This window comes from Paramisgurnus dabryanus, chromosome 24 (genome assembly GCF_030506205.2).
Source record: "Paramisgurnus dabryanus chromosome 24, PD_genome_1.1, whole genome shotgun sequence".
Taxonomy (NCBI): domain Eukaryota; kingdom Metazoa; phylum Chordata; class Actinopteri; order Cypriniformes; family Cobitidae; genus Paramisgurnus; species Paramisgurnus dabryanus.
The window spans coordinates 24,299,737-24,443,915 of NC_133360.1; the positions used below are offsets into that span (position 1 = coordinate 24,299,737).

Below are 144,179 nucleotides of genomic sequence, written 5' to 3' on the forward strand. Positions count from 1 at the left end.
ATTAATTCTGCAGTAATTCCTTATTAGTTATACAGTAAGTAAGATACAGTATTCTAAAGTGTTACCAGGTAGGCTATCTTTTTTTTTTAACAAACAAATCACTTCCTAATCCAAAATTAGCAGCACAATAATTACTAACATTGTAAAGAGTTCAACGAACTACAGTGAATAAAGAACACGATAGCATACTTTCCATATCAAGTTTATTTACTGACCACCAGGCTTTCTGGCATGTTGGTGAAATGATTTCGTCAGCAGAACAATAAAGAAGATATTTTGCAGAAATGGATCCACCACTTTGAGAGCTCAAAAGTAGATACCGGTTCTGTTTATCCAACACAAAAGTAATCCTCACTCATGTTGACATATTGACAAGTTAATCTGCTTTTGCAAGAAATTTATCTGACAACATTATTAACTTTAATGCAGTCAAGCCTCTAAGCCTCTGTCCCAAATGGTGCCTTTCATGTTGACTTTCGGTCTCATGGCCTTAAATTGCACTGGCTTACTTAGTCTCTGGGGTGTCCCATCTATCATTTATACCATCCGTGACCATTGTGCTCATCAGCGCCCCCTTTGCACCTTTAATGTGGTCTTCGGTGTAGCCCACACTGCTTTAGGCTTCATGCACTTTACCAACCCAGAAGTCGTTGTGAAAGAGCAATCAGATCAATCAGAAGACGGAAGGGGGAGTTCACAATGATGGGTAACTTCTTATCCTAATTCTGGTGTGACACTCGAGTCTGTCCCAAAGTAACAGTGCCTAACGAAGGTCTTTGACCAAAACGTTGCTTTAAAAAAAAAAAAATCGAAATAAAGGGGATTTTAACAGTGTGCAGATCTTGTTTCTTTTTTTTTCAAAATAACACCTATAATTAATAAATAAGCACTTCCTGCTTGACAGTCTTTGCATTAATGCAAAAAATATTTGGATCTCATAATTAAAAATCAAATGCCAACCCACTGAACAAATATTTGAAAAATTGAATATTCTGACCCAGCCCTACTGGTTACCAGTTATGTATCACAGACATTTCAAAATATAGCTAATCACCTATAAAGCCTTAAATGGCCTAGCACCTTTGTATCTTCGAAAATTATTATCAGAATACAATCCATTCTGGTCATTTAATTATCCCGAGAATATCAAAAGTGTCTCAAGGTGGTCGATCCTTTTCCTGCTTAGCCCCTAAGCTCTGGAATAATTTACACAACAATGTTCGAGAATCAGACACTGTCCATCAATTTAAGTCTAAACTAAATATATATATATATATATATATATATATATATATATATATCTTTAACAAAGGCATTCATATAATTTGTCTGGTTAATATGCTCATGTCGCAATGTCCAGAAACGAGCATTACATGCGAATGGCCCCTACGCTCAAAGGATTTTGTTTCTTTTTCCCTGTCTCATCCTCCAACGTGAGGACACTGAGACTAACAGACCCAGTTTCTGCTGCTGTCAAGGTCATCACACCACTGATCTACTGACCTTCCTTCAATGTGATGCCCAGCCAATTTCTGACCGATGACCACAGACTGCCTCCTGTTTAATGTATTAATACAAATATATGTATATGTATATATATAGCTATGTATGCTGCCCTACAAAGCCAAAGCGCAGTAACTATGCATTTGATCAAAATTGAGTAAAGGGTTGAAATGGGCTTTGTGAGATCTGTTGTGTCTTGTGACAAAGTCTCCTGGCTGTATTTTGTCCCATTTCAGAGAAACATGTGTTCCAAAATTGACATGTTTGACTGGCTGGTGTAAAAACTTTAAAGGCATTTTCTCAGTTTTAGTGTTTGCGTAGTTACTGCACTTAGCCTTTGTAGGGCAGTATGGCTCTCTGTCGAAGGGTTTTTCTTTATAGGACTTTTTCCTCCTATTAACTCAACCCCCCCCCCATCTCCTCAATTAAGAGAAAACATTTGCATGTTAAAACATGTTCCTGATGAGTCACTATATGTCACTCTTACCCAATTTATAAAAAACTTTAAAATTATGTAAAAAAATTATTTTACAGTCCGTGTATGTTTTGATGATCGTTCTGAATCTGATCTCTAACAAAATTTCTTCACAAAAATGCAATTATTTTAGCTTTTTGCTTTTATTTTTGAAGAAAAATTCCCATATTTAAGAATTTATAAACAGAGAAAAAAAGATATGATGAAAAATATGATTTTTTCCAGTTTTGTTTGTTTGTTTGTTTATTTAAAAGCAGAGGGTCTGTTCGTTTATTTGATATATTTTTATGTTTATTTATTTTTAGAAGAAAATTTTCCTGGAAGGCATTTTATGAAACTTTTGTGAAAATCACAAAAAATGTTGGTGCGCAACTTTTCAGAAAAAGGCTGGCGGGGAATGAGTTAAAAATACAACTCTCTTCTAAACATCTTAAATATAATTGTTTTAATATTTAACTATACCAAAACATGATAAAAATACATGGGAATAATATATAACAATATTATTATGATTCATTTTACCTGTATTATTATTGCTAAAAATGCAATCTCCTTCACTTAAACACTGTACATCAAGTATGGATTATAAAATAAATGTTTCACTTTATCACATGGATGCAATTCTCTTCTATAGGAATTAAATCAAATAGTGTCGAAAAGAAAGCTTTGGTCCATCTACTTACTCCAACAACAACTAAACTGTAGTGCACTCAATAGTGTTCATACCTTGAATGTGTAACAGCAGGATCAGAGATGAGAGTCTGAAGTTCATCATTTCACTTTGAAGAAAATCACATACTGTACACAATACGAGACAACAACTTTTTTGATTCCTGAAAAAACACGCAAATTTGGTTTTATTTTGACTCTCAATTCATCAATGCAGTTCAGTTCTGCCTCATTACAGTAAAATCAAAATTACAATAACACACAACAAACATGCTTAAAATAACAACAGCAACAACAGTTAAAAGATTAAACATACATACAGTATATATCGTTGTGGAGTTGTTTGACTTCAAGTTGCAGCAGTGGTTTGTAAAGTTTTTAGTTTAAGTAGCTGGTAGATACGCTGTTATGATCTCAGTTCCTTCCTTTTTCTTACTAAAGCCGTTTTGAAACACTTGCAACAGTCTTAAACTGTAAATGCAGCCTTACACAAACCGAATGAATCAATTTCTTTGTGAGTAAATGGAGCTACAGTAAACACTAAATATTAAATACAATTCCGGTGTCAAAATAAATATTATACACTTAGTGATTTTCTGTGAACAATATTTTGGCCATGTTGTCATGTTGTGTCGACAAAACCTGACGCATATAAATTCTCCTCTCTTTTCAAATCTTCACATCAGATTCAAACATATGAATGTCAATATTTATTATTAAGTTGTGGTTCTTGTGCAGTGGCAGTTCTTTTCAATTTTTTTGCATAAATCTGTTAATCAACCTCTATATTGATCAAAACTACCAAATGTTTACAAAAATTCCATGGTTTTAAATGTTTAATTGCCAAGTTCATAAATGATGTCACTGATTTGGGGAAAACACACAAAATGACAGATTTTCAATATAAAAAGTGATTGTGGACTAAATTTTATTTCTCCTTTTTCACAGTCTTGGGCATTTGAAAGATTAGTAAAAACATTGGCTTTGATGCATTTTTAGTTTTTGTGCAGCATCAAATTTTATAAATTTTTCTCCTTTATTTATGTTTGTGGCCGTTTTTGCCCCATTGACTTCCATTATAAAAACATTTTTGATTTCAGAGCCATGACATGTTATTATCGTGCATTCTTACTGCTGATTGGCTATCTATTTTAATCACTGTATACTAAAGTCAGATGTATGATGAGATGTTGTGTTACCTCTTACAGTACATGAATACTCTTGTATCTCCTCACTGTTGATTGAGTTCAGGTACAGCTTGTTTAATAATCTCAATCCATCTGTTACCTGTTGTCCATTCTTATACCAGATGTAAGTATGTTTGTTATCCAGAGTGCATTTGGTTGAACAGCTTAATATCACTTTTTCTCCATCACAGGGTTTGGGCTGCTTATCACCTCTGTATCTGAGATTTCATCTAACAGAATTCACATAAAATACATTTTAGAATTAGGATTGAAATAGTTTGTCGATTAACTCAACTGATGGAGCATTACATAAAAAAGCCAATAATATGGATTTGATTCAGAAAATAAACTGATGAAATGTATGCATAACATTTTAAATAGAAATGCAAATATTTAATGTAATATTAATACTTTGCTTAAGACTTAAAATAATGATCATTAATTGCCCCACGTACACAAAAATAGACTGTCTATCCAACAGAGGCCAACCACGGTTTTTGTTTTATTGTACGTGATGTTTAGGATAACTCTTAAAGTATGAAAATTAATGACTTCACCCTACTTATGTGTGTAAAGAAAATGTTTAACTATCAATTCATACTGAATTCTTTACAGCAGGCATTAACAGAAAAGCATCTGACAAATGATAAGATCAGATGTCATCTAATGAATAATGATCTACTCATAGACTTTACAATACAACTGTACATCAATATCATTAACTCTTAAACCAGTAAGAGAAGAAAAATGCAAGAAATGGTCGCTGTCCCTTGATATTTATAATATTACTTTTATTGTCTTCACACCCTAAAAATGGATGTGTTGAAAATGATCGAATGTTGGGTTGATGTTATGCAACCATGGGGTATGATAACCCAGCAGTTGGGTTAAAACAACCCACCAATTTTAAACCAGCAATGTCCAATATTACCCATTGTGGGTCAAAAATAACCCAGTCATTTATAGAGTGCAATCTTCTTCAAACTGTGAGTTTTAGTCTTTTCATGCAATCCTCTAATGAAATGACATCTCTGCACAAAATCAACTTTTACTTAAGACCCTTTTACAGCCCACGTGATCAAAAAGCCTGCGCGTGCATTTTGGCAACAGAAGTGGTGTTATTCCTCATTGGCAACTCAGAAAGTTTATCAAAACGATTTCCCAGCATCAAAATGTCTGGTTGTTGCGTTTGGTTGCAGTAATATAATATACGTGTATATATATATATATATATATATTTGGTCACTTTATATTTGGCCATCTGCTAACGTCTTCTTTCCACTCCACCATAGCACATACATCTGGTAGATGTGTTTGTCACAGGTCGGGTGGACCACTGGCACCCTAGACCATACCCCTGAATCCTACACCACCTCGAGGAGTCCCCAGAGTTCCCAATAAACAGACAGATGCTGGACTTAGGAACAAATCAAATTGTTTTTTAGTAAATTACTTAAAACAACCTCTCTTCTCTAAAAATCTTCCGCTCGGCCTGTCTCCTTCAGACCAAACACGACGAATGGGTAATGGGCAGCTTACAGAAAGGGCTTTCTTCTGCAGGCGGCAGCAGTGAGTATACGGAAAGGGTTTCCCTTTTCAGGTATGCCCTGATGAGTTTTCAGAAGGGACTTTCCTTTGCAAATATGCAGCGGTGAGTGTTCAGATAGGGGGTTCAAATCCGAGCAGCCCGAACTAGCTAGGTGTTACATGGAAATCAGTCCGGCGGGAAAAATGCCTTCATAAAAGTGGTTCCGCTTTCGTTTTCATCACCCCATGACATGTTGAAAAAGTCAACTTTTTAAAATAACTTTCTTTGTCCGTGTGGCTTCACTGCTGATTCTTGTCATACTTCCGTTGCCAAAATGCGCACGCATACGTTGTGATCATTGTGTACAAATAGTAAAAGGGTCTATAGGGTAGTTTCCCAGATAGATGTTACAATATAAGGTGTTTTTAAATGTAGGCACCTGTAGCTCAAATAATTGACAACATTGGGCTTTTTAAATTTCCAAATGTGATCCAGAAAGAATCCAGAACGCTAAGATGAATAAATAATTTATCAGATCAATTTATGAGCAGTTACCTGTAAGAGTGACTCCAGAATAACAAGTAAATACATCTGATATGTTTCTGATGATCCTGAATTGATATACACGAGCAGGGCAGGACTTACCAGGGTGGAGGCCCCTGGGCTTGAATAAATTTTGGGCCCTACACTCTCAGAACAAAAGGTACAAAAGCTGTCACTAGGATGGTACCCTTTAAATGGGTCCTAATATTTACTATTTAGGTACAGATATATACATTTGTTCCCATTACATGCACTCTTTAGGTACAAAGGTGTACTACTTGAAAGGGTACCACCCCAGTGACAGCTTGTGTAAATTATCTTCTGAGAGTGCACACATACAGTAAACAACCTAAAATAAATAATATATCATAGAACTATATTTTAGGGAAGTTTCCCGACAGGGTTTAGATTAATCCAGCACTAGGCCTATTGCTATAGGTTATTATTAGGGCATTCAAGTAGTTTTTACAAACAAACCTTACAAAAAACATTACTGGTGTGCGTCTTGAGACAATGTTAAGATATATCAGTGCAAGATGTGTTTAAATTAAGACAGATCAAACATGCATTTTAGTCTGGGACTAGGATAAGACCTGACTAGGAAACTGCCCCTATATCTCTAAAGCAGAACATAAGCCCAGTCTAAAATTAAATCATGTATTTTTAGGGATGTCACAAATCCAAATTAATCATGCACATTAAAAAATACCCCATAACAACATTTAAAATCATTGTGTAAGACTTAGCTTAAGAAAATAATAATAGTCTTGATAAACATTCACCTTATTACACACCATATAATGTTATAAACATAATCAACAAGTGTATTTTTTTGCAAATAGCGCACAAGGGGTGCAGTGTTTAAGAATGAAAAAGTAAAGATTTTAGGATGTTACTTAATAATTATGACAAGACCATCATGTAATATTAGACACCAAAAACCAAAGTAGAGAAGATGATCATTAATTAATTTTTGCGTCTGATATGAACGTAATACATTAAAACCTTGAACGTAGATATAAAAATGAACACTTTTCATAAGTTTAAACTGTGATTCTGTTAGCAAACATGCTGAAAGAGAAACTACAGGAAAGTTAGTCTAGCTAGCTAGTGGATTATATCAAAAACCATCAGGACAACAACATGGCCATAATTTAGTGAATCCTCACCTCCAGATGAAGTAATAAACTGGACTGATGATTTAAATGTTGACATAGTCATATGTGCGTTGTTAACTCTCCGGATTTTGTTATGTTTCGTAGCTCTGCTTCACTCGTTTATTTCTCCACAGAAACTGTTTGTCGCGTGAACTGCAGACTGCGAACAGATTGGATTTCATTTGGCGCTACGCAGACCGCTTGGTGATGTCAAAGTACCGCGAGAGCGATTAGAAAGCAGACTTCTCTGTGTGATTTCTCGAATCGCTCTCGCGGTACTCTGATGTCATTCTTTTTGCTGTTGTTGAACCACTAGAAAACACCCGTCTGCTTTACAATCACTTTTGCGCCGTGATAATTTGATTTCATATGATGATCGGATCGCGCAGTGCCGCATGAAGTCAAATGCACCAAATACCAAATAGCCGACTGTATATGAGGTTAAACCCGCCAAAGTAGCAAGTGCAGCATGTGAATGGTGAGTGATTCAGATGTCAATTTATGAATGAAAGTGTCAAAGGTTTGTCACACATATCCTCACGCTTTTTTAAATGGGTATACGGAAATCCTTGACCATTACTAGTGGATATACTGCGTATACCGGCGTATCACGTAAGATTACAAACAAACAAGAAAAAAACTGAGTTACAAGACCATAATCTTTTTCATACTGAGCGTTTCATTTTCGCGTTGCTCTTTCTCATTATCTGTAAAGCTCATTCATGACTCGCATTTCGCGTATTCGCTATTGTACTTGCATCTATGGGTTTCAAAAGCGGTAAACTCAGCGCGTCATATTCAGCACCAATATGACTGACATATATATATTAACGAATTAAATGCAGCACCAAACAATTCTGCACCAACCAATAGGCTGTAAAATAAAAAATGAAAACGACTGAACAAATCAAACGAACGCAAGCAAGCACGGAGGCCCCTATTGGCCGAGGCCCCTGGGCTCAAGCCCACTCAAGCCCAATGGTAAGTCCGGCCATGTACACGAGAGTCACTCATTTTGATGTCTTTGATTCTCAGTGTGTTTCCAACAAACTCCACATGATCAGAAAACTGATGATCCTCACGCAGATCCCAAATGTTAACTGAACCCCAGACTGTTTTCTCTACTGTATATCCAGTGGGATGTGAGTATGAAGAGTGAATATCTACTGTTGATCCCACTAAAGCACAAACTCTTGTAGAGGTGTAAGTCACACATCAACAGCCACTGTTAGAAAGACCTGAAAGAGTCACAAATCACTGTGGTACAATTAAAGGTGCACGTTTTTTGAGAAACGCTTTGGAAAAGGGAGTTGGGCCAAGTACCAAAACATTTGTAGCCAATCAGCAGTAAGGGGCGATACGCAATCGACATCTCTGCCTGGGTTGCGTATATGTGGGGTGGGTCTATCAAAAGAAGGTCCAGATTTTATTGATGTAGGGGAGTGTTTGTTTAGGTGATTTTAAATGTCAACATTGGCTTTCAGAAATCATGCATCCCGCCTTTAACAATCAACTTTTTAAAACATCTGTATAAATTTAGGGATGGATGAACACAAAGTTTTTGCACATCTTAATCTAACAGTAAATCTACAGTAAATGTTACACTTACACACAGATGAGGAGGGATGGGCATCATTAGAGCAGTAATAGCTGTCAGTGTTTTCACTGGATGACACAAATATGGATTTTGATTTTTAATCTTTTAAATATCGTTCATTCTTGTACCAGTGGTATTTTTTTCATATGTCAGATTGCAGAAAGAATCACAGCTCAGTTTTACTTCATCTCTAGATTCAGGATTCATCTTCACCTGTAAAACTAAATAATCAAAACCTTACATTAGATGAGAAATGAAAAGAGTTGAACTGGACTGATGAGAATGTAAATGTACCTGTGACTGTTAGATTGACTGTGACTGAGCTGAGATGTTTAACTCCATCCTTCATAATGATCATGAGCTGATATTCTCCACTGTCTCTCTCTCTCTCTCACATCATCTATTGTGAGCTTTGATTCAGTGTTTGTGATTCGCTAAAACACTCGTCCTGAGTAATCTGAATCTAAAGTCAAATCTTCAGGTTCATTTTTGTTTCCCCAGTTTGTTCTCTGTTTCTGACTGAACCAGAACACAGTTGTGATGATGATGTTTGAGTGAAAGCACCTCAGTGTCCCCTTTGCCCCTCTCACAGCACAAATATTTTGTTTATCGCAGGTCACAGTAAAGCTGTTCAATGTTAGAGACCCTGAAAAAAAAATATATATATACTGTATATATACTTGCTCCAACATCTACTAAACTGTAGTTCACTCAATAGTGTTCATACCTTGAATGTGTAACAGCAGGATCAGAGATGAGAGTCTGGAGTTCATCATTTCACTTTAAAGAAATTCACAATCACGCAACCATGCTGAAAATAACATTTTATACCAATAATTCAACTTCAGTTAAAAGATGAAACATACATACAGTATATACTGGTGTGGAGTTGTCTGATCTCAAGTTGCAGCAGTGATTTGAAAGGGTTTCAGTTCAATAAGCTGATATTTATAAAAGCTGCTGATCTCATTTCTTATATCGTATTAATTAAATTTCTTATATCGTATTGATTCTTTACTAAACCTAAACTGATATTTTACAATGCTTTTATTTATTTACATTTAATTTTGTAAGAGACCCTGAAAAACAGGAATATTATCGATATTTATAACATACTGTAACTTGATTAAAAGATTTGCACCCAATTTTGCTCCCATTGGCGTTTTGGTCTGAAAATGAATTGTGTTCAGGTGCATTGTTGGCGCGTTGCTATTTTAAAGCAACTAAAATAGACTACGCCATATTGACCAATTAAAACCTAGAAAAAAGTCTAAAGTCAATATTGTTTTTGTTATTTCATGAGCACGTTAGTAATACTATGACTATAGTAATATGCACCTATAAACGGGATGACAAGGGGTGTTTGCTTATCACACACATGGATGCACAGCAGCAAATAAACGTTTTAAAAATGAAAAATCAAAGGATTCAAATGTTAAAGATTACTATGAAATATTGGACATAAATGAGGACCGATTATGAAGGCGTAAAGAGCTGCTTTGCCTGCTACAGCCTGGTAAGTAACTGAATGTTTTGCTTTAAACAAATGCAAATATGGCATCTATTTTGAAATGTTTTTTTTGTAAATGCTACCCTACGGATTTAATTGATTTATATGATGACTTTGTGGATATGGTGAGATAAGAATCATTTAAAGTGCTACAGTCATTATAGAGGAGCAAATTTACTGCATGTTCGATACACAATACATGTTTTGAAAACTGTGGTACACTTTCCTTTTTTTCTAAATGTTGCTTCACTGAATCATTGCACAGCTACAGTATCCATGAAGAATTAACTTTAAAACAATCACATTTTAAATACCAACCAGAATAAGAAAGATTCATAACATTTTATGCAGTTCAATGAGGAAACAAAACACTTTTAGTAGTCGTTAAGTTTCACTGTAAAACTCAATAATACATCTGTTATTAGTTCAGTTCTGCTTTATTACAGTTTTGTGATAGATGATCTGGTAATCTTAGTTCCTTTCTTTTTCCTATTAAAATGGGAAAAGAACACTACTGTAAAGACTAAAACATCCAATACTCAGCCAAAACAACAAATACGTTAAAATCTTAAAAACAAACATTAAGTAGACACGATTCTTGGATTTTGACCTGATGCCATACTGATGTCCGGTGGTTGTAAATGTTGGGGTCTTGGTCATTGGTGGCAGACTTGGTGTAGAGAATCCGGGCTTCTCTGATGTGTCCATTGTTGCAGGTGCACTGGACGGGGCTGATGGTGAAGTTGTTCAGGTTGTGGTCGCCGTTGGGGGAAGCTGTCAAGGTCGGGGTCTGCACTAGCACAAAAAACAACTGCACGTCTTTCTAGACCAGACACTTGGAATCCCTCGGAAATTGTAGGCATACCGGACCAAACGCCGAGAATCCCTCAGAAATTGTTGTCCTAGCAGACTAAATGGCAGGAATCCCTTGGAAATCATTGTCAGAGACATGTCTAGCTCACAATAGAGTTGCTACAGTAGATCACAAATAAAACATTGCTCTATCAAATGCTAAATTTGCCAAGATCCTGGGCCCGGTTCCCCAAAACGTTCTTATCGCTAAGTAGTTCTTAACCTATTCCTTAACCTCTCTCTTAACTCTATGGCATGATTCCCAAAACGTTCGTACGCTAAGTATATCTTCTGTAAGTCACACTTTCGTAAGGTTGGTCTGGACCATTCGTAAGCTCTCTCTTAGCGTTGTTTGAGCGCAAAACGCTATCGTCACAGTCTTTAGAAATCAGCGCAGCGCAGTACAAGTCAAACTATGGTATGCTGACAATGATTTTATGTTATGGACATTTGTAAGACTTGTAATAAAATATGTTTGCAATGGATACAGGACTATTTATGCAGTTGACTTCATTTGGTATCAGAACTAATGAATCAAAGACGGCGCCGGTGTTTGTTCCTCATTGAAGTCTGTTCCCTCTATGTTTATAGCGTTTTCATCACGTTACATTTATAATTTATTTAGAAAGATTAAAGATTTCAATTGGTTATACTAAAAAGCAATAATATCATGTATTCTATTATACAATTTATTAAATATTTCATATGTGACAGTTTTATGTCTTTTAACATAGCCTGTCTTTTTCTTTTCTTTTTTTCTCTACTGTTTGTTTTAAAACTGTTATGTTTCCAAACATAATAAATATATATTATACATATAATATGATTCATACTGTAAAAATAAATGACTTAAAATCAAGAACAGTCAAGATACATTACATAAATGCACACATATACATCTCAGTAGCCATTAAAACTTTCAATGTATATAAATAATAAACGTATAATGTGATAAAAATGCTATAAAAACACTATGGGAAACATAGGGGAAACAGACTTCCACACAACACCGGCCGCGTAACTGTTAAGTCCATGCCAATTTATTTATTCGTCAACCCTTAAACCTTTTGACATTTTGCCTGACGAGACTAAATAAAAAAATCGCCTTCCAAGACAACTCATTATGGAGCTGCTAGATCTTCTCAGACCATATTCTCTACCTAGGTTGCTTTTTATTGAAAACATTAATGGTAAGCAATAGCCTACCACATTAAACAGAAATACTGCAATCAATTCTGATTGTTAAGTACCTTAACAGTCGTATAAAAGTGTATTACATATTTTTTTAAAGTCAAAACCCATGTCAAGAAGCGGCACAAGTGGCACAACGGGATAAGGAGGGTGGATAAAGAGCGAGGGATACCCGGTTCGTCTACCCGTATTACTGACAATTTGATCATTTAATTAATAGTCTATATTTTACGGATAACTTAAACTATGTTAAAATAAATGTGACTGGAATAATTTGAGTAATGTTCCATTTGTATATAACGTGTTGTCTTTCTTAACGTCGTAATGCACCTTCGCGTGAAGTGGAAAATCGATCCCTGAGTGATTGATTGCAAATAATTCAGCACCTTCACTTGGGACAGCGCCATTGTACGTCGTTCTTAGAGGCAGCGTGTTAAGAAGCTTCTTAAGAGACACTTCGGGGAACACACTTAGGAACATCAACAACTTTGGTAAGATATATCTTTTTGAGTCTTCTTAGCACGCTAAGAGTGAACGTTATCGGGGAACCGGGCCCTGTGCGTTATCTCAAAGGGTGATCACTCCCTTGATCTTGACAATGGCAGCTACGGACCCTTTCTGCTATAACAGAATGTGTTCAGAAAAAATGTAATTGTTTAAGCAACACTATGTAGTTTCCATGTAAAAATGACTTACAGCTCCCCCATGTGGTTGAAAAGCGCAACAATGCCTGGTATCAGACACTCTTCTGCAGGCAGGGGGAGGGGCGGGGCTGTGTCATTTACCCTCCACCGCCACTTTCTGCTTTTAGCAGCTAGGAGGCTGCTCAGGTTGCAGCAACAGTACAATTTGTCCAGTTAAAAGTTGTTCTATAACTGAAATAATTTTAGAGACATTATTTAAAGGTAAAAAAACTACATAGTGTCGCTTTAATTTACCTTTAATTTGTCAGTTTCCATAGGATTTTTTTGGATCCCGTTGCCATTTCCCCAGGGTCCTCTAAAAGGAACAATCCCTCATCCCTTAATTCTGGCGGGGCAGGGTTGGAAGTCCAAGATGCGCAATCACCGTCCCTTCAAGGTCCGAGTAGTCCAGTCAAGGGATCCCACTTCTGACACCAAATTGTTGTGGGAAACATTCTGAATGACAACACTCTTGTCTTTTAATATTTAATTTATAGCCAAGAGTATAAAGGTCGACAATTAACAAGATCTTGGGAGCGATGATCACAGTGAATTTCTGTCTCAAAGCTCAAACCCTTCTATGTGTCTCAGTATTTATAGGTGGAAAGGTCAACTCTCTGTGCAAAACATTTCGTACTTCCTCTTTTGTAAACCCACATCTTCTTAAAAGAACCACTGACAATTTAATGCTCTCTTGCACTTCTGCTGACCTGGGTATGCACTTTCAATGCACATGCTATTTTGCACATACACACTTACACCCAGCGCAATGTGCAACGCAAGTGTCTTTTGCTAGTTTCCACCCTGCACAATTATCATTTTCATGTTTAGCGCCACGCTGTTTTAATAGCAATTGCATTTCCACCCCCTTTTGCGTCCATGGGCGTTCTGGTCTGAAAACAAGGTGTGTTCAGGCGCAATGTTGGCGCGTTGCTATTTTGAGGCAACTAAAATAGACTACGCCATTGACCAACAAACACCTGCTATAAAGTCAATGGCGCAATAGTGTTTTTGTTATTTAAAGAGCGCATTAGTAATATACGCCTATAAACGGGATGACAACGCGGGTTTGCTCATCAGATACATGAATGCGCAGCAGCACAAAAATGCTTTTAAATATCTCTTAGACATAAATGAGGCCTAATTTTGAGAAGTTAGAAGGCGCAAAGAGCTGCTTCACCTGTAGCCTGGTAAGTAAATAAATGCTTAAAACAAATGCATTTGTTTTTAAATGTTTTTTTAAATGCTACCTCACGGATTTATTGTATATGATGACTCTGTACCTGTGGATATGGTGAGATGAGAAACATTTTTAAGTAATGCTTTAAAAAAACTCATGATGCTGTGCAAGTGCTGAAATGTGCGGAGAGCCGTTTGTAATTTCTAAATTCTGTAAATCTCCTGTTTGTTACAAATAAAGTATTTTTGGAGTACAAACCTTTTCTTACATACTTGTAAATTATTTTTTGATGATATTGGATAGCCATACATTTAAAGCAATTAAAAGCCTGCTTTTTTACTTCTATGACTAAAAGAAAACGGGTTTTTAAAGGTTTTAATAAAAACAATAACAATTTCAATACAAATGAAAAACAACACAACTATTTAAAATTTTTCTTAAATTGGGGATCTTCTTCTGCTGCTTAGTTTTTCAGTTTACAAAGTCCGTCATCTAAATAGGGATTAGACATAGCGCCAGTGCAACAGGCTTTTAAAGGGGATGAGAGGTGAGACTCTCATTGGTTTATTGCACGTTACGCCCAAAACACACCCATTATTCATTAAAAAAATAGGACCAACCCTTTTCGACCAAGTGCTCGGCACACAAACCATTTTTCCCGTCGTTAAATTAGCAAAAGTAGATTCGGACACGCCAAGTAAAAGTTCAAAGTCATTATACAATTACGTGAGGTCGCGCTGGCTCATCACACAGCCAAGGAAGACGAGAAGTTGTGGTTTAAAAGTGCATTTTTTTTTTCTTGCCAAAAATGACAATCGTTTCGCTAGATAAGACCCTTATGCCTCGTTTGGGATCGTTTAAAGTCCTTTGAAACTGCCATTTTAAACTGCATTAAAACGGTTAAGTGTTGGGATCCATTAAAATGAGAAAAATCCTGAAACGTTTTCCTCAAAAAACATAATTTCTCCTCAACTGAACCAGTGGCGAAGCCAGAAATGTTTAAGTGGGTGGGCCTTTATAAAACAGGGTGGGCAAAGCATCGAATGTACATAAACTGGGGGCGTGCACAACAAAGTTTTTACGCCTGTGGTGGGCGTATGTTTTTCCCAATGGAAGCATGGCGTTTTTCAAAACAGCCAGCAGCTGTCCACTTATTGAAAAAGCTCAGCTTGTCAATGTAAGTTCTCACACGGCCGTTTAATCACAGTGGACGAAGGGCGGGACAAATATCACAACAACCAACCGGCTCACAGCTCAAGTATCACAGCAACCAAAGCGCTATAGGCTGAAAAAACAGCTGGTATTTGGCATCCTCCAGGCGTTTTCAGCCGCGTTTAAAAACGTTGGTGTGCACGCTACCTAAGCCAAAATTATAAAACAACTTATAAATAACCAACAGTAACTTGTCTACAGTATATGGGCAGGTGGGGCTGTGCCTGTTTTATACAGTCTATGGGCAGTGCCACACCAAATTATCAATCCACTTGAAAACACAGAACTCAATATAAACTGAATTAGTAAAGGAATTAGTTTTTACGTTATTTACGTTACGTGAACATAGTTCCGAACAATGATTTGTCATTCCTCGTCAGCAAAATGCATGACGTGAAAGCGTCATAGGATACGACAGATTCAACAGGTAACGTTAGTGATTTGATTTTACTAAAGAACTCGTTTGAGAGATTGTTATTTAATGAGAAAATGGCCATCAAACAACATGGCGCAATACAAAATTGCATGTGTTGTCATTTAAGTGTACATTTTATTCCAACAACAGTAAATCATACAGCCTATGACACAACACAGAGTCTGCCCCCTTAAATAGTTGACTGGAGTAATACTCCTGACTATAAACTGTAAATAGTAATGACACCACTATAAAAATTACGAAAATGTCTGAACTCACCTTTAGATGTCCTACTGTATTAGTCTGAGACGGGGCTTCTGGTTAAAGACGGAGAAAGTCTCGATCATAATAACAAGTCCAATATCTTTGATCATAATATGTCCCTTCGCGCAAAGAAAAGCAGAAATACATTTCTCAGACGAGCATTTATAATCGATGAGCGTAACGTTATTATGTTTTTTATACAGTATGTGGTGAAGAACAGTCTTTGACACAGCATGACGTCTTATCGAAGTAATAAGTGCTCGTTTCATTTTGACGACGTTTGAAAAGATGTCCTCAGTAATCCAACATTTTCATGAGCGATGTATAGTCTCTGTCTCCAAAAGTAAACAGACAGCAGCAGATGTCATCGTGGAAAGGCTGTTAAACGCGATGATTTGCGACTTGCTATTTTCAAATTCAGTTCAATCGCGCGTAGGCGGAACTAACAATGACTGACGAATCATATTCAACGTTTCATGTTGACAAGCGTGTGCACCAATAGGGTAAAAGAAAACTGCGAAACTGCTTGAACATGCAAACTTGCTCTTATATTTTATATTTTAATTATATTTATAATTTTATTACATATATGAAATTATAGTGTGATAAGACGTCTATTCGTAGTACTATTATTTATTTTTGTTAAATTATTTACACATTTGTCTGGAAAATTGCCTTCTGATTGGATGGGCCACAACTCAAAGTGGGCGGGCCCAGGCCCGGCCAGGCCCACCCGTAGCTTCGCCATTGAACTGAACAAAGAAAGACATCAAGATTTTGGATGACATGGTGGTGAGTAAATTATCTAGATTTTTTTTTTAGAAAATGGACTAATTCTTTAACTGGATATATCTTGACAGGAACAAATCAGAACGAATGTAGACAGAACAAAGAGCTCAAGTACTTTAAATAGAGAGAACAAATGAGCGAAAAAGGTGAAAATAATAACAGTTAAGGGAGCAGGTAAAAAGTGACGAGACATGGGAAATACGTGGTCTAATGTAACCAATACTGAGGCCACGCATTTCCCACACAAAACATTGTAACAAGAAATCATGACATCATCAGAGAGAGAACTAAATATCAGCGGTTAAAGAAACCAGATTACATAAAAGTGAAAGAGAGAAAATTAATATTTTCAAGGAAAATAAAGTCTATAATAAGTATTAGTTATACTGTAATTTAACAACTGCAATGATAACAAGATTTAGGCATTGTGAAGTCCCCTCCTACTTTTCTAAGCAATAAGTACTGAAACCCATGTAAGAGATTAGCAGTTTTTGTCTAGAATTCAGTAACAGCCTGATTTAGTGAAGATGTAGTCGAGTAGATTGAAGTATCATCCTACACTGACACAAGTCATTATCATGTTACTGTATGTGACATCACTGCATCAAAATGTCACTGCTGAGAAATTTTTTGATAGGTGATGATGTCAGAGAGAGAGTTGTGACATCACTCCAACAGCTCAGCTGATCTACACACAGACATGTGCACCACTTGAGTCTAACAATGACAAACACATAGAAAAGAGATGATGTTATAAAATCTGAGCATTAGTTTATTGTATTACATAAGAGTCAATATATACAGAATTTCTCACCTCTTCATGTTTGTCATCACTTCTGTTTTTAGATTTTAATTTGTTCATGCTGATGAAAAACCTGTAGGATCAGAATTCACACTCCATAATTCAAAGTCTTTAAATCTGAATTCATATCAAAATATCCACAGTTTGTTGTGCAGTTTTAAATTCGCTTGATATTTTTTCTTACCACATCCACAGAGCTCCTAAAATGAGAAACTGAGGCAGAAACACCAGCAGATAGACTATAAGACCAAACACTGAGAATCTTTTGATTGAGTTCATTGTTTCTGAAGAAAAAACACAAAGTTAGTAATACTGAAAGTAGTTCAGTGATGATGTCATAGCTGTGAATAAATCAGAATCAAGGACCGGAGCTTGCCTATCTATTTAATCATTGTGTACTAAAGTCAGATGTATGATGAGATGTTGTGTTACCTCTTACAGTACATGAATACTCTTGTATCTCCTCACTGTTGATTGAGTTCAGGTACAGCTTGTTTAATAATCTCAATCCATCTGTTACCTGTTGTCCATTCTTATACCAGATGTAAGTATGTTTGCTATCCAGAGTGCATTTGGTTGAACAGCTTAATATCACTTTTTCTCCATCTATCACAGGGTTTGGGCTCCTTTCCACCTGTGTACCTGAGATTTCATATAACAGAATTCACATGAAATACTTTCCAGAATTAGGCTTGAAATAGTTTGTTGATTAACTCAACTGTGGAGCATGACAAGAGAAAGCGAATTTGATTCGGGACATAAATTAATGAAATGATGAGTACTAAAAAACATTTTAAATATAAATGCAAAGATTTAATGTAATATTAATACTTTTCTTAAGACTTAAAACATTGATTATCGATCGACTGGACAACCTTTTCTAGCCCATGTAGACAAAAAAGACTACCTATCCAACAGAGACCAAACACAGGTTTTGTTTTTTTGTATGTGATATTCAGGACAAATCTTAAATTTAGGCATGAAAATGAATGACTTCACCATACTTATGTATATAAAGAAAAATATTAAAGAAAACTATCAATTATTCATACTAAATTCTTTACAGTAGGCATTAATTGAAAAGCATCTGACAAATGATAAGATCAGATGTCATCTAAAAATAATGATCTATCTACTCATAGACATTACAATACAACTGTACAACAATGACATTAACTCTTAAATCATTAGGAGAAGAAAAAATGCTAAGATGAAAAAATTATTTATCAGGTCAATTTAATCAGTAGCATTAATATATTCATTATAAACCTAATCAGTGAATTTAGCTTTACAGAGAGTTCATTATAAGCACTTACCTGTAACAGTAAGAAAGACTCCAGGATAACCAAAAAAAACATTTGATGTGTCAGTGATGATCCTGAATCGATATATACCAGAGTCACTCGTGTTGACGTCTTTGATTCTCAGTGTGTTTCCAACAAACTCCACACGACCAGCAAACTGATGATCCTCACGAATATCTCTGAATTCCCCATGATGATAGTAATCCCAGTATGTTTTCTTTACTGTATCTCCAGTGGGATGTGAGTATGAAGAGTGAATATCTACTGTTGATCCCACTAAAGCACAAACTCTTCTAGAGGTGTAAGTCACACCCCAACAGCCACTGTTAGAAAGACCTGAAAGAGTCACATAATACTACTGTAAAATTAACAATTCATTTAAAACATCTGTATGAATTTATAGTAAGGATGGATGAAAGTAAAACAGTTTTTGCACTTCCACTCTATCAGTAAATGTTAAACTTACACAAAGATGAGGAGTGCCTGCCATCTGTAGAGCAGTAATAGCTGTCAGTGTTTCCACTGGATGACACAAATATGAATTTTGATTGTTCATCTCTTAAATATCGTTCATTCTTGTACCAGGAGTATTTCTTTTCAGATGTTAGATTGCAGGAAGAATCACAGCTCAGTTTTACTCGTCCATCTGTAGATTCAGGATTCATCTTCACCTGTAAAACTAAATAAGCAAAACCTTACATTAGATGAGAAATGAAAAGAGTTGAACTGGACTGATGAGAATGTAAATGTACCTGTGACTGTTAGATTGACTGTGACTGAGCTGAGATGTTTAACTCCATCCTTCATAATGAACATGAGCTGATATTCTCCACTGTCTCTCTCTCGCAGATCATATATTGTTAGATATGAACTGAAGTTTTTGGTCTGTTGATACACTCGTCCTGAGTAATCTGAATCTAAAGTCAAATCTTCAGGTTCATCTTTGTTTCTCCAGTTTGTTTTCTGTTTTTGGCTGAACCAGAATCCAGTTTTGATGTTGATGTTTGCGTAAGAGCACCACAGTTTCACCCGAGCCCCTGTCACAGCACAAATATTTTGTTCATCACAGGTAACAGTAAAGCTGTCCAATGTTAGAGACCCTGAAAAAGAGAAAAGGTATAATACTGATATTTGTAACATACTGTACAGTAAAGGTAACAGTTTTTTAAATTAAAAAAATATTGTTTTAAGAGTTATAAATACATATTAAATATATAATATATAAATAAGTATAAAACATATTTAAAAAATAAAGAAAAAACATGAAATAGCTACACTATAAATATCTCAATGTTATTATTAATTATAATATTATTAGTGCTATCAGTGTTTTAGAGGAACAATATTACTGCACATTCATTACACTCAGGTGGATACTTATTAGTGATTTATGGAATCTGTGGTACAATAAAAATAAAATCACATTTTGTATAATGTTTAACTGAAACACTGTGCTTCAATTAAGGAGAAAAACATTTTAAACAAACAAACAAACCAGAAAGAACAATTTACAGTAATTTGCTCAATTTTGGCACTTTATTGTATGGACACAATTCTCTTCTATAGGATCAAGATTAAAGTTTTGGTACATCTACTTGCTCAAACATCAACTAAAACTAGTGCACTCAATAGTGTTCATACCTTGAATGAGTAAAAGGAGGATCAGAGATGAGAGTCTGGAGTTCATAATTTCACTTAGAAGAAATACACAATTATGCAAACATGCTGAAAATAATATTTTATTCTAATAATTGAACTTAAGTTAAAAGATTTAACATACATACAGTATATACTGGTGTGGAGTTGTCTGACTTTGGATTGGAGTTGCAGCAGTGGTTTGTAAGGTTTTCAGTTTTATAAGCTAATAGCTGCTGATCTCATTTCCTTCCTTTTTCTTATTGAAACACTTGCAACAGTCTTAAACTGTAAATTGCAGTCTAAAACGGCCAAGAACCGGCAGGGGCGGGGCCAGAGGGGCCACCCCCCAAGTGCCTCCCCAGACTCCATCAGACTCATCAGTATTAATTCTTTACTAGTAGCCTACTACTAGTGGTTTTAACCTAACCTTCTTAAACCTAAACTGATATTTTACAGTGCTTTGATTTATTAATATTTAATTTTGTTCTATATATATATATATATATATATATATATATATATATATATATATATATAAAATACATATTCAATTAATTTTTGTGAATCACTGAGCTTGATCTCACGAGAAATTGTACATATTTTAGAGATGGCTAATTCGTATCAATTCATATGAAGTTTATCATGCAAAATCGTACGATACTCATGAAAAAAAAAAACCTAAACCCGCCCCTAACCCCGCCCTCAACCCCAACATCACAGGTGTCAAGGGCTCTCACGAAAATTAACCATGGTTTTACTACAGTTAAAACAAAACAAAAAACATGGTTACTGTAGTAAAACCATGGTAACCACAAAATTATCATGGTTTTGACAACCATGGTTTTCAAAAATCATAGTTAAACCATGGTTAGTGTAGTAAAACCTAGAGGTGTCAAGTACACATACTTTGTTACCTTACTTAACTAGACATTTTGGGTATCTATATGTAGCCCGGGAAATGGATTAGTGATAACACCGGACACAGGATATAAAATTTAAACGGGGATCTTTTATTTCAGACTGCACGTTAGGCGGTGCAGCGTTAATTTTGCAAACTTTGGAGTTGCAGAGATGGAAAGGTAAAGCTTGTAAATAAAGTTTGTGGAAATAAAATAAAAAAAATAAAGTTTTCTTCTCTTATCACAATGTGTATGTCCTTTTTCCCATTCACATTAGTAAAAGACAGAATTCTCTTTGTTTAACTAGCTAACATAGACAACGGTAGCAGCCCTTTTTTAGAAAACAAACAGACACATGAATATAACACCTGAATGCACAGAAGACTAAATAAGGCTGCTTGAGTAACATGAGAATACATGAAAACACAGTCATTCATAACATGTTACATCTTTTTGTGTGATTAATACAGCTCAAACATTAAAAGTATCATTACACCACATAACACTTTCTCTTACACTTAAACATCAGTGTTACATCACAGTAAATAACTTCAAAATAAGCTGATAGAGAAAATTAATTAAAATACAATGTCTCAAACTTACTTTTTATCACCCCTCTGACACATGCACACACTATCACAGCATATGAAAGACTCGTTCTTTCTCTGCATATATAAAAGAAACAGAATACAGAACTTTCCTTTTACATTTGGAACACATGACATGAAAGCAACACTATAATTGCACTCATTTCAATAAAACATGCATGTACATGACACATGAACCCCTTTTGTGAAATTATTTAAGGTAAACAACACTTACTCTGATGCTTCACACTCCCCAGGAAACACACAGAAGGCTTACGAAGCACTTTCTCCCCTCTTAATTAAACAGAATAACTATGTTTCAATATCACTGGTCCACATAACATTATACACAAAATTCAATACTCATATACTCAAAACTCTTCGTATACTGATTATATATAAACACTTACGCTTCTTTGAGAACCAATTCCGTGCTATTTACACACCACACGAGATGTATCTCAAAAGAAATCGCTGTCAATCAGCAAAATACACAGCCATCCAAATAACATAAAACACTCAACAGCTTTTAGCTTCACTATATCTCACTATAGTATTCTTATTTTGTTGTTTTTTGTGTTGGATGGCTATATTCCCCACTGCACGTGCACTCTCTAAACTGCGTTGTGAACCGCGCTGTACACAGGAAGTAAACAAAAAACTTCCCGCAGCATTACCGTCCCGTTTCTTAAAGGGCCAGCGTAACATTTCAGCAACACATTAAAAAAGGCATTTATACACATTTTATGCACAGGACACTTAACACAGGGCTTAAGTAAGATAAATCACATATTCTTTATTGATTTACATGTTCTCTTTTTGACCTGGTTACACTCTCCCCTGCTGTTAGTCAACGTCCTCGATGACTACAGACACTAATCATTTAGCCCCCTTTGCAACTTTCCTGATGTATAAAGAACCATGCCAGCTAACACTTGGGACAGCACATCAGGACTTAAGGTAACTGCATTGCAAGCTGATCTAGGTAATCTGTTAGGGTTACTGTGTTGCCCTGCCGTTTCTCTGTGAGTTTTTCGAGGTGCAGGACAAGGCACTTCTAACTTAACACCTTTTTCACTTTTCTTTCTAGGAGTTGGCACAGGACTCGCCACCGGACTTTCAACAGGTAAGTAGTCACTTTCAGTCTCTGGCTCGAGCGATATTGGATTGGCCGTCAAGGAATCATCAGATACCTCACAACCTTCTGAAAAGACATTATTCTCTTCAAGCCCCTCATTACTGAAACAGGCTTCAGGCTCAGGAACTGGCAGTTCTGGACCCTCAGATACTTGAGTCACTGTCTGTACTTCCCCGGGACCATGGATTTCCTCCACCAAGACACATTCTGCATCTAATGATGGCACTTCGGACTCAGAGACTGAAGCAGATACCTCTCTTATAGGGGGTTTCCGACTCCTGGGCATGGGCACTGGGACTGGACTTTCACAAGGTCTGAGATTACATCGGTGCACTCTTTTAACTGGGCCCCCTCCAACAGGCTCTACTGTGTACGTGGTTCCCTGAATCTCTACCACTGTGTACACGGTGGATGACCATGCATCCTGAATCTTATTTCTGCCAGGTGGTCGATGTCGCAAATACACACACTGTCCAATCTCTACAGCAGGGCAGTATACTTTCTCATCTTGGTGCATTGCTCTCTCCACAGCCTTTCTCTCTGCATATTCCTTAGCTCGAGTATGTGCTTCTCTGAGACGCTCCTGGTGCACTATTAACCAATCCGGTCCATTGTTTGTTTCAGGTTCTTGACCCAGAAGAGCATCAATCGGCAAATGAGGATGGATCCCGAACAGCAGATAGTACGGTGAGTAGCCTGTAGATGAGTGTGGGGTCACATTATATGCATATACAAGCTCAGATAAATGTTCAGGCCATCTGCGCTTCTTTTCGGGTGGCAGAGACTTTAGGAGGTCATGAATGGTCCGATTAAACCTCTCACATTGAGGGTTTCCTTGGGGGTGGTGCGGTGTCGTGCGAGTCTTTTTAACTCCATACAGTCTGCAGAGCTCAGAAATCACAGCGCTTTCAAAGTTTCTGCCTTGATCAGAGTGCAGCCGTTGTGGGACTCCATATTTCAAGAACCACTCTCGTAAAAGGATCTTGGCAGTGGTCTCTGCCTTCTGGTCACGAGTGGGAAAGGCTTGACTGAACTTAGTGAACACATCAGTTACTACGAGAACATTTTCTCGCCCATCCGTGGCTGGTTCAAGTGTTGTGAAGTCTACCGCTACAACTTCCAGCGGTCGAGAGGCCACAAACGGTGTCCAGGGTGCTCTGATTTTGGGCTGCGGCATCTTTGACAGTACACATCGCTGACATTTCTTCACCCACTGTTCTACATCTTCATACATACCTCCCCAGAAACATCTCTGCCTCAACAGCCCTAGGGTCCTCTCAATACCCTGATGTCCCATCTGATTGTGAACATTGTTTAGAACTTGATCAGTTAAACAGGTAGGTAACAACAACTGGTGACATTCCCCAACATGCACATCATCAATTACACGGTACAAAAGGCCATCTTTCTCTCTGATCTTTTGCCACTGTTTAAGCAGGGAACGCATGTTTTTGGACAACCCTACTCTCTCTTGGCGGGTAGGCTTCTTTTTCCGATTCCAGAACTTTTTAAATTCACTGAGTGTGGGATCAGATTCCTGAAATTGTTGTAGTTCGGCTTTTGAATATCCTGGTAAGGTGGGGGTATTTTCACACCCGACATCATCATCATCCATGGCCAAGGAAGCCTGTTGTTGTCTGACTGCACCTTGCTCTACTCCTACTGCCAGCAAGTCTAGTCCCAGGGCTGTTCCTTTCTTAAGCGAGTTACAGATTGCCACACAGCCATCATACTCCGCATCCTCACTTTCAGGTTCTAGTCCATCCACTCCTGGCCTCCTTGATAGGGCATCAGCTGCAGTATTGCACCGTCCTGGGCGGTACTTGACATTGAAATCAAAAACTGCCAGTTGAGCCGCCCATCTTTGTTCAACAGCACCTAATTTGGCAGTAGCGAGGTGACAAAGGGGATTATTGTCGGTTATGATAGTGAACTTAGACCCAAGTAGGTAGCTTCGAAACTTTTCAGTAACTGCCCACTTAAGTGCTAACAACTCCAACTTCATACTGCTGTAGTTTTGATCATTTTTCTCAGCCCCTCTCAACCTCCTACTGGCATAAGCTATAACGGTTTGTTTACCATTTTGGTTCTGGTGCAAAACTGCCCCCAACCCAAGGTTGCTGGCATCTGTTTCTACAACAAAAGGGAGTGTAAAGTCAGCATACCCAAGGGTTGGTGCACTGGTAAGCTTGTCTTTGAGCTGTTTAAAAGCGTTTTGACACTGGGAGGTCCATGAGCTTTTATAAACCTGAGTTACCTTGACTGAGCTTTTCTCCTTTAGGCACACATTTACTACGTCATGTAATGGGCCAGCTACCTGAGAGAACCCCTTAATGAATCTCCTGTAATAGCTACAAAAGCCCAAAAATGATCTGAGCTCCTTGAGAGTACTGGGAACTGGCCACTCACGAACTGCACTTATTTTGTCAGGATCCGTACTCACGCCTTGTGCTGAGACTTGATGACCCAGGAACCTGACTTCGGACTGCAGGAAATGACACTTCTCCACTTTTATTTTCAGCCCTGTCTCTTTCAGCCTCTTAAACACTGTTTCCAATCTTGCTAGATGATCATGAAAGGTGGATGAATACACCAACAAGTCATCCAAGTATATAAGTACAATCTGGAAAACTAAGTCACTCATGATGGCCTGCATGAGGCGCTGAAATGTGGCGGGCGCATTGCAAAGCCCGAAGGGCATCCGGCGGTATTGATACAGGCCAAACGGGGTGATGAATGCCGTCTTGTGACGGTCCTTCTCATGGACTGCAACTTGATGGTATCCGCTTGCAAGGTCTATTGTTGAGAAAATCTGCGCCCCACTTAAAGCATCCAGGCTCTCATCAATGCGAGGCAATGGGAAGGCATCGCGTTTGGTCTTAGCATTTAGTCTCCTATAATCCACGCACAGCCTCAGACTTCCATCGGCCTTGCGCACCAACACCACCGGTGAAGCATAGGGACTGGAGCTTTCTTGTATGACACCCTTTTTAAGTAACCCAGAGATGTGCTCTCTGACCTCTTCAAACTGAGTAGGTGGTATGCGGCGGTATGGCTGAGAGATAGGAGTATCATCTGTCAATGGGACCTCATGTTTAACTCGATCTGAGTATCCTAGGTCTTCATCACAGGCTGCAAACACATCTGCATATTTCATGAGTAATGCACCTAGCTTTTCCTGCTGTTCTGGAGTGCCTCCTACATGAAGTCTATGTAGCAGATCCTTTAGGTCAGTGTCAGACTCTGGCTTAGGTTCCTGCTCCATTGTCACCTCTTCCTGGTCAACAGTGATGCGGTGAAACCTCACCTCACACGGGTTACTCTCAACACACTGACAGGGGTGAAGCATTCCAAGATGAGCTTTTGAGGGCAGCCATACATCCTCTACAGAAAAGTTTACCACTTGAACTGGAAACACCCGATCACCTGATGACACTAACGTAGGCAAGGGAATCAATCCACCAGGTAGTGGCATGTTCCCCGGTTCCAGCAGCAGCCAGGATTTTGGACCATTAATTCTCTTATTTACTCTGGCATAGATTGTGGCTACAGAAGATGCGGGCACATATGTCTTGTTCGGGCCACTTACTCTCGCTGTTGACAGTGGTTTGACTACTTCAACTTCCTGTACACGATGAAAGGCATCTCGCCACACAGAGTCAAGCTTTCCTCCCAGGGTGGTGTCAAACTCTGTAAGTACAAGCTGTCTGCACCTCTGAGCGATATTCATGCCTATGATGCCCAAAGGAGAGGAGTCTGGATCTGCAGCATCCCCGTCGCGAATAATCAGGAACCCACACTCAGGTACAGTTAAACCCATCACTTCAATGTCTAATTCAACATATCCCAAATATGGCAAGGGTAGCTTATTGGCTGCAGTTATCTTTAGCCACTTAGCAGTGCAGTGAAGGTCTTTGTCTTCCCCATGTAGGTGTTCTCGGAAGAAGCTTTCCGTCAAGGTACTCACATTACTTCCTGTGTCTAGCAGGCATCTAACTGGAACACCACCAATGTGGATATTAACTTCAGGACACCTCCCAACTGCACGCTCCAAGAAACGTTCTTTAGTTAACGGGCTGCCTACTGAGCCTTCAGGCTTTCCTCGCATTGCTCGGCTCACCGCAATGGAGGGACCCCGTTTCCCTGCACTGTAGAACCTGTGGTGGCGGAGTGGTCTTTGGAATTACGTGGTAGGGTGCACTGTCTAGCTATGTGACCGACCCCATCACATCTTAGGCAGATTGGTTGGCCGTCCTCTGTGTACTTGGGCTTAAATTTTGGCTTCCCACTTTGGCTACTATATGAACTGGCTTTTTGTATGGTAAGTTCACGTACTGCATTAGTAAGTTCACCAATAGCTTTACCCTGCTGACTGATTATTTTTACTACCTCTTGTAAGGCTACTGCCATGTCACTCTGTGCAGTGCTGACTGGGTTTGACTGTTCTGACATTTCCCTAGAACCTGTATTGGCCATGCTTCGAGCCCTTGCTACATTGGGACCACGGGGTCGGTCTTCCACAACCCACATCATAGCCTCTTCACGAACATCGAACAGAGAGGACTGAGGCTTATCTCTAACAAGCTTACGCAGCTCTCTACGCAGGGTTGCATCTCTTACCCCCTCTATGAACTGGTCTCTTAAAGTGAGCTGTGGGTCAGAAACAACGTTCGTCGACTGCTGAAGAGCAGAATTAAGAAGCTGGGACAGAGCATGAGAGTAGTCACGGAAATCTTCTCCCTCTAATTGTCTGCGTGCATAAAAAGCATGCAATAACTGTGGTGTGGTACGTTTCTCTCTAAAGGCACCCCTCAAATATGAAAAAAGGTCTTGAGGTTGTTTTGCTTCTCCCCCCATACACAGCTTAACTTCATCTAAGGCAGAGCCCCTTAGATGAGAAAGGATAAAGTCTACTTGATCATCAGTGTTTAAACCCCTCACTCTGATTACACGTTCAACCTCATCAATAAACTCATCTACAGTCTGACCATCTTTAGAAAGATCACCACTAAATGGTACAATTTGACGTTCTCTTGGAATGTACACATAGGATCTGGTTGACACATTACTCATATTAGCAAGGGTAGACATTACTTGGTCGTGTCTTCGACCTAGTTCCAAAATTTGTGACTGAAGTTGTGTCACTGGATTACCTTCATCACCATGGCCTACAGCCGCAACATTGTCCTCATCATGGCTGGCTCCAGCCTGAGCAGCCAACACATCGTCGTCCTGATCCATGTTCTTATGATGCTTTTACCTTAGTCAGTAGCAGAACAGTCACAGTCAATGCAGTCCAAACTGAACAGGAAATCACTGGTTGTCTCCTTTGCTGATGATGTCAGCGCTGAAGTAAACGCCCTCCTGCGTCGCCAGAAGACAGACCTCTACGTTACCACAGGCTCTCCAGGCGCATCACACTTCACATCATCAGCATCCGCGGCACTGGTTCTCGACCTGCCTCCACCACTACCGTTGTCTATGTTGCTCCCTCTCCTACCTGACTGTCACCCCAAAATAAGCTATGAAACCCCACTCCTGGTACCAAAATCTCTGTAGCCCGGGAAATGGATTAGTGATAACACCGGACACAGGATATAAAATTTAAACGGGGATCTTTTATTTCAGACTGCACGTTAGGCGGTGCAGCGTTAATTTTGCAAACTTTGGAGTTGCAGAGATGGAAAGGTAAAGCTTGTAAATAAAGTTTGTGGAAATAAAATAAAAAAAATAAAGTTTTCTTCTCTTATCACAATGTGTATGTCCTTTTTCCCATTCACATTAGTAAAAGACAGAATTCTCTTTGTTTAACTAGCTAACATAGACAACGGTAGCAGCCCTTTTTTAGAAAACAAACAGACACATGAATATAACACCTGAATGCACAGAAGACTAAATAAGGCTGCTTGAGTAACATGAGAATACATGAAAACACAGTCATTCATAACATGTTACATCTTTTTGTGTGATTAATACAGCTCAAACATTAAAAGTATCATTACACCACATAACACTTTCTCTTACACTTAAACATCAGTGTTACATCACAGTAAATAACTTCAAAATAAGCTGATAGAGAAAATTAATTAAAATACAATGTCTCAAACTTACTTTTTATCACCCCTCTGACACATGCACACACTATCACAGCATATGAAAGACTCGTTCTTTCTCTGCATATATAAAAGAAACAGAATACAGAACTTTCCTTTTACATTTGGAACACATGACATGAAAGCAACACTATAATTGCACTCATTTCAATAAAACATGCATGTACATGACACATGAACCCCTTTTGTGAAATTATTTAAGGTAAACAACACTTACTCTGATGCTTCACACTCCCCAGGAAACACACAGAAGGCTTACGAAGCACTTTCTCCCCTCTTAATTAAACAGAATAACTATGTTTCAATATCACTGGTCCACATAACATTATACACAAAATTCAATACTCATATACTCAAAACTCTTCGTATACTGATTATATATAAACACTTACGCTTCTTTGAGAACCAATTCCGTGCTATTTACACACCACACGAGATGTATCTCAAAAGAAATCGCTGTCAATCAGCAAAATACACAGCCATCCAAATAACATAAAACACTCAACAGCTTTTAGCTTCACTATATCTCACTATAGTATTCTTATTTTGTTGTTTTTTGTGTTGGATGGCTATATTCCCCACTGCACGTGCACTCTCTAAACTGCGTTGTGAACCGCGCTGTACACAGGAAGTAAACAAAAAACTTCCCGCAGCATTACCGTCCCGTTTCTTAAAGGGCCAGCGTAACATTTCAGCAACACATTAAAAAAGGCATTTATACACATTTTATGCACAGGACACTTAACACAGGGCTTAAGTAAGATAAATCACATATTCTTTATTGATTTACATGTTCTCTTTTTGACCTGGTTACATATACTTTACTGGAGTAATTATTTTTCAGCTGACTTTTTACTTCTACTCCTTACATTTTCACGCAATTATCTGTACTTTCAACTCCTTACATTTTAAAAATAGCCTTGTTATGCTTTTCACGCGGTACGCGGCAACCGCAAATGTTTAGTTTTTTTCAATAGGAGACGTGCGGAAAGCGATAAAATGGGGGCGATTACGGAGGTGAAGTGGAGTTGGTCCACACGCCTTGCCTGTGCACCCAAAAAACTGTCCCTTTTAAGGACACGTCTCTTCACGGCAGGCGCCTTTGAAGATAAACATATTTGCACTAAATGCTGCACAAAACGCTTCCACAACACGAGAAAAGCTGTAGATGCGCGGTGATTCCGCCACTTGGTGCGTACCATGTGAAAGGGCCTTTACTCCTATTTCATTTTGGCTTGTTTTCATTCCAGCTTGTGATCGTAAAAAAGAATATCCAGATAAATTGCGCCATCCGGATGAATGTTTGCTGATAGTTATCAATGCACCAAATAACCATGAATATCTACACTTTTAAGACAATAAAACATGTTTTCAAGCTGTGTATGTAATGTAATATATGTATAAGTCATATAAATATGAATAAACACTGCAACAGCTTCTTGCCTAGTTCAAAAGCCACATTCTGTTGTCAATGAAGTTGTGATTCAACAAATCTCAAAGTCGAATCGTTGCAGATATGATATGAAATCAGGATGATTCAGTTTTGGCCGTATATGGGTGCACATTACCTGATTTCACATATAACAGCTTTCTCCCAATATATGAATATACAGCCTATCGTGATAATCCTATGTAAATAATGTGAATAAGTAGCTTTCAATAAATATTTTTAAAATGCGTTAATAAATCCAACAACCCCCGTGACAGGGCTACACGTCCATGGTAAGAGGTTTCCAGGTTAATAAACTATTGCAAAGCAGTGGTCTCTTTGTATCTGCATTTAAAAAGACAAAGCTGGCAATTCTGACTAATCTTTCGTTTTTTAAATAATTTCTTTATTTTATTTATAAATCACCCAAGGTTATCTGATTTAACTGAATACATGAAATAATGCCTGTTGCTTTGGCTAATGAAGTACAGTACACAGCCAGGCTTGACTGTTCTGTATTTTTTTAAAGCTATTATATTGTGTACAGCAGTATAATTTAATGTTCATCCTTATTAACATAAATTTTTTTTTTATTAAAAACAATTGCATACTTTGTTTTCCTGTACTTTTTAATACATATTAATATTACAATGTTTTTGCAAAATTTAGGCATTGTGAAGTCCGCTCATACTTTTCTAAGCAATAAGTACTAAAACCCATGTAAGAGATTAGCAGTTGGAATTCAGTAACAGCCTGATTTAGTGAAGATGTAATCGAGTAGATTGCTGTATCATTTGTACAAAGATTCACCACAGCAAAGTTTTTACAGGATTTAGGCATTGAGATGTTACAGTTTGTCATTATAATGTTACTGTATGTGACATCACTGCATCAAGATGTCGCTGCCGAGAGATTAGGTGATGATGTCATAAAGAGAGTTGTGATATCCCTTCAGCAGTTCAGATGGACTGACAGCTGATCTACCCACAAACCAGATGTGCACCACTTGAGTCTAACAATGACAAACAGATAGAAAGAGATGATGTTATAAAATCTGAGCATTAGTTTATTGTATTACAGAAGATTCTCTATATACAGAATTTCTCACCTCTTCATGTTTGTCATCAGTTCTGTTTTTAGATTTTAATTTGTTCATGCTGATGTAAAACCTGTAGGATCAGAATTCACACTCCATAATTCAAAGTCTTTAAATCTGAATTCATATCAAAATATCCACGGTGTGTTGTGCAGTTTTGAATTTTACTTGATATTTTTTCTTACCAAATCCACAGAGCTCCTAAAATGAGTAACTGAGGCAGAAACACCAGCAGACAGACATTGAGATGACCCAACACTGAGCTGTCATATGTTTTATTGGTTTTGTCCATTGTTTCTGAAGAAAAAACACAAATTTAGTAATACTTAAGACTGACTTAAAGTAGCTCAGTGATGATGTCATAGCTGTGAATAAATCAGAATCAATTACTGATGTTGATTGGCTATTTAATCATTGTGTACTAAAGTCAGATGTATGATGAGATGTTGTGTTACCTCTTACAGTACATGAATACTCTTGTATCTCCTCACTGTTGATTGAGTCCAGGTACAGCTTGTTTAATAATCTCAATCCATCTGTTACCTGTTGTCCATTCTTATACCAGATGTAAGTATGTTTGCTATCCAGACTGCATTTGGTTGAACAGCTTAATATCACTTTTTCTCCATCTATCACAGGGTTTGGGCTGCTTATCACCTGTGTATCTGAGATTTCATAAAACAGAATTCACATGAAATACTTTTCAGAATTAGCCTTTAAATAGTTTGTTGATTTACTCAACTGATGGAGCATGACATGAAAAAGCCAAGCCTATGGATTTGATTCAGGAAATAAACTGATGAAATGTATACTTCAAAAGCATTTTAAATAGAAATGCAAAGATTTAATGTAATATTAATAATTTTCTTAAGACTCAAAACACGTAAATAGAACAAACCAAGCTGCACAATTGACTTGCCAAACTTTTCTGGTCCACGTAAACAAAAAAGACTGAAACTTTACAGAGAGTTTATTATGAGCAGTTACCTGTAACAGTAAGAAGGACTCCAGGATAACCAGAAAATTCATCTAATGTGTTACTGATGATCCTAAATCGATATAAACCAGAGTCACTCGCGTTGACGTCTTTGATTCTCAGTGTATTTCCCACAAACTGCACACGACCAACAAACTGATGATCCTCACGCAGATCTTGATATTTTGAAGGATTATTGTTTGGTAAATGCCAGTATGTTTTCTTTACTGTATCTCCAGTGGGATGTGAGTATGAAGAGTGAATATCTACTGTTGATCCCACTAAAGCACAAACTCTTGTAGAGGTGTAAGTCACACCCCAACAGACACTGTTAGAAACACCTGAAAGAGTCACAAATCACTGCTGTAAAATTCACAATCACAAAGTGAAATGCCCATTAGGCTTTATTTTAATACAACTGTGTTGCTCACAAGCTTTTCAACAAAAACGCACCTAGCGACAAATCTATTACATTTTTGGATGAGCTGTAGCTTGAGATCTTTACGCATTTTGTGTGCCCTGTACTGTCCCGTGAACACAAGGTTTTGTATAATAGATGGCAACACTGCTACCTGTTTTAGTTTAAATGACGTCACCACATCAAATGATGCTGCACATTTCAAAGCACTTCAGTGAACCTTTAAACTAAATATTGAATCACACTTACATAAAGAAGCGGATTGAGTGTATTCGTTATACGTGGAGCAGGAATAGCTGTCAGTGTTTCCTCTGAATGGCTCAAATATGTTTGTGCTGTAGGTTAAATATCGTCCATTCCTGAACCAGTAGTAATTATTTTCAGATATGAGATTGCAGGAAGAGTCACAGATCAGTTTTACTTCATCTGTAGATTCAGGATTCATCTTCACCTGTAAAACTAAATAAGAAAAACCTTACATTAGATGAGAAATGAAAAGAGTTGAACTGGACTGATGAGAATGTAAATGTACCTGTGACTGTTAGATTGACTGTGACTGAGCTTAGATGTTTAACTCCATCCTTCATAATGAACATGAGCTGATATTCTCCACTGTCTCTCTCTATCAGATCATCTATTAAGAGCTCTGATTTGCGGTTTGTAATCTCCTGTTTCACTCGTCCTGAGTAATCTGAATCTAAAGTCAAATCTTCAGGTTCATCTTTGTTTCTCCAGTTTGTTTTCTGTTTCTGACTGAACCAGAACCCAGTTTTGATGTTGATGTTTGAGTAAAAACACTTCAGTGTCACCTGTGTCCCTCTCACAGCACAAATATTTTGTTTTTCACAGGTAACAGTAAAGCTGTTCAATGTTAGGACCACTGCAAAACAGGAATCCAAACGTAGTGAGAGAAGTGCCTCATCTTCTTTCCAGTCAAGTCGCATCCTCTCAATGAATCACTCAATTACCATCAGTGATGCGTGGGTTGATAAGAAATGAGCAGGTGCCTGCGGTCTCTACTAGTCATCCAAAAATATTTTTAATGATATTTGGGCCGCGGCCGGTTGGGTCGTTTAAAAATTAAGATGCCAATGAACTATTTTAATACATTGACCCGCGCATCACTGATTCGCATTGGCTACCCGCCATTTGCAAAATCCACCCGCATATGGTGCGTAGTCAGGTTTAATTTCAGGTCCTGTATATAATATTTAAATATCTTTTACAGAAAAGTAATATAAATGATAGTTTTTACCATTAGCTAAATTATTGTGTTTAATATACCAGTGATATGTGATGATAAAGGGTATTATCTATGTAATATTTGGCATTTTTCTATGATAATCCAAAACTTGTGTCAAGTGCTACAGTCATTATAGAGGAGCAAAATACCTGAAATTACAAGCTTTGGTACACCTACTCGCTCCAACATCAACAAGACTGTCGTTCACTCAGTTCATACCTTGAATGTGTAACAGCAGGATCAGAGATGAGAGTCTGGAGTTCATCATTTCACTTCGAAGAGACTCACGTATACAATACAAGACATGAAGCAAGAACTTTTCTGATTCCTGAGAACAAAACACTCATTTAGTTTCACTGTAACACTCAATAATTAATAATTACATTTTGATTAAAATAATAAACATACCTACATTCCGCGTGCTTCGTTATGTGACTGCAAGTCGCAGCAGTGGTTTGTTAAGTTTTGTGATAGATGATCTGGTAATCTTAGTTCCTTCCTTTTTCCTATTAAAACTTTAAAAGCATTACTGTAAAGACTAAAACATGCAATACTCACCAAAACAACAAACACAGTGTTTCCCATACATTGATTTATCTGTGGCTTATTAAATATTTTGGATTTTTATTATTCATATATTGTCCACTTAAACTTGTATCTGTTCATTTGCTATTTAACTCAGAAATGTTTATAAGTGTTTTGATGATTGCTTAACAGTGAGAAAGGCTCTGACAGAGATAGTTTAGTCTAGTGAACATCCTGTGTCTCTGCAAAATAGCATGTGCATAGAAAGTGCATACCCAGGTCAGCAGAAGTGCAAGAAAGCATTAAATTGTCAGTGGTTCTTTTAAGCAATATCTGGGTTTACAAAAGAGGAAGTATGAAATGTTCTGCACATGAGAGTTGACCTTTTCACCTATAAATACTGAGACAACATCCTGCCCCGCCAGTATTAAGGGATGAGGGACTGTCCTTTTGTAGGATCCTGGGGAAACGGCAATGGGATCCAAAGAATCATGTGAAAACCTGACTGACAAAATTAAGGTCAATTAACAATTAAAATTCCTCTGAACACATTCTGTTTTAGCAGAAAGGGGCCGTAGCTGCCTTTGTCAAGATCGGGGGATTGATTACCCTTTGAGACAATTCACAGGATCCTAGCAAATTTAGCATTTAATAGAGCGATGTTTTATTTATTTACAACATGCCAACGCTCCGCATTCCTTTGGAAACAAAATGGGTCCAGTGAACTAGCGTAAGGCCAATGCAGCAGCAAGGCATGAAGATCGAATAAGCACACACCCCAAATAAATAGTTTTCAGCATGACAACCGGTCTCTTAGGGCGCACTCACATTATCCAAACCAAACCAAACCATGCCCCAGCGCGATTGTCACCCCTCCCTACTCCCCCAGGTGCACGCACTCACACTGTACTTCTAATCGATCCGAGTCCAGGCGCGCTTTCGTCATTAAGATGCGATTGTTTTGAAAAAAGCAGAAAGTAAAGCGCTCTCTTAACACTGGAACCCACCGTAATGATAAGTCTGTGCTTTTTATTCGGAGTCGTTTGGTGCGCGATTACAGACAGCCCTCTCACATGTCATCATATTGCTTAGTTGATCTGTCACGTGTGCAGCTCGGACATTCACGTTACCCCGCTGCTCGCAGCAAAAGGTTTTTACGGAGGCAGATGAACGTGAGTGGTCTCGCAACTGACGTCTTCACCTTTTGAATTGCGCGATTGCGCTCACACCACAGCCTTCCGCGCCTGAGCCCAAGTGAACCGCGCTCCGGCCCACCTCTGCAACCCGGCCGCGGCGCGATTAAACAATCCGCGCCCGGGCACGGAACAGAGTGATCACACTAGTCAAACAAACCAGGCTTTGGGGGTCAAACGCGCCCTAGCGCGGTTTGGATAGTGTGAGTGTGAGTCTAAGAGAATGGACCTCACAGTGAACATGGAGAAACTTCTTTTCAGAAAGAGTGCAACAACCCAATTATAGCACTTAAACATGGATAAAGTCGCATTTTTATGGTATGTCCCCTTTAAACGTAAAAAAGGCTTTGACAGAGATAGTTCAATCCAGTAAACTTGCAAAATAGAAAGTGCATACCCAGGTAAGCAGAAGTGAAAGAGAGCATTAAATTATCAGTGGTTCTTTTAAGCAATATGTGGGATTACAAAAGAGGAAGTTTGAAATGTTCTGCACATGAGAGTTGACCTTTTCACCTATAAAAACTGAGACAACATAGAAGGGCTTTGAGCTTTGGAACGGAAATTCACTGCAAGATCTTGTAAAATCGTCAACTTTTATCATCTTGACCATTATATAAAGTATTAATGTTGTCATTCAGAATTTTTTCCACAACATCAGCGAGGCAACAAGTCAGCTGCATAAGCTTTCAGATGCAGTCATTGTCACAGTTTAGTTGTCTCGACCCCAAAAAATGTCAAATTAAACAAACATTTGTTTTGCACTCAGATGCAAAATGTTTTGCACGTTTTTATTGCACAGAAAAGACAAGTGAGTTCAGGAGTTGTGTACAGCAGGGTAGTTTAACAATAACTTAACTAAGTTAAACCATTTCAACTAGTTTTTATAAGTTAAAGTAACATAACATATATGTTGATTTGACAAAATGATGCATTTTTTACAGTGTGCTCAAGAGTAGATAATCACATCTTCATAAAGATAAATCTTGATCATCTTTGTGTTTTGATCAGAAATTGTACAATGTTTTTGCAAGATTTAGACATTGTAGAGTCCTCTCATATTTTTCTAAGCAATAAGTACTAAAACACATGCAAAGAGATTAGCAGTTTTAAGCTAGAATTCAATAACTGCCTGATTTAGTGAAGATGTAATCGAGTAGATTGCAGTATCGTCTGTATAAAGATGCAAAGTTTTTACAGGATTAAGGCATTGAAATGTTACAGTTTGTCATTATTATGTTACTGTATGTGAAATGATGTCTCTGCTGAGAGATGATTTTTTAGAGGTGATGATGTCATAGAGAGTTGTGACATCACTACAGCAGCTTAGCTTATTTACACACAGACCAGATGTGCACCACTTGAGTCTAACACACAGAAAGAGATGATGTTATAAAATCTGAGCATTAGTTTATTGTATTACAGAAGATTCTCTATATACAGAATTTCTCACCTCTTCATGTTTGTCATCAGTTCTGTTTTTAGATTTTAATTTGTTCATGCTGATGAAAAACCTGTAGGATCAGAATTTAAACTCCATTATTCAAAGTCTTTAAATCTGAATTCATATCAAAATATCCACAGTGTGTTGTGCAGTTTTGAATTTTACTTTTTTCTTACCACATCCATAGAGCTCCTAAAATGAGAAACTGGGGCAGAAACACCAGCAGACAGACTGTGAGATGACCAAACACTAAGATTGCTTGGATTGAGTTCATTGTTTCTGATGAAAAAAAAAACACAAATTTAGTAATACTGAAAGTAGCTCAGTGATGATGTCATAGCTGTGAATAAATCAGAATCAAGGACCGGAGCTTGCCTATCTATTTAATCATTGTGTATTAAAGTCAGATGTATGATGAGATGTTGTGTTACCTCTTACAACACATGAATACTCTTGTATCTCCACACTGTTGATTGAGTCCAGGTACAGCTTGTTTAATAATCTCAATCCATCTGTTACCTGTTGTCCATTCTTATACCAGATGTAAGTATGTTTGCTATCCAGAGTGCAGTTGGTTGAACAGCTTAAAATCACTTTTTCTCCATCTATCACAGGGTTTGGTCTGCTTATCACCTGTGTATCTGAGAATTCACATGAAATACTTTTAAGAATTAGGCTTTAAATAGTTTGTCGATTTACTCAACTGGTGGGGCATGACATATGAATGCCAAGGCTATGTATGTACACACGCAAACACATAAAAACACTCGCACATACATATAAACTTCATGCACGCACACACAACCTATTCAGTGAATGCAACTTTACAGAGAGTTTATTATGAGCAGTTACCTGTAACTCTAAGAAAGATTCCAGGAAAATCTGAAAATTCATCTGATGTGTTACTGATGATCCTGAATCGATATTGACCAGAGTCACTCGTGTTGACGTCTTTGATTCTCAGTGTGTTTCCCAAAAACTCCACACGACCAGAAAACTGATGATCTTCACGCAGATCTTTGAATTTTGAATCAAAGTTAATATAATACCAGTCTGTTTTCTCTACTGTATATCCAGTGGGATGTGAGTATGAAGAGTGAATATCTACTGTTGATCCCACTAAAGCACAAACTCTTGTAGAGGTGTAAGTCACACCCCAACAGCCACTGTTAGAAAGACCTGAAAGAGTCACAAATCACTGCTGTAAAATTAACAATTGATTTAAAACATCTGTATGAATTTAGGGGTGGATGAACAGTTTTTGCACTTCCACTTTAACTCTTTCCCTGCCATTGACGAGTTATCTTGTCAATCTGCAATACCGCTATTATAAACCCCGTAAGTATCGCCCTAGGGCAAATAGCTGTATGTCTGTCTAAGTTTTGAGGATTGCTCTGCATCTGATTTCTATCAAAAGTCCTTTACAAAAATGCAATTATCTCAGCTTTTTACCCAAAATTTGGTGTTTTTGAAAAAACCTAACCATATTTGAGAGGTGATCAAAAGAGAACTATTTTTTTTTTTTAAAGCAGAGGGTCTGTTCTTTCATTTAATATATTGTATGTTTATATATTTAAAGAAGAGCATTTTCTGCGAGGCATTAAACTTTTGTGAAAATCATAAAAAAATTCTGGTGGGGAAAGAGTTAATCTATCAGTAAATTTACAGTAAATGTTTCACTCACACACAGATGAGGAGGGATTGCCATTTGTAGAGCAGTAATAGCTGTCAGTGTTTCCACTGGATGACACAAATATAGATTTAGATTTTTCACCTTTTACATGTTGTCCATTCTTGTACCAGTAGTACTTCTTTTCAGATATGAGATTGCAGGAAGAATCACAGCTCAGTTTTACTTCATCTGTAGACTCAGGATTCATCCTCACCTGTTGAACTAAATAAGCAAAACCTTACATTAGGGGTGTGACGGATTAATTTGAGGTTACTGTCTCTTTAAGACCAAATAAGCACAGACTGGTTTCTAACTGTCTATACATACACTTAAGACATTAACCAAAGTTTTGTTAGAAAAAGAATATGGTGGAGATCAATTTGTTTGTGTACTCTCAAGAGCAGAAAGATTTTATGTTCGCAAGCTTTTTGAAACGCATCTCTCTGTATGTGCAGTTTTGAGTGCCCCTTAAACGCGCGCACACACACAGACGAATTCCAAACGGTGTAGCACAAACATATATGTCGCCCAAGATAAAAACATTGTTTTCCCTTGCTCTATTCGCCAAACGTATGTTAATGGACTACAGTAGGAGACACAGTAGCGCAACACTCTCTAAAGTTTACACATCAAGAGTCACAGGACTACCTTACATTAGATGAGAAATGAAAAGAGTTGAACTGGACTGATGAGAATGTAAATGTACCTGTGACTGTTAGATTGACTGTGACTGAGCTGAGATGTTTAACTCCATCCTTCATAATGAACATGAGCTGATATTCTCCACTGTCGCTCTCTCTCAGATCAAATATTGTGAGTTCTGATTCAGTGTTTGCGATCCTCTGACCCACTCGTCCTGAGTAATCTGAATCTAAAGTCAAATCTTCAGGTTCATCTTTGTTTCTCCAGTTTGTTTTCTTTTTCTGGCTGAACCAGAACCCAGTTTTGATGTTGATGTTTGAGTAAGAGCACTTCAGTTTCAACCATTCCCCTGTCACAGCACAAATATTCTGTTCATCACATCTTATAGGGAAGTTGTCCAATGTTAGGGACCCTAAAAAATATTTTATTATTAATATTTTAATATATTACAAAATACAGTATATATTATTTATATCCTGTAAATGAGCAATTACAGCATTAGTTATGTGACATTTGCAGTCAAAACTTAATTCATTTATTTTGATAATGGATTTATTTATATATCCAACAATCTGTTTATATTTTCCTAAACCCCTGATGATAGTCCAGATATCAGAAAAATATTAGTCTATAATCATGTTTTCTTTTTTAGATGAGGGAAACAGGCATGCGTTATGGATATGGCAAAAAACGACACAAGTTTTCAGGAGACAACATACTTCTGTGAATTAAAAGGCACAAACCATAAGCATAAGCAATAATATCAAACAAAGTACATTTATGAGGAAAAAACAACATTATGGGCGTGGAATATCTCCGTTATGGATGTGACATTTCTGAAATTTGCACTTACTTAACTAAAATAATAATAAAAAATGCTTTGAAAACTTTGCAAACTTTTAAACCAAGACTTTGCATGGGCATTTAAACCACCAAATATTGACATCTAAGACATCTGTATGGTTAAAAACTTGAGGTAAAAACTTGTCATGATAAGGTTGACATTTGCATGAAATTGTCCAAATGTAACTTTATGGACAGTACAGCAAAATTTAGGTGAAATCTGACCAACTTCAAGTTTTAAAATGAATAGTTTTAAAGGGATAGTTCGGCCAAAAACGATATTAAACCCATGATTTACTCACCCCCAAGCATTTGCATATGTCCATCGTTTTTCAGACAAACACATTTTCGGATATTTTAGAAAATATTTTAGATCTTTCAGTTGATTAAATGTAATGTTACGGGGTCCACCCATAGTCCACGACCTTCAAGTCCAAAAAAAGTGCGTCCATCCTTCACAAATTAAATCCAAACGGCTCCAGGATGATAAACAAAGGTCTTCTGAGGGTAATCCGTGCGGTGTTGTTGTAGAAATAACCATATTTAAAGTTTTATTAACGTAATTAACTACCTTCCGGTAGCGCCGCCATCTTAGTCGCGTCCGCATTCAGGATGAGAGCTTACGCAGCCTACGGAGGCTACTCTGCTGTTGCTCTGTGCCCCCACCCTCCGAATTTGTCATACGTCTCTAAGAAAAGTGCGTACACTACGCTAATACTCTCTCCTGAATACAGAGGAGTCTAAGATGGCGGCGCTACCGGAAGGTATTTATTTTCGTTAATAAAGTTTTAAATATGGATATTTCTACAACAACACCGCACGGATTACCCTCAGAAGACCTTTGTTTATCATCCTGGAGCCGTTTGGATTTAATTTGTGAAGGATTGACGCACTTTTTTTGGACTTGAAGGACGTGGACTATGGGTGGACCCCGTAACATTACATTTAATAAACTGAAAGATCTAAAATATTTTCTAAAATATCCGAAAATGTGTTTGTCTGAAAAACGATGGACATATGCAACTCGGACAGCTTGGGGGTGAGTAAATCATGTGTTTAATATCGTTTTTGGCCGAACTATCCCTTTAATAGTTAAATATTTAAGTATGAAAAACAATTTATGCACAATGGTGATTAATTAATTAATTTGTTACAAAAATAATATGCACATTCAATACATGTATTTTTGTTAGTGAGTTATGGAAACTGTTGTAGAATTTCCTTTTTTTTAAATGTTGCTTCACCGAATCATTTGCACAGCTATGTATGAAGAATTAACTTTGAAACAATCAAACCAGAATGAGAAACATTCACAAGCTTTGCTGATCTACTGCAGTACAATTTATTGGACACAATTCTCTTTCAAAGGAAGGTGATAAAATAGGTTAAAGAAGAAAGCTTTGGTACATCTACTTGCTCCAACATCAACTAAACTGTAGTGCACTCAATAGTGTTCATACCTTGAATGTGTAACAGCAGGATCAGAGATGAGAGTCTGGAGTTCATCATTTCACTTTGAAGAAATTCACAAATATTACATGAAGCAAGAACTTTTTTAATTCCTGAGAAAACAAAACAAAAGACTAATTTAGTTACATTGTAACACTCAATTCATTATTTGTTATTACAGTTCAGATCTGTCTCATTGCAGTAAAATCACAATAACTTTTATGACAACAAACATGTTTAATTTTTATTAAAAGATAAAATATACCAACAGTACATACTTGTGTGTGGTTCTTTGACTGCAAGTCGCAGTAGTGGTTTGTAAAATTTTGTGATTGAAGTTCCTTACTTTATTCTTTTAAAGCTGATTTGAAAAAAAAAAAACTCAAAATGATCACACAACAAGCGTTCAGTATGCTTTGTTGCTAAGCAGTTCCTCTTTTACTGTGGGAACTGTGTTCAGTATGCAGTCCCACCACTGATCTATATAAATTCCTGGATTGCGCATGATGTCACAATTGTGAAGCCTCCGCGCCGCTATGTTGGTATGCCCAAACATTCTTTTAAATGAATAAGATCAGATTCTAATGATAAAACACTGCTTTTTCCAGTCTCCGGTTTTATATCTGGAGTCTTCCTTATAAAAAGCACAAAAGTTTTCTTTACTTTACAACTTATTCAGAGAAGAACTAATGCTGACTGTGTGTCTTAATGTCAAAAAACTTTATTTATATCTGTGTCATTAACAGAATGCAGCAGACACACCCACCTTAACGTTTTCTATAAATTCCTTATCCTGCTCGATTAAACCATAAACATGCAAATAACATCAGAATTAACAATTAATTTACATACACATATCCTAAAACGTAATATTGTATGACTGATACGCTGTAAACCGGGTGAATTTACATCATGATTTTGAATGCAGGTCAATGACGCCCTCTACTGATTGGGAATACCAAGATGGCGGCTCGAATTCTGCGATGGCTTCACCTCTCACTGATATGTTAAGCGCTCTATGCGCAATCCAGTCATTTATTTAGATCAGTGAGTCCCACAGATTTCACCATGCCAGAGCCTTTTCACATTTTATGGGTAAAGTATTAAATGATGTGTAGCTGAGGAGCATTGCTTAATACCCCTGTCAAGTCACATTTGTCAAAAAAGTCAATGTCTATGAATCAATGAATATGATCAATAACAGCTTCATATTAAACTACATACAGGGATACTGTAAGTGTTTGAAAGAGAATTGTTAATATAGCCAAATTTTCTTCCAAGTTCATCATAATGAACCGTTTAAAGTTAAATGTTTTAGATGATGTTTACATACAGTATTGTCTTCAGAAATGTGACACGTAACATGAGACAGTACTTTTTTCCAGGCCTGGTTTCACAGACAAGGCCTAAAGGGGCAGTGTGTAATTTTTTGAAGGATCTCTTGACAGAAATGCAAAATAATATATAAAACTATATGATCGGGGTGTATAAAGATCTTTCATAATGAACCGTTATGTTTTTTACCTTAGAATGAGATGTTTTTATCTACATGCACCGAGGGTCCCCTTACATGAAAGTCGCCATTTTGTGCCACCATGTTTCTACAGAAGCCCTTAACGGACAAACTTTTTTACTAAGTTGTCTCCAACGATGACATGTTTTTCCATTTGCGGCTAACGCAGCTTCTCTATGCGTTTCAAAAATTTACACACTGCATCTTTAAGTCTAAAATGCATGTTTAAGATGTCTTAACTTAAAGTGACTTGATCTTTCCTATGTACAAAGAAAATGCACTGGAGGTAATGAATAAGCTGGAGTCTAGACTTTCCTCTCAGATTTTTAACCATATTCACCATGGCTAGTAATTACATTTTCCATTACTTAATTTGACAGACAAATTCAGTATCTCAGAAAATTAGAATATTGTGAAAAGGTTCAATATTGAAGACCCCAGGTGCCACACACTAATCAGCTAATTAACTCAAAACACCTGCAAAGTTATTTAAATGGTCTCTCAGTCTAGTTCTGTAGGCTACACAAACATGGGGAAGACTACTAACTTGACAGTTGTCCAAAAGACAACCACTGACACCTTGCACAAGGAGGCTAAGACACAAAAGTTAATTGAAAAAGGGGCTGGCTGTTCACAGAGCTTTGTATCCAAGCACATTAATAGAGAGGCGAAGGGAAGGAAAAGATGTGGTAGAAAAAAGTGTACAAGCAATAGGGATAACCACCTCTCACCCTGGAGAGGAATGTGAAGCAAAACCTATTCAAAACTGTGGGGGAGATTCACAAAAAGTGGACTGCAGGTCTTGTGTCAAGCAACTCTTGAACAACAGACAGCGTCAGAAGCATCTCAAAGACCAAACAAAGTGGTCCAAGTTATGTTCTCTGGTGAAAGTAAATTTTGCTAGCCTGGTTAGCCAGACCTACATCAAGATGTAAGGTCTGGCAACTCTTCACACAAACGGCTCAATGCAAGGGGCGGGATATAAGGTTGTCCCTCAAAATGCCTCTGCACGCAATAGGATAGCGCTATGACCAATCAGAGCAACGAAGAACGAAGTTTTCAAATAGGAACCGTCGCAGCTCTGTCGTCATCATGTTAAGCCCGCCCCACAGACGCTACACACGATGTGATTGGCCTGACCAAATTTTGGTTTTTGGAGCTGTTAAGTGTATTGTGAGTGCCTAGACTAAACCCTGGCAGCAAATAGATTTTGCGGCCGCTAGGGTGCGTCTAGATTTCTAGGCTAAAATTTTGCAATTCCTTTGGAAATCAGGGTCCCAGAGTCTGGAGGAACAGAGATGCACACAATCCACGTTTCTTGAGGTCCAGTGTAAAGTTTCCACAGTCAGTGATGGTTTGGGGTGCCATGTCATCTGCTGGTGTAATTCCACTGTGTTATCTAAGGTAAACGCAGCCGTATAGCAGGAAGTTTTAAAGCACGTCATGCTTCCTGCTTTTGACCAACTTTATGGAGATGCAGATTTCATTTTCCAACAGGACTTGGCACCTGCACACAGTGCCAAAGCTACCAGTACCTGGTTTAAGGACCATGGGATCCCTGTTCCCTGTGTAATTGGCCAGCAAACTCGCCTGACGTTAACCCCATAGAAAATCTATGGGGTATTGTGAAGAGAAAGATGCGATATGCTGAAGGCCACTATCAGAGCAACCTGGGCTCTCATAACACCTGAGCAGTGCCACAGACTGATCCACTCCATGCCACGCCGCATTGCTGCAGTAATTCAGGCAAAAGGAGCCCCAATGAAGTATTGAGTGCTGTACATGCTCATACTTTTCGTGTTTGTTCTTTTCAGTTGGCCAAGATTTCTAAAAATTATTTTTTTGTATTGGTCTTAAATAATAATCAAATTTTTTGAGATACTGAATTTGGGATTTTCTTTAGTTGTCAGTTATAATCATCAAAATTAAAAGAAATAAACATTTGAAATACATCAGTCTGTGTGTAATGAATGAATATAATATACAAGTTTCACTTTTTGAATGGAATTAGTGAAAAAAAAAACTTTTTGATGATAAATTATATGATATTTTTCATATGGCCTTGCAAAAAGTGAGTTATGTAATCCTTTATAATTATTAACCTTCTATGATCAGATCCTTTGTAAGTCTTCTGTTTGTCTTGTTTTGTGTTAAGTTCCTACATGCAGTAAGTTCCTTTACAGATTAATATTTCTACAGAGTAGTTCCTTTATGCATAAATACTTGGCACACACACCCCAGGAGAGGTATTAGTTATGTACTAGTTAGAGGTTTATCTCATTATTACAACTTAATTTTAGTTCTGCGACGATTACATAAAATGTCTGGTATTGTGAAGGATAGCATAGAAACAAGTTCAACCATGGACAGAGAAGAAAAAGAAGAAAATACTTTAGATATCTACATAACGGCAGAGACCGTAAGAGACCTTAAACACAAGAAAGAGATGGAGGGATCTAACACAACAACAACAACCCAACCACCTAAACACACAGGTACTGCGTTTCTGCTAATATATGTGACCAGTCACGGAAAGTAGGGACACAAGTCGGATCTGGGCATTTTGAGTTATTCACAGATTCTGAAAGTGCAGTTTCTAAGCTTTCCAACGATGTGTAACACATGGAAATCTGATAAGATTTGGAGAAGTTGTGGCCATTTGAATATAGGAACTCAGAAATACTCAAACCGAGAAAATCGAGACGAAAGGGACTCTTCTTTTCAGCTGGGGGAGACAATAGGGCTCATTTACATCTCATTTAGCTAAGCCATGCCCCCTGTAAAACCCTTTTTGAGATGTTCTAGCATCATATGTAGTATTTTATGACCAAATGACAACCCGCAAAAATAAACATGACTCTTTTACCTTTGTGGGGATCACAAGTCGAATCCAGTCATGTTTCAGATTATCCAATGACCATATTTGTCCACAAATGCGTATAATCCGTGAAATATAGATTGTTTACATCAGATTTCGCATGAATGTCTGGTAATACAATATAATATATAATCTGAAGACTATTTAAATCGTAACATGTAAGGGTATATGAGCTTACACTCCGTTAAACACATGAACCCGCCTTCAAAGTTTGTATTTAAAATAGGGAAGTACTATAATAGATCATCCAAACAGCGCCGTCGAAAACGTGACATCCTTTAGAGAGGTTACCAATGGCTCGCTCGTTCCTCCATCAGCCAATGACTTCATGGAAAATATTGATAGACAAAACATGTAGCCAATTATATGAAGAATACAACGATATCTGTGTAACTTCTGTGTGTTTGGACTCATGCTGCGCTGCAAGAACTGACACACAGATGACGTCAAAGTACCGCGAGAGCGAGTTGAAATTAAACTACTCCGTAAGATTTCTTGAAGAGCTCTCGCGGTACTTTGACGTCTTCCGACTGCGGCGCCGCATAAAGTCAGTGACGCGGCTGACGTACGATACGGCTGACTGTAATTTGTTCCGCCCCAGCTTCTTTTATTTTTCTTTTGTTTTGTGCGCCCGAGCTTTACAGTCTGGGGAGACGCACGCTATAAGTAAAAAAAAAAAAAACTTAGCAAACATATCTGAGGAACAGGGCAGCGCGTCACTACAGTCACGTGACTTCACGCTCGAGCCGGAAGAGAAGACAATGCTGAATAAAGTCGTAATTCTGCTATTTTTGGACCAAACTGTATTTTCGATGCATCAACACAATCTTACTGACCCACTGATGTCACATGGACTACTTTGATGATGTTTTTATTAACTTTCTGGACATGGAAACCATACATAGATTTTCAATGAAGGGGAAAGCTCTCGGACTAAATCTAACGATAAAACATCTTAAACTGTGTTCCGAAGATGAACGGAGGTCTTCCGAGTTTAGAACGACATAAGGGTGAGTCATTACTTACATTATTTTCATTTTTGGGCGAACTATCCTTATTTAGTAGTCACGCTGTTCCCTTTGGGGGCGGAGGCGAAAACACAAGCTTATACAGTATGTAAATATACACACAGACAATGACGCCCCCCGCTGCACGCTAGAATCTCCGGAAAAACAAGCCTATTTTAACCGCAAAATGTACGCTTTTAAATATACAAAAACTGCTATCTCAAACATGGAGAGGCTTCTTCGTGATCTCAACTAACAGATTCTGCAATAAAACGAAAATCACAAATTTCGAAAAAAAAACTTTGTTTCTCATTTTCTCGAAACTTGTGCTGCCGACTTGAGTCCCTGGTTTCCGTGACGGGTCACATATATACTCACATGAAGATACAAAATAAGACAAACATTTAAAGGCACAAATGTTATAGGAGTTTACATGTTCTCAGTTTATGCGAGCTGGTTAAGTTAATAGATAAACATCATATTTGTCATCTATTTTCAGAAAATGAAAGTTTGAGGATGAGAAGATCAGCTATTGTGTGTTTGGTGTCGCTGTTTGTTCTTCTACTGACTGCAGTCATCGTGCTGTTTGTCCTGATCATTACAAACAATCACCAGTTTCACATCAAGAACAAAAACATCACAGAAGAGAGAGATGAATTCATAGCCAAGTACAATAATATCACTAAACTATATGAACAGTTGAATCAGGATAGAGATGAACTACACACACATATCCATGGTAATATTACAAAACAACATGTAAACTGAACAACACTAAAGATTCAGCTGCTAATAAACTGTTTGTGTTTACAGATGGGTGGATTTACTGTCAACTTAATTTGTACTTCATTTCATCTGAGACGAAGATGTGGGATGAGAGCAGAAAAGACTGTAGAGAGAGAGGAGCAGATCTGGTCATCATTAACAACAAAGAGGAACAAGTGAGTAAAAGAAACTAGATGAAAACATAGCATCATTGTGATATAAATGTTGTTTTGTTTTGTCATAGGATTTTGTTAGCAAATTTTCTGGTACATTCTGGATTGGTTTGTCTGACAGTGATGCAGAGGACAGATGGAAATGGGTTGATAACAGCACATTGAACTCTAGGTGAGAAATCATTAACTATCTAATAAATAACTCTCACAGTCAGTATAATATCACACAGAAAACATTACTGAATATCCAATGATGATCTGTTGTTTCAGTTTCTGGGACACTTCCGGAAAGGAGCCCAATGGTGAAACAGAAGAGAACTGTGCTGTAAACTATTCACCAGGATGGGCTGATTACCCATGTACTAAAACTTGGCAATGGATTTGTGAGAAAAAAATTAAATGAGTTATTTAAAGAGAAACAACTTACATTTTTAGACAATCTGTTTTAGCAGAATTAAATTTAGTAAGTGATCTGTCAAAACTCACAGTTTCTCCACAGCAAAACTTCGTTATTTCCATTGTATATTATGACTATGCAAATAACATTTGTTTCACTTGATACAGTCTAATAAATAAAGAGTGAATTAATTTTATTGTAAATTTCTGTGTGCACTGCATAAAAATTATTTTCAAGAAAAAAAAATCTTAGTATTTTTGTCTTGTCTTCAGTAAAAATATCTAAAATCTTTTAAATTAAGATGCTTTTTCTTGATGAGCAAAACGACCCAAGAAAATAAGTCTAGTTTTTAGACCAAAAATATCAAATTTAATCGATTTTGTGCTTAAAACAAGCAAAAAAATCAGCAAATGAGGTAAGCTAAAAAATCTTGAAAATTTTTCTTAAACACTAAATAAATAAAAAATGCAAGAAAAATTTGCTTACCTCAATGGCAGATGTTTTTTTGCTTGTTTAATGCACAAAATCACTTATATTTTTGGTCTTAAAACTAGACTTATTTTCTTGGATCGTTTTGCTCATTAAGAAAAAGCATCTTGATTTAAGATTTTTTTTTTTTTTACTAAAAACAATACAAAAAACTAAGATTTTTTCCCCTTAAAAATCATTTTTTGCAGTGTGTGTTTCAATGTGAGTATTATATGGAGTAACTGGTAGCCTATGTTGTGATCAAATTAGTGTATATGCTAAAACCATAATTCGGAGGGGATAAGTTTTACGGGTGTAGATGGAGTAATGTAATTTTACCACAGGACGTTTTTTTTGTATATTAATATGAACACGCATTTCTAACAAAACACACTGGACTAAAACTGAATCTAGGGATTTTCATTATAAATCCATTGCATGGTTAGTCAAGACTAAACAGGAATTTAAAATTTTAATGTGTTCTAAATATTTTTCCTTCACCTTCACGGCCCTTGCCTTTCCTGCACCGGGCGGATATCTTTAAACCAAATTCGAATGAAGACGTATATAGGCGCGTCAACCACATGCCGAGCTTCATAGATGGACTGACAACGAAGATCAGACAGCTTGTTATAATTTCAAATGGCTCTCATTGCACAATGATGTCACTCGCCAGCTGGTCTGTGCAGCGCTGTATGAAATTAAGAACAAGGGGGCCCATTAGTGGTATGGGGCCCTTCGCAGCTCGCGTAGCCTGCGTATAGAGTGGATCGGCTCTGCACCTTATAAATAATGATAATAATTATAATGCAAGCTTTGGTAAAACATTTTTGACCCAGTCTTATTTGAGGCAGAAAGTAAATGTTGTCGTTTGCCAGTTTTTTTTTTTTTTTTTTTTTTGGTGTGTGTGTAACAGCTCAAGCATACAGTGTTACTGAGACTGCCTGTGAAAATCTGACTAAAGGCTCAAATCTACTTGTGAGATAAAGAGCATCACAGTTTGATTTCAAGTTTAATTTCACTATGATTTCAATCGCTGACATGACATTACTCAAAGATATCAAGTTTATTTTTAACAAAATGTTCTTTACATTATGTAGGATGATTAGGATGAAAACAGTAAACCACAAATAAATACTTCAGCTGGGTTTTCACAGGCATGGTCACAATTATCTTAAATCTTTGTTTAAGAAAATTTTGTTTTTTTTCAGAACTGTACTGTACTGTATTTTTCAATAAAATTTATATTTGCACATTGTAGGTCTCTATAAATACTGATAATTGTGGTCAAAACAATAGCAAAAGAAATTAGTCTGTATTAATAAATTGCACACAAAGATTTTGAATTGGTTGATTATTTGGTGCGAAATGGGTCTGGTAGGGGGCCCAACCTCTTATTCTTTCATAGGGCTCAAAATTGCTAGCGGCGCCCGCGCCCCTGTATATGCTAGAGTATACGCAAGCTGATAAACTTACTTAATGACTCTTTTTGTACTTGTTTATTACCAGGCGGTCCAGAAAAGATAACATGAAGCTCAAATAATAATAAAAAAATTTTTTAAAACATCTAATTATGAAGAGGACCCAGTCATGTCCCACTGAACAGTCTGCACCTGCATGTGTCACTACATTACATTTGACTGCAACCTTCCTCATCTGAGAGTTGCCCCACGCTAAAAATATTATTTAAAAACCACACTGCAATAGCAAGGTTATTTTTTAACACATTATGGGTAAATTTTGACAAAACACATGCTGAGTAGAAATGTAAAAACATTTTAGAGTGTTTGTGTTGTAAATAATATACATAATATACAATATAAATAATATATAATATATATAAATAAATTGTAAATTATATAATTTTATTTTATAATTATTATTATTAACATCAGCACTGTTGTACTATTCGTGTGAGTAATGAGGCAGGTTTAAATCCATTGAGGAACTTGTATAATTGTGAAGGAAGTAATTTTACAGCAGAATGAAAGAAAATGGGTTCCAACAATGTGTATTGCGGTTTAACTTGAATATATTATGCGCTGGGCAGACTTCCCAGTTTCTAACATATACATATATACACAAACACACACACACACACACATATATATATACATTTAAATATATATGAACCTTCTGTTTGTTACAATATGGGGCTTTAAGTTAGAAACTGGGAAGTCTGCACACCCCATAATATATTCAGTTAAACCGCAATACATTGTTGGAACCCATTTTCTTTAATTCTGATGTAAAATTACTTCCTTTACAATTATTCAAGTTCCTTGATGAATTTAAACCTGCCTCATTAACAGGCGAATAGTACAACAGTGCTCAGTAGGATTCGTCTGCTGCTCTGTTATCATCTGGACTACACTGATACGGTGAATGAGATATTTTATAAAGCAACTTAACATTTTGAAACACTGAAAATGGTCACTGAAAATGGAGAAAAGAGTACTGCTCAGATCTATGAAAACACTAGAAGAAAGCTTGGAGATTCCAACACAACACCATCACCACAACTCACAGGTAATGTTTAACATTTTGGGCTCTATCTTACACCCGGCGCAGTGCAGCGCAATGCGCGACGCACGTGTCTTTTGCTAGTTTCCACCCCGAGAGATTAACATTATGTTTTTTGTCCTTAGTGAAGATGAGATGTTACAGATCTGCTACTGTGTGTTTGGTGCTGCTGTGTGTCGTCCTACTGACTGCCGTCATAGTGCTCAGTGTGAAGTTGACTCAAGATAAAGATCAGCTGAGAGTTAAGATTGACAATCTGACTAATGAGAGAAATTGGCTAATGATGGAGAACAATGAACTTCAGAAGAATTTTAGTAAAGCGGGTAAGTGTCTTTGATCTGCTTATTAAAGGTTAGATGCCGTATAACCGCCAATATTACTATTTCTATTGCTCTTATTTGATCCAATACATCAAAATGCACATTAAATAGGGTAATGGAAATATAGATAATAATGCGGAAACTCTGATATAAAACATTTCTTGAACGCTTTTAAAATACTAGCTAGATATTCATAGCTGACACATTTACAGTGAAAGTGATCAATGCACAGTTTATTTGTTGGTAATGATAAATAACATTGTAGCAATTTATATAAATTTAGATGTTCCAATTAGACATAGATATACAAGTATAAATAAACCAAAAACAATCAAATCTTATAGATTGTTCAACTTGTTCAGTTATGAGGGGAATTGAGAATTACTCATTAAATTGAGATTTATAATCCCTTGTCCTTTTTTAACTATAATAGAAACCTCTCCCCGCTGTTTACTCATTAAATTGACTACTTTAACAGATGAATGGATTTACTTCAGTTCGTACTTCATTTCAACTGAAATGAAGACCTGGGATGAGAGCAGGAGGTATTGTAGAGAGAGAGGAGGAGATCTGATCATCATTAACAACACAGAGGAAGAAGTGAGTGAGAGGAACTGGGTGGGGGTATGAGTACAAGTACAATACTGTATACACTTTATTTGTTTTTGATCTTAGGATTTCATTAGCCGCAAGACTATTTCTAGTGGGGAAAGGTTCTGGATTGGTTTGTCTGACAGAGACGTAGAGGGCACATGGAGATGGGTCGATGGCAACCCATTGAGCTATAGGTGAGAAATCTTTAAATTAATTATTATCCAATAAATAATTCTCACAGTCATGATCATTCTAATGATTATCTGCTGTTTCAGTTTCTGGGCAGCTGGAGAACCCAATGGCAACATATCTGAGAACTGTGTTGAGTCTATTAGACCAGGATGGAATGATGCGCCATGTTATATTGCTCAAAAATGGATTTGTGAGAGAAACGTTTTGTAAAATTAGATGTATGTTTATTAAAGGGATATTTCTTTTCCAGCTCCCCGAGAGTTAAACATGCGATTTTTACCATTTTGCAATCCATTCAGCTGATCTCCGGGTCTGGCTGTACCACTTTTAGCATAGCTTAGCATAATCCAATGAATCGGATTAGACCATTAGCATCACGCTCAAAAATAACCAAAAAGTTTCAATATTTTTCATATTTAAAACTTGACTCTTCACAGCAGCCGAAAATATTCCCCTTGGTAACTTTCAATAGCAGGGGACTATTTTTGGGCAGTGCGTAATATCACTACCCCTGCTGCAGCCATGTTATGGCAACATAGTCCTTGATTATTATGCTAGAATGAGAGTATAGTTCCTAGACATATCAGCCTAGAAAATCACAACTTTTAATTTTCTACCGGTCTTGGTACATGATGTAACTACAGAAAAGTCAAGTTTTAAATAAGAAAAATATCGAAACTATTTGGTTATTTTTTTGCGCAATGCTAATGGTCTAATCAGATTCAATGGATTATGCTAAGCTATGCTAAAAGTGCCACCGCCAGACCCGGAGATCAGATGAATGCATTCCAAAATGGTAAAAATCAATTGTTTACCCTTTAGGGGAGCTGGAAAATGGACATATTTTCAAAAAAAGTGGAGTGTCCTTTTAAGTACATTGTGAACACATAAGAGCTTTAATGCATGAACACCAGAATGTTTAAGTCATTTTAGACAGACTGTCTGAGCAAGTGAATGCAATAAACATGTTCTTAGTATAAGAGCAAGACTCCTTTCATAATTACTATATTGGGATGGACATTGCACATTCAGTGCAGCAGCAACTAAACTAACAGAGATCAGTAAACTACATCATTACTTCATGTTTCATGATTTTAACCCATAGATAAACATCTAGCTCAAAGCAGATCTCCATTGATTTTCACTATATGACAGCATTACACTTCCTGTTTATCTCAGAAAGTGTCAAATTACAAAAGTAAAATGGGTTGTGAATGATTCAATAAATAGGCTTGTGAAAATGTATTACAGAAGCAGGTAATAAATATACAATAAAGTTATCATAAAAGTGCACACAATCTGCAACACAATGTCATAGAAACTCACCCAAAATTTGATTTATTTGTGTCCATGGCACAAAATTCAGCTTTTTCCGTGCCTTCAGCATGAATTTCTTTTTTTGTGACACTCTTTCTATAAATTTCAATAAATATTTTCTCGTGTCCGTGGCATGACTTTCTTTTTCATGTCATTTTATGTATAGTTTTCTCTTTTTTTTCTTCTATTTTTTAATTATTGTCGCTTGTGGTTGGGGTTAGATTTAGGGTTTTGGTGTACTTTTATGTATTGGTTTCTACATGTTTTTCTTCCGCTTTTAAAACTATTCTCGCCTGGTGTTGGGGTTAGAGTTGAGGTTTGGGTTAGGATGTCTAAAAATGTAACAGAAAGTGATTCTAACCCCAACCCCAAGCGACAATGGTAAGAAAATAGGAAAAAAACTATGAGAAAACAATACATAAAATGACATGAAAAAGAAAGTTGGGGAAAAGACACAAAAAACTATTTATAGAAATTTGTGCGAGTTTCACGGAAAAGGCATTCGGAAATTCAGAAAAAAGCTGAATTTCGTGCCATGGACACAAATAAACTTATAAAAATTTTGCGTGACTATAACACGACTTTCAAGATCAGTCTGACCTTGCATTAGGGTGGACCTTAAAATAGAAATACTGTATAACTTCATTAAAACATACATTTGTGTAAGTTCATTTTACTGTACATTTACAGCATGAGGTTCAAAAAAGCTAAACCTTGACAGATCTGGATGAGATTTACTAAAAAGAGCAAATTAGAGTGCAATTAATACAAATAAAAAAAAGAGTTAAATAATGTAAAAACCACGTGAACATTAACAGTAGGCCTATAAAACAGTAAAATCGACAAATTCACTGCCCCTTTAATGGGTTGATTTTTTTTTACATTTTCTAGGTTGATAGAAGCACTGGGGACCCAATTGTAGCACTAAAATATGGAAAAAGTCAAATTGTCATGATATGTCTCCTTTGATAAAAAAACAATTAATATTCAGTATGCAAATTCCAAGAGATTCCAAAAGCAATTCCTTAAATATAACAATGATGTCATTGCTGTTGTTCATATTGAGACGTGAAGCTGTTGTGATACTGAGAGCAGCAGATCTTCATGTACAGAAACTTTGTTCTAGGATAAGGAGAGCAAGACGGACATAGAGACGAATAAGGAACGTTTAATAACATACTACTGAATTTTATACTAAAACCTTCATGTTCAGAAGATAAACTTCTCACCTATTTATTTTTATCTTTGTAAATTTGTTTCTTCAGGTGAGTTGAATCTTTTCTTGATAAGAAAAAACCTGTTTTACCAGAATTCATTTCAGATAATCCACTCGTATTATAATCAAATTATAGTGTATTGTATATATTTACTCACCACAACCACACAGCTGCTATGATGAGCATTTGAGGTATAAACACCAACAAAGTAACTGTGTATTGACCTGATACTGAACTATCCATATGCTCTTCAGAGGGGAACAAAAGATGAGTTTGACAGATCAAAAGTGTTTACACTAAAGTCAGATGTATGATGAGATGTTGTGTTACCTCTTACAGTACATGAATACTCTTGTAGCTCCTCACTGTTGATTGAGTCTAGGTACAGTTTGTTATATAGTTTAACTCCGTCTGTTAACAGACTCCCGTTCTTATACCAGATGTAAGTATGTTTGCTATCCAGAGTGCATTTGGTTGAACAACTCAATATCACTTTTTCTCCATCTATCACAGGGTTTGGGCAGCTTATCACCTGTGTATCTAATGAAAAAGTAATTAAGTTGATATATAAAAATAAATACCTGTGGTACTGGTAAATAACAAACAGTTACCTGTAACAGTAAGACTGACTCCAGGTAAACCAGAAAATGTCCCATCTGATGTGTTAGTGATGAATCTGAATTTATATACACGAGAGTCACTCGTGTTGACCTCTTTGATTCTCAGTGTGTTGTTGATATACTCCACACGACCAGCAAACTGATGCTTCTCACGCAGATCGTTGACTCCAAACAAAAATAAATATTTTGGTAAATGCCAGTATGTTTTCTCCACTGTATATCCAGTGGGATGTGAGTATGAAGAGTGAATATCTACTGTTGATCCCACTAAAGCACAAACTCTTGTAGAGGTGTAAGTCACACCCCAACAGCCACTGTTAGAAAGACCTGAAAGAGTCACATATGTACATGTTTACAAAACACTAATGTAATAGAAATGTGTGTTCATATGTAAGTAAATGTCACACTTACACAAAGGGTCAGAGGAGATTTTGAGGTCTGGACTGAGAAAACAGGAGTAGGCAGCAGATGCCAAAGAAAACGGTTTAGATTCACTTTCTTTTATATATTGTCCATCTTTTGTCCAGTAGATGTGCTGAGGTTTTGAGGTTAAAGGGCAGGAGGTATTACAGGTAAGTTTGTTCTGGTGTTTCCTCACCTGCAGGACTGAATAAAGAAAAACACAGAAAAACATTTACAAATGAAGATAATCTGAACTGGACTGATGAGAATGTAAATGTACCTGTGACTGTTAGATTGACTGTGACTGAGCTGAGATGTTTAACTCCATCCTTCATAATGATCATGAGCTGATATTCTCCACTGTCTCTCTCTCTCAGATCTGATATTGTGAGTTTTGATTCAGTGTTTTTGATCCACTGTTTCAATCGTCCTGAGTAATCTGAATCTAAAGTCAAATCTTCAGGCTCATCTTTGTTTCTCCAGTTTGTTTTGTGTTTCGGGCTGAACCAGAATCCAGTTTTGATGTTGATGTTTGAGTGAGAGCACTTCAGTGTCACCTGTGCCCCTCTCACAGCACAAATATTCTGTTCTTCACAGGTTACAGGCCAGGGAACAAAATTGAGTGAACCTGAAACTAAAATGTAAGATTTACATAGGAAATATGACATATCAAACTCTTTGTTTAAAGTAATTATTAAAAGCATATGCCAAATACACATTTACATTTATGCATTTGGTAGACAAATCTAAAGTGACTTAGGTCATTGCAAAAGAGGCTGGCTGTTCACAGAGCTCTGTGTCCAAGCACATTAATAGAGAGGCGAAGGGAAGGAAAAGATGTGGTTGCAAAAAGCAATAGGGATAGCCACACCTTGGAGAGGATTATGAAACAAAACCCATTCAAGAATGTGGGGGGGATTCAGAAAGAGTGGACTGCAGCTTCAAGAACCACTACGCATAGACGTATGCAATACTTGGGTTTCAGCTGTCGCATTCCTTGTGTCAAGCCACTCTTTAACAACAGACAGCGTCTCGCCTGGGCTAAAGACAAAAAGGACTGTACTGCTGCTTAGTGGTCCAAAGTTATGTTCTCTGATGAAAGTAAATTTTGAATATCCTTTGGAAATCAGGGTCTCAGAGTCTGGAAGAAGAGAGAGGAGGCACACAATCCACATTGCTTGAGGTCCAGAAGTTTCCACAGTCAGTGATGGTTTGGGGTGCCGTGTCATCTGCTGGTGTTGGTCCACTGTGTTTTCTAAGGTCCAAGGTCAACGCAGCCGTATACCAGGAAGTTTTAGAGCACTTCATGCTTCCTGCTGCTGCCCACCTTTATGGAGATGCAGATTTCATTTTCCAACAGGACTTGGCACCTGCAAACAGTGCCAAAGCTACCAGTACCTGGTTTAAGGACCTTGGTATCCCTGTTCTTAATTGGCCAGCAAACTCGCCTGATCTTAACCCCATAAAAAATCTATGGGGTTTGTGAAGAGGAAGATGCGATATGCCAGACCCAACAATGCAGAAGAGCGGAAGGCCACTATCAGTGCAACCTGGGCTCTCATAACACCTGAGCAGTGGCTTAAGATATTCAGTCTTGTTTATTGAAATAAATGATGAAAATCAAGGGTTCTCCAACTCTGCTCCTTGTGAGCTACCGTCGTGCAGATTTTAGTTGCAACCCCAATCAAACACAGGTGAACCAACTAATCAAGGTATTCGGGGTTGCTTGATAATTACAGACAGGTTTGTCAAAGTTGGTTGGACCTGAAGTCTGCAGGATGGTAGCTCACCAGAAGCAGGGTTGGATACACCTGATCAAAAGTTTTTTTTAAGGCAAAATATCTGCCAGTGCAGTAAAAAAATAAACTTAATTCCAGTTTCAACTGAATTAAATAAACTTAATTCAAGTTTATTTTTCTTACTGCACCGGCAGATACTTTGACTTGTTTCATCATTTATTTCAACAAACAAAACTTAACATCTTAAGCCACTTGCTTACCAAGATAATGTATCTCAATTTAGGAATTTTCTGATATTATTTTAGAAAACAAAACAAAAAAACTAAGTAAGACATTCATTTCTGCAGTGCATGTAATCATACCTGGAGTGTATAGCAGAAGGATCAAGATGAAGTCCATGATGTCACTTCTTTTTATAACACAAACATAAACACTTTGACATAACACAAAGCAATAACACATTTTGTACAGAACAAAAGATGATTGAGTTGCTATATGATTCAATTCAAAGCTTAAATGATACGTACATTGCACGATGCAGTGATCTCTTATCGTCCATGATTGAATTGGAGAAGAGTAGTTAGTGAATAAAGGTGTGGGAATCAATATGATGATCTTATTTTCAGTGATGAGAAAATGGCCCTTTAACCTCTTGAATGTTGAGCAAAAGCAGTTACATCAATGCAATTTGTGTAATACTGTAGTTTCCAAACAGTTTCAAAATGTCCATACTTTCCCATAACAAAAACAATAATTTTGGGGCATAGAACATAGTAAGCAAACTGGGATGCAGGCTATGACCATGAATAGAACTATAACAGGAAATAACAACAGAACAATACAAACTTCAAAATAAGAGCCATAAAAACAAATAGCAAAACATGAGGGCCGTTTCTCAATCTGAAGACTGCAGCCTCTGGAGGTTGCATATGCAGTACGTCATCAAGCCCGGTTTATTTAAGTTAACTGAGCATTACATTCGCAAATCATGCATATTACAACAATTTACTATTAACTTAGAATAAAAGTCAACTTTATAATTTTTAATATTCTGAAATAAATCTTGATGACATATGCAGCCTACAAATGCGACCTCCAGAGACTGCATCCTTCCGATTGAGAAATGGCCAAAAAAGCTATAAAAAAAACAATCAAAAAGAAGAAGCATGACTTCTCTGTAAACACATAATAACTGTCACGCTTCTGTATGTATTAGTATGTCCCAGTGTTTTGGCATACTCTTTTCCTATGAACTAAATGTATATACTCAGAAAAAGAGTACAGATGTACATTTTTGTACGATCAGTTTTCTCCCATGTGATGATTGTGTTTTGGAGTAGGGTTATGAATGGAATTTTATACTTTATTTTTAATAATCAGGGCCATGCAGAGATTGTGAAAGGATTTTTGATATCTCGAACACTGTTCCCATGGCAATGCGTCAAACTTTACATTAATATTTAAGGCATATTTAAGCCTTACAGTTGCATGCAGTGAAGTCTTAAATACTCCTCCTAGGGAATTAATGTGATTGACTCCAGAATTTGTCAACATGTTGCCCAGACATTGTAGATGCTAGATTGCGAATGTATTTTTGATATCTTGAATGCTGTTCCCATGGCAACGTGTCAAACTATTCTTTCATTTTCCGGCATATACGTCAACACCAAACGTGGTCAACATGATGCCGAGACAATGGAGATGATAAATTGGTAAGGGATTCTTGACATCTAGAAAAAAATAAAATATCCTTATAAAACTTATAAAAATTTACAAATAGAAACAAAAATCATGTTAAAATAAAACAACATGCTATTAAAAGAATGCAGGAAGGCCACAAGCCTCTTTAACTGGAAATTTCACAATATTTTTTTTAAGTTCCTCTTTCTTTCAGTTTATAGTAAAGACCTAAGTAAGACCTTATTTTTAAGATCTATAATGAAAAGATTTACAGTTTTGAACATTTTTAATTCAATTTTACAATCAGCATTTTTGTAAACTCAAAAAAATGCTGCATTGTTCCAACCCATAGTTTGGTCAAATATGAACAAACCCACCTGTTGGGTTATACATTGCCATATGTAGGGGTGTTTGTCACCCAACTATGGGTTTAAACAACTCAGCTTCTGGGTTTTTCCATATTTGACCTAACCATGGGTTAAAACAGCCCAAAATTTTACCATAAAATTTTTTTTTAACAAATGACAAAATATGATTACATTACAGATTTATTATTTACATTAACAAAATATTCGACAAATATAATGCAGTAGCAGAAACTAATAAAAAATTTGAGTTGTCTGTTCGAAGTCGCTTTAAAGGTGACATAGAATGATTGAACGGGGTATTTATCCTTGTTCTGTGATGTGACATGTAGACAAAAATGTTTTTGTTAGGGTCTGTAATGCCTTAGAAGCTTCCTAAAAACCTCTCTCAGATAGCTCTATTAGGGTGTGGGATTTTAAACAAGTGGTTTTGCACCTATTTGGCTCCCCCTACTGGCTTAACTTGCAATCTCATTACTGATTGGCTGACTTTGCTGCCACTCAAAAAATGTAGCCAATTATTTTAAAGTGGAGGGGCAGGGAGATGCCTGTGATGTCATAAGCATCAGTTTTTCAGATTGGGCCGTATTCTGGCTGACATTTCTAAAAGAGGAATTTCTATGAGACTGAGATGTTTAGTCTAGAACTTTTTGTATGTTTGTGAATGCGGGTAGACTACCATTATTCAACAAAGACAAGGTAAAAATGGTTCCCTTTCAGTCGGTCACTACGACGTCACGTCGTGACCGACGAATTGGGAACTCGCTTAGAGAGACCAATCTGCTTCGAATACTACTAAAACGCCAATTAACTTGGCATTGAGATATTTGCATAATGCTGGCGCCGCCCCGCCAGGTGCGTATATAAGCAGCAGGTGCAAATAGGGAAATTAGCTTTTTATCGCTTCGAAAGCCGGCAGTATCTGCTACTGAGAAGCTACTTTACTCTGTTGGGATTTGATTGCTGAAGTTGGTTGAACTAGCAGTATCACAGCGGACGCTTCGCTTATTCCACGGCTCTACACCTGTTTATTGTTTTGAGTTTAGTGTGTGCGTTGCCTTCCTGTGCGCTCATCAACTAAGCATCTGAGTGAATTTCCCTAAAAGAGTGATACGAGAGAGCTTTGTGCCTTGTTAAAGGCAGCCACTCTCTCGTATATGCGGAGATCAGCGTCCTTTTCAGGATAGCTTTTCGCCCGTGCGATCTTGGATGCGAGAAGTATAAGGGTTCCAGTGACGGTCACAAGCGCTGTCTTCGTGCTCAGGCATCGAGCACTCCGGGGCTGGGTTCGTGGAGAGTTTCTGTTCTCTCTGTGAGAGCATAACCCTCTTGGATTGCGGAGACGACTGTCGTTTCTACGGGAACGCTGTCCGCGCCTTTGCAGTGCTGACGCCGCCATGGTGCGGCTGTCAAGCGCTCGCAGGGCGCCCTTCGCGTCACTACGCTGAGTAGGACGGAGGATGCGTCCTCCACCTACCGGCCTTCTCATCCTCAGCCGGTTGAGGCTCCGGTGGAGACTGCAGAGTCGTGTTCTACGATGTCTGCCGAATCCATTGGACCTCCTTCTGGTCCCGTCACTTCTGCAGCATCAGAGGGGTGTCCATTTTTCCTCCGAGGCAGAGTCGTTCCGGAGATGGCGGCCGTGCCCGCTCGAGCGGCGGAGACGGTAGAGTTGGAAAGGTTAACCCCTCTCCGCCCGAACCGTCCCGCCCACATGATTGGTACTTCGGAGCTGCTCGGGCCTCTCGGTCCTCTCCTCCTGTGCCTTTTTTCCCCGACGGCACGAAGAGCTGACGTGATTTGCGGCCGTCCGGCCGTTCAGCTTTCACCCCTCACCTCCCTCACCAACGGAGCCGCTAAGGGCGGGGACCCCTTCAGTGGAGCGGGATGCGTTCCTGGAGGGCCCACCCAACCCTTCCCTCCCGTGTTTGTAGACAGTCGTCCGGTTACGGACACTGCCCATCAGGCATGCCGGAGAGGCGGCTTCGGCCCTGCACGTAATAACGTTGCTGCAGGCTCACCAAGGATTTACGAGGGAGGCCGCGACCTTCAGTCGTGCGATGTCCACCACAGTGGTTCAAGATTGCCACCTTTGGCTGTGTCTGGCTGACATGACGGACGCAGACGAGAACAACTTGAATGCTCCTGTCTCACAGACCGGCCTCTTCGGCGAGCCAGGGGAGTCGTACAGCTCCGCTGCGCAGACTGAGGCGATCTCCTAGGTCATGCCCCGGCGGAAGAGAGCTGCCCTTGGTCCACCACGCCGGCTCCTCAGTCTGCCTCTCGCCGTCGGCGTCCTGCGGCGACCACCTCCGTTCCCCTCCTCGGACCCCATCTCGGCAGCGCAGGGGAACCGGTCGTCAGCAGCTCGCCCCGCCCGCTTAGCCGCTTCCCGTGAAATTCGGGAGTTTAAGTGGCCAGTGAAGGGCGACCCGGATTGGCAGAGGATCACTCTTCAGGAGATGGAGCTCCTTCCCCCGATAGAGGGTCGGGTGGAAAATCCTTGGTTTGCATATGTTCCACCGGCTGTCCGGCCGGTACCCACTTAACCACACATAAGAGTGCATTCCTCTTCCCTCTCTAGGTCTCCGGAGGATCGAGAGAGCCGTGAGCGGGTTCACACCAGCTCCCCTACCTCTCCTCTATCGCCAGCGGGTGACCTGAGGAGTCCGAGCGCTCCGCTGAGGAGACCGGACCACCAGCACCCTCATCCGAGTCTGCGCTCTCCGTAGAGGAGACCAGACGACCGTTACCCTCAGCGGGCTCAGGTCAGTGTCACACACACATACTGTAGATGTTTATGCTGTCACAGCAGACGCACCGGCAGTCCCACCTGTCTCGCTTCGCTGCCCCACCGCGGGTACTTCGGTAGTGTCGTTATTTCTCCTCGTACGGTACCTGGGTTCTTGGCTTCAGTTCCCAGCCCGTTTCGTTGGGTTTTACGCACGATCCGCCTCGGTTACGAATCCGGCACACCCCAAATTCGGGCTTTCGTTTCACTGTGGTGAAAGCGTCCGATGCACATGTACTGCGTGCAAAAGTCGATATCCTGTTGGCGAAGGATGTTCGAGCCGGTCCCTCTTACCGAGATGATGATGATAGGGTTTTTCCAGCCTTTATCTCATAGTACCCAAAATACGTAGCGGGCTACGATCGATTTGATTTACGCACCGGCTCTACGAAGGTGTCCTTTTTGGATGATAACGCCGAGGCTCGTATTTCAATATTCAGATCGGTTTGCAGCCTTAGACCTGTAAGACGTGTACTTTATGTGTCCATCTCCCCTCGCTTTAGACCGTTTTTTCGCTCTGCGTCCTGGGGTGGGCATATTAATACTAAGTACACCGTTCGAGCTGTCTCTCTCTCTCCGTGTCTCCATGTAGTCACGGCATTAAAATATCAGAGAGAGAGCGTTGTTCGCATTCTGCTTTTATGTACGTCGACTTATAATAGCCCGTTCTTGGCAGACGTGCGCGAACACAGAGAATTAATGCTTCGGCATCTCGCTCGTTTTGTCTTCAGGTCGACTGGGAAAGAGCAACTTTGCCAGGTGCAGAGGATCCTTTTTCTCAGTATGGAAATAAGACTCGATCGACTAATTGGCGTGTTTTACAAGAGCGCGCAACCAGTCAGTTCTGACTTGCCTCGGTTTAATTCGAGGGAAGTACGCGGTCCCTCTGAAACAATTTCAGAAGCTCCTGGACATATGACAGCATGCTGCGGCTGTGACACCGCCCGAGCTGCTTCATATGAGACCGCTTCAGCGTTGGCTTACGATCGAGTCTCGAGGAGAGCGTGGCACACCGGCATACACCGTGTAAACATTACACCTGCGTGTCATTTCAATTTTTCCCCGTGGTAGACCCGGCATTTCCGATAGAAGATGTGCCCCTGAGGGGTCTCCTGGCATTCTGTAGTGCAATGCCCTCAGCACGGGATGATCAGCCACGTATGACGGGCTTGCAGTCTCAGGGGTGTGCATAGCACCCCAACTGCCGCGAGCGGTGCGCTGTATATCTGGGACTTGTACGCTCCGCTATGGAGATGCGAGGGAAGGATGTATTAGCCGACACCGATAACATTGCGACTGTTGCGTTATTTACCGTTAAGGCGGTTTTGCGCTCTCGTCACCTGTCGCATCTCGCTCGTCATCTCCTCCTTTGGAGTCAGAAGCATCTGAGGTCCCTTCGTGCCATTTACATCCCGGGTACGCTCAATACAGCGGCAGACGCGCTTCCCGAGCTGCGCCCCCGGCGAATGGCGACTCCACCCCCAGACGGTCCAGCTAATTTGGATGAAGTTCGGTCGTGCGTAGATGGATCTGTTTGCGTCGCCGGACGATACCCACTGTCGCCTACTTTGTTTACTAACCGAGGGCAGCCTCGGCGTGGATACGTTGGCACACAGCTGGCCGCGGGGGATGCGTAAATACGCATTCCTTTCAGTAGCTTTATCGCGCAGACTCTGTGCGAAGTCAGGCAGGACGAGGAGAGCCTTTTTAATAATCGTCCGTACTGGACGACTGGGAATTGGTTTTCATAGTTAATGCTCTTCGCGACAGCCCTCCCTGGCGGATTCCCCTGAGGAAGGACTTTCTTTCTTTAGGAAGGGGCACATTGGCACTCGCGCCCCGACCTGTGGGATCTCCATGTATGGTCGTGAGCGCGCGCAAGGTTTAGGTGATTTATCGCAAACGGTATCTAACACTATCGACGCGGTTCGAGCACCGTCCACAAGACGGGCTTACGCGCTTAATGAAACCTTTTTTGTCACCCGGTGCTCTTTGCAACGCGAGGACCCCAGAGAATGCCCATTAACATTGTGCTTTATATCTTCTACATAGGTTAGATGGTAGGCTGTCCCTTCGCCATTTAAGTTGATATCGCCGCTATTTCTGCTCGTCACTCACTCACTTATCAACGGCAGATCAGCTGGCCAGCATGATTTGGTTATTAGATTTTTAAGAGGCGCTCGTAGGCTAAACCCCTCGCGCCCTCCTTCTATTCCTCCTTGGGACCTGTCCATGGTGCTGAAAGCCCTTCAGGCCCCCCCGTTCGAGCCTTTGCAGCCGCGAGTCTGAAGCTTTTATCAATGAAAGCTCTGACCCTGCTAGCATTGGCCTCAGTGAAGAGAGTAGGGGATTTACATGCATTCTCTGTTGACTATTCGTGCCTTCAGTTTGGTCCTGCTGCCTCGAGTGTAACGTTGAGGCCCAGACCAGGCTACGTGCCCAAAGTTCCCACCACTCCTTTCAGAGATCAAGTGGTGAGCTTGCAAGCGCTGCCCCCGGAGGACGCAGACCCAACCATGGCTTTGTTGTGCCCCGTACGCGCACTGCGACTCTACGTGGATCGCACGCAAAGCCTCAGGACCTCAGACCAGCTCTTTGTTTGTTATGGTGGCCAGCAGAAAGGGGAAGCTGTCACTAAGCAGAGGATGTCTCATTGGATAGTTGATACTATCGCCCTGGCTTATAATCTTCAGGGTATTCCTTGCCCTTTAATTTGAGAGCACACTCCACACGGAGTGTTGCCTCATCTTGGGCTTTAGCTCGTGGTTCCTCGCTAACAGACATCTGTAGAGCTGCTGGTTGGGCAACACCTAATACGTTCATTAGATTCTACAGTGTTCGTATCGAGCCTGTATCCTCTCGTGTTCTTTCCTCACCAGGGGGAGCACGGAGAGCAGTCTCGCAGGTCGGCTTGCAGCCTCCAACTGATGCTTCATAACTGTGTCAGTATGGAAGGCCTTCAGAACAAAAATGCGTAATGGTTTGAATTGTTCTTCCTCCGCTGCCTTGGCAGCCTTTGTTGCGGAGCATTGGCTGTCAGCCTTTCACTAGCTGTATCCTCACGAACCTACGTGTCTGGCTCGGGCTCCACATTGCGTCCCACCGGGTTCCTTTGTGAGTATTTTCCGTGGGGTTAATCCTACTAGCCCACGTTTCCCTCAGCAGAGCACTGCTTTGCTTACACAGCCAAGGCTGTCTTTATTCCTCAACTACGGTTGACTTTCGCCCACCATTAGCCCTTAAGAGGGGCGGTGGCTTCCGCAGCGTTCCTATCCCGCTCAGGTAGGGCGCTTCCCAGTCGCTGGCACTTCTGTGGGGTTAAAGGAACATCTAGTGCCCGGCCTTCTGCCTTAAAACCTACCTCCTCCTCCTTAAGTGGAACCGGAGGGCTTTTACGCAGACACTGGAAGAGGTCAGCCCCTAGTGGCGTTTTGGTAGGGATTCCCAATTCGTCGGTCACGACGTGACGTCGTAGTGACCGACTGAAAGGGAACGTCTCGGTTACGGATGTAACCCTCGTTCCCTGAAGGAGGGAACGGAGACGTCACGTCCCGTCGCCACAGGTGCTGCCACCTGCTGTTACGGCCGGTCACACTTCCGGCTTTCTCAGCGAAAAAGAAGCTAATTTCCCTATTTGCACCTGCTGCTTATATACGCACCTGGCGGGGCGGCGCCAGCATTATGCAAATATCTCAATGCCAAGTTCATTGGCGTTTTAGTAGTATTCTAAGCAGATTGGTCTCTCTAAGCGAGTTCCCAATTCGTCGGTCACGACGTGACGTCTCCGTTCCCTCCTTCAGGGAACGAGGGTTACATCCGTAACCGAGACGTTTTTCATTCTCTGTCCCCTTTAAAGGGGACATTTCACAAGACTTTTCATAAGTTGTAAAATAAATCTTTGGTGTTCCGAGAGTACGTATGTGAAGTTTTAGCTCAAAATATCATATAGATAGAAGGTTGATAGAAGCACTGGGGACCCAATTATATTACTTAAACATGGAAATAGTCAGTTTCTCCCTTTTAAAAAAGTAAACTTGGAAATGTCCTGAAACTGAACATTCACTTGACCTCTTAGTTTACCGTTGCTAGGGTCTGACCACAAGCTCTTTTATCATTAAATGGTCACTGTTTACTAAAACTATCCAAACACACAGGCCTGGACATGAAGACATGTTTGTTACAATATGGTGGACAGCAAGAGTATTTAAGGGTTATTTTGACTTCACAGTGGCATAACAAACATTTTCATTTGATGTATATATAATAGAAGGAGTGGTTTTGTTAGACTTGAAGTTAACACTTGAATAATGAAGGTCCTGCTCCTCTGAGTGAGTCTGGTGGGTGAAGTTAGCTTCTGCATACAGGGGTGTGGAGTTATCCAATGTAGATGAGTCGGGTTGAGGCTAAAGAAATTTAGAAAAATCAAAATATGAATTAAAGTGACAGAGAACAACAAACAAGCACATACTGTAAATCAGACTCAATATTTGTTGTTAATTGTTTGCACCTGTGCAGCCGGTTTTGTGTCGTCACATTTTTGAGATGATATATACTTTCTCCTTGTCATGAATTCGGTCTCATTGGCCGCTTTGTCTTTGTTTCACCATGTGTTGTGTTGTGTTTATGTTTTGACAGCTCCACACGTGCGCGCCTTCCACCTGGTGACCTCATTATCTCTGACTCTTCTCACCGGCGTCCCACACCTGATCCATATTTATTGCCCATCCGGTTTGATTTAAATTCCCCTCGTTTCCTCTGTTCCTTGCAAGTTCGTCTTTGTATGTTCATGCCCGCTAGCCTGGCTAGTTCTAGTCCTGTCGTGTCGAGTAAACTGTGTGTAGTTTTGTTTGGATTATTTACCGTGCTCTCTGCTGCCTTATCCCTTCAGATTCCCCGCCCCACTGTCAGTCTCTCCCGAGTGGTGTGTTCCCCGCCTAGCCTCCACTTACACTCTGTCTGCGGATTCTCTGAGCGCCGACTACATCTAGCGCTGTCCAGCTGCAGTGCGCTCTGCGCGTAATCCTGCGTAAGACTCGGACGCCAGCTGTGCGCTGTCCAGCACTTCTCTCTGCTGAAGACTCAGTCCGCCTCTCTCTCTCTCTCCTGCTGTGCCCCGCCTGGAACTCTCTCTGCCCTGTGACGGATTGTTACGAGTGTGAACGGAGGGTGGATGTCCTACAGCCCTGCTGGGTTTCCCACCGCGAGTGCCTGCCTGTTCCTGACGTCACAGAGTGTTTTGCCTTTCACATTTACATTTTCATGAAGACATAGAGTGTTATCTCCTATACATACCTGACATTGTGTTTTCTCATTAAAACCTCTGCATTGGGATTCCTGACTTTTGTGGTTCCTGACAGGACGAACTTGCCAAGATGGATCCCGCGGAGGTTGATGCTCTCCGGTCAGCGCTCGCCCAGCAGGGTTCATGGTTAGGACAACACTCGGCTCGCCTCACCACCACTTCTCAAGAGGTTGAGGGTTTATCAACCCGTCTGAATGACCTTTCCTCTCGGCTTGACCAGGTCAGTCATGATGCCACTCAGCCCAGTCAGTCGTTGCAGACGGAACCTCACGTCACAGCTCCACCTCCATATAACGGCGATCCCGCCTCCTGCCGGGCTTTCCTCTCACAATGCTCTCTGGTTTTTGCCCTCCAGCCCCGCCGCTATGCCTCTGAACGCACCCGGGTTGCGTATGTAATCACCCTTCTGGTTGGCAAGGCGCGCGAGTGGGCTACGGCCGTGTGGGATGCCAGCGACCCTTGCTGTCGGTCTTTTGATGAGTTTAGGGAAGAGATGGAGAAACTCTTTGACCGATCGGTGCGCGGGGACGCCGCTGCAGCTCGCTTGGCTCATCTTGTTCAGGGCAGACTCACAGTTACTGATTATGCTATTGAGTTTAAGACTTTAGCGGCTGCCTGCCACTGGAATGAAGCGGCTCTCCGAGCCCAGTTTGTAGAGGGGTTGTCCGACGATCTGCAGGACGAGATCGCTCTTCATGACCTTCCTCCGTCACTTGATGCCATTATTGATCTCGCTCTCCGGATCGAGGCTCGGAGACTGCTTCGTAATCAGCGACGCTCCATCCGTCAGCAAGTGTTTTCTGAGGAGACCACCACTTCCCCTTCTTCACCTTTACCATCAGCCGAGCCTGAACCCATGCAGCTGGGTCGTTTGCGCCTGTCACAGAGAGAGAGAGAGAGGCGCATACAGAAGGCCCTGTGTTTGTATTGCGGGAAGCCCGGGCATTTTGCAAGGGTCTGCCCGTTAAAAGCCGCTGCCCATCAGTGAGTACGGGAGTCCTGGTGGGCACTTCTTCAAAACTCTCCCCTGTTTCCAGTACCCAACTCCCCGTCATTTTGTCCTTCGCTGGACGTGATCATCCGTCCACTGCCCTTCTCGATTCTGGTGCGGAGGGCAACTTCATTGATGAAGCGCTGGCGCGCGCTTGGGGTGTTCCGGTTGTTCCTCTCCAGTCCCCCTTGGATGTCTGGTCCCTCAAGGGGCAGCAGATGGCGCGGATTACACATTGCACTTCTCCTGTGAGTCTCTCTGTGTCTGGTAATCATCGTGAGGAGATTGTGTTGCACGTCCTTCATGCGTCTCTATCCCCTATTATTTTAGGGCATGGATGGTTAGCGCAACACAATCCTCACGTTGATTGGCAGCATAGTATTATCTTGTCTTGGTCCCAGTCTTGTCATGTGTCATGTCTTGGTTCTGCTGTCTCTGGTTCTGTTCTTTCTCTTCCTCAGGTTCCGGCGGTCGATTTGACCGGAGTCCCGGCGGAGTATGCGGATATCGCTCAGGTGTTTAGTAAAGCCCGGGCCACCTCCCTGCCTCCTCACCGGCCATATGATTGCGCTATTGATCTCCTCCCCGGCACTTCTCCGCCTAAGGGTAGACTTTATTCGTTATCGGGTCCTGAGAGAGAGGCTATGGACCAGTATATTAATGATGCCCTGCGTGCCGGTCTCATTCGTCCCTCCACCTCGCCCGCAGGGGCGGGGTTTTTCTTTGTTGGCAAGAAGGACGGCTCCCTGCGCCCTTGTATTGATTATAGGGGCTTAAATGACATTACGGTTAAGAATAGGTACCCCCTTCCCTTAATGTCTACTGCGTTTGAGCTCCTGCAGGGGGCGCGTTTCTTTACTAAGCTAGATTTACGCAACGCCTATCATCTGGTGCGAATAAGAGAGGGAGATGAATGGAAGACAGCCTTTAACACCCCTACCGGACACTTTGAGTACTGCGTTCTGCCGTTCGGCCTTTGTAACGCCCCCTCTGTCTTCCAGACTCTGGTCAATGATGTGCTGAGAGACATGGTTAACAAGTTTGTCTTTGTGTATATAGATGATATTCTCATCTTTTCTCCCTCTATGCAGGAACACACTCAGCATGTTCGCCGAGTCTTACGCCGGCTGTTAGAAAATAAGTTGTATGTCAAAGCGGAGAAGTGCGAATTCCATCGTAAGTCAGTTTCGTTCCTGGGTTTTGTTGTTGCCCCCGGTGAGATCCGTCCCGACCCTGCCAAGATCAAAGCGGTGGCCGAATGGCCAGTCCCCGACTCCCGTAAGGATTTATTAAGATTTCTGGGTTTCGCCAATTTTTACCGGCGATTTATCAGAAATTATGGTCAGATTGCTCAACCTCTTACTGCTCTCACTTCCACTAAGGAGAGGTTTGTCTGGAATTCCAGTGCTCAGGAGGCCTTTGATATTTTAAAGTCCCGGTTTATCTCTGCTCCTGTTCTCTCTATTCCAGATCCGGCTGCTCAATTTATTGTGGAGGTGGATGCTTCGGATGTCGGGGTAGGCGCCGTTTTATCTCAGCGGTCTGCTAAGGATGGCAAGGTGCATCCCTGTGCCTTTTTCTCCCATCGGTTAAACCCAGCAGAGCGAAATTATGACATAGGCAATCGGGAGCTGCTGGCGGTCAAACTGGCTTTGGGTGAGTGGCGTCACTGGTTAGAGGGGACCTCGGAGCCCTTCCTGGTCTGGACGGATCATAAGAACCTCGAATACATCCGTTCAGCCAGGAGGTTATCTTCTCGGCAGGCTCGTTGGGCGCTCTTCTTTGACAGATTTAACTTCACCCTCTCGTACCGGCCCGGCTCCAAGAATACTAAGCCCGATGCTCTCTCTCGTTTGTTCGAAAGCCCCGGTTCCGCTGGGGACGAAACCATCCTCCCGGAGGGGCGGGTGGTGGGTGCCTTACGCTGGGGAATAGAACAGCGAGTGAGACGGGCCGGCCGGGAGGGGGAAGTGCCAGAAGGGTGTCCAGCGGGTCGATTGTGGGTTCCGAATGCGCTTCGCTCCGAGGTCATCCGGTGGGGTCACGAGTCCAAGTTTGTTTGCCATCCGGGAGTTCGGAGAACGTTGGCGACCGTTCGTCAGCGTTTTTGGTGGCCCTCTATGGGTTCCGATGTCAGACAGTTTGTGTTAGCCTGTCAGGTTTGTGCCCGTAATAAGGCCTCTCATCAAGCCCCTATTGGTCTGCTTAAACCATTACCCATTCCCTCTCGTCCTTGGTCACATATCGCCATCGATTTTGTAACCAATTTGCCTAGTTCTAGGGGAAACACTGTAGTGTTGACCATTGTCGACCGCTTCTCCAAGGCGGCTCACTTTGTCCCTTTGCCCAAATTGCCCACTGCCAAGGAAACCGCCCAGGTTATGATCGAACACGTCTTTCGCTTACATGGTCTGCCCACAGACGTTGTTTCAGATAGGGGTCCTCAGTTTATTTCTCGTTTCTGGCAAGAATTTTGTAGACAAATAGGCTCCACGGCTAGCTTGTCTTCAGGGTATCATCCTCAGACCAACGGGCAATGTGAACGGGCTAACCAAGATTTAGGTAGAGCTCTCCGCTGTCTGACATCACAATATCCGAGCTCCTGGTGCCAACAGTTACCCTGGGTTGAATACGCCCATAATTCTCTCCCTGTTTCTTCCCTTAACATGTCCCCTTTTGAGGCGTCCATGGGGTTTCAGCCCCCTTTATTCCCATCACAGGAACCCGATGCGGTGGTTCCGTCTGCGCTGGCTTTTGTCCGTCGTTGCAAACGCACCTGGAGGAAAGCTAGATTTACATTACGTCAGATTTCCAGACGAACCAAAGCCGCGGCCGACCGTCACCGCAGAACTGCGCCCCGTTTTATCTGTGGGCAGAAGGTATGGCTTTCGTCCAAGGATTTACCTCTCCGTGAGCCTTCTCGCAAGTTGGCTCCACGATTCCTTGGGCCATACAGCATTGTTAAGGTCATTAATCCCGTGACGGTCAGGCTCAGATTGCCCCCAGCTCTCGGTCGGGTCCATCCAGTTTTTCATGTGTCTAAACTGAAGCCTGTGTATTTTTCCCACATTAACCCTGTTCCCTCTGCCCCCACCCCTCCCACCCCTCAGCTTATAGATGGTGCCCCTGTGTATTCGGTTAAGTCGTTACTGGATATGCGTCGCCGGGGTAGGGGATTTCAATATCTCGTTGACTGGGAAGGATATGGTCCGGAGGAGAGGTGTTGGGTACCGGCCCGGGACATCCTGGACCCTGGGCTGATAGAGGATCTCCGCCGGCGACGGGGTGAGCCTCCTCATGGACCGCCCAGTGGCGGTCGTGGGGGGGGAGTCCTGTCATGAATTCGGTCTCATTGGCCGCTTTGTCTTTGTTTCACCATGTGTTGTGTTGTGTTTATGTTTTGACAGCTCCACACGTGCGCGCCTTCCACCTGGTGACCTCATTATCTCTGACTCTTCTCACCGGCGTCCCACACCTGATCCATATTTATTGCCCATCCGGTTTGATTTAAATTCCCCTCGTTTCCTCTGTTCCTTGCAAGTTCGTCTTTGTATGTTCATGCCCGCTAGCCTGGCTAGTTCTAGTCCTGTCGTGTCGAGTAAACTGTGTGTAGTTTTGTTTGGATTATTTACCGTGCTCTCTGCTGCCTTATCCCTTCAGATTCCCCGCCCCACTGTCAGTCTCTCCCGAGTGGTGTGTTCCCCGCCTAGCCTCCACTTACACTCTGTCTGCGGATTCTCTGAGCGCCGACTACATCTAGCGCTGTCCAGCTGCAGTGCGCTCTGCGCGTAATCCTGCGTAAGACTCGGACGCCAGCTGTGCGCTGTCCAGCACTTCTCTCTGCTGAAGACTCAGTCCGCCTCTCTCTCTCTCTCCTGCTGTGCCCCGCCTGGAACTCTCTCTGCCCTGTGACGGATTGTTACGAGTGTGAACGGAGGGTGGATGTCCTACAGCCCTGCTGGGTTTCCCACCGCGAGTGCCTGCCTGTTCCTGACGTCACAGAGTGTTTTGCCTTTCACATTTACATTTTCATGAAGACATAGAGTGTTATCTCCTATACATACCTGACATTGTGTTTTCTCATTAAAACCTCTGCATTGGGATTCCTGACTTTTGTGGTTCCTGACACTCCTCCTCCTCAGGAAACTGTTTTAAAGGGTTCATATATATCAGGAGAAAATAGAAGTTAATTGTCAGTTTCATTTACATTTATATACAATAAATCTACATTTTATTTTATCAGTATGTGGGAATTAAACCCAAGACATTTGCTCTGCTAATGCAATGCTTTACCAATTGAGCTACAGGAACTTTCTGAATTTGAAACTTGTTATTATTCAAGTTTAAAGGTACGCTTAATAATGTTTAATTCTATGGCCAAAACACATATAAAACAGTATAAAGACAGACATATAAAACAGTCATGTAAAGCTTAAGGTTGACTGCCAGAAAAATATATATGATGTAATATAATAAATAACATTTGAACATTACCTATAACACAGGATCCCTATGACTGCAAGAATCAGTAACACAGACAGTACTACTATGGGGATTTTTGTGATCATCTTTGAATCTGGAACTTGATGTCCATCTGTATCTGTATTTATAAAATATGTAAGACAAACCTCAGATTTTCTCTTTTTTTTAGGGACAGCAATGCAGTGCCATAACTAAAACACACACATATATCATGTGTTACCTCCTACAGCACATGAATACTCTTGTATCTCCTCACTGTTAACTGAGTCCAGGTACAGTTTGTTATATAGTTTGACTCCATCTGTTACTCGATGCCCGTTCTTGTACCACGAGTATGTAATGTTGTTATCCAGAGTGCATTTGGTTGAACAACTCAATATCACTTTCCCTCTCTCTGACACAGTGACTGGACTGCTTATCACCTGTGTATCTAAAAATATAAATCAATTTGTAATTTTTCAGTATTTTGACTCTAATCAATGATAGCATGCTATCTTCCATATGTAGTTTTCATTATGAGCAGTTACCTGTAACAGTGAGAATGACTCCAGGTAAACCAGAGTAAGAGTTTGTGTTAGTCTTGATCCTGAATCGATATTCACCAGAGTCACTCATGTTGATGTCTTTGATTCTCAGTGTGTTGTTCATATACTCCACACGACCAGCAAACTGATGAACATCACGCAGATCCAAATCATTTTTGTTTGTTAAATGCCAGTATGTTTTCTCTACTGTATATCCAGTGGGATGTGAGTATGAAGAGTGAATATCTACTGTTGATCCCACTAAAGCACAAACTCTTGTAGAGGTGTAAGTCACACCCCAACAGCCACTGTCAGAAAGACCTGAAAGAGTCACATATGTACATGTTTATAAAACACTAATGTAATAGAAATGTTGTTCATACGCAAGTTAATGTCACACTTACACAAAGGGTCAGAAGAGATTTTAAAGTCTGGACGTAGAAAACAGGAGTAGGCAGCAGACGACAAAGAAAACGGTTTAGATTCACTTTTTTCTATATATTGTCCATCTTTTCTCCAGTAGATGTGCTTAGGTTTTGAGGTTAAAGGGCAGGAGGTATCACAGGTAAGTTTGTTCTGGTGTTTCACCTGCAGGACTGAATAAAGAAAAACTCAGAAAAACATTTACAAATGAAGATAATCTGAACTGGACTGATGTGAATGTAAATGTACCTGTGACTGTTAGATTGACTGTGTCTGAGCTGAGATGTTTAACTCCATCCTTCATAATGAACATGAGCTGATATTCTCCACTGTCTCTCTCTCTCAGATCTGATATTGTGAGCTTTGATTCAGTGTTCGTGATTCGCTGTTTCACTCGTCCTGAGTAATCTGAATCTAAAGTCAAATCTTCAGGTTCATCTTTGTTTCTCCAGTTTGTTTTGTGTTTCGGGCTGAACCAGAATCCAGTTTTGATGTTGATGTTTGAGTAAGAGCACTTCAGTGTCACATTGGTCTCCCTCACTGCACAAATGTTTTTGGGTTCACACTTAACTCGTAAGCTGTATGTTGATGTTAGAAAGCCTAGAAAAAAAACTTAATTAAGACCACAACATCTTTTCACCTACAAGATGAGTCATTTTGTCAGTGTTCCAAGTATCAAAGTATGTTTATAAGAAAGCAGGTGGTCTTTATATTCAGGATGAAATACATTAGTACTCACACCAACTAATGTGGTTTTACATTTACTGGTTTTTACTTATAAATTCTTTTTACTTCATTTTAAAACAAATAAAACCTATTAAAACAATGATAGTCTTACCTTGAATGTTTATCAGTAGGATCAGTGATACGAATGTAAAGTTAAAGTCCATACTTTTACTATTGTGTAAAATCTGACATAAATAATACATCAAATATTTGCTAAGATGTTTGCTCAGAAAATCTACAGTAAAAATAATAATGTTCACATCTCAGTCCCGCTTCAGAGGACAAAGATCTCAACACAAAAGTTCTCTAACAAAGAAAAAATGTTAAAAAAGTGACGGTCATTTAAAAAAAAGTGTCAAGTCTCTCACATGATGTCATTTCCTTCCTTTTTTTCTCTAAAGCTGGTGCAAAGAAAACCAGCCTCCTTTACTTTTTATCCACTCATTGTTAGGCTTCGTTCTTAATAGATATAACAAAATCCTCTTTAAATCCCTTTCCTGTTTGTTGACTCACCAGTAAACTAAAACTGGTAATCATCCAAGCAACTATAATTTTAAATCACATATGTTACATACATGAAAGTTACAGTCATTGTATGACAGTATGAGAATGTACATCTGTTCTCACTATTGTACTGTATAAGATACAACCGTACATCACACACTTTAAGTAAAATACAGCATCTGGTAAACATAAACCTAGTCTAAACCAATTAGATTTCTCTTAGCCTGACCAGATAAAAACTGACCACAACTTCTCTAAAACCAGCCCACAGACCAACCTAAGAAATCAGCAAATATTGTAAACATTCGTCATACAGCACTGTTTATGTTCTGTCCTTTAGCATACATTATCCTACGCACATTCATTACAAATTTAACTTTAAGTTAAATGTGTGTTTAAACTAAAAACTGAATTGTTCACTTTTGGTAAATGTATTGTTTAGTTCAATGTTTAGAGAAGCTTCTGGACATAGTGGACGTTTGTTTGTTTTTACAACTACAGTTTTTGGATCACCCAAGTTAGGGGGGCAGGTTTGGGGCAAGGCTCTAGAGGGGGGATTTAAATAACTTAGCTTCTGGGTTAGAATGACCCAAAATTTGGGGTTTGTCCATATTTTAACCAATCATGGTTTAAAACAACCCAACATTTTTTTTCCATAAAAAACATTTTTAACAAATGACAGAACATGATTACATCAAAGATTTATTATTTAAATTAACAACATATTTGGCCAACATAATGCAATAGCAGTAACTAATAAAAAAAATTGGAGTTGTCCGTTCAAAGTCACTTTAAACAAGTTAATCTCGGAAATGTCCTGAAACTGAACATTCACTTGACCTCTTAGTTTACTGTTGCTAGCGTCTGATGAGCTTTTTTATCATTAAATGATCACTGTTTACTAAAACTATCCAAACACACAGGCTTTTACTTATTAATTCTTATTAATTTTAAAACAAATAAACACTATAAAAACAATGATAGTCTTACCTTGAATGTTTATCAGTAGGATCAGTGATACGAATGCAAAGTTAAACTCCATACTTTTACTATTGTGTAAAATCTGACATAAATAATACGTCAAATATTTGCTTAGATGTTTGCTCAGAAAATCTACAGTAAAAATAATAATGTTCACATCTCAGTCTCGCTTCAGAGGACAAAGATCTCAACACAAAAGTTATTTAACAAAAACGTTGCAACACTGTGTTACAAAACTGACAATCACTTAAAAAAAAGGTGGCAAATCTATCAGATCATCTTATTTCCTTCCTTTCTGTCTCTATAGCTGGTGCAAAGAAACGCAGCCTCCTGCACTTTTTATACACCCATTTTTGGGCTTCGTTTTTTATAAATATAACAAAATCCTCTTTACATCCCTTTTCTGATACACTATCAACTATAATTTTAAATGACATATGATAAATACATGAAAATTACAGTCGTTGTATGTACATCTGTGACATTGAGTAGTTCCCTTTCAGTCGGTCACTACGACGTCACGTCGTGACCGACGAATTGGGAACTCGCTTAGAGAGACCAATCTGCTTCGAATACTACTAAAACGCCAATGAACTTGGCATTGAGATATTTGCATAATGCTGGCGCCGCCCCGCCAGGTGCATATATAAGCAGCAGGTGCAAATGAGGAAATTAGCTTTTTATCGCTTCGAAAGCCGGCAGTATCTGCTACTGAGAAGCTACTCTACTCTGGTGGGATTCGATTGCTGAAGTTGGTTGGACTAGCAGTACCACAGCGGACGCTTCGCTTAATTCCACGACTCTACATCTTTATTTTGTTTTGAGTTTAGTGTGTGCGTTGCCTTCCTGTGCGCTCATCAACTAAGCATCTGAGTGAATTTCCCTAAAAGAGTGATACGAGAGAGCTTTGTGCCTTGTTAAAGGCAGCCACTCTCTCGTATATCCGGACATCAGCGTCCTTTTCAGGATGGCTTTTCGTCCGTGCGATCTTGGGTGCGGCAAATACATGGGTCCGAAGGACGGTCACGAGCGTTGTCTTTCGTGTTTGGGCATCGAGCACGCAGAGGCAGCGTTCGCTGGGGGTAAGTGTTCTCACTGCCAGAACATGTCCCTTGTGGATTTGCACAGACGGTTGTCTTTCCTCCGGGAAAAACGCAACCCTCGTCATGCGAGTGCTGAACGCCGCCACGGTGCGGCTGTGAAGCTCTCAAAAGACGACCTGCGCATCACTGTGCTGAGCCGAGCGGGGGATTCGTCCTCAGGCTCTCAGCCTCCTCATCCACAGCCGGTTGATGTGCCGATGGAGACTTCAGCGTCGTGTTCTACGATGTCTCTAGAATCCATCGTGCCGCCCTCCGGGTCCACCGACGCCGCAGCATCCGAGGGTGGGCCTCCTCCCCCTGACGTGGACCCCGACGCCCTTCCTCCCTCTGGTCGGGTTGGGACGCCGGAGTTCGATCCAGAGATGGTGGCCGTGCTCGCTCGAGCGGCGGAGACCGTAGGGTTAGAGTGGGTTCCCCCCCCTCAGCCCGAACCGTCCCGCCTGGATGATTGGTTCTTTGGAGCTGCCCGGGTTTCACAACCCTCTCCACCGGTGCCTTTCTTCCCCGAGGTGCACGAGGAGCTGACTAGAACCTGGAAGTCGCCGTTTTCCACGAGATTACGGCCGTTTCAGCCCTCCCCCCTCACCTCCCTCACCAGCGGAGCCGCTAAGGGTTATACGGGGATCCCTCCCGTGGAGCGTGCTGTCGCGATGCAGCTGTGTCCGGCACACGCTCCCTCTTGGAAGGACCGCCCAACCCTCCCCTCTCGTGCCTGCAGACAGTCCTCCGGTTTAACGGGCGCTGCCCACCAGGCATGTGGAGAGGCGGCCTCAGCCCTGCACGCAATGGCGTTGCTGCAGGTTCACCAAGCCAAAGCCTTGAGGGATCTGCACGAGGGAGGACACGACTCGCCTGTCCTTTCGGAGCTCCGGGCTGCCACTGACCTGGCTCTTCGCGCTACGAAGGTGACAGCGCAGGCGATTGGTCGTGCCATGTCCACGATGGTGGTCCAGGAACGCCACTTATGGCTATGTCTGGCTGACATGTCGGAAGCGGACAAGAACAAGTTCTTGGACGCTCCAGTGTCACAGGCTGGCCTCTTCGGTGAGTCGGTGGAGTCTTTTGCCCAGCAGTTCTCCGCCGCCCAGAAGCAGACAGAGGCGATCGCACAGATCATGCCCCGGCGCAAGCGACCTGCATCTCGCCCTCCAGCGCCGGCGGGCCCGTCTGCTCCTCGCCGAGGGCGCCCTGCGGCGGCTGCCTCCGCCCCCCCCACTAGAACATCTTCCAGGCCACGGAGGGGGAACAGCCGTCGACAGCCCGCCCCGCCCGCCCCACCCGCTTCCCGTGGTAAACGGAAGACGAAGCGGCCCTGAGACGGGCGACCTGGATTGGGATGGGATCACTCTACGGGAGACGGTGATGGCATCGCTCCCTCCACCGGTAGAGGGCCGGGTGGAGAATCTTTGGTTTCCTTTTGTTTCTGTTCCGCCGGCTTTTCAGCCGGCACCCACAAAACCACAAAAAGAGTGCATTCCTATTCCTTCTCCAGGTCTTCAGAGGATCGAGAGAGATGTGAGCGGGCATTCACATGCTCTTCCTCCCTCTCCTCTATCGCCAGCGGGTGTTCTGAGGAGTTCCAGCTCTCCGCTGAGGAGACGGGACCACCAGCACCCTCCTCGGAGTCTGTGCTCTCCGCTGAGGAGACCAGATGACCGTCACCCTCAGTGGGCTCAGGTCAGTGTCACACACACACATACTGTAGATACTTATGCTGTCTCAGCAGACGTACCGGCAGTACCACCTGTCCCGCTCAGCCGCCCCACCGCGGGTACCCCGACAGTGCCGTTAATTCCCCTCGTACGGTCCCTGGGGGCGTGGCTTCAGCTTCCCAGCCCGTCTCGTTGGGTTTTACGCACTGTTCGCCTCGGTTACGAAATCCAATTCATCCGGCACACACCCAAATTCTCGGGCATTCGTTTCACCACGGTGAAAGCGTCCGATGCACACGTACTGCGTGCAGAGGTCGAAGTCCTGTTGGCGAAGGACGCGATCGAGCCGGTCCCTCCAACCGAGATGAGATCGGGCTTCTACAGCCCGTATTTTATAGTACCCAAAAAAGGCGGTGGGTTGCGACCGATCTTGGATTTGCGCGTTCTGAACAAATCTCTGCAGAAGAGGTCCTTCAGGATGATAACACCGAAGCAAATATTCAATTCAATTCGCCCCCAAGATTGGTTTGCGGCAATAGACCTGAAAGACACGTACTTTCATGTGTCCATAATCCCTCGTCACAGACCGTTTCTCCGGTTTGCGTTCGAGGGACGGGCATACCAGTACAAAGTTTTACCGTTCGGGCTATCCCTCTCTCCCCGTGTGTTCACGAAAGTAGTGGAGGCGGCGTTAAAACCCCTCAGAGAGAGCGGCGTTCGCATATTGGCTTACCTCGACGATTGGCTTATAATAGCGCATTCTCGACGGACGCTGTGCGAGCACAGAGATTTAACGCTTCGGCATCTCGCCCGTTTGGGTCTTCGGGTCAACTGGGAAAAGAGCAAACTCTGCCCCACGCAGAGGATCTCTTTTCTCGGGATGGAACTGGACTCGATCGATTTATCGGCGCGTTTGACAGAAGAGCGCGTCCAGTCAATTCTGACTTGCCTCGGTTCATTCCGAGGGAAGAATGCGGTCCCGCTGAAACAATTTCAGAAGCTCCTGGGGCATATGGCTGCAGCAGCGGCCGTGACACCGCTCGGACTGCTCCATATGAGACCGCTTCAGCGTTGGCTTCACGATCGAGTCCCGAGGAGAGCGTGGCGCGCCGGCATCCATCGTGTAACCATTACACCTGCGTGTCGCCTAACATTCCCCCCGTGGTCGGACCCCGCGTTTCTCAGGTCCGGTGTGTCCATGAGACAGATCGCTCAGCATGCTGTTGTACACACAGATGCGTCCGACACGGGCTGGGGTGCCACGTACGACGAGCTTACAGCTTCAGGGGTGTGGACAGCACCCCAGTTGCACTGGCATATCAATTGCCGAGAGTTGTGGGCAGTATATCTGGGACTCGTACGCTTCGCTACGGAGCTGCGAGGGAAGGATGTACTAGTACGCACCGACAACACTGCGACCGTTGCGTATATCAACCGTCAAGGCGGTTTGCGCTCCCGTCACCTGTCGCATCTCGCTCGTCATCTCCTCCTTTGGAGTCAGAAGCATCTGAGGTCCCTTCGTGCCATTCACATTCCGGGCTCGCTCAATACAGCAGCGGACGCGCTTTCTCGAGCGGCGCGCCCCGGCGAATGGCGACTCCACCCCCAGACGGTCCAGCTAATTTGGAAGAAGTTCGGTCGTGCGCAGATAGATCTGTTTGCGTCGCCGGACGATACCCACTGTCGCCTATTTTATTCACTAACCGAGGGCAGCCTCGGCGTGGACGCATTGGCACACAGCTGGCCTCGGGGGATGCGCAAATACGCATTCCCCCCAGTGAGCTTAATCGCACAGACACTGTGCAAGGTCAGGCAGGACGAGGAGAACCTTTTACTGATCGCCCCATATTGGACGAGCAAGAATTGGTTTCCAGAGTTAATGCTCCTCGCGACAGCCCCTCCCTGGCGGATTCCCCTGAGGAAGGACCTTCTTTCTCAAGGAGGGGGCACATTATGGCACCCGCGCCCCGACCTGTGGGATCTCCATGTGTGGTCGTTGAGCGCGCGCAAGGTTTAAGTGATTTACCGCAAGCGGTATCTAACACAATCAACGCGGCACGAGCTCCGTCTACGAGACGGGCTTACGCGTTTAAATGGAACCTTTTCGTCACCTGGTGCTCTTCGCAACGCGAGGACCCCAGAGAATGCCCTATTAACACCGTGCTTGTATATCTTCAACATAGGTTAGACGGTAGGCTGTCACCCTCCACCATTAAAGTTGATATCGCTGCTATTTCTGCTCATCACTCACTTATTAACGGCAGAACAGTTGGCCAGCATGATTTGGTTGTTAGATTTCTAAGAGGCGCTCGTAGGCTAAACCCCTCGCGCCCTCCTTCTATTCCTCCCTGGGACCTGTCCATGGTGCTGAAAGCCCTGCAGGCCCCCCCGTTCGAGCCTTTGCAGTCTGTGAGTCTGAAGCTTTTATCAATGAAAGCTCTGACCCTGCTAGCATTGGCCTCAGTGAAGAGAGTAGGGGATTTACATGCATTCTCTGTTGACGACTCGTGCCTTCAGTTTGGTCCTGCTGCCTCAAGTGTAACATTGAGGCCCAGACCAGGTTACGTGCCCAAAGTTCCCACTACTCCTTTCAGAGATCAAGTGGTGAGCTTGCAAGCGCTGCCTCCGGAGGACGCAGACCCAACCATGGCTTTGTTGTGCCCCGTACGCGCACTGCGACTCTACGTGGATCGCACGCAAAGCCTCCGGACCTCAGACCAGCTCTTTGTTTGTTATGGTGGCCAGCAGAAAGGGAAAGCTGTCACTAAGCAGAGGATGTCTCATTGGATAGTTGATACTATCGCCCTGGCTTATAATCTTCAGGGTATTCCTTGCCCCTTTAATTTGAGAGCGCACTCCACACGGAGCGTTGCCTCATCTTGGGCTCTAGCTCGTGGTTCCTCGCTAACAGACATCTGTAGAGCTGCTGGTTGGGCGACACCTAATACGTTCATTAGATTTTACAGTGTTCGTATTGAGCCTGTATCCTCTCGTGTTCTTTCCTCACCAGGGGGAGCACGGAGAACAGTCTCACAGGTCGGCTTGCAGCCTCCATCTGATGCTTCATAACTGTATCAGTATGGAAGGCCTTCAGAACAAAAATGCGTAATGGTTTGAATTGTTCTTCCTCCGCTGCCTTGGCAGCCTTTGTTGCGGAGCATTGGCTGTCAGCCTTCACTAGCTGCATCCTCGCGAACCTACGTGTTGGCTCGGGCTCCACATTGTGTCCCACCGGGTTCCTTTGTGAGTATTTTCCGTGGGGTTAATCCTACTAGCCCACGTTTCCCTTAGCAGAGCACTGCTTTGCTTACACAGCCACGGCTGTCATTTTTACCTCAACTACGGTTGACTTTCGCCCACCATTAACCCTTAAGACGGGTGGTGGCTTCCGCAGCGTTCCTATCCCGCTCAGGTAGGGCGCTTCCCAGTCGCTGGCACTTCTGTGGGGTTAAAGGAACATCTAGTGCCCGGCCTTCTGCCTTAAAACCTAATTCTCCTTATCCTTAAGTGGAACCGGAGGGCTTTACGCAGACACTGGAAGAGGTCAGCCCCTAGTGGCGTTTTGATAGGGATTCCCAATTCGTCGGTCACGACGTGACGTCGTAGTGACCGACTGAAAGGGAACGTCTCGGTTACGGATGTAACCCTCGTTCCCTGAAGGAGGGAACGGAGACGTCACGTCCCGTCGCCACAGGTGCTGCCACCTGCTGTTACGGCCGGTCACACTTTCCGGCTTTCTCAGCGAAAAAGAAGCTAATTTCCTCATTTGCACCTGCTGCTTATATATGCACCTGGCGGGGCGGCGCCAGCATTATGCAAATATCTCAATGCCAAGTTCATTGGCGTTTTAGTAGTATTCGAAGCAGATTGGTCTCTCTAAGCGAGTTCCCAATTCGTCGGTCACGACGTGACGTCTCCGTTCCCTCCTTCAGGGAACGAGGGTTACATCCGTAACCGAGACGTTCTCACTACAGGATACAAACATACACTTTAAGTAAAATACAGCATCTGATTAACATAAACCCAGTCTAAACCAGTTTAATATCTCTTAGCCAGATAAAAACTGCCCAAAACTTCTCTAAAACCAGCCCACAGACCAACCTAAGAAATCAGCAAATACCATAAACACTCGTAAACTAGATTTCTTCAGCACAAGAAAGAATTGCATGCACTGCTACCATCAATATCAAGACTAAACACATTTGCGAGTAAAATATTAGTACATTATTAGTACATCCTAAGTGCAGTTTAAAACAGGGTCTATAAAGGACTCAATTGACGTTGAAGACCCTTGGTCATGTGACTTCACCAAACAAATGAGTTTCAAATGCAAAACCCTCTTAGTGCATGTAAACCTTTTGACAAAAATCTCCTCTGACCCTTCTTTCTTTAGATAAGACATAATAAACAGTTGCAAAAGCACTAAATATGCAACTAGAAACATGGCAAACAATAAAAATTAGAATTCAAAATGGGGGCGCTGTGACTCGTATCACTGCCATATCAGGGTTGTCCAAGTACTCACAAGGGATTACAGTTTTAATGTAAAACATGGTCATTTCGTGCGCTGTCATTCATCCAATTCATCTTCTGTGCACTTAGAGGGCTTATCTGAAAATGTAGTTGGCATTTAGCAGATTTTGCAAAAAAAAGTATTTCTGAATGACCTGAGGCCGGGATTAAATGGATTTGAAGCAAAGGTATGTGATGATTAAGCAAAATCGCTGGAGTGTGAAATATCTCTATATAATCAAGACTGTAATAAGGTCAGAGGCACGAGGCTGCAGGCCTTGATGATATAGATCTGTATTACATGACTCGATATTGAGAGCGATATTGCTTTTATACAACAGTTCAACGGCACAAGTTTGAAGAAAGGCATACACCGCGGACCACAGCTTCACCTCGGACACTCCTATTTGACACTGACTCTGATGGTCAAAAATTAGATTTTATTTGTTTTGATCAAACTAGCAGTCATTGGTCTGATGAATTAATTTATACAAAAATGATTTTCTATTTAATCCTAATGCGGTTCTAGAGCATTGTCTTTTCACTGGACTTTGGTGCAATCCCATTTCTCTGTCTTACCCCTTCCTCTTACCCCTTAGTTTTGCACGTTCACGTGAGAGTAAGGGCTATTCCAATTTGGCCTTACTCTCATGTGAACATGCAAAACTAAGGGAAAGGGGAAGTCTTGTTCTTGTCAGTACTACGAAACAGACTAATTAAGTTGGTCAGAGAGATGTCGTTACTGCGTGATGCTTATACATATCTGTGGTGTCGTCTCTTGTTTTAATATTCACATCATCGTAAATAAGTCAGCAAGTGTCCCGAATCGCTGATGTATAGTGAGCCAGTGTCCTTAACAGTGCCCGAGCGCATGTACATAATATACTTCAGATTCAAGAACCAGAAACAACTGTTGTTGTATAAACATATATAATAGATGCAAGAGCTATCGGTAAATATCATTATTTTATTTTTGACAGAGGTGGCATTTGGCAGCTCTTGCATCTGAGCTCCTCAAATCTTTATTTTATACATTTATTATTTAAAGTTATTTATAGTGCAGGTTTGACATTTTTATTTTCTCAAAAAATATAAAATTACTTTTGTAACCTTTTAAAAATAATTATTTACACTTTAGAGCAGGTACAGTACTTACATCCAGAGGAAAAACATTTGATATCTAATATAGTGTATTGTTCACTTAAAAATCTGAACATCCAGTTTCTACACAAAAATGTGTTTATTTTTAGAAGATTTAAGAAGTACATCTTAAGAAACAAATCTAATGTTTATTACATTAAATAAATATTTCTGGAATACTGAAAATATTTATGACTTTACTGAAACACAAGAGCTGTGCTGTGGTTAAGAGTTTATCAGATTAAATGTGTAGTAGACTGTGAGGATTTGGTAACGGATGAACCCAGACGCAGACAGCAGATGATAACAAATAATTTAATTAAACAAACAAGAAAACAAAAACCCATGAGGGGGCAAAACAGAACAAGACACTAAACTGACACTAAACTTGACTAGATATGTACACACTAAACTGCACAAATAACAAGACAAGATTGCACTAGGCACAAATATACTCTTAGATCTAAACTCACAAGAAACAGGAACGGAGCAACGAAGAAACAAAACGCACATGTACAGAACATCAAACACAAGGACATTAAATAGGGAAAACTTATCTTGTGATTCTGAAACACAAGAGCTGTGCTGTGGTTAAGAGTTTATCAGATTAAATGTGTAGTAGACTGTGAGGATTTGGTAACGGATGAACCCAGACGCAGACAGCAGATGATAACAAATAATTTAATTAAACAAACAAGAAAACAAAAACCCATGAGGGGGCAAAACAGAACAAGACACTAAACTGACACTAAACTTGACTAGACATGTACACACTAAACTGCACAAATAACAAGACAAGATTGCACTAGGCACAAATATACTCTTAGATCTAAACTCACAAGAAACAGGAACGGAGCAACGAAGAAACAAAACGCACATGTACAGAACATCAAACACAAGGACATTAAATAGGGAAAACTTATCTTGTGATTCTGAAAAGAATCACAAGTAAGGGAACAGGTAAAAAAGTGACAAGACCAGGGAAAAGCGTGGTCAGAATAAACAAATACTAAAACCACGCATTTCCCACATTAAGCATGGTACTGCCAGAACCCTGTAACAAAGACTAGAATAATTCAAAACAAGATTCTGACAGGATCCTGACAGTAGACTATACAAAGAAAATCTAATGACGAATTTTACTGAACAAAAGATTTTAACACAATATTATTTTATTATTATTTTATACCACTGTATATGATATCACTTTATCATTCAGTTCACATCACCGGTTCTGTTGGAGGGACAGCAGATGTGCATGAAAACATAATGGATGTTGGAGTCTATAAGAGACAGATAAATATTATGAGAAATAGATAACATTTGATTATAAAGTCATTTTAGCGTTGTAATTACATGAAAGATATCAGTAAAAATTCTCACCTCTTTGTTTTTGACATTAATTTGTTTTTTCAGATAAGATTTTTTTCAGGCAAAACCTGTGGGACCATATTTCAATATTTAATACTAAATTATTTCAGCACTGTATATTAACTCCATTATTTTACTCACCACACCCAGATAGCTGCTATAATGAATATTTGAACCACAAACACAATCAGAAAGATGTAAAATTTGAATGCTGAGATTTCCACTAATTCATCTAAACACAAAAACATAAGAGACACAACTTTAATGACCCTCATGAATAAACTGATCATTAAAGACTCAAGAGTATGTAAATTCATCACAAAAGGTTTAAATATGTTTCATCATCTGAAAACATCTTTCATTAAAGTCAGATGTATGATGAGATGTTGTGTTACCTCCTACAGCACATGAATGCTCTTGTATCTCCTCACTGTTAACTGAGTCCAGATACAGTTTGTTATATAGTTTGACTCCATCTGTTACCAGACGCCCGTTCTTGTACCACGAGTATTTAATGTTGTTATCCAGAGTGCATTCAGTTGAACAGCTTAATATCACTTTCCCTCTCTCTGACACAGTGACTGGACTGCTTATCACCTGTGTGTCTAAAAAAATTAAATCAATTTATAATTTTTTAGTATTTTGACTCCAATCAATGATAGCATGCTATCTTCATCTTTGGTTTCCCACATGTAGTTTTCATTATGAGCATTTACCTGTAACAGTGAGAACGACTCCAGGTGAACCAGAGTGAGAGTTTGTGTTAGTGATGATCCTGAATCGATATTCACCAGAGTCACTCATCTTAACGTCTTTTATTCTCAGTGTGTTGTTCATATACTCCACACGACCAGCAAACTGATGAACCACACGCAGATCCAAATCATTATTGTTTGGTAAATGCCAGTATGTTTTCTCTACTGTATCTCCAGTGGGATGTGAGTATGAAGAGTTAATGTCTACTGTTGATCCCACTAAAGCACAAACTCTTGTAGAGGTGTAAGTCACACCCCAACAGACACTGTTAGAAAGACCTGAAAGTCAGAAGAGATTTTAGAGTATGGACATAGAAAACAGGAGTAGGCAGATGACAAAGAAAACTGTAAAGATTCACTTTCTTCTATATATCGTCTCTCCAGTAGATGTGCTGATGTTTTGAGAATGTAAATGTACCTGTGACTGTTAGATTGACTGTGACTGAGCTGAGATGTTTAACTCCATCCTTCATAATGATCATGAGCTGATATTCTACACTGTCTCTCTCGCAGGTCATCTATTGTGAGCTCCGATTAGTAGTTTTTGATCTGCTGTTCCACTTGTGCTGAGTAATCTGAATCTAAAGTCAAATCTTCAGGTTCATCTTTGTTTCTCCAGTTTGTTCTCTGTTTCTGAACCAGAATCCAGTTTTGATGTTGATGTTTGAGTAAAAACACTTCAGTTTCACGTTGGTCTCCCTTACTGCACAAATATTCTCATATTCACACTTAAATGGTAGCTGTATGTTGATGTTAAAAAGCCTAGGGGGAAAACTTCATTAAGACCACAACATCTTTTACTTTCAAGATGAGTCATTTTGTCAATTATTCAAGTATCAATGTATATCTATAAGGAAACAGGTGGTCTTGATATACAAGATGAAATACATTAGTACTCCCACCACACTTACATTTCAATTAACGTGGCTTTACATTGACAAGCTTTTATTTATTAATTCTTATTAATTTTAAAACAAATAAACACTATTAAAACAATGATTGTCTTACCTTGAATGTTTATCAGTAGGATCAGTGATACGAATGCAAAGTTAAAGTCCATGCTTTTACTATTGTGTATATCTGAAACCTCATTCACACAGACCTCTGGTCCCAGAAAATACCCGTAAAATTGCCAGACAAGCGTCTGTGTGAACAAAAACTCGTTCCGTTAATCTTCTGGGATCGTGGCCGGAAAGAGGACCTAGTAAGATACGCGGGTAACCCTCTGTGTGAACAAGAATGCCATAAAGGGCGTGTCGAAGTGAGGACGCGCGCGTCATCATCACAACACAAGTTATAGTTCAGCTCCTTACAACGAGAGATAACGTGCATATAAACATTCACCACAAAAAATGTTGCAAACTAACATGTATATAAACATTCACCACGAGAAATGTTGCAAACTAGATTGAAGCAGTTATCAGGAAATGATATATGAGACGCATAAACAATGACGCACGTGCCGTAGTGAGGACGCGCGTGTCATGGCAACATGAAGTTGGTTCAACTCTTTAAAATCAGGGATTTACAACATTCACTACGAGAAATGTCAGCATACTAGACTGAAGCGGATATCAGGTAAGTTAGCTCGTTACTTACTGCGTTGAAACGGAGATCATTCAGCAGCATAAAAGAATATCGCGTCACGTGCTCATTTGAGCTATAATAAACGAAAATACCCGCATGTCATCCCAACGAGATATATTGTTCAGCTCCTCAAAATGCGGGTTTTAAATGCATATAAACAATCACGATGAGAAATGTCTGAAAACTGTATCAAAGCAGAAATCAGGGAGCTTGTCAAATATCCACTCTGAAGCTGAGATCATTCACCAGAATAGAACTGTGCATTCACGCGCTCCTTTGTAGTCTTATCATAAACAAAAATGCACGCGAGTTGTTTCTGGAGAGAGAAATAATAAATAATATGCAAACTTCAGACGCTGCGTAGAAGAGAGGGCGGGACTTTCAACATGTCACGTGTCTTTCCGGGACCATCAGATGCGGTGTAAACTTGGCAGTGTGAATGAATAAAATATCAAGCGGTCCCGTAAAATTCCAGGATGCCTGTCCCGTGTATCTTACGGAAAATCTGTGTGAAAAGGGCTTGACATAAATAATACATCAAATATTTGCTTAGATGTTTGCTCAGAAAATCTACAGTAGAAATAATAATGTTCACATCTCAGTCCCGATCTCAACACAAAAGTTGCAACACTGTGCTACAAAACTGGCGGTCATTTTTTTTTAAGTGCATGATCTATCAGATCATCTTATTCCTTCCTTTTTTCTCTAAAGCTGGTGCAAAGAAACGCAGGGTCCTTCACTTTTTATCCACTCGTTTATCTTAATTGCAAAGTCATGCAAAATCGCCACATAATAAAAGTATGTTTGCATGTGAGATCAGGTTGTTTCAGAACATGCATGCCACATCATGGTTTTAAATATCTTTTTAATTATTATTATTAACTTGAACTTACAAAGATAGATCATTGCACTGAAAAAAAAAACATATAAACGTATAATACATATAAAACATAATCTTTATAAAACCATGTACAAATAAAAACAAAAATCATGTTAAAATTAACAACATCCTATTAAAGAATACATGAAGGCCACAAGCTTCCTTAACTGGAAAATTCACAATATTTTTTCAGTTCCTCTTTCTTTCTGTTTATAGTAAAACATAATCACACTTTTCAAAACTTGTGTTAGTAAACTCTAAAAAAAAAATGCTGCATTGTTTCAACCCATAGTTTGGTCAAATATGAACAAACCCAACTGTTGGGTTATACATTTCCATATGCAAGGTTGTTGTTACCCAACTATGGGTTTAAACAACTCAGCTTCTGGGTTAGAATGACCCAAAATTTGGGTTTGTCCATATTTGACCCAAAAACCTAACACTTTAAAAAGATTTTAAGAAATGACAGAACATGATTACATTACAGATTGTTTACATTAACGAAATATTTGACAAACATGATGCAGTAACATAAAAATTGGAGTTGTCCGTTCAAAGTCGCTTTAAACAAGAAACTGAACATTCACTTGACCTCTTAGTTTACTGTTGCTAGGGTCTGACAAGCTCTTTCTTCATTAAATGGTCACTGTTTACTAAAACTATCCAAACACACAGGCCTGGACATGAAGACATGTTTGTTACAATATGGTGGACAGCAAGAGTATTTAAGGGTTATTTTGACTTCACAGTGGCATAATAAACATTTTCATTTGATGTATATATAATAGTAGGAGTGGTTTTGTTAGACTGCTTGAAGTTAACACTTGAATAATGAAGGTCCTGCTCCTCTGAGTGAGTCTGGTGGGTAACGTCACCTTCTGCATACAGGGGTGTGGAGTTATCCAATGTAGAGGAGTCGGGTTGAGGCTAAATTCAGAAATTAAAATATGAATTAAAGTGACCGAGAACAAACAAGCACATAAATCAGACTCAATATTTGTGGCTAATTGTTCTCACCTGTGCAGACGGTTTTGCATCATCACATTTTTGAGATGATATATACTTTCTCCTCCTCCTCAGGAAACTGTTTTAAATGGTTCATATATATCAGGAGAAAATATAAGTTATTGTAAGTTTCATTTACATTAACACATCTGGCTGATGTTTCTATCCAAAGCAATAAATCTACATTTTATTTTATCAGTATGTGAGAATTAAGCCCAAGACCTGTCACATTTCACCTTTCAACATAAAGAGGAGGATGACAAGAGGATACAAAGTAACACAAAACTTTAATGATAAAGGTGAGTAACATTAACAAATACCGACAAGGACTTAACTAAAGCAGGGGTTTAAATACACAATGGAACACAGGTGACACACTGGAGAAGAGTGACGGTGACGACAGCCGTCTAGTGGGTGACCAGGGCGGAGCCAAGCAGACAGAGAGCCCAGGGGAAGCCGAGGTGCCGGAGGGCCAAAGAACGAGGCGGAGTCGGAGGGAGGGAAAAGCCCAACAGAGCCGGCAGGACTGAGTGACAAGGCAGAGCCGGAGGGATAAGGAAGCCTGTTGGAGCTTGTAGATGGACGGGCCACATTGTAGGTGAAGGAGTCTTGACCCGACGTGTAGCTGATGGGTCAGAGAACTGAGGCAGAGTCAGGGTCTCGGACTTGACTGATGATGAGTGAGGAGGACGAAAAGAGGGGCTGGGTGAGACCAATGGAGATGAAGAACAGCTGGGCGGAGCCAGTGAGGATGAAGAACAGCTGGGTGGGACCAGCGAGGATGAAGAACAGCTGCGTGAGACCAATGTGGACGAAGGGCAGCTGGGCGGGACCAACAAGGATGAAGGGCAGCTGGGCGGGACCAGCGAGGATGAAGGGCAGCTGGGCGGGACCATTGAGTATGATGAACAACTGGGCGGGACCAGTGAGGATGAAAGGACGGCTGGACAGGACCGGGCCTGCACACAACAAAAGTCATAAAAAAAATCAAAATGTCCAGATGTCAACAGCGGCTCACCCTCAACAGCAAGAGTGTGGACAGGGCTTTCCTCGTAGCCCTCAAACTCCACCAAGACTCCCACTGTGACACACAGTGTAACCGGCTCATGCACTTGATCAGACAGTTCAAGAGATTGCAGCTCTGGGGCGACGTTGTGCACAGCGGCAATTAGCTCTGGCTCAAAGGTCGTGGCAGATTCAGGCTCTCTGTCTGCGATGGGCGTAGGCTCCGCATAGAGGGATGATGACTGGATGATCTCTGGCTCGGGAGTTGGGCTGGCGGTGTCCTCAACGGTGTATGATGATCCTCAGGATACCAGCACCCACTCCATGAATACGGCAAAGCACCCTCGAGGACCCTCCCCTGACAACTGTGCATGTGTGGCGGTGTTGAGGCCACAACGAAGAAAGGTGCATAGGCAGTAGTCCGGGAAGGGGGTGTCAGGAACCAACATAAGAAATTCTTCTAGGTGTTCCTCGAGGGAATTATCTTGTTTCAGGCACAGAAGACGAACAGCATGGAAATCGATTAGGTGAGACAAGTGAACTGAAACACTAAACACTAACAAGGGATGCTGAGTATTGCCGCTTAAACTATTGGTCGGTTGTTCTGTCACGTTTCACCTCTCAACATAAAGAGGAGGATGATGAGAGGATACAAAATAACATGAAACTTTAATGATGAAGGTGAGTACACAGCAAACACAGGGTAACATTAATGACATGCAACAAGGACTGAACTAAAGCAGGGGTTTAACCCTCTGGCGTCTAAGGGGTTTTTAGGGCCCTGGGGAAGTTTTGACATGCACTGACATTTGTGCTTTTTTCAGTTGCTCAAAAACATATTAATGGCAAAAGTCTCATAACACTGTGTTCATCACAAACTGGGCTACAATATCATATAATCAACATGTATGTACATGTTTGTATTTTTGAGAGAAAAATGTTTATGCGTGGTTTTTGAAAAAGCAAAATTTTTAAGTAACTGATTTAAGTCCACAAAACTCATTCTAAACATGTTTTCCCAAGACTTTTCAAAATATGATCTAGTAGTCTAGAGTGTTTTCTTCAAAATGATGTGTAAATCATTCGGCCAACTCATTCACATAAAGCAGTATATTGATTTACAATTTCTAAGACACTTTTGCTTGGGAAAGGCTGTATGCGTGGAGGCCGGAAAGCTCCTGAATAATCAGTGATTGACAGCTGAGAGACAAAAGAGTTGCATAATGAGCCACATAATGAGCCTTGTGTGGATGTTCAACAGGAATAACTTTCTCTGTAGTAAACCATGATAAGGTTTACTTTTCAATATAATGTAAATACACACACACACATTAAATATATATATTTCTATTAAAATATTTTCTATTAATTTCACAAGTATAAGTTACCTTTTAAAAACCATAGTAGCATAATCATGGTAAAGGTACTGTTTGGCCATCGTAAACTGAACACAGGGTTAGTGTTTGGTTGGCCAGCGAGAGGTTTACTTATGTGCAGTAAAAAGCTCAAAAGAACAACTGCCTATCGTTGTCTGGACTCTTATTTGTGTTTTTGCAATCATTATAGTAGAAACACAACAAGGGACACGCGTGATAAACTTATCAATGTTTGTTTACAGCCGCCGCCATTACCTCACGTGTTGATCATGAAAGCAGTGAATGTGTGCACATGCGAGTGATACTGTGTTTAATAAACTTTCTGTGCGGAGATATATGCTTAGACGCAACTAAATAAGGATTGTACTGTTTGCAATCACATATTTTATAAGAATACCAAAAAGCGCTTCAAGTTCCTGTCTCGTGTGTTTGTGTATGTGCGTTCCAATCGCGTGAACTGTTTGACGGAAGACAAAGAAAACACTCGCGTCTGTAGATACTGACACACATACGCAAGTAAATAAGGATTTAGATGTCATGTTTGGTGCAATCGGATGAAACAACAAGGAATGGAGAGACTGGACTGTGGATTGCATATCCATTGACTGCAGGAGGCACGAGTCATGCATATGGATGTTTCTGCTCATTCACTTCAATGGCACGGGGGTGTGGCGATCTCATCTCATTACAGATAAACAGGCAACAAGAGAAAGACGGTACTTCTCCTCCTTCTCATATAGTTAACACCGAATGACAATATCTGTTTTCAATCTCACTTACATCATTTAAAAGCTGACATTCCAAGCATTATGTAGACATTTATCTTTTGTTTCTATGACAACACAGGTGACGACACTAATGACAACGACGATTACAAACAACAAGTGCAAACAATAAAACATGAGGGCAAACAAAGACAACTGAGGATAATTGTTACAAGACCTTTGCTCTGCTAATACAATGCTTTACGAATTGAGCTGCAGGAACACAGTATAAAACAGTCATGTAAAACTAAAGGTTGACTGCTAGAATAAAACATTGATCAACATAATGTGAAAAATACAGTATAATGAATAACATTTGAACATTACCTATAACACAGGATCCCTATGACTGCAAGAATCAGTAACACAGACAGTACTACTATGGGGATTTGTGTTGCTGTGCTCGTCTCTGGACCTTCTGTGTATTTTAAAAAAAGTATGACAAACCTCAGATTTTCTCTTTTTCAGATACAGTGTCATAACAAAGACACACATGTATCATCCCTGCTGAAAAAAAACAGCATCAAACCAGCATGGACCAACATGGGAATTATGCTGGTGCTAATGCTGGTTTAGCTGGTGCTAATGCTGGTTTGGTGCTGGTTTAGCTGGTGCTAATGCTGGTGCAGATGCTGGTTTGATGCTGGTTTAGCTGGTGTTCACTAGAAAACCAGCACCAAAACACAACATATGCTGGTCTTGCTGGTATGCTGTTTTTTTCAGAGGGATGTGTTACCTCCTATAGCACATGAATACTCTTGTATCTCCTCCAGGTAGTCCAGGTACAGTTTGTTATATAGTTTGACTCCATCTGTGAGCAGACTTCCATTCTTGTACCAGATGTAAGTATGTTTGTTATCCAGAGTGCATTTGGTTGAACAACTCAATATCACTTTCTCTCTCTCTGACACAGTGACTGGACTGCTTATCACCTGTGTATCTAATAAACACAAGTCTATTAGTTTACTGATGTGAACAATACTACAATGTTGATATTTTTTTGCTGACAACAACTTTGTAGCAGAGTCTTAAAGAATCAACAAGCTGTTGGTTATACTCATTACAATAAATAATGCATATTAATGCATTATGACCCCTCAACCCCAGTATTTTGAATCTCTATATCAAATGGCAACAGTATAGATTCAGCCTTGGTTTCTGTATGTTATTGAAACTTAGCTTACCTGTAACAGTGAGAATGACTCCAGGTAAACCAGAGTAAGAGTTTGTGTTAGTGATGATCCTGAATCGATATTCACCAGAGTCGCTCATCTTAACGTCTTTGATTTTCAGTGTGTTGTTCATATACTCCACACGACCAGCAAACTGATGAACATCACGCAGATCCAAATATTTATTGTTTGGTAAATGCCAGTATGTTTTCTTTACTGTATATCCAGTGGGATGTGAGTATGAAGAGTGAATATCTACTGTTGATCCCACTAAAGCACAAACTCTTGTAGAGGTGTAAGTCACACCCCAACAGACACTGTTAGAAAGACCTGAAAGAGTCACATATGTACATGTTTATAAAACACTAATGTAATAGAAATGTGTGTTCATATGTAAGTAAATGTCACACTTACACAAAGGGTCAGAAGAGATTTTAGAGTACGGATGTAGAAAACAGGAGTAGGCAGCAGGTGACAAAGGAAACTGTATAGATTCACTCTTTCCTATATATCCTCCATCTTTTTTCCAGTAGATATGCTGAGGATTTGAGGTTAAAGGGCAGGAGGTATCACAGGTAAGTTTGTTCTGGTGTTTTCTCACCTGCAGGACTGAATAAAGAAAAACACAGAAAAACATTTACAAATGAAGATAATCTGAACTGGAGTGATGAGAATGTAAATGTACCTGTGACTGTTAGATTGACTGTGACTGAGCTGAGATGTTTAACTCCATCCTTCATAATGAACATGAGCTGATATTCTCCACTGTCTCTCTCTCTCAGATCTGATATTGTGAGATATGAACTGAAGTTTGTGATTTGCTGTTTCACTCGTCCTGAGTAATCTGAATCTAAAGTCAAATCTTCAGGTTCATCTTTGTTTCTCCAGTTTTTTTTCTGTTTCTGGCTGAACCAGAACCCAGTTTTGATGTTGATGTTTGAGTAAGAGCACTTCAGTGTCACCCATTCCCCTCTCACAGCACAAATGTTTTTCGGTTCACATTTAACTGGTATGCTGTATGTTGATGTTAGAAAGCCTAGAAAAAAATGAACTTCAATAAGACCACAACATCTTTTCACCTTCAAGATGAGTCATTTTGTTAATGATCCAAGCATGCTCAAAAGAGAGCAGGTGGACTTTATATACAGGATCAAAATACATAAATACTTATACTTACATTTCAATTAATATGGCTTTACATTAACAGGCTTTTATTTATTAATTCTTATTCATTTATTAAACAAATATTTAAACAATGATTGTCTTACCTTGAATGGTTATCAGTAGGATCAGTGATACGAATGTAAAGTTAAACTCCATGCTTTTCCTATTGTGTATATCTGACATCAATAATACATCAAATATTTGCTTAGATGTTTGCTCAGAAAATCTACAGTAAAAATAATAATGTTCACATCTCAGTCCCGAGCACGAAGATCTCAACACAAAAGTTCTCTAACAAAAGCGTTGCAGCACTGCGTTAAAAAAAGTGAGGGTCATTTTTAAAATGTAGATGATCTATCAGATGATGTCATTTCCTTCCTTTTCCTAAAGCTGGTGCAAAGAAAAACAGCCAACATTACTTTTTATTCACTTGTTGGTCTTCGTTTTTATTTTTTTAAATATAACAAAATCTAAATTTTAAATGACATATGTTACGTACATGAAAGTTACAGTCGTTGTATGTAGATCTGTGACATTGGTGCAGCTTTTAACAGTGATATTCAACATCTCAAGCACACTGTAAAAAAAGTCTGTAAAAATTACAGGGGGAAACTGTGAAATGGCAACAGCAATAGACAGTAAAATTTAAAACAGTGTATCAATGTTAAATAAACATCTAATTTCCCTAAATCAAGAAATGGCACAAAACTTTGATTTTACTGTCAAAATATGTGTAATCTACGGTGAAGAACTATGAATTGGCTACAGTAATTGACCATAAAACCTAAAACAGTATATCACTGTAGGAGAAACATTGAATTACCTTAAGTCAAGAAACAGCACAAAACTTACATTTTACTGTCAAAATCTGTGGAATATTACAGTGAAAAACTGTGAATTGGCTACAATAACAGACCATAAAACACAAAACAGTTTATTACTGTAGTAGATACATTGATTTACCCTAAATCAAGAAAAAACACAACACTGTATTTTTTACTATCATTAAATATAGGAAATTACAGTGAAGAACTGTGAAATTTCAACAGTAAATGGCTAAAAAAAAACATTTCATTCAAAACAGTTGGCTGCACCCCTAGTAAAGTTGGGGGGAAAGGTTTATGAAAAAATAAATTTTGTTGATTGCTTAGTTTCAAAGTCAAAAATCCAAAACCTTTAAGACAAACATCCTAAAATAAATAAATAAATAAATATGCAAAATACATATTTTACACCTGTAGGCTACAAAAATCACTGGCACCACTTATGAACAAAGTTCTACTGAACTTTTTTCCCATTTCTTTTAAACTATGATACTACTGTTACAGTTTTTCTCGATTGCTAAGACACATTTCTTGAATGCTGCTCTCCTTTTCTCTTAACTGTGAACACAAAACCCAATTTTCAAGCTACATTCACAAAACCTCAGACTGTTCTTGCAAAACCAAACTTTCACCTCAAAACAGTCCAATCTGTGCTCAAAACTGAACTATGTTGTCAAATCGTGCCCCGAGTCAATCAAAATTAAAAACACTACGGAACATTCACTAAACATACGTAGAAAAATAGAAAACACAATGCTCAGGACATGAAAGGGATAATTCACCCAAAAATGAAAATTCTGTCATCATTTACTCACTTTCATGTTGTTACAAACCTGTATAAATGTCTTTATTCTGATGAACACAAAGGAAAATATATTGAGAAATGTTTATAACCAAACCATTCGTGGACCCCATTCACTTCCATAGTAGGAAAAAGTATACTAGTTTTTCTCGATTGCTTACACACATTTCTTGAATGCTGCTCTCCTTTTCTCTAAACTGTGAACACAAAACCCAATTTTCAAGCTACATTCACAAAACCTCAGACTCTTCTTGCAAAACCAAACTGTCACCTCAAAACAGTTCAATCTGTGCTCAAAACTGAACTATGTTGTCAAATCGTGCCCCGAGTCAATCAAAATTAAAAACACTACGGAACAGTCACTAAACACTACGTAGAAAAATAGAAAAACACAATGCTCAGGACATAAAGCTGGAGAAATAAATGTTTATTGTTCACTGTATGCTAAATGCATGTTGCAAAACAAACAAACAAAAACCCCTGTGCATTTAGCACAATCTTGTGCCGAACATGGTCAATCATAGTAGCTCTGATTTCATCAGATATTACTTTTCTTTGTCTTCGCTGAACACCTCGACGTCCTCTCACACAAACTCTTCCTCTTAGATTTCTATCCATTACAAACCAGTGCTCTTTGAACTGGCTTACTGTATTGTATATGTTCCCTCACATCATTAGACACAAGTGTGAACCATTTTGAGTTGTTGTGTTCAAGTGGTGACACTTGTGCTTTAATAATGCTCACCATTATGCAGCACGGGTGCATCACAATGAAAATGTGTTGGCAAGTTACAGTTTTTTACGATTGCTTACACACTATAATTAATTTTTTCCCACAATTATCAAAACCTAACACTTAAGGAGCAAAACACAAGGCTAGATTTGCACAACTGTAAGCACATTGTCAGCTTCACACTATTTGCAAAACATTACACACAGTCATTTGCAAAACACTAAACACACTTGTGTACATTAGACACAGAAATATACACTTCCTAGCAATTCCAATGCACTGACTGTCAAATGACCACACGAGCCAATCTGTTAAACACAGCCATCAGGTGCACAAACACACTGTTGCTAAATTGTACACACACCAATCAGGTTTTAGCACTATAAAAATGCAGCAGGTCCTGCATGAATTCATATGTATTGATGAGACAGGGTTCAAAATCACAAAAGCAAGAAGAAGAGGCAGAATTATCATTGGCCACCGGGCTATAATCAATGTCCCAGGGCAACGTGAAAGTATTTCATAGCATGCGGTTCTCCTCCATCATGCCAAAATGGGCCCTTAGAACACACCTCACATTCTCTCAGTTTTGGACCGATTGCACCACATTGTCACAGCAAGTATGAAATGCACCAGATACAATACACTGTCATCTGGGACAATGTGTCATTCCAAGGATGGATTCAACATTCAAGACGGTTCTTCCCGTTGTGTCTTGCTAATGAGGATATTGCTTGTGATGTTGATGAAATTCTCTGGCCAGATCCAGCTAGGCGAAGAGAGAATGTATAGTATCCCTGCTGAAAAAAAACAGCATAGACCAGCAACATTCCCATGCTGGTCCATGCTGGTTTGGTGCTGGTTTAGCTGGTGGTCACCATAATACCAACACCAAAACACATTATATGCTGGTCTTGCTGGTATGACCAGCATGGGATGCTGGTGCTGGTATGCTGATGACCACCAGCTAAACCAGCATGGACCAGCATGGGAATGCTGGTGGTCAGCACCAAAACACAATTTGCTGGTATGCTGGTTTTTCCAGCAGGGATGACCGTAGTATTTTCTTTACAATATTTTCAGTTTTTTTCAGATAATTTTTTATGTTTGTTGTTGTTGTTATTTACTGTAATTGTAACCTGTACTGAATACAGTATTTTATATTTGTCTGTTGTTTGCTGAGCTAACAGTGTTATGCACACTACTGTAGTGGCATGACAACTGGGACATGTTGTGATTCTCCATGTTGACTGATTTGGGTATGGAGAGAAATCAATTATATTTATAGTTAATTTATATTTATATGCACTTTGTCTTTGTACTTCATTTGTAGTACTCTAATCAATAAGAATTAGACTTGCTAAAAGTGTTTTAGGTTAGCAGCAGCAGTGTGTAACTGGTTAAAAAAAAATTGAATTCTTGTGAAATGTGTGTGTTTCTTATGGTAACAAAATATTGTTTTTATAAAGTTGTGTATAGTTTTGACAAAAGTGTTCCATTTTGCAAATGATCTGAAATATTGTGCTACTTTGGTGAAGGGTTGTGTTAATTGTGTGTAGTGTTTTGACAAACCGGGCCCTGTTTTCAAAATTGTGCTTAAAGCAATCGTAAAAAACTGTAAACAGGTGAAAATTTGTGCTTATGGTTTTGCCAAAAGAGTGACTGATTCAATCAGTGGGTTCAGGCAACTAAGCATTTGGTTCAGATAATAGGGTTTAGTGTTTAAGCAATTGAGAAAAACTGTAATCAGTTTGAAGCAGTAAACATGATGACTTAATGGCCCGTTTCTCAATACGAGAAACGCATTTGCAGGCTGCATACATTATCTAAATTGTCTTATTTCAGTGTAGTTTAACAATTATAAAGTTGAAAAATATTCGTATTTAATCGTAAATTGTTGTAATATGCTTATGACTTGCGAATGTAATGCTTAGTTCATTTAAATAAACCAGGCTTGATGGCGTATGCAGCCTGCATATGCGACATCCGAAGGATGCAGCCTTCGAAGTGAGAAACGTTTCACTAAGGCATCAAAATAGTGTGACACTGGAGTTTATTATAAAAAATCTCATTTATTAAAGCCATATTATTAGGAGAGACCGTAAATACGTTGTTTGAAGCAGGCGCCTTGAGGGACGCCTCGAAAGAAAGTTTGAGGCTACACATGCTTAGACCAGCGTGGCGCGAGGCTTCGTGTGCAGACTGAAAAGACCCTGAGAAAAGAAAAGCATCTCGACTCGGACAAGAAGACCAGACAAAGGTAATATATATGTATTTTTTGTCCTTATAATTGTACCTCACTGCGCTGCTTTTCCTTCATGTAAGTTAGTGATTATATTATTAGCTAACCCCACTTGCTGGTGTGATACGTAGGCTCATATACTATATATTAGGCTAACATTGCGATGTACCACGCTTAACGTGTTCTTGGGGTCGTGCAGTTCAGACATTGTAATTGTTATTTCGAGTTGTTTCCCATGCTTCCGGGAATACGTCTTGTACCCAGGGATTTGAACCCTCAGCAGGGTTTTCAAAGGTAAGGCGTGACATTAGACGTTTGCGCCTTTTTTCCTCAGTAGCAGTGCTTAACGTTAGTTGTGCTACTCTATCCGGGTGGTTGTATCGACAGTACAAAGTCTTTTAGAGGAACAACGTTTTATTAAAAAGTTACTCGAAACTTGGTTGTTGTTTTCTTTTCAAAGTGAGTTGAAGTTTGCTATGTCTTAACACGGTGCATCTCAACATTTTTGTGTTGCCCTCAAAGTTAAATGTAGTTTTAAATGTTGAATTGTTATTTCTGTGCAAAGTCGGTGTATACATTTAGAAGCTTATTCTTTATTGCAAACTTCGTCACGATGAACGAACCACATTGATAATTTTTCCTCGCTTCTGTGAATACTGGATATCTTGTACCATCCTATTTAAACCTATAATATGCCAGCATTGTTTTTTGAAAATAGCCAGGTAACGGTTGACTCTTTTAACCAGAAGAATTGCGCCTTTTTTCTGTTCAATGGCAGGTCTCACTTTGTTTAGCTAGTGCTGCTCGGTCCGGATGGTTGTATTGAATGTGCTGCTTTGGTGAGGAAAATTTTTTTATTCGAGAGCTAACCTTAAATTTTTGCTAAAGTTACTGTTTTTTTGGTTGTTGTTGAAGTTTGCTATATCACGAATATCTTATCAAGGTGCATCTCAAGTTTTGTATTGCCCTCACAGTGAAGTTAAATATAGCTTGAAATGTTGAATTGCAATTTCTGTGGAAAGTCAGTGAAGACAATCAAAGGTTATGTTCTTCATTGCAAACTGCATCGAAATGAACCACATTGTTTATTTAAGTGTTGTGGTGCCGGTTGCGGTAGGGCATTTGTCAGATATGGAGCATTTAAGGCACATTTCTACCGCAAGCATAACGTACCTGCTGCCCCTGTTAGTGTTAGGGCTGTTGTTAATACTTATAAATGCCAAGTTGCATTGTGTGAACACCAATGTCAAGAGATCAAGGATCTGTTAACACACTTGAAGGAACATATTGCTGAAGGATGTGCAGTAGGTTGTCCAGTGACTGGATGCAAAGGTGTTTTCAATATCAAATCTTCATTTACATCTCACATGTCGCGGAAACACAGAGATTTTTCAGATTGCAGTTTCAGTGACTTGTACAGAGAATCTGCATCTCAGTCATCGGTTGCAACTGTTGTAACAGAATCAGATAGCTTTGGCCCTCAAGTGAATGAGGTAGAGACAGATGAAGGTGATATGGATATAGCAGAAAATTTTAGTGATCTTTTTCTCAGAAATGTCAGTTTGTTTTACTTAAAATTACAGGGGCAGTTTATGCTACCTGCTTCGACCATTCAGAATATTGTTGAGGAGATGCAAAACATTCACGACTTGGGTCAGACATATACTTTGAGTAAACTTAGTTCATTGTTAAAAAATGAGACACCATTGTCAGATGAGGACATCACCAAAGTTTGTGAGTCTGTTAAAGGTTTCGATCTGTTTTCTGCATGTCATACAGGGCCGATGAGGACAGCATACTCAAGAACGCAGTCTTTCAAAAAAATGTTCAACTTTATTGAGCCTAAGAAATTGTTTTTAGGAAGAGATGAGAATCGGAGAGACAGGTTTGCCTATTATGTTCCAGTGAGGGAGACTTTAAAATGTTTGTTAGAGTCTGATCTATGGTTGAGTTGTGTATCAGGAGCGCACTCGACTGAGACTTCTGTGGATGTTCTAAGTGACATTAGTGATGGTCAAATATTTAAGAGCAAAGATTTTTTTGTGCAAAACCCATCCTGTTTAAAGTTAGTGCTATACCAGGATGCCTTTGAAGTTGTAAATCCTCTAGGCTCTGCAAAGACCAAACATAAAGTATTAGCTGTTTATGTGTCTGTTGCTAATCTGCCACTTCATGTACGGTCTGACACAGACCACATGTCACTTGTTTTATTGTGCAGAGAGAAAGATTTCAAAGAATTTGGCCATGCTAAGGTGTTCTCTGAATTTCTACGCGACTTGAAGGAATTGGAGGAGAATGGGATAGTGACATCTCATGAAACGGTAGTCAGAGGGACCTTGTATTGCATTGCTGGCGATAATTTGGGCTCGCATTGCATTGGGGGTTTTTCTGAAAATTTCAGTTGTTCTCAATATTTTTGTCGGTACTGTCTCATAACTCGATCTGAATTTCAGGGTGATGATCCAAATCTGTGTGGACCAGAGCGCACCATTGAGAAGTACGATTCTGCCATTGAGCGCCTCCAGACTGAAGATACATCAGAAGGAGTGAAGTTCAGGTCAGTTTTCAACTCTTTAAATTACTTCCATGTTTGTCAGCCAGGTCTGCCACCTTGTCTAGGCCATGACATCTTTGAGGGCATTTTGTCCTATGATGTTGCACTGTGTCTTAAGTATTTCGTAAAGACAAATAAATGGTTCACTTACTCCACTCTGAATCGGCGCATTAATCAGTTCAAATACTGTGCATCTGATGCTTCTACAAAGCCGTGTACAGTCAAGCCTCTAGCAAAGAAACTGTCAGGACAGGCCATACAGAACTGGAATTTTCTGAGGCTGCTGCCCCTTTTAATTGGTGACCTAGTGAAAGACACAGCTGATGATGTTTGGCAGTTGATTCTGCAGCTAAAAGACATTGTGGACATGGTATGCGCTCAGAAAATCTCTGTGCCTCAGGTTGCATTTCTTGATGTTCTAATTCAAGAATATTTAGAGTCAAGAAAAGCTCTGTTCCCAAACACTAAGCTGAAACCCAAGCATCATTATTTACGTCATTATCCGGCACTCATTTTGAAATTTGGCCCTTTGATCAGACTCTGGACGATGAGATTCGAGAGCAAGCACAGTTATTTCAAGACATGTGCAAGGAATTTAAAGAATTTCAAAAACCTCTGCTTTACTCTCTCCGAAAGACATCAAATGCTGCAGGCTTACCTCTCAGCAGGATCACTTGGCCAAGTTGTCCTGCAAGTCAAAGACAGTTCACCATTTTACCTGGAACTCTACAGTCAAGCCATTCAAGATGCAGTCAGACAGTTTGGCTTCACTGATATTGACACACAGGTCACAGTAGAAATGTCTTATAAGGGAACATTGTACAAAAAAGGACAATTCCTTGTGACTGGTAATATGGCTAACGTGGAGTTTGGTGAACTAGTGCTTATTTTGATGAAAAATGACACTATTCATTTTATTGTGTCAGTGTACAGTGCTGAGTTCTTAGCTCATTTCCATATGTACTCCATTAAAAAGGACAATGAAAGGATGCACTGTCTGAACATCATTGACTTAATTGATTTCTATCCATTGCCATCTTACCAGAAGGATGGATATCAATTGGTTCCATTGAAACACAGTGTGCTGTCACAATAATGAATGCCTGTCTATGGTCTTTCATTCTTATGTAAACTGAACTTAATTCACTTTTTCATTCTTAGAAATGGATATTTCAGCGCAAAACAATATCAGAAGTTCCATTACTAAGGTGTTGCCAGACCTCCCAGACCCAATTCTAAACCTTGTGGAGGAGACACTACAATCATTGGGGGTTGAGACCACTGAGGATTTTCACTTTTTACAGGAGGCTGATCTTGCATCAGTTTTACGACCAATACAAGCGAGAAGATTGGTTGCTGCATGGAAACAAACCAGTAAGTACAAATCAACAGAATTTACTTGAACATATATCAATGGTTCAAACACCATTTGTTCATTTGATGTTCAGTTGAATACCAAACATTAGTTTTTATGCTCACAGAAAAAAAAAACATATTGAAAAATGAGCACAGGAGCAAATTTGATTTTGATTTTGAAAACTGCTGCCTTATGCCAATGACGCTGGTGACTTTGGATAGACCACCATGTATACTTCACATACCGTAATTTCCCAACTATAAGCCACGATTTCTACACAAAATTTGCAAAAAAATCTATATCTCTGCGGCTTATACACATTACGTTTCAATCATCTTCCATCATATTCTCGTCAGAACAGTGAGCATATTCTATGATAGAAATTTTATATCTTCTCCAGGCAGAAGATTTTCATCTGTTTGATATGTCATTTGCAATTCTGAATATCAAATGAACTAATGGTACACATACCACCAATCAGTTTAATACATCTTTAATTTCATTATTTTTGTTTTACAGTTCAGAGCCCTGAAACCCACAGCCAGTCAGCCGTCAGTCCTTCAGTCTCACCTCTCACCTCTTCTAACTCCACTCACTCCTCACTCTCACCTCGCACCTCACCCAGCAATCTGATTAGAACTGCAGATTGGGTTGACAGCTTTCAGATTCCATGGGGAACATTTCCTGAAGACTTGATGCAGTGCTTGGAGAGAGGGAAAAGGCCAAGCCCACGTTTACGGCGTGAAATGATCCGGATTGTTGTCTCTGCAATGATGAACACTTGTGCATCTCCAAGTAAACTAGAGTCTACAGAAGTTGCCAAAAAAATTGTTGCCAAGTATCCACAGTCCCTAAAAGATGTCATAGAAGGTGAGGTAGTGGGAGCAGGATATCACTCACTAGTCAAACAGCTACAAGCCCGCATTGACAACGTGAAGCGGCCTTCAGCACCAAGGATTAAGAGGCGTAAACCGGAAACGGGTGACTCAGACACAGATGAAATCCCAGCTGAGCAAAGGGCAGTTGTTCAGGACACATATGGCTGCATAAAGTGGAATTTGAAGTTCATGCCAGTCAGTGAGACATTGGAAAGCCAACAGGAGAAGAAGGATAAAATGAAGATGCTTCGTGAACAGCATACTTTCATTCCAGAAGAGGTAAAAGCCCTTATGAAGTGCACTTACTACTCCCAACGTCAAGCAATAAACACAGGAACAGATCTCCAACACCTAATAGAAGAATGGCCTTTTTTATTTGAAGAAATTGGGATGACCGTCCATTTCCTAGAGCTCACAGGACTACCACTTAAGGATACTTTTCTCAATAGTGTTGAAAAAAAGGGAAAACGGCTTTTGAACTTTATGACAACTGTCTGTGCAGACAAGAACAAACGGGTCTTGGAGACTGTAATAAAGCTGAAATTTCTGAGAGGGCCGTTGGAGGGCAGCTCAGGTGACATCAAGGATATGGTGCTGCTTATTCTCTCCTACTTCAATGAAAAAGAGGAGCACCTCTTCCACTACGTAGAGGAGACATGCCTGGCAAATGAAGTCCACGTGGAAAGCTTGCCTGTGACCCCTTGCATCATTGTATGTGGTAAGTTTATTCCAGTTTACTGAAGGGGTCTGTATGGACATGTTGCATAAAATGCACGGTCATGTTTAAAGTGTAACTCGCACCAAAATGCATCCTGGGGTGCTGTTCTGAATGTACTCCAGTCAAACTTTTGTTTAAAAGCAAAATTATGTCGGAAGTGCCACTTTTAAGGTTGTCCATGTTGTTGTTTTCGGGTCAAATGGCTTTTTGAATGGGGAATCTTAGGGACACTACTATTTTGATACATGATCGCATCAAAATCCCTATTTTAAAAAACTAAGAAGGCTCAACACAACATGAAACTTTGAAGTATCATCAGTGTCTCTACACACGAACTTGAGCATTGAGAACATTGTTAGTGTTCACATACTTTACTAAAAAGAAATTTGAACAACTTACTTGGTTTTTCTCCTGGCCGCCAACTTGCCAGTCAAAAAGTGAGTTGTTCAAAACCTTTCTTTTTAGTAAACTCTTTGTACACCAACAATGTTTTCAATGCTCGAGTTCATGTGTACAGACACTGATGATACTTCAATCAAAGTTTCATGTTGGGTTGAGCCATCTTAGTGTTTTAAAAATCGTGATTTTGAAGCAATCATGTATCGAAATAGTAGTGCCCGTACTATTCCCATTCAAAAGGAGATTTGACTAGAAACGACGACATGGAGAAGCTTAAAAGTGGCACTTCGGACGTATTTATGCTTTTAACCGAACGTTTGACTCGTGTACAATCACAAAAACACCCATCTTGGCAAGAGTTACGCTTTAAAAATGCTAGTCATATTTTGTACTGAGAAAGTAAAAGATCATGTAATGTGATTCACTTAAACAGTCTGCTCTGTTCTGTTATTGTGCATCATTCAAAACATTTTGTATTTGCACTATTGAATGGTAATAGCTGATGTGCTGTTCTTTGCAGGAACCTGCTGCTATGGTGCAAGGCAGTTCATGCTCAGCATAGACGGCAAGATTGTGAATGACCAAATCTCCAACTTCACCACTGCCATCTGCTTGATGTTTGGTAGCTACTACTGCCTGAACATCCACTATCCAGTAGATCTGGGTTCCACCCTTGAGTTCCTTCAGAGGTAAAGTTTGTGTATGCACATTGTTTCTTTTTATTTACACATTTAAAACAAATCACTATATTAATTTATATGTTTGTGTTCACAAAGGTGTTTCTTCAACATCAACCCTGAGAGGGGCACAAAAGTTGAAACAAAGAAGAACAAGAAGCAGCTGACAGTAAACCCGAGAGTCCTCACCCTCATCGCAGATCTCGCTGATCATGAGTGGAGAGAGACAAATTAAACTGTGATATACATTTTGATTGCCTACCTTTATTATTTTGAAAATGGAAAATTTTAGTTGCAAATTTAGATTTTAGTTAATGTAAGTTTTACATGAGTGAAGTGCAACGGATTTTAAAGTAAATTGGCATACTGTACTTTTAAGATGTGTTTGTGATCGTGATTTTTCATAATACAGTTTCAAGTGTAAGTGCGAAGTAATTTTAACCCAGGGTATTTTTTCAGCATGACAACAGGTCGACCAGCCCTTCAAGAGACATATTTCGTTGATCATAGTTTGACTGTCTTCGGTGCTAACAGCTCAAACAGCACTAACATTGCAGTGCTAAGGGCGGTGCGCCAAACTAATCAAAATCGCATCATTAAACTGATCAATGAAATCTGTCTCTCAAAGGGCTGGGTTGAAATTACTCTGGACTTATACTTTAAGTTCGTTATTTTTGTAATTGTACAACACAAACAGTTTGTTAAGTGTATACCACCAGTTTGTTTTTATTGGATGGAATGACTAAATCCTCAAAAAAAACCAACTGTGCAAATGTTATATTACAGTTCTGAAGTCAGTCTTTTCAATTACTATGCTGGAATTAGATTTTCTGAACATTCTCCAGACTCTAACCAAAAATTAGAGGTATTAAAAATAGCATTATTCAAAACAAATGCAAAAGCCATGTCTTTGTTTGTATGTTTAAGTGTGGCTTGATTAATGGGAACTTTGTGTTTTGTTGTATTCCCTTTGAAAATTCAGTAGCTGTGTGTGATAAAAATAATGCCAGCAAACTGTATGTTCTCATGTGTTCTACTGTATTTTATGCGGTGATATTCTGGCAACCACAGCTGCCAGAAATTTACTGTAGATCAAACTGCAATAAAATACTGTGATATATGATACAGTTGTGATGTGTTTTTCATAGTGAAAGAATGTAATGGGGTTAACTTCTTACACCCTGAAGCTATTTTGGGGATTTTCGCCTGGATTTGGCCTACCCAATTTCAAAAGCATCCCATACCCACATGCAGAGGTTTACATACAAAAGTTTGGTATCATTTTACAGGTAACCCTTTGAAATTACATAAAACACTGTTAAAAGTGCTCAACATGGTTGTATGTGATATCAGTCCTCTAATAAACACAAAAATAAATAGGCGCTTTTTGATGTTTTTTTCTAAAGTTTTTATTTGAAAGTATATAACTCTGGCCCTGGGTATCTCAGGTCCCTGCAGACAGTTTTGTTTGATTCCAGCAATTGTCAGCTTACAGAGGAAAAAGGATTTTTTTCTCTATCATAATCTATGCAAAAGTTATTTTACTCCAACTGAAGGGAGGAATAATACCCTTTTTCTATACAATTTCTGCCTAAAAACATTTGAAGTGCTCCCATAACCACATACAGTGGAATAAATGCAATTTCTTTATATCATTTTAAAGAAAACCCTTTGAAGTTACATAAAAAGCTGCTGTTTGTGACAAATATTGTTATTTATGTTGTTTTTCATATGATGAAACACCAAATTTTCTTTTTTATGTTGTAAACACTGTCTTTGATAGTGAATAACTCTGGTTCTGGGTGGTCTAGCAGACTGCAGACAGTTCTGGTTGTTAGCAGCAGCAGACAGTAAACACCCAAAAAAAGAATGAACTCTTTAGCATGTCGCATTCAAAAGTTATTCTCATTTTACTAAAGGGTGTGAAAATACATTTTTCATATAAATATTAATTTTTTGTTTTGCACATATAATAAATAGCAAGGGATTATATATGCACACAACCAAAGAAAATGCTGTGAATGGACTCATTGTTTAGAGTAGGACCTAAAATAAAAGATGGTGTATCATTTGTGGCTATATGTGCTATCTGAGGCAGTCCACACTCAAGTTTCACATATGTTTACAAAAGACCATTTTTTACCTTATTATTCATTCAGCGATTGTTGGATACGTGTTGATATTAGAACAAACATAACGCTGTAGCCTTATTCCTGAGAGTGAGAGCTTTCATTTGATATAAGACTTGCCCATGTTTGTCATTTTTGAAAAATATGAAATATGTAAATATTAAATGATATAATAAAATATTGGGGGGGTGATAGTGTAAATTAAGTGTAAATAACTTTCTTACAGTAAAAGATGTGTCAAAGTGATGCATATCTGCAGAAAGTAGAGACTCTAAGCTTTCAAACAGTATCTCATATGTGTTACTGGGGTCCATGACGGAGCATCAAAGATTAAAAGAATATTTTATATTAAGTCAAAATACGAAATTCTGGACCCGGGACAGGGTCCTCAGGGTTGAAGAGGTTAACAGAATATGTGGTATTTCACATTAGTTTACTGTAAACAGCTTCACATTATTGATGTTGTTTAGCAGTAAAATAATGTGATAGATGATACAGTTGTGATGTGTTTTTTCATAGTGAAAGACTGTAATGGGGTTTACATAATATATTTTGTTTTTCACAGTAGTTTCTCGTTAACAGCTTCACATTATTGATGTTTTTTAGCAGGAAATTACCTTAAACAAGTTTACAGTATATTTGTTTTTAATAGTAATTTACCTTAAAAGCAGCTGTTTTAAACTCTGAAATTTACAGCTGGGAAAAAAGCTTACTGTAATGTCCTTTACATTGTCACCGTATTTTTAACAGTGAAGTTCTGGCAACCACAGCTGCCAGTATTTTACCGTAAATTTTACAGATTTTTTTTTACAGTGAGTGTGACGTTATAACGCAGCCAACAAGCTGTTCTGTTGATAAATAAAATTCATTAACACTTCATGGGGTGCTAACAAGGTTAGATCAGAATAGCCTATAAATTTGCATGAGGTCAGTAACGCTTTTTCTGCTGCAGCCACAGTACACAATTGGGGTTGGCCGTGAGCTACAGCATCAAGTTTTGATGAGAAATACGTCACCAGACGCAATCTGTCGGTGTGTTGTTGCAGTAGCACAGAAGCCATGATCCGCTTTCTCTCGTATACGGTTTGTGTGAATGGCAATTCTGGGTTGCCTGCCCAATTTGCTGTGTGTGCATTTAGCTGCTAATAAATGCACATCGTGCTAATTTGCAGAGAGCGGCTTGTGTGCAACAGCTCTTTTAACACCTAAATCATCTTTCTTTCTTTTTTTGTACAAGAACTACACACATATTTTTATTTCTGTCAATTTATCAGTTCCAATTCCTCATTCCCCATAATAAACCCTTATCTCGACCCACAGAAATGTGTGAATCTGCAGCCAACATGAAACCAACAAAGAGCATCCATTTTACACATGAGATCTCTTCCCATCACATTCACACGCAAGTATGGCTAACTAAAAAACTTAGTTTAAACACTCAACCTTGATCTTCGCATAGTAAAGGTTCACAGTAAAATTCCCTTACGGTGTGGCCTTTGGCACTCACTGACACTACTGACCATTCAGTAAGTGACGCAGACGCTTCATCATGCTTCATAACGGAAGTTCCATCAGAATCTACCATAAAACACTTTGCCCTCCAACCATCATGCTATATTCGGGTAGTTTAAAAAAATGGGAGGACTTATAAATATTCTATGCAACAGCAAGCTTTACTTCATTGCAAGGGCTAAGCAATTCGTCATTGCAAGCAGAAATAGAAAATAATCATACGCACCGCCCCCGACACTCCCCCCTCTCTTGTCACCTCGATGTGCTCTTTTCCTCTTTTGCGTTTGAGCTTACAGACAATAATTTTCCAGTGTCCTTTGCCACAAAAACAAGTCTATGACTCATATTCTGGTCTACCACATTCACGTCCGGAACGTTGTTTTTGTCTGTAGCTTACGTTGTAACGCCTAAGACAGACATTTGTCCCAGATGGACCATAGCCATATGCAGTTCTTTATCAGTCTGTTTCTTCTTTCCCTCTTTCTTGTTTATATAGGTTTTATCAGCTTGACATTTCAGTCAACGTTGGTAAAAATACTCTGAATTCCTCATTGAACTTTCGTTTGCCCATAGAAATGTCCAGTTGGTCAGTTCTTCATTAGTCCATGGTCTGAAAACCAGCATCAGACCTTCTTCGCTGGACACTTGTATCATTAACCTGGATGATGATAGTACTTCTGTCTTTGTCCTTGTGGTTGCCCTCATCTGGGGTTCAGGGGTAACATTGCTCAGATTTTGACCACTTCCTCATCCTCCTCGGCCAGACATTTTAGTCTGCCTTTCTGGTTTCATGGTCGGTCCCTTAAACTTGATCTGTGGGTCAACGTCCTGGTACTGTTTTTGTTCGTCACCCGATGGCCCTTCATTGACCGATGATCAGGGGTTAAATTGGGATTTGTTATGTGGGGGGGGGGGGGGGGGGCTCTGTTATGAGGGGGGGTTCAAGGGGTAACATGTTTAATACTGATGACAGCAAAGCCACTGGTGTGTTTCAAGAAATTCTGGACCTCTGATAGAAGTTTCATAAATTAAGAAAATTATTTCAAGGAAATCCAATTTAAGAAATTAATTTCCAAGACCAATCAGGTGTGTAGTGTTTATGTATAATAGTGGGCAATATATAACTTTACAAAGTTCAGACCTTTAACAAATCTTATGTGTTGATCTAAGTGAGATGCTGACAGTCATGTGACTTCAGCGAACAAATAAGGAGTTCAAATGCAAAACCCTCTAAGTACATATAAACATTTTTTGACAAAACTCTCCTTTGATCCTTCTAAAAGAATCCACTTTTTTGTAAAATACATAGTAAACAGTTGCGAAATCACTAAATATGCAACTAGAAACATTGAACCACACATTAGGCGGCGCTGTGATCCGTGTCACTGCCATATCCAGATTGTCCAAGTACTCACAAGGGATTACAGTTGTAATGTAAAACATGGTCGTTTCGTACGCTGTCATTCATCCAATTCATCTTCTGTGCACTTAAAGGACTTTGCTGAAAATGTGGGTGGCATTTACCAGATTCTGCCAACAAAGTGGTATTTCTGAATGGCCTAAGGTCAGAATTAAGCAGGTTTGAAGTGAAGCTATGTGATGATTAAGCAATATCGCTGGAGTAGGAGTGTGATATATCTCTATATCATCACGGCAGTAACTAGGCCAGAGGCACGAGGCCACAGAAGTTGAGTTATATCACACGACTCCAAGAGCGATATTGCTTTTATACAACAATTCGACAGCACAAATTTGAAGAAAGGCATACGCTGTCGATCACAGCTTCATCTCGGACACTCCTATTTGACGCTGGCTTTGAGGGGTCTGTGTCTGCTGGTCAAAAATGAGATTTTATTTGTCTTGAGTTTATCAAACGAGATCATTGGTCTGATGAATCAATTATAGTTTTTTTAATTGATATTTAGTCTCTTTTGTTGCTATTTTTTGGCAGAGTTAAAAGTTGAATTCCATTAAGTTATACCGTATTTTCCGGACTATAAGTCGCGTTTTTTTTTCATATTTTGGCTGGTGCTTTGTCTTATTCTCAGGAGTGCCTTGTAAGTCTGTATGAATTAATTTGGACATTTATCAGGGAAGAGAGACCATTACCGTCTAAAGCCGCAAGAGTCCGCTATATACTGCTCCAGTATTTATGCAATTTAGTGGATTAAGTAATGTTAAATGACGAGTCCGCAAACTTGATGACGGTGGCTTGTTTGGTTAATTTATCCTTCCAGGTTTGTTCTGTACACTATTGCTTATCATGTAAATAACTGATAAGGTTACAATTACGTACGAACATCTATTCAGCCTGCTGTTCTGTGTGCTATTGTTTAGTTGAATAACTTGCCTCTAAAGATGAAATGCGTGTTCTTTGGCGCGGATTTTGTGAAAATAATTTTATAAATAAATGCCACGTAGTCCACTGTGACTTTTATATGTTATTTCGTCTAACTGATGCATTTTTAATTGGTGCAACTTATGCTCTGGTGCGACTTATATTCCGGAAAATACGGTACAAAACTGATTTTGTATTTAATCCTAATGCGGTTCTATAGCACTGTCTTTTCAATGGAAATTGTACTTGTCAATACTATGAAACAGACTAAGGGAGCTTTTCCATTGGGTGCAGTACGTAGTACCCGATACTTTTTTTCGTACCACCTCGGTTGGGGTTCCAAGCGACCTGAGCTGATACCAAACGTGACGCGAAAACACTGTAGATCACTGACTGGTCTGAGAGAATCGTCACGTCATGGCTATAATGTAAATATTAGCTTTAGCTTACTGCTAGCTTGCGCTGTCTCAAGCAAACATGTTGTTATCTGTGTTCTGCTATAAGTTTCCAAACACCCTTTTAGCGATGAAAACATCTGCAGGTTGAGAATCCGGGACACCATAACAGTTTTTTCCAGACTTGCAGTTTGTGGCGGCACATTCGCGACGTGCACGTCCGCATTATATATGCTTAAATACAACTTCAATGAGGCTCAGCGGAGCGCCGTCGACTGACGCCACGGGTCGGGTGTTTGAACAGAAACTGTCATGTGAGACAGAGGTAGTTATAAACGCGATGTGCAAACATCTATTTGTGGTGGCCAATTTTAATTTTGTGGCAGACTGAGAAATAAATGAATGTATGGGAATGTACAACAACGCTCTCACGTGTATGATGTCACAACAGTAGGCAGCGTAAATACAACGACACGCCTATAATCCTTCCCACTCCGAAGTGATACTAAACTCGATGGAAAAGCTAACCACGCCAAAGTGAGGTGAGCTGACCCGACCCAAACTAAACTAAACCGTGGGGTACTATGCAATGGAAAAGCGCCATAATTAAGTTTAAGAGTCAGAGAGATGTTGTTACTCACTGTTAACTGAGTCCAGGTACAGTTTGTTATATAGTTTGACTCCATCTGTTACCAGACGCCCGTTCTTGTACCAGATGTAAGTATGTTTGTTATCCAGAGTGCATTTAGTTGAACAACTCAATATCACTTTCCCTCTTTCTGACACAGTGACTGGACTGCTTATCACCTGTGTATCTAAAAACAATTAAATCAATTAGTATTTTTTTAGTATTTTGACTTCAATCAATGATAGCATGTTATTTTTAACTTTGGTTTTCCATATGTAGTTTTCATTATGAGCAGTTACCTGTAACAGTGAGAATGACTCCAGGTGAACCAGAGTAAGAGTTTGTGTTAGTGATGATCCTGAATCGATATTTATCAGAGTCACTGATCTTGATGTCTTTGATTCTGAGTGTGTTGTTCATATACTCCACACGACCAGCAAACTGATGAACATCACGTAGATCCAAAGTATTTTTGTTTGGTAAATGCCAGTATGTTTTCTTTACTGTATCTCCAGTGGGATGTGAGTATGAAGAGTAAATATCTACTGTTGATCCCAGAGCCGGCCTTAAGCATCTGGTGGCCCGTTTCAATAACTAATAGGAGGCCCTACCCACATAAAACATAAGCATAATAGAGCAAAAAGCAAGGATTCCTGTTGGTTTGCATCGGTATATTATTTTATTATGTGCACTTTTAGCTTCACGAACAGGCAGCTCAAAAGAAATGATCCAACCTTATTTAATTACAACTATACAATTATAGTTGCCTCGCCCTTTCATGGACGCTAAATTCTCTGCTTAATTGATTTGCGCAGTATATTTTCAGCTGTCTGGGCTGACTTTAAAAAAAACATCTCAAACATCCCCTCAACTTGAATTATTTAACAAAAGCAAACAAGACAAGTGTCTGACTGACACTGAACCGAACTTATAAATAAGGATGGGCTCCGCGTTTTTTCAGCACCGTAGACAGCTCACCTGGCGGCGAGCGTAGATTTCACCTAAACCTTATTAGAAATCCACCTTTCTGTGTTTGGGTGCTGAGAATTCCCTGATAAGTTTATCTTTGTCCAGCGATTTTGTCACCTCGTGCTCAATAAAAATCTGAACGAGAGCTGACGGCATCTGTGTTCAATAGGCTATTATAAAAACAGTTTACATTGTTATGCGGGAGCAAAACAAAAATAGACGATTTCCAAGCCACTGTAAAAAAAAAATCACCCCTCATTTATCTAAAGTTCTTGGTCATTATGTTCATTTAATGGAACATTGTGTGGATGTTGCGTTAGAGGAAAATGCCGTCATGCACAAAATATATTAAAGGCAGTCAGTAAATGCACACAGATGTTATACACATATTTTAAATACAATTAAATACTGCATTAAGGTTAGTATAAAATCCAATAATATTATTTAAAAAAAAACCATTGAAATCAGTCCCTAAAATAATGTATTATTAAAAACCTGGAATCGCACTTGCACAGACAAGCCTGATGAGAGAGAGCATGGTCGAATTCAAAACTGCGTTTTTGCGCCCTTGAAGGGCACTTCGGGAAGGGAGCCGCTTAAACTTTCACTCCAGATAAAATGAAAATGACGTTGCTTTCATTGCTCTATTCTCCAAGTGTATTTTAGCGGTCACAGTCACGCAATGAGACACAATTGCGCAAATCTCTGCACAGCTCTGATATTTGAAGGGAATAAATAGGGCATATAGCGATGAGTACTTCAAATTGATATTCTCTCCATTTGTGACGGAAAATTTGTCGGAATGAATGCGCACGGGCTAACTACGACAGGTAACACATTTAAGAAATGTCGGTTTTCACAAAAATAAGGCTATTAAGCTCTCGTCTAGTGATCCCGATGCTAAAGAATAATTAAACCTCTAGAATTATCCACATGTGCACGTTTTCTTAGAGTTTTTATGAAGCACTGTGATGCTGCTGTAAACGATTCTACATTGATTTATAAAAATGAAAGAAATTACTTTTAAAAATAATTTAAATGACATATAATAAATATTAATGCAGTTCTATTTTTTTTTATAAAATACATTCATTTCATATTAATAATCCGATTTCTACAGGCTAAAGCGCGTATGAACGTCCGAGAAAAAATAAAGAGCAGAAATTAATTGATTTAAAATGAAAGATACAGTATGTGATTGCTTAACATCCACAGGCACTGACAATGTGAGCTCCCCCGTGCAGGAATCATAGCCCCACGTTCAAACATTCTTGCGCCGGGCTGGGGCCCTCCTTTAGGGCGGGGCCCGTTTCAATTGAAACGGTTGAAACATAGCTAAGGCCGCCTCTGGTTGATCCCACTAAAGCACAAACTCTTGTAGAGGTGTAAGTCACACCCCAACAGCCACTGTTAGAAACACCTGAAAGAGTCACATATGTACATGTGTCACGCCCAGGGGCTGGCTGTTACTTTGCTAAAGCCACGCCCCTTCTCAACTTCCACCTCGAGGAGGTCCCCAAAGCCAACCCAATGACCAGACAACAACGAGGACAGGTAAGTATAAAACAATCTTTATCAGGCATGTGATTGGCTAAGGACAAAAAAGCAGGAAAATATATTGAGACCCCCCCACACACACACACACGCCAATCAAACTGGTGGCGGATCTATACGGATAGTAAAGTAGGACCCATAACAACTTATTTGAACAAAAAAACACATTTTAATTTATTTTACAGCTAGATGTGCAACATGCAACTTTTTTGTACAGTATGACACATAACAACTTATTTGGTGGATGTGTAACAGTGGGAATCAAAAGCAAGTGTCTTGTCCACTGCTCCATCACCACCTCTCTCTATATCAACAACCATGACAAAAAAATATGTTTTAACTTATTTTTGTTTTGCATTTTTACACAACTTTAACAGCTAAATGTGGAACATGCAAATGTTCATGTCAAAAGAAGGCCTATTTTGCAGACATCCAAATAAAATGTAGGCAATGGCTTATAAAGAACTAAAGGCATGGCTACTTTTAATTTGATACTTTAAGTAAATTTCCAAGCCTGTACTTTGATACTTTTACTTGAGTAAAGAAGTTAAATCAGTACTTCTATTTTTACCAGAGTATTTTTTTAATACAAATATCTGTAAAATGTGCTACACAGGATCATTAGTTATAATAAAGTGTCTTAAAGGTCTCTTTTTCTAATTTTAGACCCCTGCTAACTTTGTTAGCTGTTAAACATAAACAATAGAAGGTTGACACTAATAAATAGAAGTAATTGTACAAAAAAGTGCAGGTGCTATTTATTTTAATCAAACTGGTCAACCTTAAAACTTTAAACACACGAAAGCTTTGAAACAAACGATGATACAGAGGCCGTTTCTCAATCCTAAGTCTGCAGCCTTCCGGAGGTCGCATTTCTAAGCTGCATACGTCATCAAGACTCATCAAGAGTCACAATATTAACAATAATGAAGTTTACTATTATTCTTAGTTAATCGTAAATTGTTGTAATATGTTTATCAGGGCTTGACATTAACTTTTTGAGGAACTTGTCCTTCGGACGAGTAAATTTGTGTTTCACTTGTCCATGCACAAAAGTCACTTGTCCGGGTAAAGATTTATAATATAATGTATTTTTTGTGTTTTGCTAATCAGTGGCAGAGCAAGGGATTTTTCATAGGGTGGCCAGGCAGGGGCCAGCAGTAACTCTGGGGTGGCATATAAAATCTCTATCATCCAACCTTAAAATACTTTTAAGTATTATAGTGTGTTAAACAGAATAATGTATAACATACAATTGCTACAATAATTAAATTTTTATTAAAAAGAATTGAGATTAACATACAATTTATAGTCATAATTCAACCTCCATGTTTTTTAAACTATTTAATCAAATAAAACTTTTGAAATTTACTTTGAAACCAGAATTTATATCTCCCATTGCTGAATAAACTAGAGACCAGAAAATCATGTGAATTTTGAAGGCTACTTTAATGTATTTTACTAAGATTCATTTGGCTGCTTCTTGCTACTCTTTCTGAAGAAGGATGCTACAGTATATCTGCTGCCTTTCTCTTCATTTTTCCCACATTTCAATGATTGTCTGACATTAAAACACTAAAGCAAAACATTAAAACATTACCATGTTTTTAAAAACTTATTAGGGTAAATGTATCTAGATTATCTGTTATATATAAAATTAATCTTAATCCTTGCATTTACGCTGTAATGTTCGTGTGGGATTTTTAATGTACTGTACAGTGACGAACTTTGTCAGATTAAAATCGGCTGTCACGCGGCGCAAACACACACAGAGGCGCGCTGAAAGAGAGATTCTCATTATAAAACAGATTCTTAAACAAGATTTTAAGCCATTTATGTGTTTTTACCGAACTTTAGAAGAGAAAACGCAGTGATGAAAATGCGGTTGAAGTGGCTGTCATTTATATTCACGCCGGAGCCTGAAGAAACATCACTCTAGACTCCACTCCGTTACGCGATTCCCGCCCCTCCGTGTTCGTCGATCAGGTTTCATGCACGAATGTAATGCTCAGTTAGGTTAAACCAGGCTCGATGAGGTAACTTATTTCCTTGCCTTTTTTCGGAACCAATATTGTTGCATCGTCCCTCTCTCAGTCGCCACCAGGATTTTCTGCAATGGCGCTCGTTTTTCCTCTCATTTCTGTAAAAATTGCTGCTCCAAATCCACCAAGTAAACCGACGTGTATATGTTTGCCGCTTTGTTTCGTGTCACGCGAGTGACAGCCAAACGTCGCAAATGAGGAGAAGAGAGGAGAGAAACGATCGGGTCTGATTGGTGAATACAATCATACTTCGCCATCCGCCATTTGCGAACGGTCGGAAACACGTCCTTGTTGATACTTGGAAAGGAAGGAAAATGCATCTCTTTGTCATCTGCCACCGGTGTGGCCCTGTTGCGCGGGGACGGCGATTGTGGTTCCGTCCCGGGTTACCATGGCGACGGCTGTGAGATACCCCCCCTCCCCCTTAATTTATTTTTTTTACATATCTGCATGATTTACGTAGGTCACATTTTCAGGTCGGAAAATCCGGAATTCCGGATTAATCCGGAAAAATCACATCCCTGCTTTATTTAAATATTTAAAAGAATGGGGAAATGGGGAAAGGGCAATTAAAACTAAAGAATCCCTGGCTCCTCCCTCCAGGGAGACTGCAGCCCGGGCAGGCAGGGACAAAGGGCAACGGGGGTCCAGACCACCGTAAGCCGGGGGGAGGGAAACGTCAGGCTCCGGCCTGGTCCCTGCTATCCGTGGCGCCCTCCTTCTCCCTTCCTGGAGGCAGAGTAAAATCAGTGTGACTGGTGAGTGGACTTTTCGCTGTTTGCGTACCTTTCTCTGTTCGGCAGGGGGTCTTCGCCCCGCGTGCCTTCACGTTTCTCCGTCGTACGTTCACTCTCTTTCTCCTTTTTCTCCACAGATGGCAGCTGGGACACAAAAGCACTGTTGACTTGGACTTTGGATGCTTCTCACCTGCTCTGCTGTTTACAGCTCTCGGTAGGTATCGCTTTCCACAATTGGTTCTCCTAATGTTCACTCTCGTTCTCCTTTTTCTCCACAGGTGGCAGCTGGGACACAAAAACACTGTTAACTTGAACTTTGGATGCTTCTCACCTGCTCTGCTGTTTACAGCTCTCGGTAGGTATCGCTTTCCACAATTGGTTCTCCTAATGTTCACTCTCGTTCTCCTTTTTCTCCACAGGTGGCAGCTGGGACACAAAAACACTGTTAACTTGAACTTTGGATGCTTCTCACCTGCTCTGCTGTTTACAGCTCTTGGTAGGTATAGCTTTCCACAGTTTGTTCTCCTAATGTTCACTCTCGTTCTCCTGTTTCTCCACAGGTGGCAGCTGGGACACACAAGCACCGTTAACTTGGACTTTGGATGCTTCTCACCTGCTCTGCTGTTTACAGCTCTTGGTAGGTATAGCTTTCCACAGTTTGTCCTCCTAATGTTCACTCTCGTTCTCCTTCTTCTCTTCAGGTGGCAGCTGGGACACAAAAGCACGGTTAACTTGGACTTTGGATGCTTCTCACCGGCTCTGCTGTTTACAGCTCTGGGTAGGTATAGCTTTCCACAGTTTGTCCTCCTAATGTTCACTCTCGTTCTCCTTCTTCTCTTCAGGTGGCAGCTGGGACACAAAAGCACGGTTAACTTGGACTTTGGATGCTTCTCACCTGCTCTGCGGTTTACAGCTCTTGGTAGGTATAGCTTTCCACAGTTCGTTCTCCTGACGTTCACTCTCGTTCCCCTGGTTCCACAGGTCAAGCAGAGGGGCGAAGATGACACGTCGTCTCACCGGGTCGAGCGCTGCCCTATCCTCACTACCCGTAGGGCAATCGAATACTGGACAGGGGCGCCCCTTTGTAGGGACCACGGGGCGGCGGAACTCTCTCTCGCCTCTACTCTGCGACAAGGGCATACACAGGTAAGGTTTCAATGCAAATAATCCGATTTCGTACTCACACTCGCTGACAGCTTCTAATCTGCGTCACTTCACACTCCAAACAGCACGCTGCGTATAATAGCTGGTTATTCCTAGGATCGTTAGCCTCTTCGTCTCTTGCTCAGTGAAAATGGATGATGCGGGGTTTCGTCTGACAAGACACACAGCACTTGCACAGCAACCCACAGCAAATACACAGCACCACTTCAACGTGAAAAGTTTGCTAATTACAAGGACTCACCCACCACACTATCGGTGTACACAACAAGAGACGCCCGGCGTATTCCACTTCACTTGGGCTGGATGAGGGCGATGGTAATACGACCTGGATGATAGTCCGTTGCTGTGGCTGCTCGGATGAACGTTTCTGCAGCTCACCTACCACGCTGGTTCAGGGGTAGGGCCGCCCTCCTTCTCCTGGAGGTATTCAATGAATGCACAGGTTAGTTTTACACGTTGCCCAACACAGGAGTTGATACTCACAGCGGTCTGCCTTTGTTTACGTTGCAAAACAAAATCCGTTTCCTTCCTTCTTTACTCCTTTAAATGTGCTACTTAGACTGATGTTTCTTCTACCCGTAGGATTTTCCTATGACTCCAGCGTTTCCACCGCAGACTGCAAACGAGAGAGAGAGAAAATATAGACAGCCACCAATGCCTATCAAACGAGCACAGCTCCGCACCTCAGCACACACTAAAACTAGTCCAACTGTGATTTAACTGCTCTTAAGTACTCCTCCGTGTACTCCAGTCTTCCAATCACCCGGCGTTCTACTTAACAACACACAGCTGTGCTTAATTTGCTGATTACAGCCCTTCGCGATGCTGCTGGATGTCCGGTGTTTCCTCTCCCCGGTCTGGGCGGAAACATCCGGGCGGAACCAAACTTTCCCAACTTTTGGTTCCGCCCAAAAAGATCGTCACCTTGTGACACATGTTTATAAAACACTTATGTGATAGAAATGTGTGTTCATATGTAAGTAAATGTCACACTTACACAAAGGATCAGAAGAGATTTTAAGGTCTGGACTGAGAAAACAGGAGTAGGCAGCAGATGAGAAAGAAAATGGTTTAAATTCACTTTCTTCTATATATCGTCCATCTTTTTTCCAGTAGATATTCTTAGGTTTTGAGGTTAAAGGGCAGGAGGTATCACATGTAAGTTTGTCCTGGTGTTTCCTCACCTGCAGGACTGAATAAAGAAAAACACAGAAAAAGATTTACAAATGAAGATAATCTGAACTGGACTGATGAGAATGTAAATGTACCTGTGACTGTTAGATTGACTGTGACTGAGCTGAGATGTTTAACTCCATCCTTCATAATGATCATGAGCTGATATTCTCCACTGTTTCTCTCTCGCAGATCTGATATTGTGAGATTTGATTCAGTGATTGTAATTCGCTGTTTCACTCTTCCTGAGTAATCTGAATCTAAAGTCAAATCTTCAGGTTCATCTTTGTTTCTCCAGTTTGTTTTCTGTTTCTGGCTGAACCAGAATCCAGTTTTGATGTTGATGTTTGAGTAAGAGCACTTCAGTGTCACCTGTGCCCCTCTCACAGCACAAATATTCTGTTCATCACAGGTTACAGGCCAGGGAACGAAATTGAGTGAACCTGAAACTAAAATGTAAGATTTACATAGGAAATATGACATATCAAACTCTTGAGAATGTTTAAAGTAATTATTAAAAGCATATGCCAAATACACATTTACATTTATGCATTTGGCAGACAAATCTAAAGTGACTTAGGTAATTGCAAAAGAGTCTGGCTGTTCACAGAGCTCTGTGTCCAAGCACATTAATAGAGAGGCGAAGGGAAGGAAAAGATGTGGTCGCAAAAAGCAATAGGGATAACCACACCCTGGAGAGGATTATGAAACAAAACTCATTCAAAAATGTGGGGGAGATTCAGAAAGGGTGGACTGCAGCTTCAAGAACCACTACGCATAGACGTATGCAATACTTGGGTTTCAGCTGTCGCAATCCTTGTGTCAAGCCACTCTTAAACAACAGACAGCGTCTCGCCTGGGCTAAAGACAAAAAGGACTGTACTGCTGCTTAGTGGTCCAAAGTTATGTTCTCTGATGAAAGTAAATTTTGAATATCCTTTGGAAATCAGGGTCTCAAGAGTCTGGAGGAAGAGATGATAGGCACACAATCCACGTTGCTTGAGGTCCAGAAGTTTCCACAGTCAGTGATGGTTTGGGGTGCCATGTCATCTGCTGGTGTTGGTCCACTGTGTTTTCTGAGGTTCAAGGTCAACGCAGCCGTATACCAGGAAGTTTTAGAGCACATCATGCTTCCTGCTACTGACCAAGTTTATTGAGACGCAGATTTCATTTTTCAACAGGACTTGGTACCTGCACACTGTGCCAAAGCTACCAGTACCTGGTTTAAGGACCATGGTATCCCTGTTCTTAATTGGCCAGCAAACTCGCCTGACCTTAACCCCTTAAAAAATCTATGGGGTATTGTGAAGAGGAAGATGCTATATGCCAGACCCAACAATGCAGAAGAGCGGAAGGCCACTATCAGTGCAACCTGGGCTCTCATAAAACCTGAGCAGTTGCTTAAGATAGTCTTGTTTATTGAAATAAATGATGAAAATTCTTCAGCACTGCTCCTCGTGAGCTACCGTCCTGCAGATTTTAGCTCCAACCCCAATCAAACACAGGTGAACCAACTAATCAGGGTTGCTTGATAATTACAGACAGGTGTGTCGGAGTTGGTTGGACCTGAAGTCTGCAGGATGGTAGCTCACCAAGAGCAGGGTTGGAGACACCTGATCAAGAGTTTTTTTAAAGGCAAAATATCTGCCAGTGCAGTAAAAAAATAAACTTAATTCCAGTTTCAACTTAATTAAATAAACTTAATTCAAGTTTATTTTTCTTACTGCACCGGCAGATACTTTGACTTGTTTCATCATTTATTTCAACAAACAAAACTTAACATCTTAAGCCACTTGCTTACCAAGATAATGTATTTCAATTTAGGAATTTTCTGATATTATTTTAGAAAACAAAACAAAAAAACTAAGTAAGACATTCATTTCTGCAGTGCATGTAATCATACCTGGAGTGTATAGCAGAAGGATCAAGATGAAGTCCATGATGTCACTTCTTTTTATAACACAAACATAAACACTTTGACATAACACAAAGCAATAACACATTTTGTACAGAACAAAAGACGATTGAGTTGCTATTTGATTCAATTCAAAGCTTAGATGATACGTACATTGCACGATGCAGTGATCTCTTATCGTCCATGAATTGGAGAAGAGTAGATAGCGAATAAAGCTGTGGGAATCAATATGATGATCTTATTTACAGTAATGAGAAAATGGCCCTTTAACCTCTTGAATGCAGCAACAACAGCAGTTACATCAATGCAGTTTGTGTAATAGTTTCCAGTTTCAAAATGTCACATACTTTCCCATAACAAAAACAATACTTTTAGGGCATAGAACATAATAAGCAAACTGGGATGCAGGCTATGACCTTGGATAGAACTATAACAGGAAATAACAACAGAACAATAAAAACTTCAAGATAACAGCCATAAAAACAAATAGCAAAACACGAGGGCCGTTTCTCAATCTGAAGACTGCAGCCTCCGGAGGTCGCATATGCAGTACGTCATCAAGCCCGGTTTATTTAAGTCAGGTGTCTCCAACCCTGCTCCTGGTGAGCTACCGTCCTGCAGACTTCAGATCCAACCCAGCTCCAACACACCTGTTTGTAATTATCAAGCAACCATGAACACCTTGATTAGCTGCTTCACCTGTGTTTGTTTGGGGTTGGAGCTAAAATCTGAAGGACGGTAGCTCACCAGGAACAGGGTTGGAGACCCCTGATTTAAGTTAACTGAGCATTACATTCGCAAATCATATGCATATTACAACAATTTACTATTAACTTAGAAAATAAGTCAACTTTATAATTTTTAATATTCTGACGTATGCAGCCTACAAATGCAACCTCCAGAGGCTGCAGCCCTCCGATTGAGAAATGGCCAAAAAAGCAGAACAAAAAAAACAATCAAAAAGAAGAAGCATGACTGCTCTATAAACACATAATAACGGTCACGCTTCTGTATGTATTAGCATGCCCCAGTGTTGGCGTACTCTTTTCCTATGAACTAAAATGTATATACTCAGAAAAAGAGTACAGATGTATATTTTTGTACAATCAGTTTTCTCCCATGTGATGATTGTGTTTTCGAGTAGGGTTATCGTGGAATTTTATACTTTATTTTTAATAATCATTGTGAAAATGATTATTTAATAATAGATTGTGAAAGGATTTTTGATGTTTCGAACACTCTTCCCATGTCAATTCGTCAAACTTTACATTCATTTTTAAGGCATATTACAGTTGCATGCAGTGAAGTCTTAAATACTCCTCCTAGGGAATTAATGTGATTGACTCCAGAATTGGTCAACATGATGCCCAGACATTGTAGATGCTAAATTGCGAATGGATTTTTGATATCTCAAATGCTGTTCCCATGGCAACGTGTCAACTATACTTTCATTTTCCGGCATATTTAAGGCTGACAGTTACATGCTGTGAACTTTTAAATAATCCTCCTAGAGGATTCATGCGATCGACACCAAACGTGGTCAACATGATGCCGAGACAATTGAGATGATAAATTGCGAGGGGATTCTTGAACACTGTTGCCATGCCAGTGCATCAAAGTTTACTATAATTTCAGGCACATTTAAGGCTCTTGGCGTGCTTAGATTAACTTCAAATTTGGCACACACATCCGAGTTGTCGACTGTTAAGTGTGGACAAACAGGTCAGACATAGGTGTGTCTCCTAAGTCACTCACTAGCGCCCCGTTTGTCTAAAATGTGGGGTTTGTTTTACCTACAGTACCCAAATGGGTCAGTAACAACATTAAATATCCCACTGATATTTACCCATTTGAAGCACTTGCCCACCGTGCATCGTTTTCTCGGAGGCACCATATTGTGATAAAAAAACATGCAAGGGCCCGCCATCGCTGCTTGCAGCTATATTTTTTCATTAATTGTACTAATAGTCAGATTGGGCGGGCCTTCACTAAAGGGCATTTCATTAAAAAAATACCTTAACAAAAAAGGCACTTTGTTCATCCAGGGGTAAAGGGGGGCAGGTGCACCCTCCGCACAACCCCCCCCCCCCCAACCCCCCGAACAGTTGAACAGTTCATCTAACTTACAAAGATAGATCACTGCGCTGAAAAAAAAATATAATAGCCTTATAAAACTTATAAAAATGTACAAATAGAAACAAAAATTTTGTTAAAATAAAACAACATGCTATTAAAGAATAAAGGAAGGCCACAAACCTCTTTAACTGGAAATTTCACAATATTTTTCAGTTCCTCTTTCTTTCTGTTTATAGTAAAAAATCACACTTTTTAAAACTTAAAACATTTTCATAAATCTTGAATGAATACTGTTGCTAGGGTCTGACAAGCTCTTTTATCATTAAAGGGTCACTGTTTACTAAAACTATCCAAACATACAGGCCTTGACATGAAGACATGTTTGTTACAATGTGGTGTACAGTAAGTCGGCAAGGCTGGATTTAGTTAAGGGTTATTTTGACTTCACAGTGGCATAATAAACATTTTCAATGGATGAATGTTGTGTAGTAGAAGTGGAATATGTGGTCTTGTTAGACTGCTTGAAGTTAACACTTGAATAATGAAGGTCCTGCTCCTCTGAGTGAGTCTAGTGGGTAACGTCAGCTTCTGCATACAGGGGTGTGGAGTTATCCAATGTAGATGAGTCGGGTTGAGGCTAGAGAAATTCAGGGTAACACTTTATTTTGATAGTCCACTTTAGACATTTTACTAATTATAAGTAACTTAGCAACAATTTATCAACAACTAATCTTTAGAAAATTAGTAAACTGTCTGCTTAATATCTACTAACACTTTATTGCGATGATATCTCAACAGACATTCAACTTTCTATAAGTATCTTTGCAGGTGCATGTCAACTTATTCCACTAACCCAAACCTTTTCCCTAACCCCAACCCTTACAGTCTACTAATAATCTAAAGACAGTTAGTTGACGTATAGTTGCAAATTACTTAAAGTTAGTTGACATGTAGTTGCAAAGTTATTTATAGTTAGTAAAATGTCTAAAGTGGACTATCAAAATAAAGTGTAACCAAATTCAGAAATATGAATTAAAGTGACCGAGAACAACAAACAAGCACATAAATCAGACTCAATATTTGTTGTTAATTGTTCTCACCTGTGCAGACGGGTTTGCATCATCACATTTTTGAGATGAGATATACTTTCTCCTTCTCCTCAGGAAACTGTTTTAAAGGGTTCATATATATCAGGAGAAAATAGAAGTTAATTGTAAGTTTCATTTACATTAACACATCTGGCTGATGTTTCTATCCAAAGCAATAAATCTAAAAAATCTTTATCCGTATGTGGGAATTAAACCCAAGACCTTTGCTCTGCTAATGCAATGCTTCACCAATTGAGCTAAACTTGTCATGTAAAACTAAAGGTTGACTGCCAGCAAAACAAATTGATCAAAATAATGTGAAATATAGAGTATAATGAATAACATTTGAACATTACCTATAACACAAGATCCCTATGACTGCAAGAATCAGTAACACAGACAGAACTACTATGGTGATTTTTGTTGCCGTGCTCATCTTTGGAACTTCTGTGTATTTAAAAAAAAAAAGAAAGACTAACCTCAGATTTTCTCTTTTTCAGAGACAGTGTTATAACAAAGACACGAATGTATCATGTGTTACCTCTTACAGCACATGAATACTCTTTTATCTCCTCACTGTTAACTGAGTCCAGGTACAGTTTGTTATATAGTTTGACTCCATCTGTTACCAGACTCCCGTTCTTATACCAGATGTAAGTATGTTTGTTATCCAGAGTGCATTTGGTTGAACAACTCAATATCACTTTCCCTCTCTCTGACACAGTGACTGGGCTGCTTATCACCTGTGTATCTAAAAACATTAAATTAATTTGTAATTTATTATTATTTTGACTCCAATCAATATTAGCATGCTATCTTCAGCTTTGGTTTTCCATTAGTAGTTTTCATTATGAGCAGTTACCTGTAACAGTGAGAATGACTCCAGGTAAACCAGAGTAAGGAGTTTCATTAGTGATGATCCTGAATCGATATTCACCAGAGTCGCTCGTGTTGACGTCTTTGATTCTCAGTGTGTTCTTTATATACTCCACACGACCAGCAAACTGATGAACATCATGCAGATCCAAATCATTATTGTTTGGTAAATGCCAGTATGTTTCCTTTACTGTATATCCAGTGGGATGTGAGTATGAAGAGTAAATATCTACTGTTGATCCCACTAAAGCACAAACTCTTGTAGAGGTGTAAGTCACACCCCAACAGCCATGGACAGAAAGACCTGAAAGATTCACAAATGTAAATGTTTATAAAACACTAATGTAATAGAAATGTGTGTTAATATGTAAGTAAATGTCACACTTACACAAAGGGTCAGAGGAGATTTTGAAGTCTGGACTGATAAAACAGGAGTAGGCAGCAGATGAGAACAAAAACGGTTTAGATTCACTTCCTACTATATATCGTCCATCTTTTTTCCAGTAGATATGCTGAGGTTTTAAGGTTAAAGGGCAGGAGGTATAACAGGTATAGTTTCTCTGGTGTTTCTTTACCTGCAGGACTAAATAAAGAAAAAACGGTAACACTTTATTTTACGACCCGCAAAGTACCGCGTAATTAAACCGAATTTACAGCGTACCCATTTGTAACAACAGGGTACCTCTACAGTACGTACTTGTAGGTATAAGGGAATAATATTTTAAGTTTGAGGTAATAAGGGGGTAAGAATATGAAGAATTATAAATTATTTATACTCTAAGTATTTTATAACAACAGGGTACCTATTGTAATATTACATGGTATGTATGACTTAGTCAAGTCTATGGGGAAATTATGTTTTATTTTTTTTATTGTGAATTTTTCATATTGACTACTGAATGTTGTATACAGTCAATGTGTACGAGCCACATCGGCAAATAAATATAACAGCACATCACTTTTATTTTAGTGGCCTATATTACTTGCTTTTAATAACAAAAATCCAGCTGATTTATCTTTTTTTAAGGTAAGTACAATAAAAATAGCAACTTATTCCCTATTTACTTATTTATATGAAACTCCTACATTTGCGGACATATTTGAAGTGGTGCTTTGCAATTTATTTACTGTAAACACAAGTATTTTAGCCAAATATAATTTATGCAATGGCAAACCAGAATGAAACAACAGCAGATGGGTATCCAGCTTGCGCTAAAGCAAAAGACGACTACATGCGTACTGCGCAGGTGTAGAGCGCGCAGCCGTCTGCAGGAGGTTTGCTGGAACGCGATCCTGAGGGGAAATTTCTTTAAGAGGTTTTAAAAGCGTTCTACACTGTGGAGTACGGCTGCGAGTGATGTCAGCAGGATCCGCATGCTGGATAAGGTGACTGGTTTTGTTAATACACGACTCACGCATTTCAAACAATGTTTTTTCAAGAAAGTTGCTAGCTAACGGTAGCAGGTTAGCTAGCACATAAGTAAGCCTAAAGTTATTAACGTAACTGGCTCAGAAAACTCTGTTTCTGTCAAGGCACAGTGAAGAAACATTTACTGAAGGCTTTCATTTATGTTTTTTATATGCAGAACAGCATTTGTGAGACGACATCAACTCATCATCCGAGTGGACAAGAACACCAACAGAGGAAGCCAAGCCGCAAAAACAATGAAAAATTGTCATGACTTTTTATTTTAAATAAAAGTTATGTGTTAATAAACATTAAGTGTTGGCTTAATTAAAGTGTTTTAAAGATGTTTTGAAATAAGTTGTTTTAAAATAAAAATAACAATATTCTGTATGTTTATGGTATTTACCCTATAACATTTATAACAAGAGGTGAACAAAGCACCACTTTAGTTTACAGCCCGCAAATATGAGAGTTACCTGGTACATACACAGAACAAGCGGGGAATAAGCCCCACTTCAATTTACAGCCAGCAAATATAAGAGTTACATGGTACATACACAGAACAAGCGGGGAATAAGTCCCACTTTACAGTTTTTCTCAGTCGCTTTGCTGCATTTCTCACATCATTATTTACATTTGCACAATAGTTAATGCAGTTCTCAAAACAATTAGTACAAACAGCAAAACCTAGTTGATAACCTGCAAAAGCGTGTCACTTGCTCAAAATGGATAGGTCATTCCTCAAAAGCAAGTATTCATGTCAATGAAAGTGTCAGTGTCATCAAAATGAAAAGCCCTGACACCATTGTTTATGAACAAGATAGTCAAATGGCTTAATCATGTTTTCATTATGACAGTTTACTTCATAAATGTTTTCCAATGCAAAAAAGTCAGATTTTGTTGACACTACCTGAAAATGCTCAAGACAGCACTATATACTATTTGCGCAGCTATTTGAAAAATACAGTAAAGTTACACTGTATTTAGTAAGGTAGCTGAGTACAAAACAATTTGCAATTCTAATTTCTTCACAGCATTGTGCAAAAGAAAAAGATACACACTTTACAACAAACATGCACTCCCTTTGGGTAGAGCTGTGCACAACTGTAAACAATATCGCAGTACACATTTTGGAACTGAACATACAACACACATAGTACTGTAATCATTCTTGCACATCCAGACGTTCCTATCTGTCTGGCCACATAATTTCAGAGACATTTTTTGGGGAAAAAAAAGATTTAAAAAAATGATTTTGACAACTAGTTCAACATTTTTGTATGTAATGACTCAAGCAATGAATTGAGGACTATTAGATTTATATGGAATGACTATTCAGCTTTCACAAGTATAGTTAATTTTGAGTGACATGACATAAGCAAATGATAATGTTATAAAAGAGCAGAGAACTGTACGAAAGCAACTGATGCATGTCCAAAAGCATTTTGCAATTTGTTCGAAGGAATGAGAAACTGCTACTATGATGTGCACAAATGACTAAAAGTTGTGGAGGTTGAACTAACTGTTGTGGAAATGTAAATAGTGATGTGAGAAATGCACCAAAGCGACTGAGAAAAACTGTAATTTACAGCCCGCAAATATAAGAGTTACTTGGTAACTCCTGTATACTTATACAGATCAAAGAGGTACAAGTTGCTATTATTTTTATTGTGTGTTATATTTTATTTGCCGACGTGGCTTGTAGACATCAACTGTAGGCTATACAAAACACTTCATCAGGTAAGTAGCAAATATGAAAAAAAAAACATATTACACATAGACCATATTACCCATAGACGTAAGTCATACATACCACGTAATATTACAATAGGTACCCTGTAGTTATGAAATACTTAGAGAATAATTTTCCATATATTCTTACCCCCTTATTACCCCAAACTTAAAATATTGTTCCCTTATAACTACAAGTACGTACTGTAGAGGTACTCTGTTGTGACAAATAGGTAGGCTGTAAATTCGGTTTAATTACGCGGTACTGTGCAGGTCGTAAAATAAAGTGTTACCGAAAAAACACAGAAAAATATTTAGAAATGAAGATAATCTGAACAAAACTGATGAGAATGTAAATGTACCTGTGACTGTTAGATTGACTGTGACTGAGCTGAGATGTTTAACTCCATCCTTCATAATGATCATGAGCTGATATTCTCCACTGTCTCTCTCTCTCAGATCAAATATTGTGAGAGATGAACCACTCTTTGCAATCAGCTGACTCACTCGTCCTGAGTAATCTGAATCTAAAGTCAAATCTTCAGGTTCATTTTTGTTTCTCCAGTTTGTACTTTGTTTATGGCTGAACCAGAACCCAGTTTTGATGTTGATGTTTGAGTAAAAACACTTCAGTGTCACATTGGTCTCCCTCACTGCACAAATATTCTCATATTCACACTTAACTTGTAGGCTGTGTGTTGATGTTAGAAAGCCTAGAAAAAAAACTTCATTAAGACCACAATATCTTTTAACTTTCAAGATGAGTCATTTAGTCAATGATTTAAGTATCAACGTATGTTCATAAGGAAGCTGGTAGTCTTTATATACAGGATGAAATACATTAGTACTCCCACCAACTAATGTGACTTTTCATTAACATGTTTTTACTTATTGATTCTTATTAATTTTAAAACAAATAAGCACTATTAAAACAATGATTGTCTTACCTTGAATGTTTATCAGTAGGATCAGTGATACGAATGCAGAGTTAAAGTCCATGCTTTTACTATTGTGTTTATCACAAAACGAAGATCTCTACACAAAAGTTCTCTAACAGAGAAATTTTTTTACAAAAGTGACGGTCATTTAAAAAAAAGTTGTAAGTCTCTCACATGATCTCATTTCCTTCCTTTTTTCTCTAAAGCTGGTGCAAAGAAACGCAGCCTCCTTCACTTTTTATCCACTTGTTGTTAGGCTTCGTTCTTAATAGATATAACAAATCCTCTTTAAATCCCTTTCCTGTTTGTTGACTCACCAGTAAACCAAAACTGGTAATCATCCAAGCAACTATAATTTTAAATCACATATGTTACATACATGAAGTTTAAAGTAATTTTATGTATGAGAATGTACATCTGTTCTCACTATGGTACTGTAAAAGATACAACCGTACATCACACACTATAAAGCATCTGATAAACATAAACCCAACCAGTTTGATGTCTCTCAGCCTGACCAGATGAAAACTGCCCACAACTTCTCTAAAACCAGCCAGCAGACCAACCTAAGAAATCAGCAAATACAGTAAATGTAAACAGCACACTGCAATAAGGGGACATATGTGAGAGACAAACAAACATGTTGCGTTTCACTTGGTCAGTGTATTGTTCTGTTATACCCAAAACACAATTTATAGAACATTCACAAAATACATATCAAAGTATATCAATTACATTTTCTTTGATAACTTACACTGTAGAAATTGACCAAAACACCAACAGTACATAGACAGTACGTATATGTATCTCATTCACAACCCATGAGCAGTGACACAGTTAATCCTTTATACAAACATGTGCATGACGATTCACATCAACTACTGCTTAATAATTGTAAACCAGTCACTTAACACGTTAAATAATAATATGAGCACAAACTTAAAATAACTGCTAAATAAATGTTAAAACTGCATCATTATAACTTTAACATAAACACATTTAGAAATAGTAATTTAAACGACAACCTTGCGATAAAGTTAAGAGTCACATAGGGGGGCATTCACGTGCGCCACGCGTGACCCACTTTCCATCAAACACCCGTAAACATTACTTTAAAACCAATAAAGTGCATAAAATGAACTCATACTAATTCCACAACAGTCACGGAAACATTACAATGATAAACAATAGATTTTGTAGAGTTTTACCTGCAATAAGGGGACATATGTGAGAGACAAACAAACATGTTGCATTTCACTTGGTCAGTGTATTGTTCTGTTATACTAAAGGAACGCGTGCTTGACTCTAGTAGCCTGTCCACGCCCCCTACTGGAATCCTCCAGTATTGCAGTCACTACACTCAACAGCTAAACATGGCATTACTCACAAAACACAGTAACAGTGTGACAATAATAATAATAACAAAAAAATAAGCTGTATAAAAATAAAGGTGCAGTAGTTTATACCACTAATTTTAACCCATTACACACTCCCCCTCCAAATTAGATGTTGTCCCCAACATCAATACCATTGGTAACTCTTGGCATATACTCACTGTTCGAATATCAACATCTCAGTCCCATTGAACATATGAATATTGGTTACAGGCTGGAACTCTTTTGATACATTCAGTTTTTGTTTCAACATCAACACAGTGCAATTAAACATTTGCAGAATGGTTACAGACTGGAACTCTTTTGACACATTCAGTTTTTAGTTCAGACATCACAGTGCAATTCAACATTCGCAAAATGGTTACAGACTGGAACTCTTTTAATACATTCAATTTTTGTTTCAGACATCACAGTGCAATTCAACATTTGCAAAATGGTTACAGACTGGAACTCTTTTGATACATTTAGTTTTTGGTTCAGACGTCACAGTGCAATTCAACATTTGCAAAATGGTTACAGACTGGAACTCTTTTAATACATTCAGTTTTTAGTTCAGACATCAACACAAGTATCTGAAATTCAGTTAATGTGGTTGAACCACTACTCCTCACTAGTCTCAAATCAGAGAGTAAAGTGAGCCAAATGTTGTACCAAATGTTCAAGAGTCTCCAAATCAAAGTCTCTTTAAGTTAATAAACTCTGTACCATTTCAAATTGTGTATTGAATGTTCAACGTCCTTAAACAAAAGGTCCCTTTGAGTCCACAAACTACTATTTTAACTCTGAAATATATGATATGGTTCGTCCATATACTTTAATGAAAGTAGTGTCAGATTTCAAAGTATACCTCTCAAAATAATACTGAACCAACTTACATTCCCTTTAAATAGAAAGGCTGTTGATAGTATTGTGGCAACTGATATGTCCACATTTGAGTCATTGCCTGAACTGGTAGTGCATTGAGACCATAACAAGAAGGAGACCCAATTCTATCATATCTAAAGATCTTTGGTGGTCGCCGCTCTCTTTGCGGTCGTTGAGGCCTAGACCCTGTTTCACTTTCTGGATTACTTATACAGGACTGTGGTACATCCTCCACTGACTGCTCTTCAGCTAAATCCAAGTTTTCCTCCATTTCAGGTGAGTGGTTAGTATCTGTGTCCTGACATTCATCATTTTTCTCACATTGTGCTGTTTCACTTGCAGGTTTTTCAAGATGGTGTATCTCTTCCTGTTCAGTCACTGCACACGGAACACGAACTGAGACTTGAGGTGACATATCCATAAAGTAATCATCATCCTCATCATCTTCCTCTGTATTCCCTTCAGAATCTTTCTTTGCTTTAACAGGTCTGGCATTGTTTTTCTGTGGCTTTACAATAGGAAGTCCTTTAGTTTCTATGGGTAAGTAATCACAAGGTAGTAAGAGATTCCTGTGCAAGACTCGTGATCTGCCCTTTCCATTTTCAGGCCTGAGTTCATAGATAGGCATGTCCTTTCCCACTTGTCTGACTACGATATGGACTGTGTCTTCCCAATGGTTTCTTAATTTCCCAGTGCCTCCCCTGGGAGTTAGATTTCGCACCAATACTCGGTCACCAGGATCTAACACTGTGCTTCTAACTCTGGCATCATAGTTTTTCTTATTTCTCTGGGCCACTTTGTGAGCATTTTCTCTTGCAATAGCATATGCTTCTTGCATTCCCTGTCTCCAATGATCAGCATAATTTTGAGGACCAGCTCCAGATACATCAGCAGGAAGATTGAACAGCATATCGATAGGCAATCTTGGAGGGCGGCCATACAACAGATAGAACGGAGAAAAGCCAGTTACTTCAGTACGTGTACAGTTATAGGCAAACACAAGTTTATTTAAGGAATCCTTCCAATTGTTCTTGTCCTTGTCTGTGAGCGTCTTAAGCATCTGCAACAATGTACGGTTAAATCGTTCTACTTGGCCGTTACCCTGTGGGTGATAAGGGGTAGTCTTTGAGCCAGCCACATTGCAGAACTTGCTGAGTTGTGAGAAAAGTTGGTTTTCAAATTCACCTCTCTGGTCGTGGTGAATGCGTGTCGGAAATCCAAACTTAAGGGCATAATCGTTGAAAATCTTGTCTGCTACCACTTTACCTGACTTAGATGTGGTTGGGTACACTTGCGCAAAGCGCGTAAAATGATCCACAATCACCAGAATGTACTCGTAGCCACCTCGACACTTGTCGACATGGAGGAAATCAACAGACACAAGCTCAAAAGGGTAGGTAGTGGTGATATTTACAAGAGGTGTTCTAGTTTCTCGGCTGGGTTTCTTTTGTTTCAAACAAGCACAGCTCATCACATACTGCTCTGTCTCACGCTGCATGTACGGCCAAAAGAAACGATCCCTAATTAAGGACAGTGTCCTGTCAGAACCCTGGTGCCCCATTTCGTTGTGCAGCTCTCTCAACACTGTAAGTTTTAGCTCAGTTGGTATTACCAATTGTTTTCTATGGGCCGTTTTTCTCCATAGAACTCCTTGATCATCCACTTCCAATTTTTCAAATTCTCTGAGTAAACAACGACTCTGCACACTCAACTGCTTGAGCTCAAGATGTGATGGCCTTACTCCAGAAACTTTGCACCTTAGCACTGGTCCTATATGTGGGTCGCTCTCCTGGTCTTGTTTGATCTTTTCTGGTGTTAATGAATCAAAAGAGGTGTTTTGCGGTGCATAAGCATCTCCGATTGAAATAGCCATTGACCATGCTGCGTTCGCCTCTGACTGTAGCTCCACTGACTGAACAGCTGCCCCTATGGTATCATATGATACTTCCTCAGTGTACTCATTCATCAGAGTTTCTCCATCCAATGGCATTCTGGACAGAAAGTCAGCATCTGTATTCTGTTTGCCTGGGCGGTACTTGATGGTGAAATTGAAGTCGGCTAGTTCGGCCACCCATCTGCTGCCTGTGGCATTTAATTTTGCAGTGGACAGAATATATGTCAAAGGATTGTTATCACTATAGACCGTGAAGAACGGGGCATAGTAGAGATAGTCACGGAATCTCTCAGTTATTGCCCATTTAAGAGCCAAGAATTCTAATTTACCAGAATGTAAGTGATAGTTTTTCTCAGACACAGATAACGCCCGTGACCCATATGCAATCACACGAAGGCTCCCATCCTGATGCTGATACAACACAGCTCCAAGTCCTTTGTTTGAGGCGTCTGTATGTAAGACAAACGGCTTAGAAAAGTCTGGAAATGCAAGAACTGGTGGTTGAATCAGGCAATCTACTAACTTATTAAGGATCTGTTGGTGGGTATCAGTCCATTCAATTCGAGTCTGTGCTGGAACTACTTTTGAATTACCTCGTTTGTTGAATGTTCTGCCTCTTGGATGCAGATTCTGGGTATCTGTCTCCTCAACCGTCGCCACGTGTCCCCTGGTCAAGTCATACAGAGGGGCCGCAATGCGGGAGAAGTCCTTCACATACTGACGGTAATAGCTTAACAATCCCATTATTTGTCTCAACTCACCAACTGTACTTGGTTTTTTTTCTTTCAGGATTTTGATGGCGGCAGTGTCGGCCGGGTCCATTTTGTTCCCTTCGGCGGATACTATCCTTCCAAGGTAACGGATCTCAGTCCTGAATAGTTCACACTTGCTGGGTTTTAATTTTATTCCGTATTGTCTTAGTCTCTGTAGCACCTTCTGGACATCACTAACATGACTCTCGAATGTTTTTCTGAATACAAGGGTGTCATCTAGATAGGGGACACAGATCTTATCACGGAGGCCCTCTAGACACTCCTCCATACAACGCTGGAAAGCCGCCGGCGCGTTCATAAGACCAAATGGGATCCTGGACCATTCATATAATCCCCAGGGGGTCACAAAAGCTGTGAGATGTTTGCTGTCTTTTGCCATGAACCCCTGGTGATAGGCTTTGCCTTGGTCCAATAATGAAAACATAGTGTTGCCTCCTAAACCATCCATTACATCTTGCACTCTAGGGATGGGTTGTCTGTCAGGGTGTGTCTTGCGATTTAACTCTCTATAATCGATACACAGGCGTAGAGAGCCACATTTCTTCCTTACACAGACCACCGGGGAAGCATAAGCGGAATGTGATTTCTGTATCCAACCTTGTGCCATTAGATCGAGCAGGTAATCTTTCATTTCCTCATAGAGGGGTTTTGGAACGGACAGGTAGGTACGTGCAACTGGTTCTTGGTCTTTTAAGGAAATGTTTAACTGTAACTTTTCAATGCAACCTATATCACTATCACACCGAGAAAAGCAGGCAGATTCTTCTCGCAGCATCTTGCATACAATTTTTCTCTGCTCCTCATTTAGGTGTCTAAGATCTATTGGAGGGTCCCAGAGATCTTCATCCACTTCCTGTTTTTTGACACTTCCAGTTTCAATGCTCCCTATCTCTACAGGTGAGTTTGTTTGCAAAGGTGTGCTAAGTGGACATACGCCTGCAGCGGGTTGTACAGTACCAATTATCATTCTGCTAGCCAGCACAATATCGTGAGCAGTTGAATTTTGCACCATGAGGATAATGTGTGTAGGTACCCCTTTCTTTACTTGAACTAGGGAGTCACAAAACTCAAGTCCCTCTGGCCACTGTGGATTCTCATTCGGCTCAAAAACAAACACTGTGTCCTTTTTCAATGGCTTAGCGTGTATTTTACATTGTACTTGCATAACACTATGACTTGGTACACTCACTCTGTCGGTGGTTCTTACTGAATACTCAGCAGTCCGTTCAATGCTTACAGCTTGAATGAATGCTTTAGCTGTTCTTTTCTTCAAGCTTGGGAAAGCCTTAGTTACAGTTTTGATCAATTTTTCATTCTCAAGAACTCCTTCCTTTGTCTGACTGTTAATCACTGCACGCTCAATTACATTGAAGCCAATTATTGGGCGAGGCTGTTGGTTACCTCTCATAACAAGCATAGGGACATGAAATTCGTCAGTGCTGCCAACCAGTCTTATTGCCACTTCTATCCAGCCCACATATGGCATTTTGGTGCCATTAGCTGCTTCGATCTGCAAAGGGTTTGCTGGGTCGACTACCTCTGCTATGTCCCTCAACTTAATATTTGGAAGATGTTCAGTTTTCCAAACCTCATCAATTGCAGATACCTGTGAGCCAGTATCCCAAAGCACCTGAGTTCTCTGTCCATGTATATAGCAGTTAACAAGACACTTCTTTCCTACTAATTCAGTGACTGGTAGAGCTTTCTTTGTCACAATATTTCCCCTCTCTCCATCAACAGGTTTGCGTAAGTGTTTGTGTTGAATGTTTGGTTTTGTGTCCGAGTGTTGTTCTGACTTATATTTCTTTTTCTTCTTAGTAATGGTCCTATGGGACATTTTGGCCATCTCAGCTACTCCCTGTCCCCCGGGGGCAGCTGTTCCATGTTTAAAGGAGCCCCTCTCCTTAAATCAGGTGCTTGGTACCTTCTGCAGCCAGCACGGAAGTGTTCGTTGCTTCCACATCGGTAGCAGTGTTGACAATATTCCTCTCCTCTCTGCTGGCACCCAAAACATCTGGGTCTAGGACGTGGAGTGGGATATCTCTGTGGTGCAAACCTCTGCTGAAACTGAGCTGGGGCTGTGACTCGTGTTGGATTGTTCCAGGGGACAAACGGCGGCTGAACATTTACTGACTGGTAAGCAGCTTCACAATCATTCCCTCTATAAACGGGAGGGCTCCGCACTGTAACAGGATCACTTTTTTGAAAGGTTTCACGGATCTGCGCTATCTCTGTTTTGAGATCTTTTAACAGTAACATGTCTGCTTTAAGTCCCTGTAAATCTGACAATACATCTGGGGGCAGAGTAACAGTGTGCTGCTGGGCTGCCTCCATCGCAAGATTGTACAGCATGCACACCTGCTTGCCGTTGTGACGTCTGACGCCTCTTTTCCTGCCTCTCCTTTTCATGACTGCATGCTATATTAAGTCTCTCGAGCAGGAGCTCATCTGAGGTGGTAGAATTTAACAGGTAAGGCTGAAGTTCACTCTTAATGTTATCGCTCTGCAGGCCTGTGAGTATGGTGTGCATGAACATGCTCTGCACAAGGACAGGATCATACTTTAAACTGGACTCCGCCTCTTGCGATGCGAACAATATTTTCTGTCTTAAATCCATGGCCCGAATGAGAAAGTTCTGGGGAGTTTCCTTATTGCTCTGCATCTCGGTGGTGAGCTGTTTATATAGTTCTGTTGCACTTCTCTCTTGATAGTGTGAACGGAGGATTCGCCTAAGTGTTGGCAGAGACAGACCACTCTTACCTTCAAGGTAACTCCGCAACTGTAGGCCTGGGACAATGGCTCTGATAACGGCATCGACTATTTCTGACTCTGAGTATCCTCGGCTAAGGCCATTTTCAATCTGGCGGGCTAAGCTGGAGAAAGTAAGTCGGTCTTTTTGCCCCGGTTCGCCAATCTGACCTGAGATTTTATAGTCTTTCCGCCAGGTGAAGCTATTTACTGGGGTAACCTTAGTATTTCTTTGCAGCATGTCACTGTCAACTCTATTTTCATGTCTCCTAGAGGCCATCTCCTGCATTTCAGTTTCCTTCTGTTGAACGGCCAGTCTTAAACTTTCCAACTCCATTAATAACCTGGCCTGTTCGTTGTCCTTTTCACCTTCATGTGCTTTTGTGTTTGCATTCAGGGCTAACATGTCTTTAATTAGGTCTAATAAACTTAACAGTTCTGCCATGCCACTATCTTCAAGTTCAGCTGCTTCCTCACGGTCAATATACTGACTAATGTATGAAACAAGGAAACTTCGACTCTTATTAGCAACTTTTTCCTGATTCAATCCTGAAATTTTCAGAAAATCACTCAATTGAATCAACTGGTCAATACTAAGCTGAAATAGCAGTCCTTTAACTTCAAGCTGCAGGTTCTCAATTTCTGAATCCATACTGGAAGATGAGCAATGATTAGGCTATTGGTTTGTGTTTTGCCTTGCCTGGTTGTTGTTGCTTCCCTAGTGAACGTAACACCTCAGCATGCACTCTTTCCAGCCTCAGCTTTCACTACTGCAGTAGCCAATTCACTGCTCTCTCTCTACCAGGTAGGGTGATTTTACAGAATGGTCGATGCAGGGCGATTCACCTTTATGTGGGATACCAGCCTCACTTCAACCATCCCAGCGGTGCCTCCAAATGTAAACAGCACACTGCAATAAGGGGACATATGTGAGAGACAAACAAACATGTTGCGTTTCACTTGGTCAGTGTATTGTTCTGTTATACCCAAAACACAATTTATAGAACATTCACAAAATACATATCAAAGTATATCAATTACATTTTCTTTGATAACTTACACTGTAGAAATTGACCAAAACACCAACAGTACATAGACAGTACGTATATGTATCTCATTCACAACCCATGAGCAGTGACACAGTTAATCCTTTATACAAACATGTGCATGACGATTCACATCAACTACTGCTTAATAATTGTAAACCAGTCACTTAACACGTTAAATAATAATATGAGCACAAACTTAAAATAACTGCTAAATAAATGTTAAAACTGCATCATTATAACTTTAACATAAACACATTTAGAAATAGTAATTTAAACGACAACCTTGCGATAAAGTTAAGAGTCACATGGGGGGGCATTCACGTGCGCCACGCGTGACCCACTTTCCATCAAACACCCGTAAACATTACTTTAAAACCAATAAAGTGCATAAAATGAACTCATACTAATTCCACAACAGTCACGGAAACATTACAATGATAAACAATAGATTTTGTAGAGTTTTACCTGCAATAAGGGGACATATGTGAGAGACAAACAAACATGTTGCGTTTCACTTGGTCAGTGTATTATTCTGTTATACTAAAGGAACGCGTGCTTGACTCTAGTAGCCTGTCCACGCCCCCTACTGGAATCCTCCAGTATTGCAGTCACTACACTCAACAGCTAAACATGGCATTACTCACAAAACACAGTAACAGTGTGACAATAATAATAATAACAAAAAAATAAGCTGTATAAAAATAAAGGTGCAGTAGTTTATACCACTAATTTTAACCCATTACATAAACACTCGTGAATTAGTTTTTCTTCAGCACAAGAAAGAATTGCATGCAGTGCTAAAATCAATATCAAGACTGAACACATTTACGAGTAAAATATTAGTATATTATAACATTGTCCTATTAAAGTGCAATATCCATAATAATCAAATCAGATCAAAACATCAAGGCAATTCAACACCATAAATTAAGAAAATTATTTTAAGGAAATTCAAACCATCTACAGTATGGAAAAATCCAAACAAATTAATTTCCAAGACCAAATCTTTTGTTTTGAATTAATGCTGTGGAGTGAGTATATAGCTGACAGTCATGTGACTTCAGCGAACAAATGAGGAAATCAAATGCAAAACCCTGTGCATGTAAACTTCAAAAATCTTCACTTCTAAAAAAATAATTCCACTTCTTTAGACAGGACAGTAAACTGCTGCAAAATTACTAAATATGCAACTAAAAACATAGGACACAATGAAAGTAAAAATGAAGAATGTGGCCGTCCGGTACCTTAAAGGTACATAACAAACTGGGCTGTAACAATATGGTACATATTAGGATCCCAGTGACAACTTTTGTACCTTTTTTCTGAGTGTAGACTTTTTAGTAAATAGATTCATAATATCCACGTCATACAGCACTGTTTATGTTCTGTCCTTTAGCATACATTATCCTACGCACCTTTATTACAAATTTAACTTTAAGTTAAATGTGTGTTTAAACTAAAAACTGAATTGTTCACTTTCGGTAAATGTATTGTTTAGTTCAATGTTTAGAGAAGCTTCTGGACATAGTGGACGTTTGTTTGTTTTTACAACTACAGTTTTTGGATCACCCAAGTTAGGGGGGCAGGTTTGGGGCAAGGCTCTAGAGGGGGGATTTAAATAACTTAGCTTCTGGGTTAGAATGACCCAAAATTTGGGGTTTGTCCATATTTGACCCAATCATGGTTTAAAACAACCCAACATGTTTTACCATAAAAAGCATTTTTAACAAATGACAGAACATGATTACATCAAAGATTTATTATTTAAATTAACAACATATTTGGCCAACATAATGCAATAGCAGTAACTAATAAAAAATTGGAGTTGTCCGTTCAAAGTCACTTTAAACAAGTTAATCTCGGAAATGTCCTTAAAATGTCCATTCACTTGACCTCTTAGTTTACTGTTGCTAGCGTCTGATGAGCTTTTTTATCATTAAATGATCACTGTTTACTAAAACTATCCAAACACACAGGCTTTTACTTACTAATTCTTATTAATTTTAAAACAAATAAACACTATTAAAACAATGATAGTCTTACCTTGAATGTTTATCAGTAGGATCAGTGATACGAATGCAAAGTTAAACTCCATGCTTTTACTATTGTGTAAAATCTGACATAAATAATACGTCAAATATTTGCTTAGATGTTTGCTCAGAAAATCTACAGTAAAAATAATAATGTTCACATCTCAGTCCCGCTTCAGAGGACAAAGATCTCAACACAAAAGTTATTTAACAAAAACGTTGCAACACTGTGTTACAAAACTGACGATCACTTAAAAAAAAAGGTGGCAAATCTATCAGATCATCTTATTTCCTGCCTTTCTGTCTCTATAGCTGGTGCAAAGAAACTTCCTCCTGCACTTTTTATACACCCGTTTTTGGGCTTCGTTTTTTATAAATATAACAAAATCCTCTTTACATCCCTTTTCTGATCAACTATCAACTATAATTTTAAATGACATATGATAAATACATGAAAATTACCGTCGTTGTATGCAGGGGCGCCGCTAGCAATTTTGGGCCCTATGAAAAAATAGGGGGTCAGGCCCCCCCATACCCATTTCGTACCAAACATACAATCCAACCTACTGTAGCTATTCAAAATCTTTGTCTGTAATTTAATAATACATAACTATTTATTTTGATATTGTTTTGACCACAGTTATCAGTATTTATAGATACCTAAAATGTCTGCAGCTAAGATAATTCATTGTGCAATGCAAATTTAATTGAAAAATACAGTACATTAAATCAAATATTCAGAGAAAATGCAACATTCTTAAAGATTAAAGCTAAATGTGACCATGCCTGTGAAAACCCAGCTGAAGTATTTCTTTGTGATTTACTGTTTTCCACATAAAATCATCCTATATAATGTAAAGAACATTTGTGAAAATATAAACTTGATATCTTTAATATTGACTGAGTAATGTCATATCAGCGATTGAAATCATAGTGAAATTAATGCTTGAAATTAAACTGTGATGCTTTTTATCTCACAATAAGATTTGAGGCTTTAGTCTGATTTTCAGAGACAGTCTCAGTGACA

The 144,179-nt window shown here is 39.7% G+C and overlaps 5 protein-coding genes and 4 long non-coding RNA genes across 9 annotated transcripts; 3 read left to right on the forward strand and 6 right to left on the reverse strand.

The window, feature by feature from the left end:
* Window positions 1-15,435: 15,435 nt before the first annotated feature.
* Window positions 15,436-17,842, reverse strand: LOC135741223 (uncharacterized). Its single transcript, XR_010529383.2, has 3 exons — window positions 17,742-17,842; window positions 17,570-17,630; window positions 15,436-17,472 (listed from the first exon to the last, which is right to left on the reverse strand). It is a non-coding gene; the product is annotated as an uncharacterized lncRNA (long non-coding RNA).
* A 19,319-nt stretch (window positions 17,843-37,161) lies between these two features.
* LOC135741194 (uncharacterized) lies at window positions 37,162-37,814 on the reverse strand. The gene is made up of 3 exons (XR_010529363.2): window positions 37,734-37,814; window positions 37,567-37,627; window positions 37,162-37,480 (listed from the first exon to the last, which is right to left on the reverse strand). It is a non-coding gene; the product is annotated as an uncharacterized lncRNA (long non-coding RNA).
* An 8,224-nt stretch (window positions 37,815-46,038) lies between these two features.
* Window positions 46,039-50,351, forward strand: LOC135741062 (uncharacterized). Its single transcript, XM_065259706.1, has 6 exons — window positions 46,039-46,171; window positions 48,061-48,300; window positions 48,375-48,502; window positions 48,571-48,671; window positions 48,770-48,858; window positions 50,281-50,351. The coding sequence occupies exons 1-6, from the start codon at window positions 46,039-46,041 to the stop codon at window positions 50,349-50,351; spliced, it is 762 nt and encodes a 253-aa protein (XP_065115778.1).
* Window positions 50,352-51,716: 1,365 nt separating this feature from the next.
* LOC135741268 (CD209 antigen-like protein C) lies at window positions 51,717-53,302 on the forward strand. Its single transcript, XM_065259915.1, has 5 exons — window positions 51,717-51,893; window positions 52,013-52,210; window positions 52,686-52,807; window positions 52,883-52,995; window positions 53,077-53,302. Exons 1-5 carry the CDS (start codon window positions 51,794-51,796, stop codon window positions 53,201-53,203), a joined length of 660 nt encoding a protein of 219 aa, XP_065115987.1. The 5' UTR covers window positions 51,717-51,793; the 3' UTR covers window positions 53,204-53,302.
* A 2,570-nt stretch (window positions 53,303-55,872) lies between these two features.
* Window positions 55,873-56,692, reverse strand: LOC141281590 (uncharacterized). The gene is made up of 3 exons (XR_012335933.1): window positions 56,559-56,692; window positions 56,139-56,474; window positions 55,873-56,067 (listed from the first exon to the last, which is right to left on the reverse strand). It is a non-coding gene; the product is annotated as an uncharacterized lncRNA (long non-coding RNA).
* Window positions 56,693-67,182: 10,490 nt separating this feature from the next.
* On the reverse strand, window positions 67,183-74,995 carry LOC141281582 (uncharacterized). The gene is made up of 7 exons (XM_073813466.1): window positions 74,828-74,995; window positions 74,427-74,744; window positions 74,120-74,329; window positions 73,912-74,017; window positions 73,546-73,563; window positions 67,632-67,680; window positions 67,183-67,527 (listed from the first exon to the last, which is right to left on the reverse strand). The coding sequence occupies exons 2-7, from the start codon at window positions 74,545-74,547 to the stop codon at window positions 67,336-67,338; spliced, it is 696 nt and encodes a 231-aa protein (XP_073669567.1). The 5' UTR covers window positions 74,548-74,744; window positions 74,828-74,995; the 3' UTR covers window positions 67,183-67,335.
* An 11,410-nt stretch (window positions 74,996-86,405) lies between these two features.
* Window positions 86,406-87,068, reverse strand: LOC135740827 (uncharacterized). The gene is made up of 3 exons (XR_010529266.1): window positions 86,977-87,068; window positions 86,848-86,903; window positions 86,406-86,747 (listed from the first exon to the last, which is right to left on the reverse strand). It is a non-coding gene; the product is annotated as an uncharacterized lncRNA (long non-coding RNA).
* Window positions 87,069-90,051: 2,983 nt separating this feature from the next.
* On the reverse strand, window positions 90,052-96,920 carry LOC135740983 (uncharacterized). Its single transcript, XM_073813465.1, has 8 exons — window positions 96,648-96,920; window positions 96,065-96,415; window positions 95,794-95,988; window positions 95,392-95,709; window positions 94,944-95,147; window positions 94,535-94,625; window positions 91,075-91,141; window positions 90,052-90,984 (listed from the first exon to the last, which is right to left on the reverse strand). Exons 1-8 carry the CDS (start codon window positions 96,724-96,726, stop codon window positions 90,790-90,792), a joined length of 1,500 nt encoding a protein of 499 aa, XP_073669566.1. The 5' UTR covers window positions 96,727-96,920; the 3' UTR covers window positions 90,052-90,789.
* A 6,646-nt stretch (window positions 96,921-103,566) lies between these two features.
* LOC135756304 (uncharacterized) lies at window positions 103,567-108,306 on the forward strand. Its single transcript, XM_065271881.2, has 5 exons — window positions 103,567-103,701; window positions 104,860-105,072; window positions 105,575-106,651; window positions 107,571-107,739; window positions 107,827-108,306. Exons 2-5 carry the CDS (start codon window positions 104,862-104,864, stop codon window positions 107,960-107,962), a joined length of 1,593 nt encoding a protein of 530 aa, XP_065127953.2. The 5' UTR covers window positions 103,567-103,701; window positions 104,860-104,861; the 3' UTR covers window positions 107,963-108,306.
* The last annotated feature ends 35,873 nt before the right edge of the window (window positions 108,307-144,179 follow it).

Bases quoted from the DNA above. Each gene is read 5' to 3' on its own strand.
- LOC135741062 (XM_065259706.1), top strand. From the start codon at position 46,039: ATGGACAGAGAAGAAAAAGAAGAAAATACTTTAGATATCTACATAACG. The intron at 48,301-48,374 runs GTAATATTACAA...TTGTGTTTACAG, and splicing joins ACTACACACACATATCCATG to ATGGGTGGATTTACTGTCAA. The intron at 48,859-50,280 runs GTACTAAAACTT...TGTGTGTAACAG, and splicing joins AGGATGGGCTGATTACCCAT to CTCAAGCATACAGTGTTACT.
- LOC135741268 (XM_065259915.1), top strand. From the start codon at position 51,794: ATGGTCACTGAAAATGGAGAAAAGAGTACTGCTCAGATCTATGAAAAC. The intron at 51,894-52,012 runs GTAATGTTTAAC...TTTTGTCCTTAG, and splicing joins ACCATCACCACAACTCACAG to TGAAGATGAGATGTTACAGA. The intron at 52,211-52,685 runs GTAAGTGTCTTT...CTACTTTAACAG, and splicing joins GAAGAATTTTAGTAAAGCGG to ATGAATGGATTTACTTCAGT.
- LOC141281582 (XM_073813466.1), bottom strand. From the start codon at position 74,547: ATGAACAACACACTGAGAATCAAAGACATCAACATGAGTGACTCTGGT. The intron at 74,330-74,426 runs GTAACTGCTCAT...TTATATTTTTAG, and splicing joins AGTCATTCTCACTGTTACAG to ATACACAGGTGATAAGCAGT. The intron at 67,528-67,631 runs GTGCAAACAATT...AAATTTCTTTAG, and splicing joins ACACAAAACCGGCTGCACAG to CCTCAACCCGACTCATCTAC.
- LOC135740983 (XM_073813465.1), bottom strand. From the start codon at position 96,726: ATGTCAGATATACACAATAGGAAAAGCATGGAGTTTAACTTTACATTC. The intron at 96,416-96,647 runs GTAAGACAATCA...ATTTTTTTCTAG, and splicing joins CCTACTGATAACCATTCAAG to GCTTTCTAACATCAACATAC. The intron at 95,710-95,793 runs GTAAGTGTGACA...TGACTCTTTCAG, and splicing joins AATCTCTTCTGACCCTTTGT to GTCTTTCTAACAGTGTCTGT.
- LOC135756304 (XM_065271881.2), top strand. From the start codon at position 104,862: ATGGATATTTCAGCGCAAAACAATATCAGAAGTTCCATTACTAAGGTG. The intron at 106,652-107,570 runs GTAAGTTTATTC...TGTTCTTTGCAG, and splicing joins CCCTTGCATCATTGTATGTG to GAACCTGCTGCTATGGTGCA. The intron at 107,740-107,826 runs GTAAAGTTTGTG...GTGTTCACAAAG, and splicing joins ACCCTTGAGTTCCTTCAGAG to GTGTTTCTTCAACATCAACC.